Below are 144,179 nucleotides of genomic sequence, written 5' to 3'. Positions count from 1 at the left end.
TAAAAAGCTGTGGACCGCTACACTAGTCATGCTTGTCTGGCAGGAAGCAAGCCACACTTTCAGTTATCTGTTGCAGATATCATGAGAGAAAGCTGACTGTAGATGTAGATTTAGAAACCTAAAGTTCGTCTAGCATTGAATGCTAGGCATAACAGTATGTGGGACATAGTGGTTAAAGATCTCGTGCATTTGTGAAGGTGTGCGTTGTGCCCCCCCCCCGAGCATTAGATGATGCTGTGTTTGTTCCTGGAAACTGGAATACTGAGTCAAGAGTTGGCAACCATCCATCTTCATAGGATGGGTTTGCAGCATCCCTCTGGATCTTTTCTTGATCTGCTGCAAGAATAGGAGCAATGATATGAAGATTCAAACTTTCCAAGCACCTGAGACCAGTCCCCAATTCCCTGTTCATACGAGTCGTCTGCTTATGTCAACAGAGTAACATCTGGGCAACAAATTCACATGAGATTGTGTTCATCTGTCAGGAACTCGAAGTGTCACAATGTACACTTTTCAAGTTCACAGTTCTGTGATCTGTGAGTTGGTGACTCCGAAGTTATACTATTCACACCATACACCGAAGGTACCTTGAAGCCCTGCCTCCTCTTAATTGCTTAGAGCCCTCTACACACAAATAAACAAATGCGGTCTGATAACATGTCTTTAACATAACAATTACCCATATGCAAACATACACTTAAATTCATGTGATTGTGTCATCATGGGGTTATGTGGATGCTTTGTGAAATATATAACTGCCACCCAATCTTAAAGTGCTTTCTGGGACTGCTGCTGTTGAATCAAGACTCTCCTTGCTTGTTCCCTACCTAGCTTCTACTGGAGGACATTCCACTCTCTACTCCAAATGGATTAATTGCACTAGTGGAATTACAATTCTCCTCATACAGCTGCCCACATAAAACCTGGTGCTCTTTCCTCATCCACCTTTGGTCTTCTCATCTGCTTTTCACATCATCTGTTTTCACGTGAGCCAAAAGTGAAACACTGGAGGTTTGGACCTCATCCTGCATGAAGTGATGGTGTGCTCTAGAATATGCTTCAGAATCCTTTGCAATACAAGAGTTCTGCTGTAGATAGATTTGGGTAAAAATGTTCCTTGATAATGGAATAGATAATAGACAATATTGCTGTAAATAAAATATCACTCACTGCCCTCAAGTACCACTTAAGGAACAAACTAGTACAGCATATGCAGTTAAGAAATGTGACCCGCTTGCACCCTACATTAATTTGATTCTTACCACATTGGTTATACCAGGTTTAACAAAAATCCAGTATATGCATTCAACTAACAGCATCAAAATGGGACGCGGGTGGCGCTGTGGGTAAAACCTCAGTGCCTAGGACTTGCCGATCGTATGGTCGGCGGTTCGAATCCCCACGGCAGGGTGCGCTCCCGTCCTTCGGTCCCAGCTCCTGCCCACCTAGCAGTTCGAAAGCACCCCTAAGTGCAAGTAGATAAATAGGTAACCGCTTTATAGCGGGAAGGTAAATGGCGTTTCTGTGCGCTGCGCTGGTGCTGGCTCGCCAGAGCAGCTTCGTCACGCTGGCCACATGACCCGGAAGTGTCTGCGGACAGCGCTGGCCCCCGGCCTCTTAAGTGAGATGAGCGCACAACCCTAGAGTCGGACACGACTGGCCCGTACGGGCAGGGGTACCTTTACCTTTACCTTTTTAACAGCATCAAATACAATTTGCACAAGCGCCTTCTCTCAATCATGCATAATAGCCTTCAATGGGAACGCTGCCCGCCACCTGGTTACTCAGCAGATTGCTTAGCAGAGGCCCTGTGGACATGATTCTTCTTTAAAAATAAATAAATAAGTGGATTGTGTGAAGTGTGAACATGTAAACGTTGCCTCTACATGTTTTAAGCACTCACAGAGCAGGCACAGTACATGCTGCTATCTGCAAAGTCCAGGGTAGGGGCTCGTGCCTCTCGTCCTCCAAGTTTTTGCTCTCCCCAGCTGAACATATGAAATAGCATTTAAGTGTGACACTTGTTCCTGTATGTTCACTGGATTCTGTAAGAATTCTGAAATAAATTATGTTTGCATTGTTTTTGTTTCTAAGCTCTACAAGTAATCTGTGCAAAATAGCCTGAAAAAGAGGTAAAAAGCCAGTCAATCTTTGCACGTTTTAAAAACCAAGCATTAGATGAATTACTGAAAGGTTCATGCAGTTCATTTTCTGCATTGACTTTTCTTATTTTCCATTTTCTGAACAGATGTGGAAGTCTAGAAATATGCAAGGAAGGCTGACCTCAAAATATTTCCATCAGGGGTACATTAGCCGAAGCACTGGAAACCTCACGAGGAAAAGTCTTCTCAGTTCTGTGTTTTCAGCCCAGTTTAGCAGGACTGAGCAGTTTGGAAAGTCTGGATAAGTTTTAAATGAGCATCTCCAAATTTGGAAGACTATCCAAACCAAAACTAAACTCTAAAACCTTTGAAGTTCATTGCTATATTTTTGTGTGTATATTTTTCCTTTTACACTGGTAACAGTCTACAAGCCCCAAAGTGACAAAGGAAGTCATATTACAGGTCATTTGCAGCCAATTGATTCAAAGACTTGGGGTGATCATAGTAATAGTAATAATCTACATTTCTGTATTAAAGATGGAAACTAAATGCCACATGTTAACATAGGGGGGAAAATCAACGTGTAGCAAAGCCTTCTGACTCACAGTGCTTCATCCTGAAGGCAAAAGAAGTAGTTTTGGTTCCCAAGTAAATCCTTGTTGGCAGTGTATGCCACTGGAATGAATAACTCTTATGAAGCAGTTCCAATCCATTGAAACTGATGGTAGTTTCCCCTATTGATTTCAGAAAAATTATGATTGCAGCTCATACTCTCCAGTTCTTCACTGGATGCACTTTATTACTTTTGCGTTTTTGTGGCTTAGGAAAATCCTGCCTCGGTGTAGGAGAGTGGATCAGTTGACAGCTCCTGGTCCCTCTAGACCCACACCTCCATGATATATTGATCCAAAATCTGCTGATTTCAGCACCTGTGGCTATGGGATCACGTTATAAGTATGTAGCCATTTCCCGCATTTTGCAAACTTACAAGATGTATGGAAACAAAGCTCAGCAAGGGAAAGAAAACCATAGAAATAGTCAAGAGGTGCGCCTTGTGAATAATAATATTTGTGTTGGCTTTCACCAAGAGCAGTTGAATGTGGTGAATGGATGAAAGCCCTTTTTTCCCTTTAACAACAGAACTTGTTCTCTATTTTTACAGACAGACCATAAAAATAATAAAATAATAGTGGGGAAACTTAAGCAAACTGATCATATCTCCATGTGTGAAACTTTGCTTATTATTAATAGACGCAGCAGCTAAACAGTCAGGAACTGACAACTCTGCTCACAGCTGCTCTCTCCTCAGATGGGCTGGACCCCTCCTGCCCCTCACAGGGACATCGGTTCCACCTGCCCTGTGAGGAAGAACAGCAGACCTTCTGGTCTAGAGGCAACTGGCCCTGTGATTCCACCTGAGAAGCTGGCAGATTCCAAGTAGGTTCCAGAAGGCCAAGGCCCCACCCTGTAAGGTCAACAAATTCAGGCTGCCTTGTTGCCTCTACCAGGAAAGTTGGTCCACCAAGCATATTTCTCAAGGAGCCAGCAGTGCCTGTGAGCACTGTGAGCAACACTGCATCAGATCCTCTCTCTCCAAGGGAACCTCAACAGGACCTACACATTAGCAACTCCATACCCTCCAACATCTCTCCTATGAAAATAGGGACGTTCTACCATACCCTCTGATGAAAATACAGTGGTACCTCGGGTTACAGATGCTTCAGGTTACAGACTCCGCTAACCCGGAAGCAGTACCTCACGTTATGAACTTTACCTCAGGGTGAGAACAGGAATCGAGCGACGACTGCGCGGCAGCAGCAAGAGGCCCCACTAGCTAAAGTGGTACCTCAGGTTAAGAACAGTTTCAGGTTAAGAACGGACCTCCAAAACGAATTAAATTCTTAACCTGAGATACCACTATAGAGATATCCTAAGGAAAAGTAGGACATTCCAGGATCAAATCAGAAACTAGGATGGCTTCTGTAAATCCGGGGCTGTCCCTGGAAAATAGAGACACTTAGAGCCTCTGCAAATGTGCCAATTGCTTGAAGCCCCTATGCACAAGCACCTGCTCATGTAGGTGTTCCTTTGTGCACAGACCATGCTCAAAGCACCAGCCAAAGAGAGCTGAGCTAGCTCAAGAATATGACATAGGAAGAGCCTCAGTCCTGCTATATACTTCTTCTTTGGTGATCACTCATAACTGAGTAAAATTGTCTTCCATGAACATGGTCTTAACAGCGAGTCCATAAGTGAAGGCCAATTCTGGATCCACTATGAATGCCATAAATATGAATTAACACAAAAACAAGGCTAATTTTGGCTTTTTTACTGGTCCCAGACAGCTAGGCACAACACCAATTGTGCTGTTCCATCTCTGATTCATAAGATGGCTCCTTTGCTAAGGCTTGTACTCATGCAAACAGAAATTGGGTAATAGAGTCTCTCTCCAGAATTTCAAAGTGTTTTTTATTTTTATTTTTTAAGGATTACGGGTTTGGAGGCAAACTTCTGTGTTTGGAAGTTTGCATTTTGGTGCCAAGATTTAAGGAAGCCACTTTCTGAAAACTAAATCTTAACTTTCAAATATTTGTCCTCTTTTGAACAGAAGAGGTTGGATACAGACTTGCCCTCCCACAAATAGAAAGGCCTCACCTACCGTACTTAAGGAATGGGGTTTGTGATCAGGAGGGAGGTCGTTTTCGCTAATTTCCCATTCCCCGTCATGTTGCCCCTTATGTTTGTTATGAACCCAGAATCTAGCAGAAATCCAGACCTAGTGTCAGAGGCTGCAAGGGCACCAGATGGACAGCTAGGCCATGCTCAGGGCTCAGAGCTGACCGTTGAAGCTAAAGAGACCATGGCACTAATTTGTCATGGTTCCATACTCTTGCATATTGGTTTCAGAGAGAGAATCCATTCCACATCACATCTAAATTAATAGCAAAACTCTGATTGCATTTTGTTGTTCTGGACTGCATAAATTCTAGCATTCCTTTTTTAGACCTTTTCGTTAATTTTTGTCAGTGATCAACTGTCAACACTTCAGATTTCATACAGACCATCCTTTATCCTCATTCTGTTGGAGCATTTGCAGAAAATTGCTCTCAAATGGCTTTCTACTGCCTGTTCATATTTACTGCTGAAGAGAAATATGTTCTAAAATGTATATATTCTGCTATATAGAATCTAAGATAGCACTAAAATACTTCTTTGATTAGAGGAGAGCAGAATATAAGCAATTTTTGAAATTGGAAGCGAAAGGGTTAAATGATAGGCATTTGTTTAATAAATATATCCCAACTTTCTTGGTTGCAATCTAGGACTTCGTTTGTAGGAAGATTTAGGGTGGTTCTACGTATTACATGGCAAGGAATTCAGATTTGCTATGCATCAAGTGTGTACACAATAGCACTATTGCCAATTAATAAATTGTCAGTGTGGTATGAATATAACTGCTCTGCTAGATACAGAAATATGCCTGATTTCTATTATTGCGTATTTCATCTTGGCTGTAGTCTAAACTTCCACAGAGTTTAATACATTTGTTTAGAGTACAATGTGGATAAATGCCAGACTGAACTATTTGTTTTCCATATACATGACAATTGTTTTGATATCATGTCCTTGGCTAAGAGGCCAGATATTACTGACCTATCGCTCTCAATCTTCTGTTCTTGGGTAAAATGTTTTTGTGTGTGTGTTTGATTGAAATGTAACAAGAAGACTTTTTGATTGGTTCTAAATCACATGACATGTGTGGAATCCCATTCTTTAAATGAAAGATCATCCTATTATATCACTTCTTCCTTGCATGCATAGAGGGATATTGCTGGATAGTTAAAGCAATTGTTCATTAGGCACTTTCCAGTCCCCAGAAAGCTGACATTTTGTGTGATTTCTTTGCAAGACATTAGATTCTGAGAACACAGGTATAAATTGAGTTCTACCCCACTTCATCTTACCAAAGAAATTTCTGTCTTAAAAGGCAAACAAGGAGACAGATATATGAACGCACATAATTGTGTTCTGTTATCATATTTTCCTCCAATCCTTATCAAAATGAGGACACTCTGTGGAGCTGCGGTGCATTTTACATTATCACAGCTGGTCCCATAAAATGCACACACATAAACACAATCTTTTGCTGTTTTAGAATACAAAAAACAAATAAACAAAGAGTCTTGTGGCACCTTAAATATTTTATCAAATTTATAATTACACAAGGGCCCCATATGTTGTTGGACTACAACTCCCATCATCACTGAGCTCTGGCCTTGCTAGCTAGGGATGATGGGAGTTGTAGTTCAACAAATCTGGGGACCCAAGGTTGAGAAAGGCTGACTTAGATGTATGTAGAGCTATCCTGGTTTCTCTCTGTGTGGTTTTTTTTTTAGGTGGGGGGGAATTGTAAACAGTGATGACAAAGGGACCTGGAAGACATTTTCTCCATCTTAGGGTGAAGATTTCCTTACATTGTGTGGTTTCTTGGGTGCTTTCCATGTCTACACCTCAAACAGTGTTGGAACAAGCTTCCATAAGAACATAGTAACTACAGTGGTACCTCGGGTTAAGAACTTAATTCGTTCTGGAGGTCCGTTCTTAACCTGAGGTACCACTCTACCTAATGGGGCCTCCTGCTGCCGCTGCACAGCCACCTCACGATTTCTGTTCTCATCCTGAAGCAAAGTTCTTAACTCAAGGTACTATTTCTGGGTTAGCGGAGTCTGTAACCTGAAGCGTCTGTAACCTGAAGCGTCTGTAACCTGAAGCACCCAAGCTACCACTGCACTTCCTTCAGAAACTCAATGAAACAAATATAATTTTTTTTTAAAAAAAACATTCCCAGTAGTCTGCACTGTTATTTTACATTTTATTTTTACATTAACCCAGCAACATCCTAAACTTTTTAATCTCCCTGCACATCCCCCTCAATTGCTGGCTCACTGCCCCCCTCCCAAATAGCTGGGTGTTCTTCAATGAGATTGCAGCTGGGAAGGAAGGGTTAACCCTCCCTGCCCCAGTGTGCTGTCTACAATGTCCCCCCACCCCTGGTAACTTTAAACAGCCCTTATAAAATCATCCTTGAAATATTAGTATGGAAAATTGGAGAAGACAGATAGACAAGAATAATAATTAAAGATGGCTGTGTGATTATCAACTAGATGAACTCTCTTGGAAGCGTGCAATTTATTATCCTACCCAGTTTTTCCAGAGCTCATTCTGTTGTGTCCCAGACAGTTGTTTCCATTTATTAAATTAAGGCAGAGATTGAATAATTGTAACATCCTGAACTCAGCATTTGTGCTGGAACAGAAAGGCACACTTAAAAAGCTTAACTTTGTCTGGCTTTGGTGCATTTTTGTTTAAATATAGAAGAGATGCATATGATAATCAGGACCTTGGGATCTTGTTCAGTTTTTGTTTTGCGTAATGTCGCTAATGATAGACTACTGATTTTTAAAAAAAACCAAAACTCTATGAATGATTTAAATATCCCTTTGAGGTAAATATTTTATGATATCTTCAAAAGAAAACTGCAGAGAAGAAGAAAAATGTTTACAGATGTAAACTACTCTGATTTTGTTTACAGAACATGGTGATCAGGATTCATTTTATCCAGTGGATGAGGTCAAGTAGCCTTAGGGTGGTCTTGCATGTAATTTCACCACAAAGAAATCTGCGGTAGTTTGTATGCATGGTGTTTTCCACAGCTGAAGATGAATATCAAAGGCTTTTGTTTCCAGCAAAGTCTCACCACATCATAAGTGAAAACAAGTCATGGTATATCAGTTAGTGTGTTACTGGAAAATGATCCTTTCAGACATATATATATCATATGGGTTGATTGTGTTGGAAGCTGTTGACAGCTCCAGGAGAAACAACAGGGACTCATTCCCACTGTCTGCTTCCTGGCAAAAGTCACCCACCAACGTGACCAAAGGATCCAGCTATCAGTTTCACGCAAGAAAGCTTGGAATTGAGTTGCTACCACAGACTCAAACACCGTGCTCAGAAATGAGAAATTAATTCTCAGTTGATACAGATGCTTACCTAAAAGTGCAGAGATCAGTGAATGTGCTTTTTCTCCAGCAGAGGCACCACTGTGCTTCCTTTAAATGTGATGGTGCGACGACGGGTGCGGCGGCACTTTTTCCTCTCACGCTGTTGGACCCGCTCTCACTTAGATAAATTGCCCCCACCTCCCTGAACAACCTTTTACCCGAAGATTTCTTTTCCATTCCTCTTAAAATTCTAGCCCAGAGTATCCTGTGGGGGACCTTTGTGATGGGATATTTAGTAAGCTGGAGTCTCAGACAGGTTTTCTTTAAATAAACAATAAAGATTTATTTAAGGCAAGATAGTATACAACACAAATGGATTAAACTTAGGTTACTTCAGGCATACAGTACGATTACACTTTAATTTGTCCTCAGTTGTTTTGCGTTATAGGTTTGGTTCTTTTAAACGGTGATATTTTCTTTCAGTTATCCACCCCCTTTAACAATCCAGCCCCTGAGGTACCTTAAGCAATAGACCCAAGGGCTTTCCATACTTCCCTCCCTTCACTGGGTTTGGGAGTTTCTTCTTTTCCTTAGAAGAATCTCTCCCCTCCAGACAAATCTAGTCCCAAGTCCCAGCTCCTACTTTTTCTGGCTCAACCTCTACCTCCCAGTAAAATTCTGGTCTATTCCTCCTACAGGACAGTACACTCTGTCCTTCACAATACGCTCAGAGTGGAAGTTGTTTATTTTCCCATAAGCAACTCTTTCTGACATTCACTCTTTCTACCTCAACCTGTCTCCTAACCTGTCTCCCTACCTATCTCCCAACCTCTATTTCAACCCACTTCAACCAACCCACAAATGTGTCTCAAATCCCCTCCTTTTAAACTCTCCCTCCTGGAACCACGACCAATCAGAGGCTGCCGTTCATCAACCATTTGCTCGCAGGGAAAGAAAGAAAAGAAAGAAACACTTTTTGATCCAACCGGTCCAGCAATACCCAACTTTTTCGTCACAGATGGGACCACATGTTTAACAAGAAACATGTTAATTATTTCTGCCAGGGCCGGTCTACCCATGAGGCAGGGTGAAGCAGCTGTCTCAGGCAGCAGAAGTCCTCAAAAGCACTGCCCTGCTCTCCCCGCCACTTGCCCTGCTGCTTCTGCCACTGGCCAGAACTTGCCATCACTCAACCTAGGTAAGGGGTGCTTGGGCAGGGGCAGCAGGGTGGCAGCAGCAGCGGCGGCGGCGGCAGACAGAGTGGCTATTTACAAAGAGGATTTCTGAAAACTCTTGTCTGCTGAATTTTAAAACATATCTGCAATGAACACATGGCTCACAGCTCAATTTCTTGTCTGAAGGGGACCACAGAAATGTAGGTCCAGAGATTTCCATGATTCCCAGGAATATGGGCCAAAGGCTCATTTTTTTTCAAAAACAAGCTTATCAACTTTAAATAATTTTGATTGAATTTGGGAAAGGAAGAAAAAATAAAACCATCTGGAGAAACACTGCAGAAAAGAAGAATGCGTAAACTCCTTAATTTATGTAAACACAGTCTGATTTAAACTTATTAAAGTTTTAAAAAGTGATAGAATATATTGGGCATCTCATAAGGGTAATGAATTTGACAGCTTGCTGCTCTGAACAGCCAAGAACAATATTTGGCCTGTTTTACAAGCCTATCCCTTTCTAGGTGATGAGAACTGGCACAGTAACCATCAAGTCTTGTCCTGGATCTCCAAATTCTGTGACTTGTTTGTTTGTGAGAATATAATTTTTGTTGCTGCTGCTGCTGTAAGACACTTAGTTTCCTTTCTTTCCTTTCTTTCCTCCAGAAGAGGAACTCTTCTGGCAAAAACAGGGGAAAGAGCATGACTTTTCTTTTTTCTTTTTCCTGCACAAGGAAGAAGAACAGTACAGGGTGGGTGGTCAGCACAAAGGGCCCCTCTCCATGGAAACGACATCAAGAGTGAAACATCCTTATAGAAAATGTCACTATCCACAACGCAAGATTTTGACCACCAGTTAACTGCCAGCCTTTTGTCTGTGTTGGGATGACAGGAGATTTTGCAGATGTGCAATTCCAGGATTGGAAAAGAAATAGTGAGGAAACCACTTTGAAATCTCAGTGAAAAGCATTAGCAGTGATTAACAAGGTTAATGATTATCACCATTATATTTGGTGCCTATTGATGCCTCTTTTCTGGACTGACTAATGAAAAACAAAATTACTAGTATCTTTGATCCACATTTGTAATAGTTCTAGCAAATTTTATGTCAGCTACTATGCACAGGCCTCAATGATCTGTGGCCCTTCTGGGCAGGAAAAGGAAACTGTGTGTGCCTAGTAGTTATGGCATAGTCAGACCTGCACTCCTAGCTATGCTGCTTCACCCAATGTTGCTGTCATCTCCCCCAATCAACAAGATGAGCAGAAAAACCAAGTCAGAGGACTAGAATCAAGGCCAGCTCTGCCATTAGGCAACAGATTTTCAAGGCTATGTTAGCAATTATTTATTTATTTGATTATTCAAATAATATATATATTATATTATTCAATTCTTAGGTCCAAGAAAAGCCCTGCACCTGATGAGGTTAGCATAAGCACTGCCATTTGGGTTTTCGCCTACCTCATAGCAATCGTGACAATTTTGTAAGGTGGGTAAGCATTGGGTAAGCCTAGTTGGATGGGGAGGTTGTAGCCTCCAGCTGCCCCTCCATGAGTAAGGGTATCCTTTTAAAAGGATCCAGGAGGAGTGACCCCTGTCCTATGCCCAGACAGGGGATAGGGCCATACCACTCCTCCAATGGGAATTGCTTGGGGGACACACAGATTTGACATAGGTCACAGGATGTGTGTCATCCCCTACCCCACCCCAGCTTCACCCTTAGAAACATTCCCAGCAGATGGGCAGGAGTGATATGTGCAGTTGCTTACCCCAATACTTATGGCCAAACCCATATGTAACCAATAAAGTTATGGCCTTATTTGATCCCAAACCAATATCCTGTGTGGTGTCTGGTTACTTACAGGGTGGTCATGGGGCCTCGATACGCAATTTAGCAATTATTTATTTATTTGATTAGTATTATTCAATTCTTAGGGCCAAGAAGAGCCCTGTACCTGATGAGGTTAGTATAAGCAGAGAGTTGGGCACACTTCAAATGAGAAATGCTGGCCCTGATCAGAGTGGAACTTTCTAACATTTGTGACTTGTGGCACATTTGCCCATAGGTGTTTTGGTCACTAAACAGATGCACGTGTTACTTTGTCCCTTCTTGCCCAGGCTGTTGTGGAGATGCTGTAAAACAACATACCAGGTTAGAATCAGAGATAGAAACTGTGACCCTCCAGATATGATGAACATAGGAAGATGCCTTAGTATATATTGAGTCAGATTATTAGTCCATCTAACTGAGTTTTGTCTGTCTAACTGGTAGTGCCTGTCTAGGATTTCCAACTGGTCTAACTCCCATCAGTGTTACCTAGCATGGCCAATGGCCAGGAATGATGGGAGTTGCAGTCCAGCAACATCTGGAGGTCCTCAGGTTAGCCCCCCCCCTGTGTTAAATACTCCTGTCATTTGCAAAACAAACCCATCTTGAGTATTATTATTTCATTTGATTGTTTTTATAGCTATGGCTGTGTTTTTATTTCCATCTAGATTCAGCATGAGTAATAAAGTCAACTAATGTTTGGCTTCTAGACTATAAAGAAATGATGTGATTGACAAATAATAATAATGCTATTGACTCTCCCCTCTCGGAGCTGTTTGATTTGGATCACTTGGGTGGTGGTGGTTCAATTCTTGCATGTGCCAGGCAGGAAACAGTTTCATTGCAGACTGGGTCAGGTCAGGCTTGGGTGTTGACTTCCCAAAACTTGCAGCAAGGAGAAGGACTGATAAACTTTGCTTCCGAAAAGCATTCTTTCTGATTGTGCGACATACAGAATCCGCTGACAGTGGGATGGGTGTTTTTTTCCTTCCAGCCTTTTTTTTGCAGAGCCAGGTGAGAACGAGAAGAAGATGTGAAACGCTACCTGATGTGGCATTGCTCTAAGTCAAAATGTCACAAGGCTATCTAGTTAGCATCCAGCACTCTGTAGCACATCCTGAAGCTATTTAGGGAGCTCTATAGGCACCTTTCAAACCCATGACCCCGAGATTAAGATTCTAATGCTCTACCAACTCATTAACATATTTTCTCTTACAATTATTTCTTTTTCTTCTTGCAGCAAGCGCAATAACAGAAAATATAGAGACATAACTTCATCAAAGTTAAGTAGCTGGAAATGCTCATACCCCTCCAAATTTCTCTGAAGAAAATAGGGATGTCCCATTCCATAGTGATAATTTTACTATTTATACCCCACACATCTTACTGGGTTGCCCCAGCCACTCTGGGCAGCTTCCAACATACAGTGGTACCTTGGGTTACATACGCTTCAGGTTACATACACTTCAGGTTACAGACTCTGCTAACCCAGAAATAGTACCTCGGGTTAAGAACTTTACCTCAGGATGAGAACAGAAATCGCACGGCGGCAGCGGGAGGCCCCATTAGCTAAAGTGGTGTTTCAGGTTAAGAACAGTTTCAGGTTAAGAACAGACCTCCGGAACGAATTAAGTACGTAACCAGATGTACCACTGTAAATTAAAACATAATAAAACATTAAACTTTATAAAAACTTCCCTATTCAGGATTGCTTTCAAATGGCTCAGGGGCTGGATAACTCCATACCCTACAACATTTCTCCAATGAAAATAGGGACATCCTAAGGAAAATTGGGACATTCTGGGATCTAATCAGAAACTGGGATGGCTTCTCCAGATCAGGAACGTCCTTGAAAAATAGGGACACTTGGAGGGTCTGAATACTTTGTTTAAATGGGAGAGGTTGAAACTGAAATCTTATGTACAGTTACTTGGAAGTACCGGTAAGTTTGCCCCAGGGAACTTAATGTGATGTACTCCCAAGTAAATGGGCCTGGATTGCATTGTTTAACATATCTTTTAACTCTCCTAATGATAGAAGTTATTTTCAAAGTGCTTGACTTTGACTGGACGGTGCCCTAGGGTTGCAAATTGACCCCAGCTAGGGAAAGGAAAACAGGAAAGAAAACATAATTAGTATATTTTAAAAAAAAAGAATTTATGAACTTCCCACGTAGTACAATGGATCAGCTTTATTTGTATCAGGTCTAGCAGGACTTTAATACATGTTTGAGAATAGAGACATACTGTAAGTTGTCAGCTTGCAATGGTGCTGGAATACTGGGGTACAATCCTAACAAAGTTAAGCATTTTAAATCTCCATTGATTTAAGGGGACATTGGAATTAACAAGACTTTGAAATTTTGCTGGTTTCTTTCCTGGGGTTTCCCTCCAATTAGTGGTACTGTATCTAAAGTTTTCCTTCCTTTGGCAGACAAGAGCTTCTTCCATCTAATTCACAATGCCCACTTCTTAAAAAAACAAAACAAAACAAAAACCTCCCTCAGTAATAGTGGTTTGTATGATTGGGCTGCAGCTGGTGGCTTTGTGACCCTTATTATTTTTTTCTCTTCCAAACCTGCACAATGTATGAAATATGGAAAACTGTTGAAGCAGAGCATACACCCACTACCCCTGCTTTTGCTTTACTATGGTTGATCTTATGAGGGGATCTTATGAGGGGTTGATTTAACTACCGGTAATTTCATGAGGTTCGACTAACAAATAAAATGGTTTTGTTCATTCAGATTCTCAGGAAGGGTCAAAGGCCTGCCTTCGGATATATTCAAGTGTAAGTTGCCAGGAGCTGTGAGGAGACAGTGTGTGTTATGTTGTGTGTGTGTGTGTTTTAAAGAAACCAATGCTTTGAGGTGCCAAATGTATCATGCATATGATCTTACAGCAAAGAATCATGACCTTGTGGGGGTGGGGAATCAATTTATTATTATTATTTTTGAATAGCACTGTATGGTAGCAGTCACAATTAACACATATTTTTGAATTTTACAATATATAGTCCTCCTTTGCTAGCCTTTTTCAGCAACTATCTGAGACACAGTACAGAGATTGTAAAGAGAGGCACCCTTGTATTATCTTTTCCATGTTTCTTACCCTCCCTTTTGTTTTGTTTTGAATGAAGGCTTTGCTCGTGCCCCAATGCCACCCTGTTCCAACAGATGCTCTGTGTGTCTTTCTATTCCTCCGACTCTTCTCTTTTCAAAGAAGAATCATAGTTCTTCAAAGGTCCGGTCATCTTGCCACCATCAGACAAAGCTTCTTATATAATTTGTACTTTCCCAAGGAGTCGGCAATGTCTTATTTCCACCCCCAGGACATACATTCCATGGCGAGACAGGAGGCAAATGCGAGCCTTTGTATGTTACATTTAATTGGAACCTTGAAAAATCAGCTGGCTGGGAACCTCAAGATCCTGGTGTGAAATGTATTTGGGGATGTGTGGCAAAGGCTGAGAGTTTGAATCCTTCCTCTTTGTTCCTTGAACATTTCTTTAAAATTATAGGCTTCTATACCAATGTCAGGGACACGGGTGGCGCTGTGGGTTAAACCACAGAGCCTAGGACTTGCCGATCAGAAGGTTGGCGGTTCGAATCCCTGTGACGGGGTGAGCTCCCGTTGCTCGGTCCCTGCTCCTGCCAACCTAGCAGTTTGAAAGCACGTCAAAGTGCAAGTAGCATTTCCGTGCGCTGCTCTGGTTCGCCAGAAGCGGCTTAGTCATGCTGGCCACATGACCTGGAAGCTATACACCGGCTCCCTCGGCCAATAAAGCGAGATGAGCGCTGTTGTGACGTGGGGTTTGTGATTTCAGCTCTCTTGACATAATATGCTGGAGACAGCTCTGTAGTAACACTTCTTTATTAAAGCAAACAAGACTGAGAACTGAGGAGGGGAGAGCTACATTTATAGGGACAGGGAACTAGCTAGAAAGGATACATTTTGGAGGGAACAATATCAGGCAATCACAGTCCTGCCTTTTGGAGGAAACCAATAAGACAGAGGATCCAAATACAGCAGCTTAAATGAACCAATAGTAGCTGTACCCTCTGGAACCAAAAGGCAGTTACTTTACCCTGATGCAAATACAGACAATAATAATACAGATATAAAATCCTTTGACTCAATACACAACAAGTGCCACAACCGCAGAGTCGGCCAGGACAGGACCTAATGGTCAGGGGTCCCTTTACCTTACCTATACCAATGTCAATCCTGCACCAGAGGGGTTTGAGACATAAAGTGGGTACCAAGGCCTCTTTTACCATGCAATGCTGTCGGTCACTGCTGCCAGTTAGGAGCTAGTTCCCAACCTTTAGGAATGGTTCCTCAAGGTACTGTTCTAGGCAGCTTCTGGAGGAAGTGATGGTTTGGCTCTCCTCTCTTCTATTCAAGGACATGTGTGCCCTTCCTGCTTGGATCTCTCCTCCATGTCTGTCTACAGCAGGGATAGCTAATCTCAGGGCCAGGGATCAAACACTGCCCACTTCAGGCTTCTCTGTGTGTCCCTTGGATCTGTCTCTAGGCCCCCAGCCTCAGCAGCCTTGCTTCACACCCTCCTTGTGTGTTTTCAGCTCCCTGAAATGCATCCTTCAACTCTGATAAAGCCCCTTGCTTACTTGGATGAAGGATAGAGAGGGGCAGGTGGGCAGGTGTGGAAAGTAGCCTATTGTACAAGGTAAAATTTATACCAACTGGCCTGCCCACTTTTCTCTCTGGCCCCACCAAACATTGGCGTGTGGCCCTCAAAAAGTAGCCTAGAAGAGCAGCTGCCCCTCTGCCTCTGCCCTATAACCATGCCCTATAACCTCTGCCCTATAACCATGTTCCTGGCCCAACTCCACTTCTGCACTACTTTGTTTACCCAATTTATCTGTCCAGATCTACTCACAGTTAATGCTCAAATTACAGGGGCAGCAGAGGGAGCCCGATCCTGACACCTTGTGATGCCGCCCCCCAAGTGCTGTGCCTACAAGGCTGTGGGAGTGGGGTGTGGGGAGAGACATGCTTTTGCTAAAATTTAGAAAATTTAATATCGAGGGGGGAGCCTGTGAATTTAATTTCTCCCGTTATCTGAATCCTTCACATCTGGATGCCATTAGTAATGGCATTAATGAAGGTGACTATTTTGTAGGCAGCCCAAGAAAAGGTGGGCTTCAGGTGGGGCATCTGCTTCAACAACCTGTTAGAGAATAACTATTGAGACAATTAAACTGCAGCATGGATTCATATTCTTATATGGCTGAGCTAGACAAAATGATGTTGCTTGCTAGATTTAAGGTTTGAGTGGTTTTCCTCACTCCACTTCCCAAAAAAACAAGATTCCCACAGCTGTCCCACAAGACATCTTAGATTTAATTTTCATCTCTGAGAGGATATCACCGTTTTCTCATATGTTTCTATTTCTCTGCAGTATGCTGAAGGGGGATCTTCAAGTCTGTGGAAAAATATGTTGTTGTTAAATTGGTTTAAAACCTGTGAAGGCTATTTAAGGTCATGGGAAAGTGATATTTTCAACCAAAAAAACAAAACAAAAACCTAATGTGAGGATGTCCACATTTCTGAGAATAAGTGGTTACGTGTGGGTGTTTGTGTCTCTTCTCTCTCTCTGTGTGTGTGTGTGTCAAAGAAACAAGGAAGCAGAATGTTCACAGCAATTCCTCCCCCCCGCCTCCAGTTCATCTTTATGCATACCAGCTGACCCTTCTGGCACAACATTTAATAACTGCAGTTTCCTTTGGAAATACGGTGTTTATTATAGGTCATTGCTGCAGTACATGCCACACTATTCTTAGAACTCATGTGGTTCATGGCTGGCCCTTGCCAATTCCCAAGAAACCTGTATACCCCCCACCTTCAATAATCAAGAATGCCTAGTTGCTGTTTATTTCAGCATTTTTTTTAAGATGTCAGGTGTTTTGCCCGAGCAGAAGTCATTTCATGATGTATCTTTTAACAACTTCTTTATTTGGGGAGCAATCAAGCCATACTTAAGTTCCTCAGCGTACTGATTTGGGAGGTGGAAACTATTAATGTCAGTGGGACAAACTATAAGCATGGTTCAGATCAGGTGGCAGGCCCTAGCGATTTCAATTGGTTAAGTAGCTGCATAAATATTTCCAGGAGAAGTGAAGGGAACTTTAAAGTGCTTAACTTTGCCTGGATGCATCCATTTGATGATTTAATTAAGGTCTTTGGGAAGCAAGTGCAGAATATGCATCTTTCCTCTAGTTTCAACATTCCTCTAAAACTCTAAAACGTCCCATTGATATGTTTATATATTGAGACCACAACCCTGTGCACACTTTTCTGGGAGTAATTATGGAACTGAATTTGGTTTCTGAATAGACATGCATAACCTTGCATTTTAAGGCTACAATGCTGTGAACACTTACCTTTATTTTTAAAAATTCATTTCCACGCTGCTTTTAAGTCAAAAGAGGCTCTCAGAGCAGTTTCATAAGATGGACTTTGCTTTCATATTCACAATCTAAAAAGGTATACAGCACAAAAGAAAAACATATTGGGACGAAGGAGGGAGAAAGTGAACTCAGGCATAGTTGCTTCTGACAAGGTTCTTATAAATGAGAAGCTGGAATAGAAAACAGTCCATTGTGATGTGGAGTCAAAAGTTGCTGGTCTCTCCCATTTCACCCTCTTTCTCCCTGGTTATCCTTTCTACCACCATCCCTCATAATTGGCACTGAGTTGTGTCATTTTTGGTTCCTCCTCTTCAGTCCCTGCCCCACAGGCAATATTTTTTGTACTTCTACACCCCAGCCTCCTATTCCTTTCTCTCTCTTTCTGTTCACTGCTTTTGGCTGAATAAGCAATAGCACTCACAATCTGAACATCAGAAATAGACAGAACGATCAACTTTTGACAGTATCTAATTAATTAATTAATTAAGGGATGTGGGTGGCGTTGTGGGTTAAACCACAGAGCCTAGGACTTGTCGATCAGAAGGTTGGCAGCTCAAATCCCCGTGACGGGGTGAGCTCCCGTTGCTCAGTCCCTCCTCCTGCCAACCTAGCCGTTCAAAAGCACGTCAAAGTGCAAGTAGATAAATAGGTACTGCTCCGGCGGGAAGGTAAACGGCGTTTCCGTGCGCTGCTCTGGTTCGCCAGAAGCGGCTTAGTCATGTTGGCCACATGACCCGGAAGCTGTACGCCGGCTCCCTCAGCCAATAAAGCGAGATGAGCACCGCAGCCCCAGAGTCAGTCACGACTGGACCTAATGGTCAGGGGTCCCTTTACCTTTGCCTAATTAACAGGCCATCCTATAAATCTAAAGCTGAAGCAAGGAAGAGCACGGCTCACTTAAGTCAGTGGGGTATTACCTTTGAATAAAATATGCATAAGAACCATAGAGCATATGGCCAAGTTGGTTCCAGGGGTGCCAACTTGAATAAAATATTGGGAGGGCCCAGGTAAGTTCCGCCTCACATCATCACAAGCCATGGCAGATGCACACCATTTGAATGGCAATGCCCATCAATGTTGGAGGGGGCAATTCCCTCAAATATTTTAGGGGGGCAAAGGGAGTTGGCTCCTATGCTGGGTTCAAAATCTGGATTTTTCAGATTTGGAAATATTGACAGATTTCATCCTCCCCTCCCCCCCAAAAAAATAAAAATTCAGCTAGGTAAAGATAAAGGCAAAGGACCCCTGACAGTCAAGTCCAGTCGCGAATGACTCTGGGGTTGCAGGTACCAAATGTCACTAGCCATAACTGCATAATGTGGAGGGCAAGGGATAAAAGCTTTGATATGCAATCACATAAAAGGTTATGGCCAAAGACCTGGGTGCCACAGTTTGGCAATATACAGCTGAGTGTCGCCAAAATGCTGTGGAGGTCAGATTCTCTCAGTTTTACCTTGAATCTGCCCAAATCCTTGGTACGCAACAGATGAGCTACAGCTTCCACAAGGCATAGAGGTATTGTGGAAATGTAGCAGCAACAGCAGCACCCCAAAGAGTTCAGTTCTGCCCACTAGGTAGCCTAGAGTGTTTCTCAGACTTGGGTCTCCAGTAGTTATTGGACAACAACTTCCACAATCCCTGACTACTGCTTCTGCTAGCTAGGGATGATGAGAGTTGTAGTTCTATATTTGGAGGGCCACGGGTTTCTCAGCCCTACTCATGCTACAATTGCACTGTGGTGGCATTTGTGACACTTTGTCAACAGCAACATTTGTCCATGTGACGTTTCAACTTCATCTGGTTCCCTGACTTTAAAAGCAGGGAAAGCTACTTTTGCAAACAGAGACAATTCATCATACTGATTTTTGTTCAGCCCCACCAAAAGCAGCAGAATTTATTAAGAAGGGGAAACAATTCCACTAGAAGGCTACTACTATATTATAACGTTCTAAGAATCTTTTGATTGTGTGGGCATATAAGTAATGCTGCCGACTGCCATCCTAACTCTCTCCCCCAAATCAACAAACCATAAGCGCAACATTTAAACCATCTTTCAGCCCTCAAGGAAAGAGTAAAATAAAAACTCTTATCGAGTAAAACAAAATATGCAAGCAAGTAAAACAAATTGTTTTCCTCAAGCAGTTTCTCAGAAAGGGCATGAAAAAGCTTTAGGAGTGAAAGGAAATTGGTAATTGGGGCTTTGGGTCTATTATATAAAGGCAACTGGGAGAAAGAATATAGCCTCTGAAATACAATGAAGAGAAGCTAAACAGCTAACTAGACTGTACAGACAAATGTGCGTAAACTGAGGCCTGTCTGCCTCCCTCCCTCCCTGTGTGTGTGTGTCTGTGTTTGTGTCTGTCCAAGAGTAAGGAACCTGTATGCGAGCAATGAAAATCATGGTGATGCATGCAGATAGAGTGCCCTCCAAGACAAGGTACTGTGACTTACCTAGGGGAAAGTGGGACAGAAATGTTCCAAAACAAATGTCCCAAGAGACCTCTAGTCATGTTCCACCTTGGAACAAGACAAAATTGCTTCACGGTGGGACTAGAGTGGAGGTCTCTCAGAGCCATTGTTCCCCAGCGTTTCTGCCCTACTTTCCCCCATATGGTACCAAGGCAGCTAACAGCATTGAGCAACACTATGAAATAAGGCTTACAGCTTGACCAAATGGAAAGCAGGATTCTTGTGGGAGGCTAATGCAGAAGATGGGTTCGGGTAACACCCCCCCTGCTGTGATCTTGCATGGACTCAAAGAAATAGATTCCCCCTTCCCACCACCATAAAAGACAGACTTAATTATAGCAGCATATGGATATGGGCTTGATTTTTTTTATGTTGAATTCATAAAACATAAATTAGTTCCAGCTACTACTGTTACAGCGGGCAACATTTTTACTCCAGACACATTCAACAGTGGAGAAAACAGTTTGGTCAAAGCTATATGTATATGAGACACTGGTCAGCATCGTGCAGACTTTCAAGCTTCCAGAAGAAATTAAAAACAATTAATTGGTTTATTTATATTGGAAGATATGTACCCCCCCCCACCAAAGTTTGCTTCTGAATCCCAGTTGCTGTAAATCACAGGAGGGGAAATGGCTCTTGTTTTCAGGTCCTGCTTGTGGGGTTCCTATAGGCATGGTCTGTAAGTTGGTCACTGTGAGAACAGGATGCTAGACTAGATGGGCCACTGGCTTGACCCAGTAGGTTTCTCTTATATTCTCAGGGTGATGTGATATATTCAGTATATAATAAAACAGACAGTAGTACAATGTTGTTGTTGTTGTTTAGTCGTTTAGTCGTGTCCGACTCTTCGTGACCCCATGGACCAGAGCACGCCAGGCGCTTCTGTCCTCCACTGCCTCCCGCAGTTTGATCAAACTCATGCTGGTAGCTTCAAGAACACCATCCAACCATGTACAATGGTTTCTGGTAAAGCTGTACTTCCCCATTGGTTCTCTAACATTCCAGCTACCACTCTGCAACTGAATGTCTTGGCCTAGAATGGACTGTGGAAGCAGCAGATGTTAAGACCAAGGCTTTCTCAGTGAGTTACTTCTGCTAACAACTCCAAGTTTCTAGCTGTCTGGCAGATTGAACTGAATGTACTTTGAGGCAAGTCCCAACAGTACATACAGTCCCAAGAGCAACACTAGAGCGGAGTCGGACAGTCCAAGGGTCAAATACAGATTCAGGTCCGATGCAATGAGAAAGGTTCGAAGTCAAGTCATGAGGCCAAATTCCCATCTCTGAAGATGATCCAGACTTGAATCCTAGGGTCAGTCCCAAAATCGCAGTCCAGTTTGCTCAGCTGGACACAGAGTCCTCTGCCTTTCTTCTCTTTTATTCCTCCCAATATTACTAGGGAACCCCCAAGGGAAGAAGGCTCAGAGCCAGGGGATTGGTGGTGGAATGATGATGAGTGGTCAGAGGGAGAAGACTGGGAGGAGGTATTGGAAGCTGAAGAGGTAACAGGACTTAGTGAGTAGGTGGAGTCTGTGGAGAGAGCAGTCCAGATTCAGAGGAAGAAACTGAAGCAGGAGAGGAGGGAGGCCAAGTGGCAGAGATGAGTCTGGCTGGGGAAGAGGCAGGGGGGTCTCTCCCTCCTGCTGCAAAAGGCACAGTCTCAAATTGCTTGGAAGAAACCCTGGGGAGGAGGGCACTTGGGCAGCTGTGGGGAGGCAGGGATCTTCAATCTCAGCACCTGCTTCCTGGGGGCAAGACCTGCTGGAAATGACTTGCTGTGCTCATTAGGCATGACCCTCTTTTGCAGATCTTGTTTGTGCTAGTAAATAGTTAACTCCAACTTGCTTGTGTGATTTACTGTTGTCTGTCTTCTGTCACTAGGCGCTTCTAGTTTGGCCTTCAGTCTGAGCAGGCCCTTCGCTTTCCACAGCTTGCCACAATGCCCCTGTGTCACATCTTGGGAAGGAGGCAGCAGCATCATGGTTGACTTGTTTCATGCTGATGCTGTCATATCTTCTCATTTTGACCAGCCCATTTGCATTGTACACTTTCTCTCATTCAAGGCACCATGAGATCAGGTGTGCAATACATGGAATCCGAGCTGTTTTCAATACTGGGTGAGTAGCCTTTCTTCTTAGCTATCTGACCGTCTATGGGATTAATTTCCAAGATCAGCAGCCATTGCTTTCCCAGATATTTGTACATCTGCTTGACGTGCAATTCCTTAGTCCCCATTTTCCACATCAGCCAAATATTTTTGTTGTTGTTGTTGTCAACTCTACCTCCTTTGGCTTCTACTATGGTACTTTATGCCAAGTCAAATTACCACATGAATGGATTGTGCAAAATTTTGTGGCTTTTTCCATTCTGCTTTCCAACAGATTCTCCATGAAAACTTGAAGCCATCTATTTTACAAAAGATGGGCAGCACGAACCAATCCATTCCATTCCAGGACAAATTCATGTGAAGGTTTTTTGTTTGTTCGTTTGTTTGCAAAAGCCTGGACCTGGAAGGTTTCAGCAACTAACATTATCTTCCTGGGCAAGATATTTTAAGTGGGTCATTTCTGACCAAATCCAACACTCTTGGATGAAACTGATTTTCTGGATCCATTTCAATCAGGTTCAGGGCTGGTTTTCGTGCAGAAACTGCACTGGTCACCCTATCAGATGACCCTTGCCAGGAAAGAGACAGGGGTGTTGTATGATTCTGTTAATCCTGCTGGGTCTCTCAGCAAATTTTGACACCACCTATCATGGTATCCTTCTAGACAGGTCTAAGCTAGAGGTTGGGTAACAGTTTCTGGGCAATTCTACTGCTCTCTGGGTGGCTGATTCTATAAGGTGGCACCATTTCTACTCATCTCCTAAGAACATAAGTTGAGCCTGCTGGCCCAATGACCAATGGCCCATCTAGTCCAGCATCCTGTTCTCACAGTAGCCAGTCAAATACCTGCTGGAAGCCTGCAAGCAGGACATGAGTACAACAGAACTCTCCCCACTTGTGGTCCCCAGATACCAGTATTCAGTGGCATACTGGCTCCAAAAATGGAGGCAGAACATAGCTATCATGGCTTATAGCTGTTGATAGTCTTGTCCTCTGCTGATTTGTCTAATTCTCCTTGGTGTGATGCTTTGGTGTCCCAGAGTGAAATATTTTTATTTTCCATGCTTTTTGTTGTCTACATCAGCAGTGGGAACGTTTGGCCCATGGACACAATTTGGCCCACCAAGTCTCCCCATTTGGCCTCCAAGGCTGTTTTGGTGAAGCCATGCCCATCTGCCCACTATATAAACAAAATAACAGGTAAGGATGTGGCAAGTCTGAAAGGGAGTTTCTAGGCAATGCCTAGCTGATCTTCAGTTCTTATAATAAACAGTGAAAGGAAGTCCTGACAATCAGCTGATAAACTTGCTTATTTTATTTTTATTTAACAAAATGCATATACCGCTTGGTAGTAAAAAGTAAAAAGGTGAAGGATTGAAGGACCCCTAGACAGTTAAGTCCAGTCAAAGGTGACTATGGGGTTGCGGTGCTCATCTCACTTTCAGGCCAAGGGAGCTGGTGTTTGTCCACAGACAGCTTTCCGGGTCATGTGGCCAGCATGACTAAACTGCTTCTGGCAGTTGGTACCTATTTATCTACTTGCATTAGCATGCTTTTGAATGGCTTGGTAGTAATAAAATGTCTAAGTGGCGATTGGCAAGTTGGTGGCCCCACTCATTTGTCAAACTTGGTGTGTGGGTAGGTGGGGTAGAGATAAGGATCTGTCATATTGGCTGGATCCATTTTTGTACCCCTGATCTACATGAAACTGTTGAATGAGATCATCCAGAGATTTGGAAAGGAGTGCTGTTAATATACAGATAACACCTATGCATTTCATACATCTATAGACTGGGGCATGGTCTGTTTGGCAGATTAAGATGGTGGGCATCCAACATGGATGGGAGCTGATCTTTGTTCCCATTCAGAAGAGGCACTGCTGCCTGTTGCCCAAGGGCTTGCTAGGGGAGGGCTGTAAGACATGGCATGGCCCATTCAGGCCATTGAGAGGCTCTTCGAAGCCCCTGGGCCCCTCAACCAACCATTGGCACTGACATGATCACCAAGTTAAATAAGCCATGTAGCTTGATAAAAATCCTCAATTTTGATTCAAGCCATACATGGACAGTGCTGAATTCCCTGAGAAATTGTAAATCAGTAGCGTCATGCTGGAGTTTCCATTTGAAATTCTTTGGTTGAAAGAGGACCACTGTAAGGTCAGCTGCAGGGTGTCCTGGTAAGTTGAAATGGTCTCCTACTGGCTTCTGGATATTGCCATTTCTGATGCCAGTGTTGTGTCTATATGCTATTCTGTGTAGACACTGTCCTGTTTGTCATACATAGGCTGCAGAAGGACATTGATGGCAGGTGATGGCATATATTGCACTGGAAGTGTGATGGCCTGGGATTTGGATTCAGATGCTGAACCTAAGGAATCCCAGCCTGCACAGGATTCCCCGCCTCCAGAACCAGTTGAGCCGGGGCTGGGGTTTGAGCCTGTAGGGTCTCACCTGTGCTGGATCCTCAGGTGCAGGCACCAGCTGAGTCTGCTCTGGCTCCTGAGGTGATGGAGGACCCATTGCCTGCAGGTGCTCCACTCTCAGCCCTGTCAGAGGAAGCTGAGGTTGCCTCTGAGTCCAGTAACCCTCCAGCCTCTCCTGAGCTGCAGAGGCTCAGGGCAGAGAGGTGGAGGGAACTAAGTTCCTGCAGGAGGAGTGCTCGCCTCCAGGCCAGGAGAGGTGAGTCACCTGAGGTTCAGGGCCGCCCTATGCCTCAGGGCAGATAAAAGCCAGTCAGCCATAGTCCCAAGTTGCGGGAGCAACATTGTTGGTAGCCAGTTCCTGCCTGAATCTTGTCCTGCTTTGCTGCCGAAGCTCCTAACCTCACCCGACTCCCGGCCCTGCACCCAGCCTCAGCTTTGATGGACTGCCTCCATATTGCACCTTCGACCTTGGACTGGACTCGGACCTCGCCTCTCACTCAACCCACGGGACCAGCACAGGAAGGGAGGCAATCCATAAAAAGCAGAACCATGAATTAGGGAGTAAATTGTGTTCAGGAGTTAGTGAGTAAATTGTGTTCAGGAGTTATTCACCAAGCACACTTCCATTAGTGGATTCAGTTAATCCTGTGGAATTCAGTTAATCCTGCAGAAAACATTCTACAGGAGTTGCTGCTGAAATAACAACCAATTTGCAGCTGTTATAAAGGAAAAACACACCCTATGATTAGATACCACCTCTCTGCCCCCAAATATAAGGCCTTCTGGCCTAGGTCCTTTTACCTGGTACAGTAAGTTTCAAAAAGAGAAGTGTCAAAAGTATGATTTGACAGAGTCCACATAGAGACAATATCTAAGTAGCCTGTATACTAAAATCTATTGCACCGTATTTAAAACATGGAGTCTCGGGCTGTTCTCTCAGAAGTACCAAAACATTTCCTGCAATAGTTCAGTTTTTTTTGGAGAGTGATCTTAAAGCATTATTTATGGATGTAATTATTCAAATTATTATTAACAGACTCTGAGTGGAATGTGGTATAAACTCAGTTCCACTTCCAGATTGAGAAAGCTGTTAATATTCCGGGCCAGTCTTGGAAGCAAAAAAGGAATGCTTTGCAGCTTGCTCAAAGTGTAATCAAATTATGATACCCAAAAGGCTTCCCTCTCTTTCCCGTTACTCACTTCTGTCAAATGTTAACACTTCAAAACACAAGAGCTACTTTGTTGTATCAGATGAAAGATCCATCTAGTCCAACATTCTACAGTAGTCACTGCCCCAGGGAAGCAGACGAGCAGGGCATGATGGGGGCTGCAATCTGCTCTGATTGTGGAGTATTAAGGGAGGGGTAGTACATCATGCTCCTTCTGGAGTAGTTTGTTCACTGTTGGTCCCCACGTGAACTCAGCTCTCATCTGTGGCTCTTGGAAGCTGTCAGTATGTGACTGCCACACCCTGGAAAATGGCTTTGACTGGCCAGCTAAGCCAGGTGCGAGTAGCCAATGGGTCTCAAACCCTCAGCGAGCTAAGGACTTCCCCTGCATGCAAAGATAGGGTCCAGTGCATTGAGTGGACGAGACCAACAGTGGGTCCAACAGTCAATAAGGTGGTTTTTGCATGTGCTGTAGAGGGCAGTGAGGGGCACACATTGGCAATCCTATTAATTTATTTAAGCCATTTATATCCCACCCTTCATCTAAAGTGCTCAGGGAAATAGCAAGGCTTAAGAAAAGAGAAATCAAAGCACAACATCGCAATAAAGCAATCTTGTTTTTGGCAAAATAACCCCACTGTTCAACAGAAGTCAAAGATCTTATTACTGACGGAAGAAGGAGGTCTTCAGCAGACACTGAAATACAGTCAGTGTTGGTGCCAGCTCAACATCTGATAATAGTAGGGGGGGATGCTGGGGTGCCATTGCTGAGAAGACCCTGTAAGCCTCCTTTTTGCTAAGCTCAATTTTACTGCTTATAAGTTTAAATGAAATATTCGGAGTATTTGCATCTTTCTTCCTGCCCACACTCCTCTTGATAGCTGTCTGCGTAAAAGTATTTGGATGCAACATGTCTATGATGTTCTGCATCTCTATCCCCAAAAAGCCAATTTTATTTTTCTATAGGATTTAGTAAAGTTACACCATGGACGAGTGAGGCTCTGGGATGTGTGCCATGCTTCTTTCGTCCTTATGTGTCATTTATCATGCTGAAGTTTCAAAGGCTATAGCCTCTGTTTTCTATTATTCCTGACGAGACACAAACATAGCCACTATACTGAACAGAACTGCATTTCAGTTGACACTTTGAACAATTTACAGGACATCTTCATCTTATTATAGAGTCCACATGGTATAAAATAAGTGGAGCATCTCATTAAAAAAACCAAAGGAGAAAAAGGAAGAGGATCCTGGTTTCTTGATGAAATAAATGAGTGCTAGGCAGCGAGAGAACTTTGATTGCAGTGCTAGGCACCCCTTTTAACAACCATCTTTGCTTTGAAAGTTTTCAGGAGAGACAAGAGTTAAAGGCTTGCAAAGTATGCATATAGTTAAGGCTCCTCGGGTCTTAGGGGGGCCCTGTTATTGGTACACATGGTTAACTAAGAGGATACCTTCAAAATGTGACTATAAGCAAGAAATTGCCATTGCTGAAGTTCAGTATTTCAGTTTGTTGCATTGTTTTCACTCTTCATTTCTCCAGCTTCCTGATTAAAGATCCATTTGAGCCATGAAGGTCTTCCTTCTTTTGCATGGACTGTGGTGATCCACACTCAGGAGTGAATTTGCTATTAGTAGACAAGATGGATTTTTAAAAGGTAAAACTTCAGCCTTTTGTCTTTGCTGAGATCCACAGCAATAAACATAAAATCTAATCGTTTAACTTATTCCAGTCTTCCCTTTTCCGGCCAATGAATCTGGGATTCTAAGTCCTGGCAAGCATGAAGAATGACACAACACCCAGGGCAGCAAAGCCACTTGCACATTTTTCATAATCTTCTGCTGAATCATTTCAGATTGGTTGTATGCAATGCAAGGAGTATAAGGAAGGAACCTCTCCATCACCCAAATCCAGACTGGTTTGCCTAAGGGAGAGCCGCTTCATGTTTGATATTTTAGCACGGTGTGATTGTACAAAGGGAAAGTTTTCTACTGGGAAACTCTTCAGGCTGGCTCAAGGCATTTTGCTGCCTGAGGCAGAGCAACACATACACAGCACTCTATGAGATCACCTAAGGCAGAAAATTTACAGTGCATATGATCATTGCATACTATGTTTTAAGGAATTTTGTACACCACCATAGGAGGGGAATTGTGCCTTGAAATATGGTTTATAAAGCATTTAATAAATAAAATATAAATTGTGCAGGTGCCTCCCTCCCTCCCTGAAGTACACTAATGATATATTAAATCGCTAGCAACCTGTTGCCCTTTTTTGTGACACCTTAAAAATCAGTTGCCTGAGGCAGCCGCTTTCATCTGTCCAGAGCACTCCACATTGTGAGAATAAAACCTTTTCTTTCTGCTTCCTGTCATGCACTCTCTTGCAGATTCTGAGATCATTCCTCAGGATTGAGCACCTGTATGTAAGAAGCTGCAGCAAATTGCTTTGACATGCACTTTTTTAATGTTGCACTCTAATTAAATACATCCATGTGCAGGCCCCTTGATCAGGGTGGGGGGAGAATTAGTGGACTAAGGGAAAGTCCTGGAGCTTGGGCATCTTAAAGTCATAGAACTGTAAAGGGAAGGGACCCCAAGGGTCATCTAGTCCAACCCCCTACAATGCAGGAATCTCAGCACATGGTATTCCATCAAATTTGCAGCACTGACTACATGGGACACACAAGAGAGATGTAATTTGGTACAGCTTGGGAATTAATGTCCACAGGTGCAAGACTATTAACATTATCGGAGACTGCATCCTGTTAATTTTAATGGAGCAGAACAGCAAGCTAGCTGGGCAGAATGCACTGCGATTTGGTGCTGGGTTTTCATGCACCAGAGAGAGTGAGAGAGAGCACTAACAGGCATCCTCAAACCTCTGCAAATTTTGGAGCAAATGTCCTCAACCTCCTTGCTATTGAGATTTTCTTTATACTCTTTATACAGACTTTAATTCACAGCTCCGCTTTGCTATGGCTCTTTGGAATGAAGAAAGCCAAGGCTATGGGTTTAAGTATCAGGAAGTAAAACCAAAATGTTTTGACATTTGATGTGAAAATAAACCGCTCCAAATTCTTTCTCCTGTTTGTTGTGTGCAAACAGAATAGCTCGCAGATAATGGGCAAGTGAAATTGGTTCACAAGATATTCTGTTCCATCCTGAAACAGGTGTGCATTTTGTGTCATCCAACCAACGGCACCCGTTTAGACAAGTCCCCCAGCAATAAGCAGCACCTGTGCACTTGGTAGGAAATCAAATGACGCAACCACCTGGTGCCCATTCCATGTTCAAGACATTAATGGGGCCAGACAAGGAGGCAGGTGGCTACCATCTGATAGCATCATCCAGGCACATCCACTGGCTTCTGCCTGTTGACTTAATCCCCTAACTTCAGCCTTCCCACTTCCATGAGTTTCTTCTATTCATGAGTACAAAGGTAACACCACTGGAGGACGGCTAGATGAATCTGTAGGGGGTACCACTCTGGGTTAAACCAAGTGAGTGCCGGGGGGGGGGAGTGTGGAACTTTCAAGGAAAAGGTGCTAAATAAAGAAGCTTGTTCTACTTAAAAGGTCAGAGTTCAAGGTCTTAAATGACAATCCCTGGAAGATTCCATGGACAGAAGCAGCTTTTCGGTAAACACAGCTCTGCTTCTGTGACTGGAAGCTTCTGTGAACGGAGCAAAAGAGATAGGAGCCAAGCCCTAACCTCCAGCACTCCCACAGAGCTTTCAACTGGCTACTGCACTTAAGTGCTCGAGAAGCAGTTGTATATCACTGGCAAAAACATTTCATTTTAGAGAGTTTTCCATGTTCAACTAACGCCAGAGAAAGTTGGAGGACGTAGTCTTCTCTATTTTTGGAATCTGCAAGTGTTCCAGGTTTTATTTGGATGAAAAATACTACAGACGTTTCTCCTGGCTTTGCTAATCTGAACCTCCACACACAAAGAGAACAGAGGATTCCCAAGTGAGTTCTTTGAAAGATGCTTACAGTTCAGGAAAGCTGAACCCAAGAAACGGATTATCTGTGCATACGTGTGTACGTGCGTGTGTGCAGCAACAATTAAAACACAGGTCTTTATCATTGCAGCAATGTATATATATAACAAAATCAAGGTCATTCCTTGATGGGAAACATAATTCCTTAATTATGCATTAGGCCAGGAACAGCCAAAATGGTGTTTTTTTCAGTGTCCAGGGGATATAACTCCCATAATTCCTGGCCACTGAGCCTGATGACAAGGGTAATAATACCCCAGCGCCGGTGAAGAGAAGTGCTCTCTGAGGTTGAATTCAATTTACTGCATGATGTAAGGGTATACAATATGGTGCCCTCCAGGTATTATTGGACTACAACTCCCATTTTCTTTTCAACAGCCATCCTCCGTCCAAGCTGCTCTTGAGGATTCCCTGACTCTCTGAAGCAGGGGGCAGGTGGATCTTTTTGGCTCCATGGGCCAGACCCTTTTCAGGATCTGCCTCGTGGGCCAAATGTCCAAGGTGGGCAGGGCTGCAAACTTGTTAAAAACCCTTTGTGTTCCACTTGAAGCGGGAAGACTCACAAAGGCTTTTGCAAGCCTCTTTCTGCCTCTTTTAAGCTCTTGATCTCTGCGGCCAAGTGCTTTAATGCAGTTGCCATGCTTCTGTTGAAAAGCACGGGGATTCGTAAAGATTCAAAGTGTTTGAAACCCTTCTCCTCTCTTAAAGAGTGGGGAGGCTGCTCTTTAAAGCAGTCCACATGATTCCATTGGGAGTGCAGGAACTGTATTAAAGCATCAAAGGGCCCATTTGAAGCAGCTTTCCCCCTCCTTTAAAGGGGCAGGGAGACTGTTTTGAATGGTGCTTTGCACTGCTTCTCCTGTAAGCAGTAAAACAATAAACAGGATGGTATTACAATGTCTACTGCAATAGACACAAGGCAACTGTCTGTAAATAAACAAAATAAAAATGGCAGAAGTAGCTTCTTTCCCAAATCAAGTTTTATCTTAAACAATAGCAAACACAGTAAATAGTTTACTTGTTATATGTCAGTGGTTCAGGTCTCATTTCTTCTCTTTCCAAAATAGATCTTGAACAATTGCAAACACAGTAATAAAGAGTCCATTTGTGATATACCAGTGGTTCAGTGCTCGGATGTAGTTCCGGTAATCCTACGTTTTATCACTAAATATCTTGGTCATCGAGCCGACAATTCTATTGTAACAGAATTCCGCTGAATTAACAAGTAGAATAAGGAAAATTAAAAATCAAAATGAGGAAAATCAATGTATTTTAAATTTTTTAGATATTTAGTGACAAAACACTGGATTATCGGAATGACATCTGAGCACTGAACCACTAGTATATCACAAGAGGACCCTCATACCTGGGTTTCCAGCAACTGGTATTCAGAAGCATACTGCCTCCAACAGTGGTGGCAGAACATAACCATCAGGGTTAATAGCCATTGATAGCCTTATCCTCCATGATTTTTTCTTTTTCTTTTTGCATGGGCAAGTGATGGATAAAAGAATGGACGAGCCTGCTCCCTCCCAGCACACATATGTTCTTCCTGCATGTGCAAATGATTGCTGAGTTCAAACTTATTATGGATTGGTTCTAGTTTAATGGAACCTAAACACCTTGTGGAATATAAATGTCTGAATATATTGGGAATGTCTAGTATAATATACACTGATAGATTTAACTCAATACCTTGCTTCCAGGCAAGATTCCAGGCAAGATTGCAGTTCTAGCCTTGAGCTGATTATTCCTTTCAAAAAGTTATTAAGCTTCTAAGTCTGAACCTGGTACTCTGAACCTGGATCAACCAAAATGATCAAGGGTTGATGCCTCCATTCAACAGCCACTGAGTGAATCCTATGGGGTGGTGCATCAGGCATGGAGGAGAGCAGTGGTGACAGGCCTACTGTCTCTTGGGAAGATGCAGCCACTGATCAAGTAGGTCGCCTTTTGTGTGATTTCCCAACTTGCCTGCCCAATGTCCCACCTGGCAACTAAAGAAAGCTTTGGGCCATCCAATCCTATTCATGCTGATCTGTGGCTGTGTGTACCTGATTCATCCAAGGCCCTCCGAGTACACCTGATCTGAATCGGGCCTCAGCTGAATCTGATGCACCCCCTATCCCATTATGTAGAAAATACGCAGGACTAAAACTAAGACTAGCGATTTAGTGCATTTGATACTAAAAGGCTTTTATTCCTTATTAAACAAGCATAGACACCTGTTAACATTATATGAGTAATTCAACACCACATGTAAAGGGTGCAAGATGCTTTAATGGAGTCTACAATCTACTATTAGTTGAAAACTTAAATTTATGTAGCAATTTCCCCATCTGGCTACAGATGCAAATAAAAATACCCCCCAAACCCAAATAACAGCAAATCCAGATACTTCGTTATAGCAATGGCCTCTTTCTAAGATTCAGAACACAAATAGTCTCAAAGTTCAGGATGCAGCCGGCTTTTGGACTTCAGACACATCTTTCCTTTGATTCCTTTTATCTTCATACATGAAATAAACCGTACAAAGGGGAAAGAAACCAGAAACAAAGTACAGCATAGAGCTTTGATGAGTGCTGGAATCACACAGCATTAAGATGCTTTTGCCTCAAGTATCTTTAAAGCTCCCTACACCTTTCTAGTCCTCAAAAAAGCCTCCTTCTGCCTCTTTTTGGCATATCACAATCTTATGGTATAATGCTCCAAAATCATCACCTGAACTTTAAAACCCTTCTGCATTTCCAAATTATTTTATTTTATACTTCAGACAAATTCCAAACGCACTAACTCCCCCTTTTCATTTTAAAATAAATAAAAATTAAATGTTTTTTTTTTAGTAGCTCAAATGTTGGGGCATTCTGCAACATTGGACAAGAAATGCCTAGAATTTGGCATCTCGTGCTCAAACCACTGTCCCCAGATGGTTCTTGTTTCTCTGCCAATAAATGAAGACAGGCTGTAGTTCCAGACTAGACTACAGAAAGATCTGATAACAGAGACACAGATTTTGTTTTCTTGTCACAGAAATCAAAAGCTTTTGTGCAACCGTGTTTCCCCGACAGGCTGAAGGTAGGAGTAATGGACTGTTCAAGTTTTCAAAGCGCAAGTCATGAATCCGGCGGACAAAGGCATCATTCTCTGCCTGTAGTCAGTAACTTGAGGGCTTTCTGTAGATTTTGCACAGCAGTGCTCACATCTTCATATTGCAAAGCACTGCCAGCATATTTGCAATATTTCTGGGCCTTGGCAAAGTCTTCGGGACTCAAATGAATTTCCCCTGTGAAAATCAAGAGAGAGGATTAAGAATCAAGGCCACTGCATTATGCACATATTTACTTAACCACTTGAAATGCTTTGGAAATATCAATGGTGAATGCTAAAGTTGTCTGATACCCTTTATGAGTAAGCCAATACTTTGAGAGAGATTTGCCCTTTATCTGAAGCCACTAAGGAAAGCTTTTAAAAACGCCACTCAGTTAAGGGTAATCATGTTACAATGTGCACAAAAACAAGGACAATGTCTCATGCGTTAACCTTACATTTCCTTCCCTCCCGCTCCAGCCTGGAACACAACTAAGGCCATTCATGCCGCCTTGGTGTAATTTGTCTAGATACAGGAACATCCCCTGTTACAAGATACACCCATTCCTTGATGCAAGATATGCACACCGTCACATTTCTGTCCTCCAGTTAAACAGTGTCAAATATGTACTTAATGCAGCAGCAATTTAATATAGAATGATATACTTCTGCCTATTTGTATTAAAAGAAAATGTCAGGAGGTGCTCACTTGTAATAAAATGATACAAGTTCTCCAGACTTAGAGCAAACTTGTGAAAGTTTGTTACTGTTAATGTCTCAACAAAGTACGATACAAAGCAGAAGGTAAGAGGAAGGGTGGAATAAATCCTCTGGCCTGTTTTGTCAGAGTGGTATTTAGCCATTTTTTAAAAAATCTGCTTCATTTTGTTTGTGTCATTGTTAAGTAAGTGGCCTTGGGCTGATGCTTGCCTGAATAAAGATGGCAATATTAAGTGGTGAGTGGCAAAGAAACAAGCCTACATAAATAAGCTAAAGTAAGAAACAGCAGATTCCTGACTTTGGATCACAAATCCCCCATTAGCTGAGCTACTACAACAACAGAAAATGTTCACAAATCTGCCAACAGAATGCCAACAAATGCTGCCATGTCTGAGGCTGCATTAACAGGAACAAAGGCAAACAACCAAAGGAGTTTGAGTAGGCGGAGGGAAAAATCTGTTTATCTTTTATGATGTTCTGCGGTCAGGGAGACCAAGAGGGTATGGTGAAGTATATTCTGCATACTGATTTACAGAACAATCTTAAGGTGGTGGTAGATTTGAAGGTAGAGAAATTGCCACTTCTGAAGCTCGGCCAACTCATGCCAAAAGACGTGTGTGGATTTTCTGTCGTTTGTTTTCCCCATTCAGCCTTTTAAAATTCCTCCCTTCAATGTTAATGGGAGGGAAAATAACTATGTGTGTCCCAGGACTACAGTACTTTTGGGGAACAAGGAAGCTTTGGACTGGTGGACCAAGGCCTCCCAAGATGCAGCCCAGGAGAAATGCTCCATTTTGGGCCCTCTGTCTATGCAGCATGACCACAGACAGAGACAACACTTCCCGCTAAACCGGGGAGGCCACCATCAATGGACCTCCCCCTCTCCACTGGAAAACAGCTTCCAGCAGCCCCTTCAGCTGTTGCTCCTGGAAGTTTAAGATTTATTCCTTACACTAACCCACTAGAGTTTTATTTGATTTGTAGCTTGCCCCATTCCAAAGGCTTAAGATGAGTAATAGCATGTTAAAATACCTTTACAAATCCTGAATTTCAGCAGTTATATTGCCCTAGTCGTAGCCACCAGCTGAAAGAGTATCTCACACAGCTTTTGGAAGATCCTCATATTTGAGCTTTGGTAAGTCTCCAAGGGAAAGAATATTCTACTCATATTGAAGAACGCCCCCTGAGAGGATGACTCAGCACCTCTCTGTATGCCCTTAGTTCAAAACTGGCACATATTTTGAAAATTTAAGGCAGCAATCCCAGTCAATCTTAAGAGGTAATGACAGAACATAAAGAACCAGAAGCAGTATGTTCTAGCTGCAAGTCTCCAGTATTATGTACACATGTGTTTTTATTGTATTGTGTTTAATTTATGACTGCTATTTGCCTTGGAGGATCTGTGTTGCGCTCAAAGGCAGGTCAAAATGTTTTATAAAAAATAAATAGTATTTTGAATGTACACACTTCACCCAGGAAACTGCTTCAAATGTGGTAGAATATTTTATACATACAGTTTACAATTTAAAGCTATGCCCACCACCAAACTAATCATGCCAACAAACGGACCGGTTAAATATATGTCAATTCACCATCTTTTGTTTGACCACAAACAAATATTGGTAAATATTTCAAAAATCCACGATGCATATGGTGCTCGAAGAATTGGCCTGTTGTCTACTTAGGCCAGCCGCCTTTAAAAACTGGTGTTTCTTATTTCAATAATTGCTGAATTTTGCTAAACATCACAATCCTAGGCATGTTTACTCAGATACAAGTCCAATGAGTCCACCTGAGGTTTAGGGGGCATTCCTAATCCTGAATACTGCCTGGTGGGACCGAACAGAGTGGTGGAACAATGGCTGAGGTGGGGAAGAGTAGGCATGCCAGCCTGGAGTTGGTGCAGTGATTAAGCCCAATGCTGATGACAGCAGGAAAAGCTCAGGATCCAATGGATCCCCGGCTGGCTCCCTATGCTTGGTGTACTCTGTTTTGGGGCTTGTTGCTGGTTGCTGCCAGCAGGGATCCCACAGGTGGCACTTTTTTTCTGCCCCAGCGTTCAGCGTTCTGCTGGCAGAAGGGAAAGGTGTGTGCCAATGAAGTGACACTGGTGTCACCCTGTAGATGGTGGCTGGTAGATGCCAGCAGGGCTGGGAGGAGATATACCTCTGTTTAATTCAAACTCACTCATCACTCCCTTGACTGGGGGGGTGGGTTGGGTTGCTCTGGTATTCAGTAGTTAAGTGTGTTTGGGATTGCAGACTTGCTTGTGAAGTTTGTTCAGAGCAGCCTTTCTTAACCTTGGGTCCCTAGATGTTGTTGGACTACAACTCTCATCATTGCTAGCCAGCATGGTCGGTGGTCAGGGATGATGGGAGTTGTAGTTCAAGAACATCTGGGGACCCAAGGTTGAGAAAAGCTTGTTTGGAGTGTTGTCTAGGATTCAATTTTAGAACAGCGGAGGCATCAACCCTGCCTGGTCAAACGTGCTGCTTTGAGAAAGAGCACCCCATTAAACTGACACATGCATGTTGAATTAGGGTTTTTGAAAACCCTAAACAAACATTAGCCCCACCCTTGAACTAATTTGGGACAGGATCCAGGGTGGAACAGGATTTCCCCAGGTCATTCTAGGGTGGGTTAGCCAAATTCAGAATCCACACATTAAGGCCATAAGGCAAATGCATGGACTATAAACTAGCCATTCTACCAGAGCATTAAATGTTACACTAATTATTGTGTAAAATAATCACTGTCAAATAGACCAAGTTCAATGCTGAATACACAGGACTTATATTACTTTCCTAATTTAAAATACTAACACAGTTCCAACCGTGACGTGCACAAACTGATGACTGTTCAAGTTCACATTTAACATTTAGTCAATAGTGACCTCTCCTCCTTTTGAAAAACACAGCAAGAACAAATTACCCCAAAGACCATCTTGAGGACATTTTGTTTTTTCATATTATGATGCCAAAAGCAACTTTAAAATCATTCTTTTAGAAAACAGTCAAGGCATCCATCCAGTATTCAACTGATTTTCTGGAACAAAGCCTAAATTAACCAATCTAATCTTATTTTTACAGTACCTACTCTATTACATGTTCTGTTGGCAACAGGCCTTATTTATTATTATTGAGGCCCACTTCAGATACCATTATAGCAACATTTCAGGAAAGGGTTTATAATATTTGTAAATGAAAGGCAGAGAAAACTGGAGTTATTAAAAAAAACCCCGAACATTTAGAAAGTTAGCTTACATGCTAGCTGCTTTTAAATCTGCATCATTTGAAAGGACTAAATTCTGAAATACCAAAAATATTGACACATGGGTGAAGCTGTGCTTTATGCAGCCTGAAAGAAGCCAGACTCTCTTCAAATCCAAGGATAATATTGGTATAGTAGTTATATTCATTACATGAAATGTGACAGTGCAGAGTTAACTTCCACCAAATATGAATCTTTCAGCTAGGCAGTTAAGGACCTGATATGGAAACTGAAAATGCATTTAGATCAGGGATAAAGAAATTAGGCTAACAAGGAAGGAAAGCTTTTTAAAATGAAAACTGGCGTCTGACAAAACTTGTATCTGTTTAAAAACTGGCTTCACACTTGCTCCTCTGATTACAGAATTTGCTTGAAAAGCATACTTTTATTCCAAAACAGTAGTTACGTTTATCTGTGGCTGCAAACAGAGTCATGTGGTACCTTAATTATTTTTTAAAAAATTGCTGGGACATAAGCTTTTGAAGCTACAACCCACGTCATCTGATCCATTAAGAGAATTCTGTGCATCGTCTCAAGTGCTAGATGCACAAATCCAGATCAATACCTGCTATCCAATGCCCTTTTGCAAATCCAGTTCCTGATTTTCCAGGTACACATAATGTTTGTATAGTCCATATACATCCATGCCTGTGACCTTCACTCCAGCTCCATCACCCTCAAATGACCCCGCCCTTCTTTTGCTGCCTCTTCTGTTTGGAACTCCATCCCAGGACACTTTGAGTGTTCTTTCAAATCCCATCTGTTCAGCGATACTGTTAGCACAACCCCCTAAATACTCTACTGTAACCAAGCCTAAGTACATGTAACTGAAATAAAGCATTCTTTTCCTGCTTTCCCCTGTCTTTACTTTCCTCCCTTTCTGTTCCTCTGTATCAAATTATAGCCTGTAAACTTTATGGGCAGGGACATGCCTTTTGTGCTGTGTAAAGGCACTGTGAGCATTGATGGTACAATAGCAATAATTACTGCATTATCACATTGAATAAGAACACACAAGGGTATATTGCTGAAGGTGCTTTGCACAAGGAGAAATAAAAACTACTTCCTATTGGTGAATGGGAGATTATGGAGTGGGTTTCAGATTGTAGAACTCAGCACGTAACAGTATATGTATATGGAATTAAAGTGCAAGGGATTGCATGCCAATTATAAAAATGAATGCAGCAGTAGTTCTTGTATAGCTAGACAACCCTAGGCCCCCAAATCACATCTGTCTGCCAATGCATTATTTTATCAGCACATTATTGCTGGGCAGCTGTACGCCACACCCACAGAATGGCTGTTCTTGGAGAAAGGTTAGAAGAGAAACTCTGCGGCACAGAATTTCACCAGCCCTAGTTTCCTAGTCAAACAAAAATAATGACAACACAGTATCAACAGTCTGATTCTGCTTAATAACTTGGCAAATTAAACATTTAGTATGATCTAGCAGGCAGACAATGCAAAGTTGATAGGCCGATTCTTATGCCTGTACAATAGGGCAGCCTTTAACCTATACTTAACAGTTGTTAAAGGAAGAATTTTAGCCTCAGCCAATTTTTCAGAGCTGGCGCCCTTCATCCTCTCCTCATTTTTATAGTCTACAGGACACAGAGGCTTGTTCTGAGAAAGTATTTGAAAACATACTCCTCAGTTAGCTGTAAAATTACCGAATATCCAAGGTCTACAGTGGTGGGGGTGGTTATATTTCTAAAAAAAATTGCTTTCACATATTATTATTCCTGCAAGGCCACTTTCATAACACATTACCTCTCAGGCACAAGCTGGAATGTCTAGTCCAAAGAGTATTTTCAGTTATGCGGGCAAGACTTTTGCTACTCTGCAAATGTAACTTGAATTCCCGATTCAAGATTATAATGATGGTCATAATCTTAAATACTCTTACTTGTGAGTAGATTTCACTGGACTCAGCAAGACTTGCTTTCAAGTAAATAGATGTGCTTCTAGCTTTAGGTATGAAACTCTGTTTTAATGCAGGCTGCACCCAATCCTTTTTGAATTATGCAGATCACGGGGGGTGGGGCTTACCTGTAGGTTGGACATTATAAAGCGAAGGATCTACTATAGGAATATTCTGAGGTGTGGGTTGAATTGTACTGCTTGTTACACCTGTGAGTAACAAAAAAGGGATTTGTATATTTATATCAACATTTGCAAATCATTCGTCTTCCTATTTGACTTCACAGATTCTCTGTGAGGATATTATGTTCCAGACCATTTTGGAATAATAGCCCCATGTAGATATCTTAATACCAGCCTTCTGGGATTCATAAAAATAACACATGGTAGGTGCACACGACATTCTGTGGTGAACAAGTTTATAGAACTAAGTACAAGCGACCATCTGAGCAGCCTTCCTTTGGCTCCATAAGGGTCAGAAATACCTGGTCTGAGACCACTTTACTGTGTTGAAAGAAAATTGGAAAGAAATTAAGAGATCCTCTTTGTTAAAACCTAAGTGAATGTTTTAAAAAGCCACAACAACCTTCTTACCTACTCACAATGCTAATAGTGTGAGCCCAAGCATATTTACTCAGAAGAAATCCCACTTCTCAGCTGTGCTTACTCCTAAGTAAGTGTGCGTTAGTGTTTATATATGGGCATTTCAAATTTTCCATCCCTAAATTTGTTTAAACATACAAAGTCAAGATGATGTTATTTTATTTTTTCAGACGTACCAGTGTTTAATTTAACCTTGCTTTTGGCTACTGCAAACCTTCCGATTACATTTCCCCCAAGAAAATCCACATCTCTGTTGCCAAACCTTTCCTTTCATATGTATAAAAGAAAAAGAAAAAATAGGACCTGTAGGCCAAGATGCAAAGAGTTACTTTCTTTAAGTATGGCTAAGGTCTTGGGTGTGGCCAGTAGGATTTGTGAGTTTTTCCTCTATGAACAGGAAAACCTCTTGTCCTATCACAATCCATTTCTTAAAAGTCTACTGAGTTGCAGCTTTCTGTGCAGCATGAGCAGCTGCTGTTCAAAAAATACAATGTGTGCAGAAATAGTTGCAGAGGTCTTTGGATCCAAACCATGCAATTTAAGTATCAGTATACCACACCCCAAATACATACAAACTTTTTGCCTCTGATTGTTCGTGTGGTTACCTTTGCTTAATTGATAACCTTATTTTATTTTATGGCAGAGGATTAATAGGCAAGCAAGAAAATTATTATAGCCCAGTAACATGAATTGGGGAAAAAATATTGCGAAAACATCTATAACTAATATGGTGTCATATATTATTTTATATAATATCATTGCTCTTTTAATTTTATACTGGTCAACTTCACTTAAGCTTTAAATTACAGCCGTACCTTGGAAGTCAAAAGGAATCCATTCCGGAAGTCCGTTCAACTTCCAAAATGTTCAAAAACCAAAGCATGGCTTTTGATTGGCTGCAGGATGGTCCTGCAGCCAATTGGAAGCTGCGGAAGCCCCATTGGATGTTCGGCTTCCAAGGCAATGTTCGCAAACTGGAACAGTCACTTCCTGGTTTGTGACGTTCAGGAGCCAAAATGTTCAGGAACTAAGCTGTTCGACTTCCAAGGTACGACTGTATTACACATTTGACGAAATCTAACAAATGAGACTAATGGGTCTGAACATATGTAAAGAACATTACCTGTGCTATGAGGCACTTCAGCGGGAGTGTTAGCTGGAGCATGCGCACCGGGTGGGATTTGTATGCCCGTGTAGTTGCTTGTGGGCACATCGCTTGATTCAAACGCAGGTGAGTGAGATCCTGGGTTCAATGGAGCAGGGGACCCAACCTCTTCATTTTCATCATCTTGTAGGTAAAGAACAGAGGCATGTTGATTTTCCCCACCCCATTAAACAGCAGTGAAATTACTTGCAAATTTATACGTATTTCATACCACTGCCTGCAAATAAATGTATTCTAGCCTAACCTACTTTACAAGATCACTGGGAAGATAGACAAAAGAACCGCCCTGGAAGATTATATGCTCCATTACATGTAGAAGAGTGTGAAGGCAAGGTTTAGGCTAACAGATGACTTGAGGTACAGAGGATCAACATTCATCATCTGCACCAAAAACTCTCTCTAACACTGCACTATGAAAGACTAATATCACTATGATTATTTTAATTGAACATATATTCCCAGGGAATAAGATGCTATGCTAGGGCATAGCAAAGTGCTTCAGTAAGCCCCAGAACAAAACCAGATATAGAATGCCATGTCACAGTGCAAATATTTACAATATGGTTTTCAAGAATTACAGGGAGAATAACACTTTTAGAAAACATGGAATTTTGTCAAGATACAGAAAGTTAGTTTCATTCTGTTTCAAGACTGACTTTTTCCACTTGCAGAAGAGAGAAAAAAGTGAGCAAGCAGAAAGGAATGGGGGAAGTCCTCCAGTACACTTAAACAATGCTGCTTTTCTTTCCCAAATGCACAAAGCAAGAATTATGAGACGTTCTTTGGGTATTTTGGAGTACAAATACATTTCCATACGAACTTTGGCACTAAAGAGACCCTAAACCTTCTGGGTTATGTGACACGTAAAATGGAACTACTGTATATCAACAGCCTTTAAGTATGATTTTACCAGTTGGTATCCTACAGATAAAGTAAAAATAGAACATTAAACACAACAGCAAAAAAAGAAAACAGGTAATCTAGAGTATTTTAAATATCAATGCTATTTTTTTAAAAAAAGGAGTAAACATTCAGACACAGGTCCATGGTCAAAAATGTTTTCCAAGACAGCAAAGACAACCGTCTAATAATTCTAACAGAATATTTTTAATGCTATTAAAATTAAATGTGCAAAACACTCAGCAGTTTTCTCTCAAGCCAAGAAAATCAATGAAACCAGCCAAGATAATGTAGCTAGGGCCAACTAGAGTCTAAACAGATGCAATCATTAACAAGAGAGGAAAGGATGGCAACCCTCCTCTTCTGCATTGCCCAGCATATGCAATAAAAGAAAATGAAGTGGGAGATTAATACTTCTCAGTCATATTCGCACCTTTGCATCTACTGACCTAAACACTGGAAAGTGGGACTGACTGACTTTACATTGAATAATTATGCAGAATTACTGTTTGTACATCTTCTTCCATCATTTAAATGTAAATGATTTTACATTTGATTTTAAAGATAAATCAAAACTATAAGCAATATTCAGTATCACAAAATAGTTACTCACATTCCCCTTCCATTCCAGTAGGTCCAGATTGTGGTGTTTCTCCATTCTTAAGACAGTTATGAATATATGCTGCCTTCCACCTGGCATATTTTCTGTGCTGAACATTCTACAAAATAAAGCAAGACATTTATTATTAAATTATTTGATTTCTTAGTATGGGGAAGCTTGGGGCTGCACAATAATACAAGGAAAAGAAAGTTTTAAACTAAATATTTAGAGTTATACTACTTTGTTAGAACCCACCGGTACAAATCCTTCTGATAGACCACCTTATTCATGCTTTCCACAGAAATGGATTTTTATTTCTTTAATTAATTTAAGGCATTTTATATTCCAACTTTCCGGCAAAAGTGTTAAAGGAAACATAAAAAGGAACAGTTGTTCTTACCATAAATGGTACTTGTTCAAAGATTACCAGGAGTCTCCAAGCGGGTGGTGCTTGGAGCTCGGAGACAGGAAACACCCACATTCAACAGAAAACCTTCTACAGGTTCCTCATTTGAGAATAATAGTTCCTGTTTTCAGATGGAGACTGTGGCTACTGTGCCTGAAGCAAGGCCCTTGCACAGGAAGCAGATATTCTCATAGAGCTGGGCTACTATGGAGGGGTGGGGGCAGACTGGAGCAAGGGACCACAGCCATGTTGTCAGCAACAGGGCCACTGCTGTTTACCAAGAAAGCCCCTCCACAGGTGCCTTGGGAAGTTTCCTCCTCAGGGTCGTTTGCAGATAAAAATGGCGGCCACGGCAGAGGCAGAAGATTCCAGTGACTGGGAACTGACTGTGGCTACTGAGTATGGCCCACACCCTTGCTAGGCCTTTAGTTTAATAGGTGGTGCTTTGGATTGTGAAGCTGGCAAGGTGTTGCTCACTGTGAGGGCTGTAGGCATTAAAAAAGCCATTTTTGTCCGCCAGGAGTGGGGAGGGAAAAGACGGGGAGGGCAAAAATGGTTTGTTTGTTTGACAACTGTTAAACAATGAAAGAGAATATAACAGGGGAGGACAGAGAGAGCAAATAATCAGGAAAATATTCTGTTAGGATAAAGAGGTAACTAGCAGGAGGTGCTCCAAACTGATACAGGAAACATACTGAGCCTAAATAGGAGGGGAGGTGTTCCCTGTCTCTGAGCTGCAAGGGAACCAGCATTACTTGCCTGGACACCTCTGCCATCCATGAGATAACCAATTCTATGCAATATGAACATAACATCACAAAACAGCAAACACCAGAATGCAAAAATACAGAAATACAATACAGCAAGGAGCTTCAGAAAATCATTTCTCCCCTTCCTTCTTGTAAGACATTAAAAACTGATTGAGTGTTGAACACTGGACAGACTGTCAGGGATGCTGTAGATGCCTCCTGCACTGCAGATTCTGTATTGAGCAGTTGGATCCCATTATCTCAATGTTTCCTATTTAGACTCGCAGTCAAAGGCTCAATCCAGTATAACTTAGAAATGGCTGCCAATGGGATTTCTCTAAACCTAGTGTTTCCTGGATAGTGTATTTTTCCTACATTTCAAAACAAATGTCAAAGCACATTTTATAAAACCAGAAACTTTATAACTTTGGTTTTTGTTGATTGCTTCTTGATGTTTCTAATCTGTTGTTGTTTAATCGTTTAGTCGTGTCCGACTCTTCGTGACCCCATGGACCAGAGCACGCCAGGCACTCCTGTCTGCCACTGTCTCCCGCAGTTTGGTCAGACTCATGTTTGTAGCTTCAAGAACACTGTCCAACCATCTCATCCTCTGTCGTCCCCTTCTCCTTGTGCCCTCCATCTTTCCCAACATCAGGGTCTTTTCCAAGGAGTCTTCTCTTCTCATGAGGTGGCCAAAGTATTGGAGCCTCAGCTTCATGATCTGTCCTTCCAGTGAGCACTCAGGGCTGATTTCCTTAAGAATGGATGCGTTTGATCTTCTTGCAGTCCATGGGACTCTCAAGAGTCTTCTCTAGCACCATAATTCAAAAGCATCAATTCTTCGGCGATCAGCCTTCTTTATGGTCCAGCTCTCACTTCCATACATCACTACTGGGAAAACCATGGCTTTAACTATACGGACCTTTGTTGGCAAGGTGACGTCTCTACTTCTCAAGATGCTGTCTAGGCCTGCCATTGCCCTTCTCCCAAGAAGCAGGCGTCTTTTAATTTCGTGGCTGCTGTCACCATCTGCAGTGATCATGGAGCCCAAGAAAGTAAAATCTCTCACTGCCTCCATTTCTTCCCCTTCTATTTGCCAGGAGGTGATGGGACCAGTGGCCATGATCTTCGTTTTTTTGATGTTGAGCCTCAGACCATATTTTGCGCTCTCCTCTTTCACTCTCATTAAAAGGTTTTTAATTCCTCCTCACTTTCTGCCATCAAGGTTGTGTCATCTGTATATCTGAGGTTGTTGATATTTCTTCCGGCAATCTTAATTCCGGCTTGGGATTCATCCAGCCCAGCCTTTTGCATGATGTATTCTGCATATAAATTAAATAAGCAGGGAGATAAAATACAGCCTTGTCGTACTCCTTTCCCAATTTTGAACCAATCAGTTGTTCCATATCCAGTTCTAACTGTAGCTTCTTGTCCCACATAGAGATTTCTCAGGAGACAGATGAGGTGATCAGGCACTCCCATTTCTTTAAGAACTTGCCATAGTTTGCTGTGGTCGACACAGTTAAAGGCTTTTGCATAGTCAATGAAGCAAAAGTAGATGTCTTTCTGGAACTCTCTAGCTTTCTCCATAATCCAGCACGTTTGCAATTTGGTCTCTGGTTCCTCTGCCTCTTCTAAATCCAGCTTGCACTTCTGGGAGTTCTCGGTCCATATACTGCTTGAGCCTTCCTTGTAGAATTTTAAGCATAACCTTGCTAGTGTGTGAAATGAGTGCAATTGTGCGGTAGTTGGAGCATTCTTTGGCACTGCCCTTCTTTGGGATTGGGGTGTAGACTGATCTTCTCCAATCCTCTGGCCACTGCTGAGTTTTCCAAACTTGCTGGCATATTGAGTGTAGCACCTTAACAGCATCATCTTTTAAAATTTTAAGTAGTTCAGCTGGAATACCATCACTTCCACTCGCCTTGTTATTTGCAGTGCTTGAGAGCCAGTGTGGTGTAGTGGTTAAGAGCGGTAGTCACATAATCTGGGGAACCGGGTTCGCGTCTCCGCTCCTCCACATGCAGCTGCTGGGTGACCTTGGGCCAGTCACACTTCTTTGAAGTCTCTCAGCCCCACTTACCTCACAGAGTGTTTGTTGTGGGGGAGGAAGGGAAAGGAGATTGTTAGCCGCTTTGAGACTCCTGAAGGGGAGTGAAAGGCGGGATATCAAATCCAAACTCTTCTTCTTCTTCTTCTTTCTAAGGCCCATTTGACTTCACTCTCCAGGATGTCTGGCTCAAGGTCAGCAACCACACTACCTGGGGTGTACGAGCCATCCATATCTTTCTGGTATAATTCCTCTGTGTATTCTTGCCACCTCTTCTTGATGTCTTCTGCTTCTGTTAGGTCCTTACCACTTTTGTCCTTTATTATGGTAATCTTTGTATGAAATGTCCCTTTCATATCTCCAATTTTCTTGAACAGATCTCTGGTTCTTCCCATTCTGTTGTTTTCCTCTATTTCTTTGCATTGCTCGTTTAAGAAGGCCTTCTTGTCTCTCCTTGCTATTCTTTGGAAATCTGCATTCAATTTCCTGTATCTTTCACTATCTCCCTCGCATTTTCCTTGCCTTCTCTCCTCCGCTATTTGTAAGGCCTCGTTGGACAGCCACTTTGCTTTCTTGCATTTCCTTTTCATTGGGATGGTTTTCGTTGCTGCCTCCTGTATAATGTCGCAAGCCTCCATCCATAATTCTTCAGGCACTCTGTCCACCAAATCTAAATCCTTAAACTTGTTCCTCACTTCCACTGTGTATTCATAAGGGATTTGACTTAGATTGTATCTTACCGGCCCAGTGGTTTTTCCTACTTTCTTCAGTTTAAGCTTGAATTTTGCTATAAGAAGCTGATGATCTGAGCCACAGTCCGCTCCAGGTCTTGTTTTTGCTGACTGTATAGAGCTTCTCCATCTTTGGCTACAGAGAATATAATCAATCTGATTTCGATGCTGCCCATCTGGTGATGTCCATGTGTAGAGTCGTCTCTTGTGTTGTTGGAAAAGAGTGTTTGTGATGACCAGCTTGTTCTCTTGGCAGAACTCTATTAGCCTTTGCCCTGCTTCGTTTTGAACTCCAAGGCCAAACTTGCCAGTTGTTCCTTTTATCTCTTGACTCCTACTTTAGCATTCCAATCCCCTATAATGAAAAGAACATCCTTCTTTGGTGTCACTTCTATAAGGTGTTGTAAATCTTCATAGAATTGGTCAATTTCAGTTTCTTCAGCACCAGTGGTTGGTGCATAAACTTGGATTACTGTGATGTTAAAAGGTCTGCCTTGGATTCGTATCGAGATCATTCTATCATTTTTGAGATTGCATCCCAATACAGCTTTTGCCACTCTTTTGTTGACTATGAGGGCTACTCCATTTCTTTTACGGGATTCTTGCCCACAGTAGTAGATATGATGGTCATCCGAACTGAATTCGCCCATTCCCGTCCATTTTAGTTCACTGATGCCCAGGATGTCAATATTTATTCTTGCCATCTCATTTTTGACCACATCCAACTTACCAAGGTTCATGGTTCTTACATTCCAGGTTCCTATGCAATATTTTTCTTTACAGCATTGGGCTTTCCTTTCGCTTCCAGGCATATCCGCAACTGAGCGTCCTTTCGGCTTTGGCCCAGCCGCTTCATCAGCTCTGGATCTGCTTGTACTTGTCCTCCGCTCTTCCTCAGTAGCATGTTGGACGCCTTCCGACCTGAGGGGCTCATCTTCCAGCGTCATAACTTTTATATGCCTTTTGTCTTTGTCCATGACGTTTTCTTGGCAGGGATATTGGAGTGGCTTGCCGGTTCCTGCTCCAGGTGGATCACGTTTGGTCAAAACTCTCCACTATGACCTGTCAATCTTGGGTGGCCCTGCACAGCATAGCTCATAGCTTCTCCGAGTTATTCAAGCTCCTTCGCCACGGCAAGGCAGTGATCCATGAAGGGTTCTAGCATGGGCCTATTCTATAGAGACATTTTCTGTGGCTAGAAGAGCAATTTACCGCATAAAATACTTCCTTATATAAAAATTATAAAATGAGTTTTAGTGTTAAAGTCCATGGAGGGTGCTTAATAACTTGTACAGGAGAGGGTTGCTAGAATTTAAGTGCTAGGATCTGGATGTGAAGAGACAATGTTTCTGGTATGTTTTCTGAAGAAATAACTTTGGTATTAATGCCTGCCAAAAGAGATTGCATGTTTTAGAAGAAACCTATAGACTCCTGAGCCTACAGATTTGTTCTAAAACATGCAATCTGCAAGTGACAGCATAATACAAGCCATGAAAAGACGAAATAGACTGGTCCATCTTGTATTTATATCCCATGATGCTTCAACAACTAGATAACTTACTGCTTGTCTGTCTATACTGATTTCACTAAAAATGATCGCAGCCTTGGTGATCAAAGACATCTGATTGTGGTGCTTGATGTACAATAGTTCTTTCATTTATGCTGCAGTCACCAAGTGTTGAGCACGTATGTACAAACAAAGTCCTTGGTCCCTTCCACATAAACATCTGGAACATCCTTCGGGTTTTTACTTGTCAGTGCAATTGTTGCTTTTAGCAATATTGTTGCACTTATTGGCTTGGAGCCAGAGAAGAACTGGCAGAAGGTGGCCGGGGGCGGGGGAGATCTAAAGTGCTGGGAAAGAAACTAGCTAGAATTGTGAGTTGCTAAAAGTGTGACTGGGGGGAAAAATGCATAGACACCAATTTCAGGGCTTCATTCTTTATCAAGACAATATGTTCTTCAGCCTCCCAAATCTTCAGTCCAAATGAGAAACAGCCTACAGGACTTGTTTGAAAATCGTAACTTCACATGTTTTTATTTAAAGAGGCTCCCACTTAGGGAAGGTGCCTTTGCCCCATTTTCAATTATCGTCTCCTCCTTTTGCATCACAGCCCACCCCATTCAGGAACTGTTTCTTGACTCCTAAGAGAGGCTTTTTGGGGTGCAGGCTGCCAGCACGAGAAAAAACACCTTTTCCTATACCCCTTACACTGGTTCCTCTCTAGGTCTAAGTCTCTTAAATAACAGCATACTTGTGAAGTACTTTTTCTTAAATGACTGCCATAGGTTGGTTGGCTTGTTTCACACTCTGACTCAACACTTGGGAAGCTGAAATAGGTATTGCTTTGATAAAGCACGATAGAATGAGCTCCTGAGATGGGCTTTCCTGCATCCCCGCCCCCCATTAATACCTTCAGCAACTACTAATTTCTTCTGGCTATATAGTTGTTTTTTAGTTCAGCACTTTAGGGCTTGCAACATACTGCTAGCTATCCAATAATCAACACTGGACACAAGGAAAACATTTCTGAACCTTCCCTCTCTTTTCTCTTTGCTCTCACTGTTCTGTAGCACTTAATACCGAAGCTTATTAGTTTTCTCTAATTTCTACTCTCCATGAGCTGGTTCTTTCCAAAATACGTCTTAACAGGAAACAGTCACAATAACAGGAATGCAGTCTAGTTCTTACGGATGCTGGGTTATTTGCTCCTTGGAACATTTGTAGCTGCTGAGGAGGGAAGGTCATGACTTTGAATCTCAATGGGAATCATCCCTCTAACCTCAGGGAGGCACTGAATGAAGAGACTAGTTTACTGATACATATTTTCTGAATGTGCAAAATAACGTTACGATTTAGCTATTTTACAAGCATGTACTATAAATTATCTGCAATAGGCAGTATTCTACCACGAAAACATTTTCTAGCGGGAAATTATTACAATGTACTTATGCTAACCATTTAGATTTCTTACTTTGGTTTTTGTAAAGATATGTTAGGATTTTCATTAAAAAAAAAAGGCTCTTCAATCTCAGAGCTGCAGGCCTTTTTCATAAATTACAGCAAGTTCATGTATCCTGCTTCTGGGATGTGAATTACTTTAACATGGGTTTAACTAATTTTATAGTCATTCCAGAACCCCTTTGACAAGCTTTGAAATTCGCCTACTCCAACTTTATGAATTTTATACTTCTGTACAAGGCTTTCAACATTTCTGACATATTTTTCCATCCGGGCCTCTTAATTTTGACCATTTTGCACAATTCCTTCAAATTTATTTTCCGAAGGACATGCCAGAAAATGGAACATCTTGTTTAGAATTTATCTGTTCCAGCATGCCTCGGACTAAACCTCCTGGTGAACATGTGTAAGCAAGAGAAATTAACTAGGGAGCTGGCACACATTTTTATTTTAAAGTAGTCTTCATGATGGTTTCCATTTTCCCCTTTTATTAGGCATACTTAACTCTAATCCTGTTCAGCCAAAATAAAGAGTCTTTGTTTAAATAAGAAATCTGCCTTGAGAAGTTGCTCAAATTATATTTACCCCAGTTATTTAAAACCAGGGATGGGTCGCTTAATAGGCACAAGTTGCATGCAAGCCTCCAAACCCTCCTTTACAATCACTGAGATCTTCCAGCAAAAGTGTGGCTAAAAAAAATTATTTTGTTTTGTTTAAAAAAAAACATGCCTAGAGCATGATCTGACACATCTGCCATTCTTAACATACAATCTACTTAGCTGCCATGTTTTTCCTGGATCTCTAAGCCCTTTCATCAACTAAATCTACCACTTTGCACAAGGCAGTAACAGCCTTTTACCTTAAGTACCCAAGGCTTATTGTACAATATATGATATCTGGATCTTCATCACCTTTTTAAGAGTTAGTGTCTCAAATGGGACCTTCTAGAGACTAGTCCTAATGGTGACCAATGGTTATGAAATGATCCTATTTCTGATATAAGTAAGAGGCTTACAGGCTTAACGGCAGTGAATGGCTATGGCATATTATTTTTAAAAACACTCATTACATTTCTCCTAAAATATTTAAAGCTTTACGGGTCTAATTCTTCTGAAGACAAGCAGTTTTTAATGGGGGAACAGAAGTAGATGGCAGTAAAAAGAAGTATCTTAGTTTCTCTTCCCAATACTCCCCCAACTATTCCCTGGGGCAACCAATAGTGGAGCCATACTGTTGAACACACTAGTGCACTTTGGCCCTTTCTTTTCTTATGCAAATTTCATTTCTTGTCAATAATGCTAGTCCAGGTTAGATATAAGGCCCTCTAGTCCCAGTGCAAGATCCCACTGTTTGTTCCCAGTTCCTGAATCACAAGTGTATTTTACGTCTGTATTGTTCCTTGCAGAGGACTAATGAGATATATTTCTCAGTGATCCAATAACTATTAAGAAGTGCATTCCACTCCATTACAATTCATTTTCACATATAAGTAGTGTAAGATCAACTACAGAACAATCAAAACGCCCGTACAATTTTAATGTTTATTTGGAAGGCCTTCCTCCTTGAGATACACGTCCTCCTTGCTTTGACTAGACATCAGCTGAAGTAATTTCTGTTTACCTAAGTTTTTACAAATGAAGTCAGATGGGTTAAACCAATCTGAAGCTGTTAGGTATTATGCGTGTTTTTACTGCCCTGATCATATGGATATATTCTAGTTCCATTTGGTTATTTATGTTTATTTATTAGATGTATCTTGCTGTTCTATTCTTTATACATTGCCCTGGGCTCTGCAAGATGGAAGGAAAATTCACAAATGCAATAGATAAACAAACAATACAGAATACAAGACCATTTCCTAAATACCCTGCCCCCGCCCCTGTTGTCTTGAGTCCTTCAGGGCTAAAACAACACCTAAATAAATATAAAATTATACCTGGTTAGAGAATTGAGGGTCTTTGCCTTAAAATCAAAGTTAGTATGAATAGAGATCTTGGTTTAGTTGATCATAGTTATATTTTTCAAAGATAACTGGATTCTCAGCCACCTACTTAAGATCTTTAATTTCTTTTGAAAAAGCAAAATAGTATCATTAAGAACTGAAATTTTCATTTTGATCCACTTCATTTAGTTCCTTAATTCCGTCACTTCCTCTGATTTTATATACCAAATGAGAAGTGTGTAGAATGTTGGTTTTCTTCTTTCCCTCACTTTAAACCATCTGAATGCCGCTAAACTCTGCTGCTTTTCAGTTCTATTCAATGCTACTGTAAAAACTGCAATTAGCAGCTGCTATTCTGTGAAGAAAATAGTAAACTGGGATCCTAAGAACTGTGCAAGTTCTGTGCAGCCAAGTGGACTTCATGGCTTCTGTTTCTCAAATTGCTGCTCCCAAAGTCATATAGCAAACTTGTGTGTAACTCAGAAAACTTCCAAAGGCGTTTTGTAATCCAAAGATCTGCTTTTCAAAGTCAAAAATCCTACTGGCATTCCTGAACCCGAGGAAAATAATTATGGACCCTGGACTGTATTCTAACACAGAAAAGCAACAATACAGAAAAAACTACCTTGTGACTATGTGCAACAGAAGCAAATGGAACAAGTTAGTCACAGCTAACTGAAGTCCTATTGCTCTGAATGAGATTTAGTCATGACTAAGTTTAGCTGGACTAGAAACAAAAATCTGTTTCTCTATTTCACGCAATTAATAACATATACTGCTTAACCGTGTAACTTACCTCATCTGTTAGTTCTCCAAACACAGTCAGGACATCTATTAGAAGACTTGCGGTATAAAAAGACTTGATCATATTTCTGGGGGGGGGAAACAATTTGAGTTTCTCAGTAAGATTAAAAACAAAACAAAAATGAATCTTTTTTAGATATTTGCATGTGAAAGAAGGCATTACTTTACCACAGAGGACAACAGATGGCCACCCCACTCCCCAATGCTTACAACCTCTTTCTGCAACCTTGATCATTCAGACCAACAGATCTTCTGCATCTTATAAATAAATGAGCATACGCTGGTCAATTGTTTTATATTTAACTGCAAGGTTACTTTGCTTGGCACTGTGGGTTAAACCACAGAGCCTAGGACTTGTCGATCAGAAGGTCGGCGGTCCAAATCCCCGCGACGGGGTGAGCTCCCGTTGTTCGGTCCCTGTTCCTGCCAGCCTAGCAGTTTGAAAGCACATCAAAGTGCAAGTAGATAAATAGGTACTGCCCCGGCGGGAAGGTAAACAGCATTTCCGTGCGCTGCTCTGGTTCGCCAGAAGCGGCTTAGTCATGCTGGCCACATGACCCGGAAGCTGTATGCCAGCTCCCTCGACCAATAAAGCGAGATGAGCGCCACAACCCCAGAGTTGGCCATGACTGGACCTAATTGTCAGGGGTCACTTTTTACTACTTTACTTCAATTTTATATTTATTTCAATTAGGTGTTACCGTATACATTGCCTCTTTCCCCCCACTTACTTGTGAAATTGCCCAGCTCGGTCTTCATTATCTGCATAAAGAAACATTTTCAGTGCATAATTCTCCACATGGGCACAGCCAACTATTTCCTGAGTAATAGCTTCATTATCACCCAACTGCTTCTTTGTCTGAGAAAATTTAAAGACATATTTGGTTATTTACTAGGCCAGAGAAATGAAACTGCAAGGGCATATTCTAGATTCTTAATTCTCAAAGGTATAGCCTGAAGCTACCAACACAGCTGCAAGCACTCTCGGATTCAATCATGCTACTGTATGTCTTCAATGAGAAAATAAGACTAACTCTGTTCTCTAAACACCTTTCCTGTCAATACAAGTTAGCCATATGTTTGCATGTTCTCTCTGCTTCCCTGTGCTGTGGAGGGTGCCAATATAGAGATTTCCTATTAGTCCTTGATTTAGCATCCAGTAAATTGGTAAATTGGCTATGCCACCTCAGAGAGGTGCATATCTGAATGCTCTTCCGTACAGAAAAATCCCTCCACAAAGAAAGGAAGGTGTTAAGAGAAGAGTTCTAGCCTAGATGATTCCTTGACATGCTAGTTTTCTGTTTATAGAAAACTATTCTTTTTTCCTTGGGAAAGCTTTCTACTATTTGATCCTTGACCTACATACAACACACAAACACGGGTCTCTTAGCTCAGTGAGAACCATTAAACTTGTTGCACTTTTCTCACTTATTGTTCTTATAGCTAACTGAGCCCCATGCCATATCTATCTATCTATCTATCTATCTATCTATCTATCTATCTATCTATCTATCTATCTTCTATTTAAATTCATATACTACCCTTCATCTGAAGATCTCAGGGCAGTTCACAAGATAAAAATACAAGATAAAAGCACAAAAAGTTACAATAACCCCTCATCCCCCATTTGATCTGGCTATATTTCTGCCACTATCTGAACAAATTACTCCTGACACGGGGAGGCCACCAAGAAGAGACTTCTGGTACTTGCTGCAACTCTTTTAAGAGTTGCTAACCATGTAGAACAACATTATCAAGCGTTATTGGCAGAAACTTAGTGGTGACGTGTAACACACACTCATTCCAAATTTCTTATGTGGGAGAGCTCCTCACAGCATTAAGCAAATATTTTTATTTGTGCAATCTATTCGGTGGGGGGCATGTGGAGTGTTGGGGAATATATTTTTAGCAACTGAATATACATTGCAAACTAAGGAATGAAGCACATGCTACAAAGGAAGCAGTGCTTGTAAAGGATAGGCACCATGCAGTCACCAAGTACCAGTCATCACCATTCATCCCCACTCTGGGTTTTTTTTAATGCGTAATGTTTTTAAACTTTATCCATAACCATTAAAACTAGGAATCTTAAAAAAAAAGAAGCAAAACATATTCAGGATTTTCAAACAACAACATGCTGTGCCACAGAGTCAGACTGTGGCTAAACTGCCACAGTTCAGATTTCTAAAAGTTCTACGACACTTTTGCCTCCCTAACCCACACTTAATAAAACTTTGTATAAAGAGTCAACACTATATAACTCATAACCTGTGTCACAGGCAGGGAAGGTCAATAGGACTCAATAGTTGCCTCCTGTAATTCAGATTGCAACGTTTAATATGAATAAAGAGCTAATGAAATGAGAGTCCCTGATTCAACCTAACTGCTCTAGTGACCTGAAGATTTACGGTAATGCTTAGTCAAGCAGTGCATTGCGATTCAAAGACCTCATTTCAAAGATGTTACAGAGTACAAGAAGCTTCAGGTTTCCTAATAAAATCAGCAAAGTAAATAACACTGTTACAGTTACAACAGGTGGATTTAGGGCTCCTGAATAGACTTACTGTTGGCATTTAAAGAAACCTTAGTTTCGTCTTACAAAACAAAAACCAAGGATATTAGACTACCCTTATATTTCCTGAGCTGCCAAGAGTGTACAGAAAACATTGGGAGGGCAGTCTATTTTGCAAGTAGTACAGAAACAAAATTTAGAGGCCAGACATCTATAAACTGGCAGCACACAGTGGGCAGTTTAGATCACATTCTGTTTCTTTGAATTAAGGATTGGGAACATGTCATGGCCTCATGTACTTCATATTCATCCCTTGCCTCTTCCCTTGTTTATCAAGGATGCAAAGGAGGCAGCACACACTCCCACAGCCCTATACTAACCAGAGTTACTCTGAATCAAGTCTCACTGGTTTCAATGAGACTTTCTTGTAATATTGAAGCATTAATACTCTAAACGATGGTTTGTAGGATAATCGAAACTGAGCCAGAATGTAACAATACAGGAACTATGTGAGATATCTAGCAGTCAAATTTAAACCTTACTACAGTAAATAATACTATCAACATACAATGCTATATTAGGCCTGATTAGTTGTGCACTGCATTTGTTAAGTGTGTTCTTGTGGAACATTCACTAGCATTATGGTCAATTTATTCTCTGTGAAATCTTCTTTATATACAAGTGCCAAAACTTAACAATACAGCAACAAAACTACTTACAGCTTCAAGTTGATCCATGAGCTTGCATAAAAATTTGCGACACTCTGGGTTTTTACTATCAATCTTCATACCTGTCTGCATAGCATACAAACGGCCTGTAAAAAATAAAGCTTAATGAATGTCACTAATAAATACAGTGGTACCTCGGGTTACATGCGATCCAGGTTACACACACTTTGGGTTACAGACTCCACTAACCCAGAAATATTACCTCTGGTTAAGAACTTTGCTTCAGGATGAGAACAGAAATCGCGTGGTGGCGGTGTGGCAGCAGTGGGAGGCCCCATTAGCTAAAGTGGTGCTTCAGGTTAAGAACAGTTTCAGGTTAAGAAGAGACCTCCAGAACGAATTAAGTTCTTAACCAGAGGTACCACTGTACTATCTCCTGTACCTCAGTGAGATTTAAAAGCAAAATAGGGACCTGAATCCAAACAACTGTGCAACTAGTTTTGCTTCCCCATGGGCTTTCAGCATATATTTCTCAACAGAAAAGCTCTTCTCAACCCATCCGTTGTGTGTCATTTCGCATGGCAAACTTCTGAAGCTAGAAGGAGCTTCCAAAACAGTTTGTGTGACAGCCTGCTGTTTGCTCAAGGGAACAAATAAAAACCCCAGTGGAAAAGCCCGAATCCTAGAGCATATCTAATGGAGCTATTTGTATCCCAGCCATGTTCTCAGTAGATGTTCCAAATTTATGGAATGCCCTACTTCTGGAAGGTTAGCTGAAACATCCTGAGTAGGACAAAGTGAAAAAAGAAATGGAGGGGGTGAGCAAGTGAAGCAGACAAAAAGAGGGCAGGCAGCACTGTGCAGTATATTGAGCTGCCTAGCTTTCTCAAGGAGTATTTCTCACCCTCTCTTCTCAATTCAGAGCACTCCAAAGTGGCCAAAGCAGGTGACTGAAGTATGATCCATACCTCACATGGTACTACTATCTGTAGTGCTACCACCACTCATCTTTGTTCCGCTGCTGCTGAAGAAACTCTTCAAGATAGTGGCAAATGACTGGAGTGACAGGTTCCGCCGGCATGATTTTGAACAAGAAATGAAATTATGCTCAGGGATGATGTAAAGAAATGAAATTATGCCCAGGGATGATGAATATACGCAGTGCCTCAGAAAATATAAGCTGAAACCACGGGTGTTTCAACTTTAAAATACTTTACAAAACCTACTTTGTATTTACGAAGTAAAATCAGGAAGACTGATTTCAAACCAGCATGTTTTCTAAAAAATATGTTTTGGCAATTTAAAGACAAACTCTTGCATTCAGCCACGTTTCCTAGGAGCAATAATAATAATAAATAATAAAATACCATTGAAAAAGGAGCTGCTCTGGACTCCAACGTATAAAAATTAGCCTGAGTAGAACACAGTACTAATACAATGGATCTAAAACGTAACATTAAATTTTAAACCATTTTAAGAAATCAGTTTTTATTTCTAGCTAAGTTATCCGTTAACCACTCTTCAGCTGTAGTTCTCAAAGCAGTTTAGAGAAGTCACAAACTCATAAAAAGATATAATAAATCACAGAGAGAACAGTCATACCTCGGGTTACAGCTGCTTCAGGTTGCGGACCACCGAAACCCAGAAATACCGGAACGGGTTACAGAAGCGCAGAATCGCAACCCGCGTGTGCACAGATGCGGGTTGTGAATGTGCATCCCGCACGGATCACATTCGCAACCCGAGCGTCTACTGTAGTTTAAAATTCCAGCATTAGACAATAAAGCCTTAGTAAATATGATTGTCACCTGGCACTCAAAAGAAAATAAAGATGGCACCAGGTAAGTGAATTCCTAAGGTATGCCATAAATTGAAAAGGCCTTGTCTCTCATCACTGCCTTACTTCAGCTGCTGGGGTGGGGTTTGGACTTAGAGCAGCATCTTTGATGTGATCTTGAAGTTAAGACGGGTTCATTTGACAGCAGGCGAGGGTTACCTTTATGGTACTTGTTCCCAAGCCATTCCTTTTAAACTTTCCAAAACAATAGCATTTTAAGTAATGGTTACAAAACATGATTTTATTTTTTGTTTTGGAAAAAAAAAACCCAACAATTAAGAAGTGCTTGCATACAAAACAAAGTATTGTACAAAATCGAAACACTGAAAATTGAAAAAAGCTTTAAAATAACATGCTTATTACTTAGGAAATAATAATAATCATAATAATCTTATAGTCAGCATATACTGTGCTTGCTTGCTCTCAGACCATTCTTGGCTTCATTTAATGTTAAAACAAAGGTTACAGAATGTTTGTCAATCTAGCCATTCAACTGTGTTTCACTTGACTGTGTTCCAATATTGCGAGAGACATGAACACTTGGCAGGCACATGTTCAAAAGCAAACAATATATATCTCAATTTGCTACTCAAGCACTGAAGTGGCAAGATTAAACATCTTAACTAGTATGCTCTGCATTAGTGACCAGCGGGTTAAAAAGAAATGTTATACAACAAACATTGTCAAACCCTTGTTTTGTCATGGCAATATTTTTTAATGAATTTATTAACATTAGTACGTGTTAGCCACAGATTTACTTTGACAACTATTTGCAGCTTCCAAAACATACCCTTCATTGAAATCCTCATATTGGGAGTGCTTTGGAACAAGTGGCATAGCAGTCATGATCCTAGCAAGCAATCTAGGTTTGGCCAATGTCATAAAATTTGATTTTTAAGAACTAAGATCTCAAGATCTATGTGCTGCTTTAGCAATGTGTTGATACTGCCTACGTGTGGAAAGCTGTTCCAACTGCTGCTAAAGAGTTTACACACACTGAACACTAGAAGAAAGTCTGAGAGAAATCACAACAATCTGGATAGATGTTATCTTTTAACAGTTGGCTGTTAAACAGTTCTTAAAACAGTTTATTTCCCAAATGAGCAAACATTATTCTAGAGAATAAACATAAGTAATGAATAATGAAACAAATCTGATGCACACTTGTTCCTGGAGCATTTTCTGCCCTGCCGGGTTGGTGGTGCAGAGAAACATTTTCACAACTCACTGTTACTTAAAACCTGAAGTCATCAACTTATCAACTCCACACTGACTTTTAGGGTGAACTACATTGCACAAAAAAATTGCCAAAAATGACAGCGCCTCCTGATGATCTCCCTTCTGGATGTCCCTCTCCAAAACATCTAATACAAGTTATGCAGTAACTTCAGACCATTGCAATGCCTCTTTCTACATTCACACTCTACATCACTGGAGTCAGTTCCAGAGGCTAGGAAACAAAACGTAATGCCTTCAAGACACAGGATACACTGAAACTCACAGGGGGTTTCATTTGTTTCTCCCGGATCCGTCCCCCTACATTCTTGAGGGATGGAGATCAAGTGACGCCCAAACAATGAGCACCCCCACCCAATATGTGAACACAAGCCCTTTCTGCGCACAATGGGTTTTCTCTATATCCTGTTACTTTATCTAATTAAGCGCTAAACAACAATTTTTTAATCTTCCTGGCAATTAATTCAAGGGCTGAAGTTCACCATCACTTATTCTGGGTGACCTGCACATCTCTATAAATATATACTGAAAGAATGTCGAGCAGATGTGGCACAAAGAGATCAAATTGTCCTTTCACAGGCAGTGCAAGGAAGGTGGCACAATGATCTCTGAGAGAAACTGGAATTCACTTCATGTCCCACCATTCTATGACTGTAGGTACCAGTCTGCCAATGTCTGCCCTGGCTTCAATTAATTATATGCTGTTGAGGGACAGGGTAGTGTTTGAAACTGCATCAAATAACTTGCATATGCAGTTTGCGAGCTATGAACTATGAACTAAGAACATGCTGTTCTCTGAATACAGCAGCCTGTTTTACAACACATTTGAAAAAAACAAGTTATATGTGCTACTATAAATGAAGTTTTGCAAGTCTTCTATTCTAATTGATAAGGCGGACAGAATTTAACTATACTTCAAAAAGCAACCATCTTCAGCTCTCCATCATACCTACAACTTCTATTCTCCATGCTGAACCCAAGAGAATGCACAAGGCAAACCACAACTACTGACAGTAATGACTCATGATCTGAAAAATGATACACAGTCACTTGAAAAATCAGGTCTGCTCTTGCAGCACTTACATTAAGCTAGGGGTGTCCAAACTTTTTTCAAAGACAGCCAGATTTGATGAAGTGAGCACGTGTAAGGGCCAACCAAAGTTGCTGACCTTTTTTTAGGATTGAAGTTGTTGAGGGGCCATATTAAACTGACTGACGGGCCAAATTAGGCCCCCGAGATGGACTCTGGACATGCCTGCATTAAGCCAAGTGCTTTATTTTTCCACAGAAAAAAAACACCAGTTTAATAAGTTCATTAGCAACAATGAATGGATGCTAAATACAAATATAATGTAAGGCAAGCTTGGCAGTATCAGGGAGTACAGCTATGTTTACTAAATAAAAGTAAAATAAGCATCCTAAGCTAGATCACTATCTAGGACATTATAACATTTTCCAAAGCCAAAATGTACATTTTCCTGGGCAAATTGCTCTGACTGAAGATTTTCCAGAAAACACTTATCACAAAGCTACAATTTCCATAGTTCCCTGTGAAGAGGGACTGATCATTAAACCATTCTGAGAATTGCAACTCTGGGAGGAAATAGGGGTCTCCTAGCAACTCTCTGCACCCTTAACAAAACTACAGTGCTATCAAAATGCTTTAAGTGTACAGTGTGAATGTGGCCACAGAATAATGGAGTCTAAACTGGCAGTAGCTAAGCAGGAAAAAGATCTTTGGGTTGCTGCTCAATGAAAATGTTGATTCGGTGGGTGTCAGCTATGAAAAAGGCAAAGCTTGGCTATAATTGCCCCCTCCCAGCAACCACCACTCAGACTGCATGGTTCTCCAGTTCAGTCCCACTTGTCTAGCAGCAAAAACTTGCACAACTGGTTTCAGGGTAAAGGCACTCTTTTCTCTATTTGCTCATCTTCTGATAGCCACTTCACTAGTTCTGAACAGCAGTAATTAATCACATGAATTGTGACCTGAGTATAAAACAATGGAAATATATTGTTATCAATTCAGTAGCTCTAAAAATCAATCTGCACAGCACTTAATCAAGTCACAGGGATATAATGGATTAGTGTGAAAATTGTATTTTTACATTTCCACCTTCTGTGACCAGCTCATTTTTCTTCTATCATGTAGTGTTCTGAACAAAATTTGCTTTAGAAAAATTTCCTAGCACAGTGAACTCTCATATAATCTATTAAAAAGTGGAAAGTATATAACATTGAACACAATGAGTACCATAGCACAATACCACTTCCTTTCTCATATAGCCCTAACCATTATAGCTACCGCAACCCCATACCTACTTAAGTGAGTAATCCTTGTCAAACTCGACTTCAAAGGAGACATATAAAGAATTCCACTATAAATATAATTTGAAGAACAGTGTAACTATAGTTAAGTATGCAATGGAACCAAGTTTTACAGTTCTGTAGCAGCCACTCAAAACAAAGTATACGTCTATCAACATACAAAAGAAGTGGAAATATGAAGAATCTGCTGATCTTAGAAAATGTACTGAAATGCTGGGCAGGGATAGAGATGTAGTTTCCAGAAAATTGGAAGTAATGAAAAGAAGAACTCATTTTTTTTCAGGCCAAGTCCCCCCCCCCCCCAGTAAAAGAAAATGCATATGCAATACTTGCTTTCTTCTCAAACCAAAGCTATTACTATTTTACTACTATTTTAAGACCATGAAATGTATTATAACAATGTAAGATTGTACTGGTGCGTGTACTCAATTTTGGGGAAAAATAACATATATGCTAACAGATACACCTGTTAGAGAAGGAGCTGCTAAACTCTAAGGCACTCAAATATATTTTTCCAGTTGAGCAAATGGGGTGGGTAGGAGGGGATTGAAGTTGAAAATAGAATCAACCAACTATCAAAAAACAAAGGAAGTTTTTAGTATCTTGGCTCTGAGATAGTATGCAGATTATGGTATTATCAAACAAAGCCTCAGAAACTCACATCTTCAAAGAAAAAGCCCAGAAAGTAAACTTTTGTGCAAAGGCTGAGATCTAAAGGACATCCCAGTGTCCTGGGTTCATCAAGTGTAGTTTGGGGGTGCTCCTGGCTCCAGTACTGTCACTGGAGGTATAGGTGGCTCCAGCTCCAGCTGTTCCTGGACAAGGAAAGGCTGGCCAGTTATTCACACCCTAGATAATTTCCTGGTTCATGTACTCATGTAGCCCATGCACTCCACATGGGGCTGCCCATGAAGACATGTCTGGAAACTGGTGCAGAATGCAGTGGCAAGGACACAAAGAGGAACCACTGGCTAGATGCACATTAAAGCAGTTTTAAAAAGATCTAGAACGGTTGCCAGTTTGCTTACGGCCCCAATTGGAAATGCTTGTTAATTATTATTTTTTATTACATTTGCTAGTTGCTTTATACAAAATCTCAAAGTGACTTAAGATAAAATATACACAAAAACAATTAAAACCCAGACGATTTTAAAACAGTGTACCACACAAAAACTCTACTATTCTTATCTAATGACGCAATAAAAAGGAGAAGTCCTTTTTGAGCACTACCACAAAGGCACAGCTTAGTTACGAAAGGCCTGAGTGAATAAAGCTCCTGCAGCCAATCGGAAGCCGCACCTTGGTTTTCAAACAGCTGGACAACCAAGGTACAACTGTACTCACAAACAGACAATGAGAAGCACACAACCACTTTGTGTTTTAAAACTTGTATGGCACTTTAAGAGTGTTCAAAGTGTGTGTGTCCCCAATGACATCTGCATCAGCCCTGAAAGGGAGGGGAGGAAGAAAGACAACTGTTGATTCCCACCCAGGACCGGATTTAGGTTTGATGAGGCCCTAAGCCACTGAAGGCAATGGGGCCCTTTATATGCCCAGCTGTCCTTTGTCAACAACAAATTGTCACTGTTTTTTTTTTTTTAGTTGACTATACAGTGGTACCTCAAGTTACATACGCTTCAGGTTACACAAGCTTCAGGTTACAGACTCCGCTAACCCAGAAATAGTGCTTCAGGTTAAGAACTTTGCTTCAGGATGAGAACAAAAATCGTGCTCCGGCGGCGCGGCAGCAGCAGGAGGCCCCATTAGCTAAAGTGGTGCTTCAGGTTAAGAACAGTTTCAGGTTAAGAACGGACCTCCGGAATGAATTAAGTACTTAACCTGAGGTACCATTGTATGTTATATGGTAATTTATGGACCTAATAGGTATCTAAAGCCATTTGCAAGTAACAAAATATGTATTTTATCAAAGTAATTGTTGAACTGAAATACAATTAAGAAGTAGTATATTAATAGTGAAATAATTATTAAGCTCTAACTTAAAATGATTTTTGATTCAAAACATTGCATTAATAATGCAAACACATTGGCATTTGGCAATAACAAAAGTTCCTTTAGAAACACAATTTACAAAGGTTCGTAATCTAGTCTCTAGAAACTTGCTATAACATGAAATAACTTTTTGGGGCCCCTCCAAGAGAGTGGGGCCCCAAGCTATAGCTTGTTTAGCTTATACTGTATGTAAATCCGGCACTTCAACTGGGACACTGGAGGCTTGTCTGGGGCTGTGAATTGTGGGTGGACCTTGAACCAGAAGCTTCTTCACTCAGGACGTCCCGGTGCACTGCCCCCCCCCGCCACCCCTCCCGTGGCAGCAGGTCGCCCATGAGCACGCGCATTTAGACGGCAGGATGGGCGGGGTAGCTGCCACGTGACAAGGCGGAGGCGTGACTCCCCCCAGGGCCCTCCCGCAGAGGCTGCGAGATTCAAAGTGGGTGGGGCCCCACAGGGCCATTTGAGGCCCCTCCACTTACAATAATAGGCCACCACAGGCTCCCGCTTGTCGAGCTCCTGCGCGGTTCTCAGGAAGTGCTGGATGGGCTTGAACTGCGGGGGGAGCGGCGGGAGGCCCGAGGCCGCCATAGCGCTGTGGACTCAACCCAAAGCAGGAAGCTCGATAGCGAAAACCACCAGCGCCGCCGCCGCCGTTACTACTAACCAACCTTTGTAAAGCCCAGTCAGTTCCGCTTCCGGCGCGGCGACACAAGGAGCGGGCCGGCCCCGCTTCGCGCATGCGGACTGGGGCGGAACAACGCGAGATCCGCGGCGCGGCTGCAGCGACATCTCGCGAGCGGGCGAGCTGGAGCAAAGCAAAGCGGCTGCAGGAGGAGCTTCTGCAGAAACTTCCGGTTCCCCTTTGGCGCTTGACGGGAGTCACCATTTGCGGGGTCGAGAGACGGAAGAAGGAGCGTGAAAGTCTAAAGAGGCACTTGCGCTGCTTTTTTGTTGCAGCGCTTTGAATGATTACGTTCAATGCCATCAGAAGAGAAAGTGCGGCGGAAGAGGGACGGCTTAAATTCTCTCGCTGACATATTTTTTATACCTGATTGTTTTAATGACACGATATAGGGGTAACTGCCAGGTTCTCCTTCGCGTTCTCCTCTTGGGAAACACCCTATGCTGAAATGTTATGGGAGAGGCTCCAGGGCACGTTAAAGTTCGTGACAGGCTGACAGAAAGTAACAGGCGCAGCATTTTCCCTATCCTTGAGATATAGCAGTGGGGAAAACTGTAACTATGAAAGTAATATATCTCCTAATGCCCAGATGTCTTCTCAGCAGTTTACTTGCTGAAATACTGCCTGAAATTTCTGCTTAAGGCACGACTGAATCCCAACACTGCGACTGTAAATGGCTAAGCCCATCCCAACAAGCACATTTGCTTGATGTGCATGCACACACTATACCTTTAAAGCACATTTGAAAAAACATTATTTCCCTCAAAGATGTGCACATGAAGCACCAGGGTGTGGGTGTGTTACTGCCCCCCTCTCAGGATCATCTGCCTTCAAGATGTCTTTCTTTGCCTGCATTTATGCTTTATGTATTTTGTACATAAATGTTTCCAAAATACCATAAGTCTCTGAATATGCGCTCATCTAAAGGAAACTTTATCCAATAAACGCTCCCCTTTAACTATTTGCATAAGTGGGGAACTTGGTGGGTCAGATCTGGTGAAGGGCCATAACCCAGTGGCAGAGTGTCTGCCTTGCAAGCAAAATTTTGGTCCCAGGTTCAATCTTCAGGTAGGGTTGGGAGAGACCCCTGCCTGAAATCCCGGAGAGCCACTGCCAGTCGGTGTGTAGACAATACTGATCTAGATGAACCAAGAGTTTGACCCTGTATAAGACAGCTTCTGTTGTTCCTAATTTTGCTGGCCTTTTAAAGCCATGTGAGCTAATGGGCACCCCTCCATCCTACCCATCAGTTGTTTGGGTTGCTAACTGATGCACATGGGAGAAATAGTGCTAATGCTCACTCTGGGCTCTGCCATGAGCCAGGACACCAGGGGCCTTTACAAGGCTGCACTGCCTGCCTCCCAGGAAGAACATCAAGGCATGGGATAGACCATGGGTAGGCAAACTAAGGCCCGGGGGCCGGATCCGGCCCAATCGCCTTCTGAATCCGGCCTGTGGACAATCCGGGAATCAGCATGTTTTTACATGAATAGAATGTGTCCTTTTATTTAAAGCGCATCTCTGGGTTATTTGTGGGGCCTGCCTGGTTTTTTACATGAGTAGAATGTGTTCTTTTATTTAAAATGTATCTCTGAGTTATTTGTGGAGCATAGGAATTTGTTCTCCCCCCCTTCAAAATATAGTCTGGCCCCCCACAAGGTCTGAGGGACAGTGAACTGGCCCCCTCCTGAAAAAGTTTGCAGACTCCTGGGATAGACCAAGTTGGCCCAAGTATTGGCTAGTAAAGAAGCAGCTGCTGCAATGCCTGTTTTCCTCTTTCTTCTTCCCTTCTTCTTTTTCCTTTTGTACCATATTAGAGTGGGAGCCTGGGGGTGGGGACTGTCTTATCTTTTTAAAGATGTACAGCACTCAGCAAATGTTGGACACTTTATTACAAATGTTAGATAATAATAAGTGTAAAGGGGTGAAGGTGACAGGTGGGAGGGTAACCATGAGAAATGCCACCCAAGAGTGGAGCACGTTGTCAGAGGTGACCATCTTTTTCTGATGGACTGGCAGAAATTCAGCTGGTGTAGTTATTCTATGCAGGAATGATAAACTTTTTACCTACTGAAAACCTGCCCATCACACACCTTTTTCTGGCAGAAGCTCTGCCAGGAGAAAAATGGCAGCAGTACAAAGCAAAAAAGAAAAAAGAAAGAAAAGCTGCTTTTAAGCACTTCTTATATTTTCTTTTCACACCATTAAACTCCTGTGGCTTTTGGTTGTTTGGTTTTGCAAGATAGGGGCAGGGCTACTGTGCCTCTGTGAAAGCACACATGCTGCTCTTCATGCAACTTGTTCAACCATGTGCAGAAATCAGGATGGATTTTGACATTCTCATACTTCACATTCTTATTTTCACTGGAATATGCAGTACAGGAATAGATTTCATTTAATATATTCACTCACATCATACTGTTATGCATAAAAAGTTTTATTGTACCTGAGATCATACATTAAATTGAAATAAAGTAGCTTTTGTGTATACGTACAAACATGGATGGATAGATGATACAATAATACACACATAGCAATTGAACAAAATACATCAAACCTTTTAAAGTAGGATTGTCAGATAATCCAGAAACAACAGCTGTCCAGTTCCTGTCACTTTAATAAGAGTGCAATCTGGAGAAATTCATACCCCTGTTCATGTCTTCAGATCAAGCTGGTTTTAAAAGAGTTGACAAACCATCCCTGTGGTGCAGCAATAAAACTGCTGCCACATTTGCAAACCTAAGCAGAGCCCAGTATGCTTTCAAATTGGGTGGGGGAACCACATGTTGAGACTCCTGCATTGATGGGGGTTGGACTAGAGGATCCACAGGTTTCTTCCAACTCTACATTTTTATTATTCTAAGCCTAATTTTCTTAACATGGTACTTGCATAAAATGTGACTCCTATCCATGTAGAAACACAAAATATTCAACTATAGTAGAAACTGAATTAGAACATAGGATCACAAATGCTATGTTTTTATCTATAAAGGAAAGATCACTAGATATCAATCTTGCACTCCTTTGGTACCAACTAAAAACAGTGGAGCTGATTTTGTAATTGTGGATTAAAGGGTTACCCTTACAGATTATTCAGATGTCAGATAGGAGCCAGTGTGGGGCAGCAGCTTGAAGCTCGGGGTCAAATCCCCACTTGTCTCTGAAGTTCATTGCATGACTTTGGGCATATCATAATCTTTCTCATAATCTAACCTATAGGGTTTCAGAAAAGTGCCACTCTGAGCCCTTTGTATAAATAATGTTTCAGCTACTGATAATAACTTCTGGGAATTTCCCCTGAGTTTTGCAAAATAAGCTAACTTTCAAATCCCTTTCTTTTAAAGTCCCTTTCTTATCTTTTATTTTAAATTCTAAGTTATGTACATAGATTGTAAAGAGGACATGGACCCCCTACGCCAGTGATAGCCAAACTTGGCCCTCCAGCTGTTTTGAGACTACAACTTCCATCATCCCTAGCTAACAGGACCAGTGGTCAGCGATGATGGGAATTGTAGTCCCAAAACAGCTGGCGGGCCAAGTTTGACCAACACTGCCCTACGCCATGTGTGTGGGATTTGGAGATGCTACCAAGTCCAGCTTTCTCAGTTACCTTCCAACCACTGCCTATCTTGCTTGCTTATGCAAACCAATGACTACCTTTAATACTCCCTTTTTAAATTGTTTGTCTGTTGGCTTATAGAAAGACAACATGGTAGTGCAGATACTGGGAGGATGACTGCATATTGTTCATAGCTCCTGTGTGCATGCAGTTTATTCTGTGAACACTGCATTAAAAAAACCTGAAATCAGAAGCAGAGCTGCACATGGAGAAGCTTAGAATTGATAACTGAACAAGCAGAAGATACAACAGGGGCTGGAAGACAGAAAGAAGGCGTGAGAGTTACATCTCATGCTGAAGATGCACTTAGAGCAAGCATGCAAGTGCCTCATTCAAGGAAGGTTGTGCATTTGGCTTAAAGCTATGGATGTATTCTTAAGTTGAACACTGACTGCCAGATGATGCACAACTGACCTGGTTGTATCCAGGTTGTGCATGGGTACAGCTGAGCGTGGCAATTTTTTGGTTTGTCCTCAGATTTCTTCCATGCTTTGCTGTCTATTTGTAGGAAAGGGGGGGCGGGGGTGGAACAAATTACATTGTATATCATGGTTATTTTTTTATTCTGCAATGTAACATATTTCAGCCATGGTCCCTCTTTAATTCAAGGTGACTTGAAGGCTGAACTTCACTTATTCTGTAAATTCCATATTAGATGGCAAATCTTACAAGTGCTGTCTGTGATGCGCCCTCCAGTTTGTGGCAATAATTGCACTTAGTATAAATGTATTGGAATACCATACACAGGACACAATGAGTTTCGGAGATGCTTTTTCTGACCACACAGAAAGGCCCTAAATTTAACATTTGGCCCATAAAAGAATCATTTTGAGATTATTTACTTTGCAGGTTATTAAAAAAATTCCTTAATTACTGCTGAACTGTATTCAGGTAAGGCCCAAAGGCTTTTGCTTGAGAATTCTGTGGCTCTCAGTATTGTAAGTAGCAAACCCTCTCTGCGAACACTTCAAAAACTCTTGATGACAGTAATAAATCAAGAAACAGAATGGAAAGTTAGCATGTCCAGTGAATTGCCCAAGGTCACATGTCAGGAAAATGGCAGAGGTGCTTAACCTTATTTGAAACTAGAACAATTGGCATGACAGTATTACATTGCTCTGTCCATCAGGCTGATAACCTATGCTGATATAAAACACAAACGGGTACTATGCCATTATTTCTGCTTATCTAAAACTACAGGAAATACTGCATAAGGTGTCTTTCTCCCCACCATAGATAATATTCTGTGCATAAAGTATCTCTGGCAAGTTACTATACAGGCAAGGAATATAAAACATTGGGAGTGGAGAACATTTATCAGAGTCTTATATTAAAGTTAAGCAAGTGTTAAGGCATGGAAAATTGAATAAGGGTAGTGATCTGTCTCAGAATTGTGGTTTTAAAGGCACATTACAAGTGGTAAATAGCGCAGATAAGTTTACTTTGTACAGAAACAACACATAATTAAAACTATTATTATACAGTGAAGTCTCAATATTCATCACTGATGGTTAGAGCAACACAAAATGCTTCTGGTTTGTTTATTCTGTCTTTATGAGTATTAATTGTTAGTTTGTTTGACTTGGGGGTTAACAAAAAAAGTTTTTGACTGCTCCCCTCGGTTACCATGATGCCAAAAATTTTCATGACCCCCTGCCTGGCCTGTACTAATTAGTTTTCTTTTTACTGACTGTTCGCCTAGGTCACTCTCTGGGATACTGTGTTAAAGTTTTAGGGCTCCCAAGGCCTCACAATTTCCCACTAAAAATATTTTAATTTAGTTTTTTACTGACCAATTCCACAGGTGCTCTGCTTTGATACTTTATTGTCAGAAGCTTTTTGTGACCCTTTCCCGAGACCCCCAAAATATCTCCAAAAAAATTGGCCACATCCACTTTTGCACTTTGGTCACTCTTTTTTTTTGCATACAGTCCCCAGAAGACTGACCATGGGTCACTGTGGCCACCCCAGCTTAAATGGTCACATGCAAAACATGGGATTTCCCCTTAATTGTAGAAAACACAGGATGTTAGCTAATATAGATTTCATATATTTTAAATAGATTTCCCCCCTCACTAATTTGCCTTAATCCCTATAAAAGAATGTGTTCTACTTTGCCTTTCCAGAATCAGTCAGGTTATAGATGTCTGATTTTCACTGTGTGATCCAAATCCACAGATTGCCAACCCTTTCAGGGCACATTTAGATTTTTGAGTGAGTGCCATGCACACCCCTCCCTCTGGCCACTTCCAGTCAAATGAATCTAAACCTTTAAAAGCGCATAGAGCTGAAAGGGGAAGTGGGAAAGAGTGTCACTCTTCCAACTTCCTCCTTCAGCGCTATGATTTTTGAAGGGGAAAAGGGGTAACCACTGCATGACCAAGAGGGCATATGGAGGGGGTGCAGTTCAGAGGCTTCATTGTCGCCAGGGGGAGACCTCAAGGGTACCATTACATCCACATGCATCCACGTCCGAAACATCCACACTCACAATATTATACCTGTTTACTTGGGAGCAAATCCTACTGAGTTCCATGACACTTAGTTCCAGATAAGTATTCTTAGGATTGCAGACTTGGACAAGGGAGTAAGCCCAGCAGGGTTTATTTCTGGGTTCACATGCTATAGGTTAAGGTGCTGCATACTTTCTCTCTATCTGTGTGTGTGTGTGTGTGTGTGTGTGTGTGTGTGATATATACACCATATTTTTTCATGTATAAGACTAGGTTTCCCCCCTAAAAAAAAAATGTCCAAAATTTGGGGGCATCTTATACACGGGAGCCATCTCCCCCCATTTTCTTAAATCGGAGTCCCCAAAAATTGGGGGCATCTTATACATGGGGGAATTTTATAGATGGAAAAATACGGCATGTAAAATTTATGAGTAAAAAAAAAAGGCATAACGAAGAATTCCCTGTAGAAGTTTGCTGATATTTAAATACATATTTTTAAGATTCAACTTGACTTTGTTATTTAAAGAAAGTTAATTTTGTTTCAAATGGATAACTCTGCTCTTTGTACAAAAAATGTTATGATAAACAAACAGAAATAATTCATTATAACACTGAAGTTACTGACTATTCAAGAAGCCCAACCTTCTACACAAGATCTCAAAAATCTCTGCAATACACAACATAATAGTAATCACAGTAAATGTGTACATAGCAATAAGGAAGATAGTCTTTTCAAAGTGTTCTGGTACCATGCATCTGGTAATATTAAACTTTTTATCAAGGGCTCCTGCATCACATCTGTAGAGTGGATTCACTTGGAAACCAAAGAGCTGACTCTGAAGCCAAAAGGCCACAACTTCAAGGATGATCCTTAACAGAACAGAAAGAATATAAAAAACGGTGTAGGCAGGTCTTTGGAGGATATCTTCCTGAGCGATGCTTTTACATGCAGCATAAAGGTGGAAAATGGCTCCAGGTACCAGTACGGTCACTAGCTGTAAAGCCCAGAATACCTAAAGTGTAGCAGAAACTTGGCTGTCAAATCATTTATCACTATATTGTGCTACCTGATAACAGACATCAACCAGAATGTCTTGTGACTGCTTTTGTTTATCAGAGGACATAGATAATCTTAAAATACTACTTTAAAAATAGCATTCATATGAAAAATCACTGTTATCCTTTGCTCCAAAGCTTAGCTTCACAGTTCATTAACTTTTTCCTTTCAGCTGGTTCATTAGTATTTGATGTTTATCAATTTAATGATAAAACCAAAAGAAAACTGTTAGTTTTCTGACTTTCTACCTTTGGAAACTCCCTTCCATGTATTGCAGAAGATTCTGTGTCATGTTCCAGAGCAGATATTTAATTCAGGCAAGGACAGCTGGCAATACTTTTTGAACCACTTCTGTTGCCTATGGAATGAAGTGTGTACCAAATAACACACCCTATAGTCTCCGAGGACCTCATGTTGCTGGGAACATTGGTAGTGGTTGATAAGTCACCACCACACCTTCTCATTAAAGAGTCACTGTTAAGCTTCCTAAAAACTAAGGGCACAACCCTATATTCATGATAAGTCAACTGAGAGGCTACAGAATATGGCAGATGTGCTGGCATAGTGGTGGGTTGCTCTGTGAGTCAGTTTTAATGCAGTATATTTTAGCGCTTGCATGATTGCTTTTGTTCATATAAATACTTCATTTGTTGCTTTCATATACCAGTTTCTTCCATTAATTTATTTTTCCATGCTTGGCTTTGCCTCCATTTCAGTGACCTTCATTTGAGGCACAGTGAATGCCTCAAAACAGGCATAGGCAAACTCGGCCCTCCAGATGTTTTGGGACTACAACTCCCATCATCCCTGACCATTGGTCCTGTTAGCTAGGGATGCTGGGAGTTGTAGTCCCAAAACATCTGGAGGGCCGAGTTTGCCCATGCCTGCCTCAAAGTTTCAATTCCTGGCATGTCCAGGAAGGGCTGGGGAAGATTCGCTGCCTGAAACACCGAAAGGTCTCTGCCAGTCAATGTCAACAATACTGAGATAGGTAGACCAATTTTCTGATTTAGTATAAGGCAGATCCTATGTCCCTTAGCTTCTTTTGTGTTGTTTTCCTGATTGTAAGCTCTTTGGAACATGGATTTGTCTTTTGATTTTGGAAAGCACAGTGCACATGGATGGTATTATACTAACAACAAGTGCTTGCCCAGCTTTGGGAAGGAGGCAGGAGGACTCTAGGACCACGTCAAAGCCTGCACTCCTCCTTCCAAGAACCAGGGAAGTGCTTATCCGTCTCCTTGAGAAGGCGTCCTTTTCGGCTGTGTGTCCAGTGCTCCCACACTTGAACTGCCCTAAATCTGTCTCTAACAGAGCATATGTAAACATCTGAGCTAAGATGTATAGAACAGTGAAAGGAAAGGGTCAGTTTGAGCAGACATAACTGGTGTGTACCCCTGCTCATTCCCGTTCTACCTACTCAGGAGCATTCAGAAAATGCAATGAAAGCTGAGAATTTCAGGACAGACAAAACACAGCACATGGTTAAACTATGGAATTTGCTACTCCCAGATGCAGTGATGGCCACAAAGTTGGACAGATTTAAAAGAGACTTAAGACAAATGTGTAGATGGTAAGGCCATCAGTGGCTCCAATGCTGAAGGCAATATGCCTCTGAATACCAGTTGCTGGTGATCACAAATGGGAAACTGCTCTTGCATTCATGTTTTGCTTGTGGGCATTTTGATTGGCCATTCTGAGAACAGGAAGTTGGACTGGCTAGGCCTTTATGCTGGTCTAGCATGTCACCACTTATGCTCTCAGTTGCCTGCCTGCAGTCTGAAGTAGCACTGCTCAAAATGCTACCATCTCAGCCTACAACTTCATTCGGTGCCCTTAAATCTTTCAGGGACATTTTGACTAATGTCATAGGCTACATCCTACCTTTTACAAGAGTAAAGAAGACTTACCGGTGGGGTTATAGGTCTGAATTGGTTGTAACAAAATAGATTAATATCCCTCTTGTCTGGCTCACAGCTGAAGTGTAAGGCTTCATTGCCGTAGACAGCAAAACCCAAAACACCAAGGAAAAACATTCGGACTGAGCCAAAGAAGAGTGTGTGGAATTGACCGACCACTGTTGGAGGCCTAAGCTGTAAAGAATCACATGGAGGTTAAGTAGGAAAGAATGGGGAGCAGGGAGGAATCAAAAGCATTAGTAGTATTCAAGATGTATCTTAATAATGTATATCTATATAATATATTTTGTTCAGAATTGCAGACACTTTCTGCACACCCTTCACCAAACATTAATCTGAAAGCTGTGTTGTACTGGATAACTGAGTCAGTGAGTAAACACACTGTCAGTTTCATTGACTCAAGTCAATCTAAGGCCAGCATTGATTTGAAGGGGGCATTTCCACATAAGAGGTGAGGTCTGAAGAGCCCCTCTTACAGTAAATGTCAACTGATTTTCTCTTCCAATCACAGTCCCTCTCTGACTGCATCAGCTGCCTATTGGGAGGCGTTTTTTGGACCCTGGCCAACACATGTACCGCCATGCTATAGAAGGCTCCCTTCACAGAGATTTCATCTAAGGGATTATTTTATAAAGCTTCCCCTCCCCCTCCAGTAACCTGTGACTCATCACTCCGAGGACAACACCTATGTACTCCAGATCCATCAATTTCTAATTCCAGTATGCAACTTCAGAAACTGGAAACCTTCATACATCTAGCTGTTCCACACATACAGCCATACAGGTTCCCATACAGTGTTTCACATACAGTTCTGATCACTTACTGATGCAACAAATACAATGGTATCATTAAAATCAACTCTTATTTAGTCTTAAAAGTAATGTCAGCTTATATGCAGCATTTGTAAGACGTGCTGCAGAGCAAGAGGAAAATGCTAGTAATAAAACATGCTTTCTCTGAAGAAAAATGCCATTTTGTATGCTGGGGATGTTGTTTTGAACCACTGTAGTTCATAAATTGTTTGCGACCAACCCTGAAAACCTGTCCTCGTAATGAGATTATTATTCTTTCTCTAGCACTTCTTATCCCATCCATACTTACACATCCTTCATAGAAGTTCTTGATGTAATTTAAAGACATGTCTTGTAAGATGTTCTCCTAGTGCAATTGTGGTATAATCCCTACGCCTCATTGCCAATTTGCTGTCCTCAGGCTCATTCTGATGCTATTACTCTCTCCTGACCTTTCCTATGAAAAACTCTTGTCACTGCACAATTATAATTTTTTTTTATCTCTGGGGCCCCAATTAACCTTACACTTTCAGGGAGGGAGAAGAAAAGGCCCAAACAAAGGCTGTGTACATGTGGCCTGCCCAATAATCCCCACTGAACGTTGTCAGCAAAAACCTTCACCCAAACCCCATAAACTAGCAGCCGGCGACACAATAGGATGGAGAACGTGCAACTGGCCACGGAATCCCCTTGTTGTGCTAGAAACACATGACCCTCCTGGCTTGGCTCCTAGGGCCTGTCCAGATGCCTGCTTTGCCCACCGTTAATGTAACATAGCAGAAACAGCAGGAGCTGGTGCAGTGCCCTGAGAAAGAGATAGCCCGGGAGAGTCATTATTTAATTTTCAAGCAGACTTTATTTTGGGCTGGTGCCACCCGCACTGTTCCTGAAAGCACCCCATGTGCACTGGCAAATGCTGGCTGAGCAGACAGACTCATTTGGAAGAGCTCCAGAAGACAGAAGAAAAAAGCCTCCAGAAACTATATTTGCTTTGCAACACATTCTGGGCAAAATTAAGTTTGAGGATGAAAACGTCTCAGCTAGTATTGGTGGTGGTAGTAGTAGTATTGAATTGTTATTATTAATATTAAATGTATTAGCTTCCTCCCCACCTACCCCATTACAGGCAACTTACCATATGAAAGATTAGTAATGTGGGATGCCATGAGGATTGTAGTTTGAAACGAATTTCAAGCAACAGGGAAAGCAATTCCCCCAGCCCTCTGTGACTTCCCAGGATTCCTTTTCAAACATCTCCACCTCCCAGGTGGCATCATGTTCTGTAAACCTCAACATGGTTCTTGAGATCTATGAGGGGAGATCTATCTCCCCTCATTACCAAACTGAATACACCACTGAAGATAACTTGTATGCTGCTTTGATAGGACAACTTTCCTGAAAGCTGGTGGGAAGGCCAAACAGGCAGAGGGCCTTCTTGGTGGAACGCCCTCCCATCAGATGTCAAGGAAATAAACAACTATCTGACTTTTAGAAGACATCTGAAGGCAGCCCTGTTTAGGGAAGTTTTTAATGTTTGATGTTGTATTGCTTTATTATTATTATTATTATTATTATTATTATTATTATTCTGTTGGGAGCTGCCAGGAGTGGCTGGGGAAACCCAGCCAGATGGGCAGGGTATAAACAAACAAACAAACAAACAAACAAACAAACAAACAAACAATAAACGTCGCCTTAGCTCCCTTACCTACATTGGCCCTGCTCGGATCTTGGTCTTCCCTCCCTCCATCGAGGCCTCAGCTCACACAGGACCTCACAGCAAACTCTCCTGAGCCCTCTTTGCTCTCTGTCGGGTGGAGGCCGCCCAGTCCAGCTTCCCTGCCCGGGCTACTTCCCTTTCCCCTTCCGCCCCTGGAAGCGAAACCTCGGAAGCAGGTAGGACAAGAGGAGACGCGAGATACGCACCAGCCGCAGCCCCGGCGTGGCATTGTTGGGGGGCCCCATCCAGGCGCCTGCCTGCTGCTCCGCGGCGACCGTCCGGGGAGGCGCGTCGCGATCATCCTGGAGGGGAAATGCGCTCCTGCCCGAGCAGAGAGCTCCAGGGGCGGCTATCCCCCGCCCAGAGGACGCTCGCCCAAAGGGAGCGAGCCGGAGAGGGAGGAGGGAGATCCAGCCTGGCAGCAGTCCAGGCCGGAGGATCCCGCCGCCCAGCGCGTGGCTTCGGCTCTCCCGGGACGCTCATAGTTGCGCAGCCGGACTCAGACGAGTCAAGAAGGAAGCGCGCGTCTCTCACGACACTTTTATCAACAGCCAGGACCATGTAGCTTCTCTTAAAAAGCAGCTCCCCAATTCCAGATGGGCACGAAAGGGGGGGGGGGTCAAAGCGCCCAAAGGGATCTGTTGGGACAGCCTTCGCCAGCCGGGCTCCCTCCAGATATAGACGAACTAGAAATCCCAGCAAGCCTGTGAGCCATGCAGGCTGAGGAGGGGGTTCTAGTTCCGCAACGTCTGGAAGGAAGGCAGCGGGTGTGCGAGCGCCGAGGGAAGAACAAAGGAGGGCTTCCTACGACCCAGGGCTCCTTGGGGACCCATTAAGTTAGGTGTTAAAATCTAGCAACGATTATAGGTTCGAAATGGATAGGCGCAGGTTCGAAGTCTTTTAACTCTTCCAGTCACTCTGATTATGATAAGTCAATGATCACGGGATGGAATGAAGACGCGTTAGTTGAGGGTGGGTGTGTAGCTTTTCTCTAAGGAGAGCAGCATCCCTGGGCAAGGGGAGTTTGCTCAAAGGAGGAGGAAGGATGGGGGACCCTGCGGGACCCTGGCGAGAGGCATCCTGAGGCCTCAGGCAAGCTCCCGCCTCTCGGTTCCCCAACAGTAAAGGAAGAATTTCCGTGAGCTGCGTCGCAGGCAGCAGCGCTCTTCGAAGAGAGTGCCAGCCATTAATGCACCATTTCAATTCAATAATTTATTGGCTTAGAACCAAAGGTCAGCGCAAAACCAGGGAAAGGCCAACAAGTAGCAATAAAAAATAGCAGCAAAGGAGAAAACAGAAGTATCTGCCTATCTATCTATCTATATCTATCTATCTATCTATCTATCTATCATCTATCTCTATCTATCTATCTATCTATCTATCATCTATCTATCTATCTATCATCTATCTATCTATCAGCTATCATCTATCATCTATCTATCATCTATCTATCATCTATCTATCTATCTATCTATCATCTATCTATCTATCTATCATCTATCATCTATCTATCTATCATCTATCATCTATCTATCATCTATCTATCTATCTATCTATCATCTATCTATCTATCATCTATCTATCTATCTATCTATCTATCATCTATCTATCTATCTATAGCTATAGCTATCACCTATCTATCTATCTGTCTATCTTTCACCATGGGGTTCCAGGATGGCTTTCTTATTGTATAAGAATATACAACAAGATGCAGACGCTTCCATAGTTGGTAAGGTGTGATTTTGTTCGTGACGCTCGCCCCCCCTTTCAGTGTACGATTAACCCCCTACTACATCATCCTTTTCATTGCAACACGACATTGCCCCCACCCGACTGGATTGGCTTCCTTGTGGCCCATATCCCCAGTGGCCTCACTAACCTCAGGTGTGGTGCTTGGCTCACTTACTTCACTCTTCTGAGTTGCTATAGTGAGATATCGAGATACCTCCGCTGCAGCTTCATCTCTGCCTCCCCCGTCCCGCTGCCAGGGATACTGCTCCTTTGACAGTAAAAAAGTAGAAGAGGGAGGGAGGGACGGAGGGAGGGAGGAAAAGAAAGAAAGAAAGAAAGAAAGAAAGAAAGAAAGAAAGAAAGACGGCCCCGGAGCATGCACAGTCTCCTCTCCACACAATCCAAATTCTGGGAGAAGAAGTCCCGAAGTCCTGGTGATTTAAACGCTGGCAACAACACACTGTGATGGAAAAGGTGGGGACTTCGCGGCCCTCCAGGTGTTCGGACTCTGACTCGCATCTCCCCTGCCCATTGACCAGGCAGGCTGTAGCCTAACAACATCTGGAGGGCCACGGGGCCCGGCGTTTGCTTTAACCTTAACTACACGAGAGGTGGGGCAAGTCCTGTGCTGCACTGCAGCGAGAGCGAGGCCCACGTCTCTCAGGGAATCGGCGTCTCTCAATCTCCTTTGCCTCGCACGACTGTGTGGTGTTCAAATGGCTCCTTGCGGCTCCTTGGAGGTGGAAAAGTATCGGGTGCCAATACACGCAATACAGCAATAATGCCGACGGCAACGAGAGACCCCTCCAAATCGTGCTTAGGAGGATGTGGGTTGAGGTTGGACTGAAACCTCCGTCCTCCTGACCAGCGATGCCCTTTGGAAGGGAATTTTCCTTTGGCCTTTCTTTGGCTTAAAAATAACACTGCACGGGGATGTGGCATCGCTGGGATGGGTGAATATTATAAAACGAACGAAAAGTGCGATTTTTGGCAGCCGCCTGGGTACACCTAGTAAGCAGAAGTGAGTAATCAAAACGGGGGTGTAATTAAAGTCATTTCCTTGGCTTGGGGGTTCTGCCCGCTCTTCTTCCCTCCCTGTTATTCTGCTCTCTCGCCATTTCGACAACTCCGGCGCCAGAACGGGACAAAACGGCAAGTCCTTTGCTGGAGCTTTTGGACAGCGCTACGACCTGACCAAGCAACCTAAGGGATCTTAACTCAGAAGTAAGTCCCATTGAGTCCAATGTGTCTAACTCCCAGGTAAGACACACCACTTCAGCGGCCCAGTTCTTTATGTTGGAAACAATGTCTTATCTCCATCACCCGTAACACACAAAAACACACAGGGTGACAGTTATTGATCGTTTGAATGTGTGGAAATCAAATCCGTGTGTATTTCATTATGACAAATCTGTCCCTGTCTGCAGAGAACGAGGGGAGGGGGGGGGAGAGATGACGCTTTCACACATGCGGCGCAATCCTAAAGCCATTCATTCATCTGGGAGCAAGGCCCCATTGAACTTAATGGGATATACTTCGGGACAGGAATGTATAGGATTGCACAGATGTATGTTTACGAAACGTGATGACCTCCCCCTTGTGCTGCTTGTGGTCGCACAGCATTAGTCCTGCAGCTGCCAAGACCAAAAACTTTGCTCACACACACCGCGCAAAGACTGGAAATACATGTAATGCTGTCCAGGAACGCTAAGGAAAACCGCAAGATCTCGGTTTATAGTGTCATGAAGATGGCTCGCAGCTTGAACCTAGCCATGGCCATGTTTTCTCCAAATTGCGGGGGGGGGGGGCTTTACTTCCAAAAGCATATTCAGGAGTGCAGCCGAGATGGCCCCGGGGTCCCTTCCAATTCTATGGTTCTATGATGTCCCTGTACAGTGGTACCTCAGGTTAAGTTCCATAATTTGTTCCGGAGGTCCGTACTTAACCTGAAACTGTTCTTAACCTGAAGCACCAATTTAGCTAATGGGACCTCCTGCTGCTGCCGCGCCGCTGGAGCACGATTTCTGTTCTCATCCTGAAGCCAAGTTCTTAACCTGAAGCACTATTTCTGGGTTAGCGGAGTATGTAACCTGAAGCGTATGTAACCTGAGGTACCACTGTAGTCTAAAGCTAAGATGGGGAGAGGCTCCGGAGTAATTTTCAGCACCAAGAGACGGACAGCTCCATTTCCTTGGCCGCCCCCGGACATTTGAACCTTCAGGCTGAAAAGCGTCTCCTTCCGCCCGGCGCTCTCTGTCACCCCGGCACTCTTGTGTCTGCCAGTTTGGGGTCTCAAGGAACATTCCTACAGAGCTTTGCAGCCCAGTCCTATGCAGGCTGACTCAGAAGTCAATTCCAAGGCAGTATGCATAGGATCGGAGCCTGGAAGCGCCACGCTGTCCACGTCTGCTGAGTTCACTAGGGCTTACTCCCAGGAAAGTGAGCCTAGAAGGGCTGTAGCCTTAGACGTGCCGTTACGCCCGAACCCATAAACTCGACCAGGCAAGTCCAGCAGCTTGGAAAACCTTTTGGGGCCGCAGCCTCTTGTGGTCACTTCCCCCGCCCCTGTCGCGGGGAAAGCCTCTGTCTTTAACTTGGGTGCTACGCAAAGGAGGAGAGCCGCCCCCTCCATTCAGCGCCAAGAGACCAAGTTGGTGGCTTTTCTCTAACTGTTCGCTCCTCCTTGCGGACCCTCGCGCGTATAAAGGGCTGGTGTTGCGCGGAAAGCAGGGAAAATAGAACCCGGCTTCTGCCCGGCAGGAGCTGTCCAACCTCAGCTGCTCCACGCTCTGAAGAGAGGAGCAGAGCCGTCCAGGCTTTCCTAGAAAGAGGAGCCGCCAGCATCGCCCAGCAGAATCGCGCGACTCTTTTCGCCTGCTTCACCTCGCAAAAGACCCAACAGGCTGGATACCGATTTCTTGACTAAGATCCTACCTAAACAGCACTTACTTGAACAGAAAGCCTTTGGGACTCCGGAGGGACTTCCTTCTGCAGAAGCATCCCAGGAAAGCTTGCCCCGACGGTCGTCTGGGTTGTCCAAAACCTGGGCTCTCCTTTGGAAGAAGAGACAGGTTTGCCTTTGAGCGCATCATCCTGTGCCTGTCCGTCTGGGGGTGCGGGAAGGCGCAGAAGTCTGGGCACCCGGAGAGAGCCCCGTTCCTTCGACGGGCGAGGCTATGTCGTTCAGCTGGACGGGGCTGGGCAGCAGCGCGTCCGCCTGGGGCAACCTGACAGCGGAGGGCAACGGCAACGGCAGCGGCGAGGCGGACCCGGCTCTGGGCCAGGCGCCAGAGCGGCTGCCCTCGTCGCATCAAGCCCGGGCGCTCTTCATCATCCGCTGCGTGGTGCCCTCGCTGTACCTGCTGATCATGGCGGTGGGCTTGCTGGGCAACGCCACCTTGCTGAAGATCTTCGTGGGCAGGAGCGCCGTGCGCAGCGTGCCCAACATCTTCATCTCCAGCTTGGCCGCCGGCGACCTGCTGCTGCTGCTCACCTGCGTGCCCGTCGACGCCTCGCGCTTCTTCCTCGAGGACTGGCTCTTCGGCGAGGTGGGCTGCAAGCTGCTGCCGGCCATCCAGCTCACCTCGGTGGGCGTCTCTGTCTTCACGCTCACTGCCCTCAGCGCCGACAGGTAAGACGAGGCGAGGGGCAGGCGGGAGAGGAGACACCCGGGGAGAGAGCGAGAGCGAGAGAGAGCGAGAGGGAGAGAGAGAGAGAGAGAGAGAGAGAGAGGCAGACAGACTGTCCGTCATAGAACTGGAGAGTTGGAAGGGACCACGAAAGACATCGAGTCCAACTCCCTGCAATGCTGGAATTTATTTTGTCAGAACCGTACAGAGAGACACAGAGAGGAAGAAAGTCACTGCCAGCCACAAAAGACTGACGGGGGGAAAAGGAAGAGAGAGATTCTTTCAAATTTACCTGGGCTACTCCTGCAGAGGGCTGGACTAGAAGATCCTTTGGGTCCCTTCCAACTCCACAGTTCTATGAATCTCCGTTTGTCCTGTTGGGCGTATCCTGGCTTTCATAGTTCCACGAGAGCCAGTCCAATGGGTGAATAATTTTCCTGTCTCTGGTAAAGGAAAACGCTTTCTTAGGCGAATTTCTGTCCCTTGTTTTTTTTAAAAATATTTTTTATTAAGGATTTTCTTGTTTTACAGAAGTGTAGTGCCTCGTATTTTTTCTTCTTCTTCCATGTAACATTTTTACAAATCCGTTTCATTTGTTGAGGCATTAGGGGGAGAAGAAAAAAGAAAGAAAAAAGAAAGGGGGGGGTGGAGAGAGGGAAGATGGATGGGGGTGGGGTCGGGTGGCGGTGTTTCTATTATGTTTAATGTATGTAGAGTTTGGTGTCAGCGTTGCTTGTGTTGTTCACTTGTGTTCCTTTGGTGGTGAGAGAGGTTGGGGTTGGCCTAGGGTGTGATTGTTTGCTTGTGATTGGCTGTGGTGATCTTTGTTTTTGTGTGTGAGTGGGGGTGTGTGTGTGTTTTGGATCAGGTTAGCCATATTGATTTGTATGCTGTTGGTGGATTATTGTCATTGTCCTGTTGGGTTGTGTATGTGATAAAGGGGAGCCATACCGGGGTGAAGGCGTCTTCTTCTGTTTGTCCCTGTGTCAGTTTCAGTTTATTAGTTAATTTTTCTAGTAGGGCTGTTTCCCATACTATTTGGTACCATTGGTCCATGCTTACTCCTGACAGGTCTCTCCAGTGTCTGGTTATGGTGTTTCTGGCTGCTGAGAGCAGGTGGGTTATGAGTTCTTCGAAAACCTCCTCCTAACAACAAAGGGAAACGGTAAAGGGACGGTATCCGCAATATACAAAATACTACTCCAAAACCCCGCAAATCCCCTAGACGCAATCAAAAAACAATGGGAGAATGACATAGGCTATGAGATTAACCCCACTCAATGGACCAGAATGTGGTCTAAACCCCCCTTTAAATCCATATCAACGAAAAGAAAAGAACTCACACTGAAACTCACCTACAGGTGGTACCTAACACCAAGGAAACTAGCACTAATACACCCAGGAACCTCACCAAAATGCTGGAGAGGGTGCACCTCCACAGGCACATACCTCCACATGTGGTGGGAGTGTCCCAAAATTCAACTATTCTGGACAACAGCCATACAAGAAATATGTAAAATAACTAAGCAAGTAATAGACATCACCCCAGAATTGGCCCTACTAAACATCTTCCAAGACAACAATGCCCATTTCTGTCCCTTGTTAAAGGCACGGATGCTCTGCTGAGATGGCCATCGGAGCAGGACTTCAGACTTACCGTAGTCTGTTGGCTCAGATGTAAGGTTACCCACCAAGAAGGGCTGGATTAGAGTTCTGCCTCCCTAAAGGCTCAGCGCACTGGATCATGTCTTGACTGCAAGGGGTATGGGTCCCATCACATGTGTAGGAGGTGAACCTGGCCCTGTGCAGCAGGTGTGCTCTCCAGAATTCCCATCCATCACTGGTCCCACTGCCTGGTGGCATTCAAAACCCACAGCATCAGAAAGGCACCTGCTGGCTGCCCATGGTCTGCAGTGTCCTTCTCTGGACCACTAATCAACCACAGACGATGGAAATGAACCGCTGCTCCTGTGTGGCTGTGCTATGTTGTAGCAATCCCATTCTTAATTTTTTCTTTGGAGATGAAGCATCACTTAACACACACACACACACACACACACACACACACACACACACGTTTCCATATCACACATAAATAATGCGTGGAAATTGCTGAGACAAAGGATGGGGCTTGCTCACTCACCTGGCATTAAAGAGGGCTTATTTTATTTCATTCTTCATTTATATGCCACCTTTTCCTCCAAGGTTCTCAAGGTGGTGTACATGGTTCTTCCTTCCCCCTTTTCTCCTTACAACAACTCTGCAAGGTAGGTTAGGCTTAGAGATAGTGACTAGCTTGAGGTCACCCAGTGAGCTTCATGGCTGAGTGGGGATTCGAATCCCGATCTTCCAGGTCACAGTCCAACACCCTAACCATTGCACCACACTGACTCTTGACAACTGCATGGAGAAACATGGCCATCAGTCACAATATCTAAATGGAGCTTCCCTTGTTAGAGGAAGTGCACTTTTGAATCTCAGGTGTTACAGGGGAGAAACAGGAGCCAATGGTTGCCTTCGTGCCCTGCTTGTGAGCATCCCAGAGGTATCTGACTGGACGCAGGTGTAAACAGACTGCAGGACACAAAGAACTTAGGGAGGATCTTACCCTTCTTTCAAATCTGGAGTGCTGCGTTCAATTAGGGGTGCCACCTTTTAAGAAGGACATTGACAAATTGGAGTGTGTCCAAAGGACTGTGAGAGGTCCAGAACCAAGTCCTTTGAGGAGCACTTTAAAGAGCTGGGAATGTTTATCCTGAAGGGGAGCTGTCTTCAAATAGTTTGAAGGCTGTCATGCATGAGATGGAACAGATTTATCCTGTCATTCAAAAGGGCAGAACTGAAATCCATCGTTAGAAATCACAGGAAATAAGATATAGACTCAGCACCGAGGAGAAATGTCCTAATGGTACAAGCTATTTGGGAGGGGAACAGGCTGCCTTGGGAGGTGGTGGGCTTACCTGCACTGGAGGCATTTAAGCAAAGGCTGGATGGCCACCTGTCAGGGATGCTGCAGGTGCATCTTGCTCTGTCAATCCATCACTAAATATTGGGCTAGCTGACCCCCATGCTCCCTCCCAATGCTATGATTCTATTAAATATTTGGCTCTTCAGTGTACTGGGAATGGAATCTTCCACTCTTGATCTTGATCTGAACTAGACACAGTGTGAGCCAAAATTAATGACCAGAAATGAGTTCTGTGCGATACTCAAAGGACTGGGAATATAAACCATCCTTCCCCATTTATATAAAAAGCGAACCAGGTTGTTAATAATGATTAGTGTTCAGGACTTTATGCAACTGCTTAAATGCAAAGAAGAATCTCACTCCCTATGAGGTTGGCAGAATTAAGAATATACATAGACTCAAGGGAGAGTGGCGAAGATCAGCAGTGACCAAGCAAGCATTTTGCTACATGTACATCAAGTAGGGTTCATCAACAATGCTGGCACCAACTTGCTTTCTTATTGAAGCCGAACAAACTGTAGCTTAGGTAGCAAAAGAGGTTGCAGCATATATTTGAAGTCTGTGTGGGGCCACTTCCTTTGAAAGAAAAAAGTATTTTCCAAAGTAGCAAACCATAGGATGGCCTCTCAAAAGTTTTGTGTATTATCCTTATCACAATTCTTCTTACTAAGATTTCTTACCTGTTCTTCACTCTAAGGATCCAATGTAGGTCAGAACAAAAAAATAATATGAAGATATGGAACTGTGGTGCCCTTAACATCATTGGTGTTGAAGTGGAACAGTAGTTCCCCACTACTACTTTCTGGGCTTTTACCTCCAGAAAGGACTGAAGCCTCCACAACACACTGCACCTCCTAGTTGTAGTACTGCCAGGCAGCCCAGAAGGCTCTCATGGTTGATGATCCTGCAAGATGCCAAGCGGTCCAGCTTCTCTGTATACAGCATAATGCTGTGGTCCTCCCAGAGGTATTTTGTTGCTGTGCAATACCCAGCAAGGTTGAAGAACGTAAGATGAATCCTGCTGGATCAAGCCAATAGCACACCTAGTCCACCTTCTTCTCATACTGGCCAGCTTTATGCCTATATAAGTACACAAGCACAACCTGATTAAAGAGCACTCTCCCCTCTCCCTGCTCCCAGAAACTGCTTTTCATATTTAACTAGCCATCTGCCATGGATGCTTTAGCTGAGTTTCCGGCATTGCAGGGGGTTGGACTAGATGACCCTTGGGATTCCTTCCAACTCTACAGTTCTTTGATTCTATGAACTGTCACATGGGGAGTGGAATAAAGTCAGGGGTATTTTTTTATTTCCATACTAGGCCCAGTTTCTCCTTTCTCCTTAGTTCACAATGCTCAATACAGTATCTCATACTTTCCTTTCTTGGACATTTTTTTTTGGTAAAATGGAGAACCAATGTCAATCCAAACAAGGTTTTAACAGGTGGCAAGATTCTAGGATTTTGTCTAACTCTACAGAATCATTTTGTCAATAGGAGTTTGAAATTGTCAGTCAGCTGGACAGGCATTTTTGCTGAGTGGCATTCACATTATGTTCCAAACAAAATGAGATCCAAAATACATTTTGTTTTGTTTTGTTAACTTTCACTTATATATAGACCTAATTATTCTTTACATGGTCCTTTCCCACTTCCTTATTAATTAATTAGTCCTGGACTTTTTCTGTGTTGCAAGCCTTTTGGGAAAACATTTCCGCCAATTCCATGTAATCAATCACCTTCATCTGCCATTCTTCCAGAGTGGGTAAATCTTGTGTCTTCCAATATTTTGCAATGAGTATTCTTGCTGCTGTTGTAGCATACATGAAAAAAGTTCTATCCTTATTTGGCACCAATTGGCCGACTTTGCCCAGAAGAAAGGCCTCTGGTTTCTTCTGAAAGGTATATTTAAATACCTTTTTCAATTCATTATATATCATTTCCCAGAAAGTCTTAATCACTCTTACACTCTTGTTTCCATGCTATTTAGAATTCTTACACTCTTGTTTCCATGCTATTTAGAATTCATAGCCATGACTCATCAAAAATGTGCCTCCATCTGAATGCCAATTTCCTTGAGAAATGGAAAGGCAAGAAGTTCCACACAAAAAATGAATACTGATTGAACCTAACCACTTCTCTAGCCATTTCACATGAACCCTTTCAGATTATCTATGAACATATAAATCGTTTATTTGTGCTGGTAGCAGGGTTGCATTACTTCCCTGCAATTTCCCTGTTCTTCAAAAGTGTCCTGTCAGAAAATGTATTTGTTTGTAAAAATGGGTATACTTAGAAATTAACCTCCAGAGTTTATAGAACTACTCTAAATAAAGTATCCTGAAAACTGACCATCCGTTTTCCCTTCTGGAGATCATTAGTAAGGGATTTGTTTAATGGAGCCACACACTTACCTATCAAAACTCCCCCATATAACTAAAATGGCAACACTCACAAACAAGAGGGAGGTCTATCAGCAGGCTTGGGGGAATCCTGAGGTCTGCAGAAGTAAAAAAACAAAAACATGTTGGGGAAAAGTTGGAGGAAGCCCCCAAACAGGTTACTAAAGACTGAGCATGCTCAGTGGGTATGGAATGTTCACTGCCTGCTGTGGGTAGGGCAGAAACATTGGGTGTGGGAGGGACTTGAATGGAACCCCTTGCATGGCCGGCAAATGCAATTCTGTTGCAGTTTCCACTTGTTAAGATACTCGACATACTAAACATATTATGTGGCATTATCTCTTTCTCTGTGAATGAGTATTGCACTTTCTGAGTGAGCAGAAAGAAGAAAAGGAAATGAAAAGGAGACAGCAAGCTTCTTTCAATAAAGATAGGTAATAGTTCATCTCCACTGAAGAACAGATATATTTTGCACATTTCATTTATTCTGGCACTCTATGTATCCAGGCTACGGCTCTGAAATCTCCCCACCAATTTGCTTTGGCAAGCCTGTTTACTATCGCAGCCCTAGCCGTCAGCATTCTGCAATATCACAGGGAGACTTTATCTCATTCCTCCTTTTAAATTCTTGTACCTGCCACAGACCCTTTCAATGCCCAGAGAGGAAACATTTTGCATGGTCCCATGGCATCAATAATATTACAAGGTTAGAAAACCAGCATTTCCTCCATGACTGGCCTCACCTTTCCGCTATTTGTGCTTGCAAGCAACTGATATGCGGAGCTGACCTTCTTTGCTAGTAATTATGTCTCTAGGAGATAGGCATTGATCTTGCTTATCTGAGCATGTCTGCTTCAAGACGCTTGATTTGTCTCTATGCAATTGGAAGAGCCCGTGCACACAGCCAACTATATCAAACTTTTTTAATGGCATTCGGAGATGCATCCACACTGGAGAGCACTGATATGCTGAAACATTTTCACTTCCTGGTCTGCAATGTACCGTGTCTGCTTCAGGGCACTGTAAGGAACTTGTTTAGCTTCCCAGCTTTGAAGTAGCCATGCCAGTCTTGCGAAGGGACAGTAACATATTGTGGCTGCTATGCAGGGGGTGCTTCCAGGGGCTGTGTGGGGTGGCTGATGAGCCCTTCATCTTTTGCCACTCACCCTGCAGATTACATGGTCATCTCCAGAACACAGAAGACCTTTTCTGTGACCTGTTCGCAGCAGTGCAAAGAAAACTGCCTGATTGGGCTTCCTACAGCAAGCACAGGCTTTTCTGTGGGGGCTTCATTTCAGTTTTCAGTCTGTGTGGGGGACTCCTTTCTTTGGTGACAAGATTCTCTGCAGGACTGAAAGGCTCATGTTTATGTCATTCATATTTTTAGCTGGTGCAGGAGCCCCTACAAGTTAAAGACACCCTCCCCTTTCCCACAGACTTGACCCAGCTTGCTACACCCCCCAACTATTTGGGCAAGGGCAGAAAGCATACATTCCAGGGCTAAAACTGAATAACTACCTGTTTAATTTGGCCTTTAGATATAATTAACAGGGCTGTGCACAGACCCCTGATGCAGCCTGTGGCCCCTGGATCAGGCCATTTTGCCTTTCACCGCACTGGGAGCCACCCATCCCAGATCTGTCCCTGAAGCAATTTGGGGGCAAGGCTAATGGATTTTAAAGGGTTTTTATAAATGCTATTTTAGTATACAATTAAAATAGGATATGGAAAAGGTCTGGAGGGGTTACACCAGCATTCTGAGGGATCAGATACTCTATAGAGAGGGTGGGAAGGAGAGGTCTGGCAGGAAAGGCACCCACCCCCCATTTCTGCACAAAGATGCATCCATCCAGTAGGCTTCTCTTTCTTCTGGTTTCTCTGTATTCTTTTTGTTTATGCCTGCTTCTCCTCCCTGCTTGATGCCCTGCCACATGACAGCACTGGATGGCTATGGGCTTGTTGGTTTGTAGTGGGGGAGGGAGAGAAATAAGGAAGAATGGGACTGAACAAAGCCGGCAACCATGGACCCTTGAGTTCCACTCCAAGCCCTGAAAGAGCATGCACATTTTATGAGGAGCAAAACACTGCCTCAACCAGCCTTGAACATGGCACAGTTCCCTCCAAATAAGCCCAGTTTGTCTCAGGTTTAGGGCCTTGGCTGAATTAGGGCTGAACACAGCCCTAATAACTGAAGACGTAAGAGTAATAACTGAAGACATAAGAACATCTTTTATGGCTACTTCCCCCCCATATGTACAGACTCTGCAGTGCTCAAACATTCACCACAGATCAAACAGTCCAGTCCCTTTGTGTAATAAAATGGCATTTGTGCCTGTGGCATGCATATTGTCGCCCTGCCTTAGAACCAGCACGATAGCCAGAAATGTAAGTCTCCCCTGCTATTCCTAAGTGGTGCTCTTGGATAAGCAGGAGCATTTTGTACATCCCTCAGTATTTAGGACGATTATTTGCATTTGATAGTTTCCTCTCTAGCCCGTAATATACTCCAAGGAAGGGTTTCAGCACCAAACAAGTTAACCCCCATGGTCTTCTGTTCATGAACATTAAATAGGAACACTGCTAACATAAGCTTTGGTCTGTAAGCTGTACATGCATACAACTCTTGACAGAGTTCTTATTTGCCCTTGTATGGCACCAGAGCATCTCTCTTGTGAGCATGTGAGATTTTGGAGCCTGCGTTTTTTCCTCTCTCCCACAACGCTCTGCAAAGGGCTGTCTAGATTTACATGGGGATTTAGACTTACTAAGGGGATTTCCTAATCTAATCAACATGCTTATCGGTTTGCACAATGGTTAACAAAAGGAACAAATCTCCAGCTCCAAATTCCTGGACATCATTAATCATATCTGTTACCGCTGGGAAAGTGTCTAAAAGTGTATTTGTTTTTGTTTAAAAGCAAATAAAAAATGTGAGGAAGAAAAAGAAAAGAAAGCTTGAAGGCACTTGCTGCTCGAGGGCTGAAGACAAATAGTTTTCATTACACTTGCCAGACTGTGGTAGAAATAATTGCAGAGGGCGGGGGAGCTTGTCTCTGTTATGTGAGGCTGAAATGCATGTCCTTAGGGACCAATTTACGGATCAACTGGGGTTAGTCCTCCATGTAATGAATTTTCATGAAGGGTTGCGATGGCATTATTTCAACATCCTGAAGTGAGTCAAATGCCAACTGTACTATTGGCGTTAGCTGTGCTAAAGGGAAACTAGTTCTAATGTTTGTATTTAATTTAAAAAGGATTAATTTATAAAATAAAATGGATAAGCAGGAGATCAGGGCTAGTTGAACGTTGTGTTCCATGATGTCAACGTCTTCTCCCCCACTCCCAAATGTGGGAAGGCTGTCAGAAGATACTCAGTGGTGAAGAGGTGGCACTCTGCACATGTTCATAGTTTCCAGAGGAAGGGTTGTAGCTCAGTGGTAGAGCCCCTGCTTTGCAGGCAGAAGGTCCCTCGTTCAGTCCTTGGCCTCTCCAGGTTCTACTGGGAGAGATCCCCACCTGAGAGCTGCTGCCAGTTAGTGCAGACAATGCTGAACTGGTGGACCAATGGTCTGAGCTTCCTTTGTCCTACTATATTATTACTTCACAAAGGCATAGACCTTGGTAATTTTGGTAGAATGGCACCCTGTCTGAGGCTGAAATTTGGAACCCCCAAATGAGTTTTCTTAATGATGGATCTTCTCAATTTTGTGCCCCTTTCACTTGGTGCCCTGTGCGGGGGAACCACCCGCATCCCCCTTATATCCAGTCAATTTGACCCTTCTATACATTGCTAAATGTGGTGACTACATGTCTTTTCTGTAGCCAGTCACTTGTTCATTTGTTGCATTCTTCCCTGTGTCTTTCTCTGCTTCCAATTCTGCCCGCTTCCTGCAATACAGAAGCAGATGGGTAATGTCTCGTCAGGTCTCTTGAATGGACATACGAGGCTCCTATTTGTTAACTGCAGGAAGCCATCTCCTTTCAATAAAAGCTGCATTCTTTGAAAAAGAATTGACTCTAATTTTCCCTCATACGCTTTTAGGTACAAAGCAATTGTCAATCCAATGGATATTCAAGCACCCAACGCAGTCCTGTGGACCTGTATCAAAGCTATTGCCATCTGGATAATATCCATTCTGCTAGCAGTTCCTGAAGCCGTATTCTCTGAAGTAGCAAACATCAACGACGCGGATAACGTCAGTTTCACAGAATGCATACGGTATCCCTTGAAGGATGATTTGCATCCAAGGATCCATTCAGTGATGATACTTTTGGTATACCTCCTTATCCCGCTCACCATCATTAGTGTTTACTATTACCATATTGCAAGGACTTTAATTAAGAGTGCACATAATCTACCTGGAGAAAACAGTGCACAATCTAAAAGACAGGTAAGTGGCCCATATGTAAGCTAGAACCTCTTATGGTCATGCAAGCCAGGCCACTTATTATTTCAAAGTACTAAGGTATTCCTAATTATATTGTTGCTCATATATTACCCCTGAGAGCCAACTCCCTCTCCACCATCAACTTGGCTTGAGAAATACTGTACCACATTGACTGTCTGCTGAATGCCAATGAAAGAAGGATAAAAATATTTGCTCAAGGCAGAATTATTGCCGGACTTTGTAATTTAGACTAGTCTGAACCTGTAATGGATTTTCACGGGTTCCTGTAGCTTCCATTGCAGGATTTGCCTGGGTATAATGTGATCCCCCTAGTGCCTAAGCCCTGCACAGCAATGAAATAATATTCTGTGTCAACATCAAGAGGCTTCTGCAAAGGTCTAGCAGGGCTCCTAGATGTCAGGATTCCCTGGATTCCAGTTATATTCTGGTTTGGAGCCCATTACTGATTGTGTTTCAGATTTCTCTGCTGTACTTTTCCCTACCCCAGCTAATAAGATACACAATAGTTGTTGCTTTTTACAAGTCTGAATTACATGTTTAATGAGAGGAGTAGATATTGCTTTAGTAATGGTGATTGGTTTCATGAAAATGAAAACAGATGGAGTAGGCAATTTATACAGCCCTAAGGGAAGCATTGGAAATAGATCACAAACCAGTGGACTGTAGATAATTTGCACACAGCTATTATAGGCTACTGCTTTGAGCGCTCTTCATTAGAAGTAAAGTCCACCCAAATCAATGTGTCTTGTACCAAGAGGAATGGCTGTGGAATAATGTATTTGGACAAATACAATTTGCATGAAATTTGTATAAAATTCTCATATTTGTGAACAAAGTTAATATAAGACTATAGTTATTAGCAGAATGTGCTGCACTATTCCACAATAAAAAAATTGCAGGACTTCACTTTTTTGGAGCTATTTAGGCCAATGGAAAACTATCCTGTAAATGGCAAGAAACCCTCAGAAAAGGGCTATTTCTTTACCTTTGTCCCTCTACTGAGTTCTCATCAGTCTATAATCAATTGTTGGATGGTCCAGTGCTGCATACACAGTGATTCATGTCTAATTATGCCTCTGTGTGTCTCCTCTAATGCAGACTTCTTCATTTTTGGGTTCCCAGATGTTGGACTCTCAACCTGCATCATCCATGACCATTCTTGGGGGTGATGGGAGTTGTGGTCCAACAATATCTGGGGACCCAAGGTTGAAAATGTCTGCTCTAACAGAAGTTTGGCAGAGGGTGTGCTTTGACCTTTTTGGGATGGGTGGAAGAACTGCATCAAAGGATGCCCCATGCTCCCTTTTAACAGGCAGTTGGTGAAATTAAAGATACAGTCCTTGAACGCTTTGGTACTCGTCTGTTTTGGCTCCCAAACGCCGCAAACCTGGAAGTAAGTGTTCCTGTTTGAGAACATTTTTTTGGAAGCTGAACGTCTGACACGGCTTCTGTGGCTTCCAACTGAGTGCCGGAAGCTCCTGCAGCCAATCAGAAGCCACGCCTTAGTTTTTTAACTTTTCAGAAGTCAAACGGACTTCTGGAATGGATTCTGTTCGAGAACCAAGGTACGACTGTACAGTAGAATGATATGAAGTAGAATATGCAGCTTAATGGATCTGTACTTGAAAACATCTTAGAACTTATTAATGCAAACGGGTTTAATTGCCTTCTGATGCTACTCACTTTACTAATTGTATACGAATGCATTGTGAAAGCTCATGTGGAGCATAACATTGTACTGTGACTGATTATTTCTGCTCACTTCATCTTTTTAGATGGAAACACGAAAGCGCCTGGCCAAAATTGTGCTGGTCTTCGTTGGGCTTTTTGCAGTATGCTGGTTGCCTACCCATGTCCTATACATGTACCGGTCCTTTAACTACATGAAGATCGACCCATCACTTGGCCATATGGTTGTTACGTTGGTAGCCCGAGTGCTCAGCTTCTGCAATTCTTGCGTAAACCCATTTGCCCTCTACTTCCTCAGCGAGAGCTTCAGGCGGCATTTCAACAGTCAGCTTTGCTGTCGCATAATGCCTCGTCCACAGAGATCTGCCAGCTACCTGCACAGTTCCTCGGCCATTCGAATGACTTCAATGGAGAATGCCAGGAACACTGTTACCATGACAACACTACTGAATGGACACAGCCCAAAACAAGATATAGCATTGTGATTTAACCAGTGCAATGAATGAGCTTGGAATGAGCTGGGTTTAAGCTATATATTTTTGTTGCCAATCAAAATTCCTTAAAACAGAAAATTGATGAGCAGTCCCTGATCTAGGGATGATTGTTTTAAAATTTATCTTCATGTTGGTTTTGTAGGAATTAGGAATATTATTCCTCACTTAAAAAGGTATTTGGTTGGTTGGAATTGCTGAACATAAAATAAGAAAAACGCACACTATAAAAAGAAACATGCATGATAGGTTGTTTTTTAAGAAAGGAAAAAGTATTGATGTACTTAAATGATAACTTGAAGGTGGGGACGCTTTGGAAACTGTGGCTGGGTTTAATATCTTCTCACAAAAGATTATCCTCTCAATCCAGAAAATAAGATATGTATACTCTGTTAATGTGCATGTATATCAATTTGTAGCTTCACATAGCTATGCTTCTCCAGTCACCATTGAACTTAATACACATATCTAATGAGGATGGGAAAATACATTCTGATTCAGGTCACAAGCCATGTAGAACAAAGCAGGATTAGAGATGGATCAGTGCCTATATATGCAAACTGGACAGCTACATATTATGCACGGTTAGGTTAGGTAGCACTGATAAATTAGGAACATGCACTAGGATTATTGGCTCTTGATTCTGCCTATGGGGCATAGTGTTAACCAACTGCAAACTGTCATCATAAAGGCTAATTCTTCTCACCCACTGCACATGCTAAGATTTTAGGTGTATCCAACAGGTGAAGCAGTTTGATCATTTTGCCAGAAGGATAGATTGCCTGATGGCTACAATGAGCTGTGCAAGCTTTTTATAACACCTCAGCTTACAAAAAACCCACACTACTCATTATTTCACTTTGCTTCATTTCTCTGGCTTGCCAGCTCCTCGTCCTTCCAACCTCATCTGATACCACCACACGTTTTATTTGTTTTACCGCATTATGTTTTGCACCAGAGAGCAGTGAACATCTGTGGTCATTTAACAATGAACGAATGAATAAATGGATGGTTATAAATAATTCATTGAGAACAATGCTGTTAAGTGTACCTAACTCTGACAGACAGGCTCCTCTGTTGCGACGTAGGTAATTTCACACGTGCGTCATTTTTCAGAAAGTCTACGGCTCTTTTTAAGGCCTTAAAAATTTAAATGCCTCTTTCTCTGTGTTCCATTTTAAGCAATGTCAAATCCCACCTTGGTGTTCCTCCCCATCTCTTAGATGAATAGTCCCATACACTGTTGGTCAGAAAGGATTGTGGCATGCAACCATTCTTAGCGTGCTGAAACTATCAGGCACCCTCAGAACACTAGAAAGTCTCTTCTTCTCAAAGACACTTGGTGGACTCAGCACACCGATTGAAATTAGAGCTCTTCTCACCACAGGATCCCATCTATAGCAATGTTTTGCAATATCTCCAGTGGACAATATTGCAAAATGTCCCGGCCAAAAGCAGCTGCAGTGCTAAGGCAATTTATCTCACCTCTCAGCCCTAAATCCATCCATCTCACTTTTTAGGGCTTGCCAAGTCCTCCTGGCCCTCTGAATCTGCCCCGCTACCTTTCTCTCTTCGCTATCTTTGTCAGATTCCTCTGCATTTATGCCACCTCTTCTGGTAGCCTCTATCTCACTAGCAACTCCATTGATCTCGCCTCCTTTTCCTCTAACCTCCACTCAGCACAAGAGGCTGGAGTCAGTAGGAGGATGCAGTGTTGGGGTGGGACTGCTGAAGGGGCATGGCATCAATGGAGGGATGGGGCTGGTGGAGGAGCATGGCATCAGTGTGGGCCTAGCAACACCCCAGTTCATTTTCTACTCACAAAGCCCCTTTATGTGTATAAAACATAGAGGACAGCAGCATTTTTGAGGTCAATAACACGTGTCATTTCAGCGTTGGGATGTTGCCAAACATTTCTGGCCAGAGTGTTCCTTGGTGAAAGCAGCATCTTTAATAGGAAGGAATGGCCAGCTTTAATGATTGCCATTTATTAACAGCCCCTCTCTTCTTTCATTTTCTGTGGCCTGAGCAGCTTGAGCAAAGTTCTTCCCATGGATGGATGGAGCATGAGCTAAATGGGTGCAAAGTATGATGAGGGTAGAAGAGACTGAAAAGGTGTGACCCTCAGATCTTGGCAGAAGACAAAAACACAACAGCAACCAACATTGTCACAGCTGTGCATTTATAGCTCCTTGTGGACAGGAAATGAGCACATCTTGACTGCATTGAACTGCAAACATCTTGTCCCAAGTTCAATGTGAGCAAAATAAATGGGTTTTCCATGCTGTGTGACATCTGTGAATTGTAATTGCCCTGAAGTTCTATGGAAAGTTTTTAATTGTTGTGTTGGTATAAAATGGTGTCTTGTCTTTCCCCATCACTGTAGCTTGTGGTTCAGTAAAGTTTGTCAATGTTCAGATTTATATGTGAGCTGACTCTATATACTAATAATAATAAATTAAGCATGGACGGACTGTTCTCTATTAGCAAGTTTGCTACAAAGCACACACACACACACACACACACTTAATAAACCCCAATCTGGAAATATTTAGTTGCACTTAAGGCTGAAATCCTATGCCCTGTCTTGAACAAAGTGGGACTTACTTCTGAGTAAATGAGTAAACATGCATAGGGTTGAGCTGCATGTCCCATTGAAGACTGTGATAGCTCTAGCTGCAGCTAGAGATGCTGGATGCTTGGATCCAGTTATAAGTTTCCAAGTCTCCTCTCAGAGGAGAAATGATCATAAATGGAGCCCCTCAGACCACACAAACTCCTCTCCCTTATCCAACAATGGCAGCAACAGCAATGTTCATGGAAAGACAGGGAGAGCTCATCTCTTTTTGCTTAGCCTCTAATGCACCAATGCGGGAGGTGGGGGAACACTGGATCTAGACACATCAAAGAATCATTTCAGTTAAATGCGTTGTAAACAAGGGTTGCCATATTTCAAAAACCAGGACACCTCGAAAATTGTTATTTTAGGAAGCCCTATGTAAACTTTGTATGAGGTTGGCAAAAACAGAACTCCACAGCGCCATCTGTGTCACAGTGTGTGGCGTTCGTATGGAGGCCCCGGTCGTCTCACAGACTATTGACCCGTACACCACTAATCCACTGCCACCAACCAGGTCCTCCCCGATAAAATCACTTAGTCTTAGTCAGGTTCTCAAGGTAACAAAGAAGAGTGTAGTTTGCTGTAGACACAAACAAACTTCAACTGCATTCCAAACGTTGTTACTCTTTACCTTCTTGGTCTTATTTTATCCTGTCTCTATCTCTTCTACCTCCCCTCACACAAGAACCCACTGCACTAACTGTCTTTCTGTTTCCAATTGCCTGCCAACTGCTTTTCCAACTGCCTTTCCCAACCAACCAACCCACTAAAACCAACCAACTACCCACCATCAACTAACTCAAACCTCAGGCTAAGCCCTTTTATAAATGGGTAGGCTCCGCCTCCGCTTCCCTATTGGTCTACATTTTTAACCCTTTCTCTTCCCGCTGCACAGACAGTTTTAAATGAATGGGCAAATGCCACACAGTGTTATAGTGCATAAACAACGTATATAAAGAACTTTTTCCTGGCCAATGTAGCTGAGTCCACAGATTTTGGGAGCTTGCCTCAAATGATTAAAATCTAGGCCTAACAACAACTAAAATCTGCACACCTTCAGACATCACTAGTACTAGTGCCAGGGCTGGCCCAATACATTTTGCTGCCTGAAACATCACCTCCTGTTCCATGTGCAGAAGCTGACCAGACTGGCAGCTGAATCTGCCAATTGGTCAGTGTGTGGGGTTCACCTAATGAGCCCCGTCAGTAGAAGCCCTGAGCAAGGGCTTCTGCTTGTACAATGGGGCTTCCCTTCTCTCCTCTCCCTGAGTGCCCCAAAATTGGCTCAAAGGGAGTGTTAGCAGAACTCTCAGAGCAGCAAATGGGGTAAAGAGATGGGAGGGGGAATCAATCTATATTGTATAGTTGGGAAAGGTTCAGAAATGGACAACCAAAACGATCAAGGGAATGGAGCTTTCTTCCGCTATGAAGAAAGGTTGCAGCATTTAGGACTTTTTAGTTCAGAGGAAAGGCAAGAGGCGAGAAGTTTATAAAATTATGCATGGCTAGTAAGTGACTAGAGAAAAGTTTTCCCCTTTCATAACACTAGGATTCATGGACATCCAATGAAGCAGAGTGTTGGAAGATCCAGGGCAGATAAAAGCAAGGACTTCACCACACAGGGTACTGGTTCCTTCATGCAGCAGTGATGGCCACCAGCCTGGGAGGGAGCAAATCCTATCAACTCTGAATGATAGGATTCTCAGGGTCACAGTTCATTTATCAACCATTTGACAATACAGTAGTTTTCTACTTTTTCTCCATATTTCTTTTTCTCCTATATTTTTGTAAGAAAAATGGTCGTCATGCTGTAATATCAACTTCATGCATGGTGACAGCACAGCAGGCAAGCGAGCAAGTAAGGGAGGTGATAAGTGAGTCCAGGCAGGCTGCTGAGGAAGGAGTGGCATTTAAAGGAGAGCAGAAGGAACTTCACAGAGTGGTTTTCCATTAAATGGTGCTGGAGTGCCGTTTAAAGGAAGGTGGGAAGCAATTTGGCCAAGTGCTCTATGAAGTGATGCTTAAGGAGGGTGGGAGAACATTCATAGGGGAATCATAGCTATGTTATAACATTACACTATATACAAAGTCAGAACAGTTTCTTTCAAGCTCCTTTGGATGCTTGCTGTTCAGTTTCATCAAAATTAGCTTGAGTTTTTGATACAAATTGCAATAGCTTTAAATATTTGCACATATGCTCCATGAAACTTGCAAACCTTGGAATGCCTTGATAACTTTGCGAAATAGGTCTGGCAGATATGTTCAAAGGTGAAGCATGAAAATAAGCTCAAATTCTTGTGGGAAGGTTTACTTTAGCAGAGTAAAACAATCCCCTTTATAAGTTTATGCAGGGATTAGCTTGTTGCTGACTCGTCTGAGTTCTACTAATAAAGATGCTTTCTTGGTTAAAAATCCTCTTAAAGAATACACACACAAATCTGATTCATGTTACTATAAAACTATTTTACTCTCAGATTCATTCAGGTTTACAGAACTGTACCTGAAGGCAGGCTTAGGTTACCTAACAAGCAAATAAACTATACCAGAGGGAAGTTGGTCCTGAGGTGACTGCAACTGAGCAGTTACTTTTCAAAACTACCAGCAACCGACAAACTGGTTGTCACAGCAACCGGTTAGAACATGGAGGCCGTTAGTCCTCTGTTGGAATGTTGCACTTGACTGCACCTTTACATCCCATAATTCTTTCATTTTCTGCAGAAGATTTTCAGCCTATCATCTAGTATCTCCTTTTTCCATTTCATCGCAGTATGGCTGAGGGTTTCAACAACGTAAGCATAACTTCTGCTAATAGCTGCATTAGCTTTGGTTTGAGCCTCCCATCTTGTGTCTGATACGTGTTTAGGAACTTTTGACTCAAGAAACAAGAATTTTTTAGCACTGCCCAACTTTTTATAAAAGCTGAGGAAAATCAATAAAGCTCATTTATTGTATGTGTGTGTGTGTGGGGGGGGGGAATCACTGCATCCAGGGCACGAGTCAACTGTGTTACGTCCAACTAGATTTAGCGAATGTCCAGCCATGGAATAAACTTTGCTAACTTGTTCCTTTCCAGAATGTTTTTGTTGACCGCTGTCATACTTTCCAGCCATATTTGCTCCATTGCCATATGGTTTCCCTCTACATTTACTGACATCTGTTTCAAGGTCACTGAAGCAGCTCAGTCATACTTTCACCAGTGTGATCTTTCAGTTAAAAGAAAACCTCAGAGAAATATATCTAACAAGTCAGTTGATCAACACAGGAAACATCAGGAGTTGAATCGACTGATAAACTAAAATAACTTGCCTGTTTGATGTTGCTCAGTATTGCTTCTCAAATTGTATCAGCCATCAACTAGATAAGGTTTTCACATATGGTTTTGGATAAGTTGACCAGAACCTTTACTTCCATACTGATTTTTGTGAGCACACAGGAAGGGATCAAATGTTTCATCATTTCCCTTGGAGAGAGAAGCTTGGCATCTTAACACTACAATTGCATGGGCCAACCGTAGGCTGCGTGACATATTCAACTGTGTCATTACCCTCTTATATCTTGCATAAACTTAGATCTGGAAACTTCAGATAGAGACATTCCTCTTCTCTGGGAATCACTTTATTGAAATGCTAAGCACAATTATTTCAAGTGTTTAAGACTAACAACAAATTCCAAAGTTTTGTAATTAAAGGAATGGGTACCACTTCATTTGCTATTCCTCTGTGTTAATTTTGAGAGCAGCATAGAATTTATTAGCAAATATATTAAAATAATACAGCACAGATTACAATCTGGAAAAAGAGGGGAACTAATTTTTCTGAGACCTTTTGTCTGTGATTTTTGTCTAATCAGTAAGGATTATATGTATTTATGATTAAATCAATAGCTCTAAAATTGAAAAGTGCTCAACAACTGGGAATAGCAATGTAAATCACAGCAGAGGCTATTTCATTTCATGGTGAAAAACAGTAAAAATCTATGTCAAAGTTTAATACAGAATAGATCATGACATATTTATGTGGAATGAAAAGCAAAGAAATCATTTGAAATATTTGTCTTATTGAGAGTATAATTAGGAAAGAAAATTGGATCACTGGAAGATCTTTAGAAAAGGTAAGTGCAAAATGCATTTTTAAAAAATGAACAAATGAATGAGTCTGAGATAAAAAACAGAATTTAGGATTTATCATTAGCTTAGATTTGGAGCAGAATCCTATTCTTTCCTAATACCACCATAGGAAAGGACACTGTAAGATTCAGGAAAATTGAGATCAAGTGATCTAAGCATGATCTGTCAGCATGAGCATGAGTCAGTATGTTGTCCTGAGGCAGCTAATTGGAAGCTGTGTTGCATCAACACCAGACAATTATAATTATGCAGCCATGCCAGCCTATTAACATAGCTACTTAGAACCAAGTTTTAAAAATGAGCAGGGAAAGAGGCAAATTATTCATTATCCTCAGATGGAGATGACAACTTGTGCTTACAAAAAGCATGGATCAGAAGTAAAAGCATACCATATCCATTGCTTAGTTCCACAGAGCCCCCGTTTTTACCATTCACTTACTGGCTATAAGATAGGAGTGCAACTAGCCCAGAAATCAAGCACAGTACAATGGAGGGCAGACATAAGCTGCAACAAAGCATTACAGCCCATTCCCCATGACTTTGGACTCCCATGCCTGAGGAGCAATAATTATTCAAGAGCAGAGGAAGAAAGCCGTGACTGGAAACAAATGAAAGAGCACAAAGTGCTTGGCAGAAGCAGAATGCTTGCAAAAACAATAACATCTGACCAAGGACAACAGAGCACCACAGAATATTTGAAGTGAGCCATACCCACCAATGGAGCACATGAAACTCAGAGTGGTGGAGGAGGGGACTGTGAGCTTTCTCCTTTAGAAATTATGTCAACAGGATGAAAACAAGAAGTGCAAGAGAGAAACGGGCATGTTAAGTGCCCTGATATGAAATAGCTCAGTCAGTAGAGCATGAGACTCTTACTCTCAGGACTGTGGGTTCGTCCCCACATTGCAGGGGCTTGGACTAGATGACCCTTCTGGTCCCTTCCAACTCTACAATCCTATGATTCTATGAAAGTGAGGACTACAATATCGTAATCATAGCATATTAAGCTAGCCAATATATTCAACCCTCCCCATTTATATATCACTTACTATTCACAGATCTTGGATTTACATTGAAAATTCAAAAACATTATCAACATATACAGACATATAAGAAGCACAATTTCAGATGATTTGCCTTAAGAAAAATCAAAACACATAAACACACAACAACCCCAACAACTATATTAAAAAGCATCATGTCTGAATGAGGCATATACTTCTTTCAGAAGCTGCTTTATACATCCATTTTCGACTAACATGCAAAGCTTTTGAATCCATAGGTGCCCTGTTCTGTTCAATGGCATTAATAGATAATATTTTGTAAAAATGAAGAATTTTCTCTTACACAAAATACAACGTGAAGTTCCTCTGTGTGCAAGACCACAAATCACATGGTGTATCTTATCATAACCTGTCCTACAATATTACGGTGATGATGTACTTGTGAAGATCAACTGTGTTTGGACAAGGCAAGCAGATAAATAGGTACCGCTGTGGTGGGAAGGTAAGTGGCATTTCTGTGTGCTCTGGTTTCTGTCACAGTGTTCCGTTGCATCAGAAGACAAACGCCAGCTCCCTCAGCCTGCAGTGAGATGAGCACCACACCCCATAATTGCCTTTGACTGGACTTAACCGTTCAGGGGTCCTTTACATTTACCTTTACCTAGATGCCATCACTCCCATGGTGCTGTTCATCTCAGTAATGAAATATGTTGTGTCTGATAACAACATTCTATCTGTATGGGTTTGCAAATAAGTGCTGCCAGGATAGAAGCACATAGAACTCCCATGTACTATGATTCTATACTCTCTCTTGAAAGACCTTATTTTCATTTCTATGTCTGTGGCCGTACATTTCCTCTTGACATGTCATCTCACCTTGTTCTATTTTCTTATTATCTATTTCCTCTGATTAGATAAACGGAAGATATTTCTCTCTTCTCCCCTAAGTCATTTACGTTGCACTTCTGTTGGCCTTGAGAAGTTGTCCTAGGAGCCATAAGACAGAGGTTGACTTTCAGAGAGTGTGAACTGACCTAATGGGGCCCCTCCCTATCACTGCAGGGACCTTTTCAGGTACCCTTGCCCTCCTGATGTCAAAGCTTCGGTGGTGTCAGAGGCAAAAAGGAACTGAGCAGGCCAGGGATGGGTCAGAGGAAGAAGTGGACCAAAAGAATCAATAGCCTTTCCATACTCCAGTGACAAAGCTCAGTGTGTGCAACCCCCACTCTCTCTGCTTGTGTGTCAGTCCCACAAGGGAACAGAACACCCAAATGGGGCTCATGTAAGTCTAAGACAACAGTAGACAGACTGGACCATCACAGTCAACTTTTCCACAGTGTGAACAATGGAACACAATGGGAAAAAAGAAGAAATAACCAAATGATTACAGAATCTGTTGTGTTTCCCCTTATTCTTTCAGTTGTGAACACGAGGGATGAAAGATTAAGGGTAATGTTTCTGTCACAATGTACAGCTGCAGATGTTGCTGGTAAATACAGAACGCCTTGGCTTAATTTGCCTTTGGCTTTTGTTCATTTGTGTCTCAACCTTAGTATCATTTTTCAATACAATGCTCAATTATATTTGCCCAAAGAACAGCTTTATGGATTTTTTCCATTGTCTTCACATGAAAAGCCACAATCGTTTGTGACATCAAGACAATAACTCAGCAAGAAACCAAAATACTACAATGGTTTGTTAGCTACCAATGAGCGGGAGGGAGGGAGGGAGGAGAGTTTCTCGTTTAACAACAGAGAGCAATAATCTTTTACTGAATTTTGATAAACATAACAATATAAAGGAAGAAAATACAAGGCTGGTATGCTGCTCCACATATGATGGGATGTAGGACATTGTGATGTGGCACGTACACAAGTATGTTTCTGTATGCAAGAAATGTTGAGTGCAACATGGGGTGTACACAGGACTCAGGTGAAATGATGGAATTCTCATCAAAGCTTTCCCACTACTTGAAAAGGGAATTTTGGGACACTATACACAGGGAGAAAAGCATTAACCCATTCAGGGTGAGGACAATGTTTCATGCTCTCACTCTGAAGTGCCTTTGTGGTATCATTCAGAGGGGACCCATTGAAATTAATGGACCCAAGTTAGTAATGTCCATTAACTTCAGAGATGGGTTTACTCTGATGAGCATTGGATATAACTTTATGTAGCCGGACAGATTTGAATAGCATCATGATTAGACTAACCTGATCTTGTTTTTTGACAGAATTACAAGCCTGGTAGATGAAGGGAACGCAGTGGATGTAGCCTACCTTGATTTCAGCAAGGCATTTGACAAGGTGCCCCATGATATTCTTGTAAAGAAGCTGGTAAAATACGGTCTTGACTATGCTACCACTCAGTGGATTTGTAACTGGCTGACTGACCGAACCCAAAGGGTGCTCATCAATGGCTCCTCTTCATCCTGGAGAAGAGTGACTAGTGGGGTGCCACAGGGTTCTGTCTTGTGCCCGGTCTTACAAGATGGGTGACACCTGGAGTGAGAGCAGTACATGTGAAAAGGATCTAGGAGTCTTGGTTAACCACAAACTTGACATGAGCCAACAGTGTGACGCGGCAGCTAAAAAAGCCAATGCAATTCTGGGCTGCATCAATAGGAGTATAGCATCTAGATCAAGGGAAGTAATAGTGCCACTGTATTCTGCTCTGGTCAGACCTCACCTGGAGTACTGTGTCCAGTTCTGGGCACCACAGTTCAAGAAGGACACTGACAAACTGGAACGTGTCCAGAGGAGGGCAACCAAAATGGTCAAAGGCCTGGAAACGATGCCTTATGAGGAGCGGCTAAGGGAGCTGGGCATGTTTAGCCTGGAGAAGAGGAGGTTAAGGGGTGATATGATAGCCATGTTCAAATATATAAAAGGATGTCACATAGAGGAGGGAGAAAGGTTGTTTTCTGCTGCTCCAGAGAAGCGGACACGGAGCAATGGATCCAAACTGCAGGAAAGAAGATTCCACCTAAACATTAGGAAGAACTTCCTGACAGTAAGAGCTGTTCGACAGTGGAATTTGCTGCCAAGGAGTGTGGTGGAGTCTCCTTCTTTGGAGGTCTTTAAGCAGAGGCTTGATAACCATATGTCAGGAGTGCTCTGATGGTGTTTCCTGCTTGGCAGGTGGTTGGACTCAATGGCCCTTGTGGTCTCTTCCAACTCTATGATTCTATGATGATATCACACTTGTTCTATGATTCCTGACAGGTTGAGATCAAACAGCAAAGGAGAAGAAACCCTGAAAAACTGTGTCAAAGCAGCAGCAGAGAAGGGAAAACACTGGTTGCAACTCAGAAAAGGCTTTTGAGGCACATTTTGTATTCCTGAAAATGTTATTTCCATGCCAATAATATTCACAAGTTAAAACACAGAATAGGATGGACAAATAAATTCAGGGTTTTGTATGTGCAGGAGAGACTCTTCATGCATACTATACATGTTGATTCTTTTTGTTGTGATATGGAATATAAGGAGGCTTGATGAATTCATTTTTTCCTTATTCTGGTGTGAACTAACCACCCAGACTAATATATGGATCATCACATAGGTTACCTTTTCAGCTTTTGCACTTCTCCAAATTCTGCAATGTTATCAGCTGAAAAACACACTGAGTACATTTTAAATGTATGTTTTAAGATTGAAAAAAATATATAGAAATGTGTATTTTGTGAAAATATAAATGCAGGCTCCCCCCCCACCAAACAAATGCAGATTAAGGTGGGAACAGCACATGACAGAAAGATGATGAATGAACACATGTGAAAGTGGCTAGAGAAAGACAGACCCATCCATCCCATCGAAAGGGGCTTCAGATTTTAATCTTGGAATCAGCTCTAGATACAACATTGTCCTGAGGCAATGTGTGCGGTTATATATGAGGCTTCATCTGCACTGTACAGATTCAGCCCATCGCCTCAGTTTCCATCTGGTCTCAATGCATAGATAAGTAAGAATGGCTCTCCCTCTTCTCTTCCCCTTTGCCCATTGCCCTGATTTCAGATTCATGTCCAAAGCATAGGCTGTTGCCTTCTAGAAAACCCCTTGCACTAGCCATGTCCATTTCTATAGCACCTATATAGCCGCTAGCTGCATCATCGTTAGTGAGAATGGCAGAAAATTCTTCAAGACTGCATGGAAATCAGGCTGTGTGAAAGCCCAGTAACATTTTTAATTAATCCCGCCAAGCTCTCTGGTGTACAGTATTAGCAAGTCTAAATGGAAGGAGATCAACCTACTAATTACTGAAGCCTGTTAACTGTGCCTGGGCTTGTAAACCAACCTCATGCAGCCAGATGCATCTTCTGGGCAAAGGGGACATTAATTCTTTTCTTTTGGCAAGTCATGTGCAGTGGTAAAAGAAACCCAGATTGAAGTGGGAGTTCCTCTTACCCTCACTGTTTTTTTTTGTTTTTTTGGAAACAACACTCTGAGACTAGATTACCCGATTTGCTTGCTTGCCTCCAATAACAAATTCAACATTAACTAATGAGCATGTACACACTTATACCAAGGACATGCCTATGGGTTTGTTCATTCGGGGCTTGATTAGATTTATGCAGTACATTGGATCCTTGCAGTCCATATGCGCAAGAGGATTCAGATCATGCTCTCGCTCCCCACTGCCCAGCAGCCCAATACACACAATGCACAGAGATGATTGCAGGCTGTCAGAATTAACTTTCCCAGCTCTGTGAGTCTTGGCAAAAGAGATCTCATTGACATTTTGCCTCTGGGAGATTTGCTAGATGACAGGTGGGCTGAGCTTTGGCTTGTCTGGAGCCTGGAGCCAAGGTTGTAACCGTTAAGGAGTATTCAACATTGTACCAGCAAGGCTGCCAAGAACTGAACTTTTTAGAACAGGAAAAGGTATGATCAGCCCTCCATGATGATAGGCCTCACTGTGCATGCATCAATTTCACAGTGAAGAGTGTTTATGGTGTCTAGAATCCTATGTGACGTTGCAGATAATTCACATTCCCTGCTGCAGTTCGGAGTCCTGACTGCAATCCCTGCACAAGCAGCTCTTACACATCGGGAGCTCATGCTGATGATTCCAACAGACACAGGTGCCTCTTTCTGTGCTGTCGTTTTACTGCTCCCCATTGAAATGGAAAGGGCAGTCCCTCCCAGATGGGAGAGTTCCATTTGTGCATTAGAGGATCTGACCCCATAAGCATTTATTAGATTGTGGTTCATGTCCTTAAAACCAAAATCCATTTTCATTCTGCATACATAGTATACAGCTATGCAGGGCGCATACAGTAGATTGTTTCCCACAAAAATGAAAGGCGTTTGTTTGCCACAGGCCTCTGGGATTTGTACCTCTGTGATGACTGTGAGATGAATGTGTGATACAGGAGATTGAGTCCACTGCTGTAATGCGGTTCTACTCGATTCCTTATTATTCAGTCTAAAGAGTACAATAACACATCCCTTTGGAGTGTGTGTGTGTGTGTGTGGGGTGCAATTAGGCAGGTGCTGTAGCATCTGCAGAGCAAGAGGTATAAGTGTAAATACGTCATGGTAATCATTTGGCACAAGAAAAATGGGGATGTGTTTGTAATTGCATTTGTTGATGATCAAGGAGTTTCTCCTGGAGGAGTAATTTTAGCCTTTCATGATGGAACTGAGAAAGGCAGTTTCACACAGCAAGCTCACACAGATGCTGGGAGGAAATGCACATTAAAGATCTCGTTGCAAATTCAAGACATCAGAGGGTGACTGAGCATTTCATTTCCTCATGACATGTAATTTAGAGCATCTCCTAAATAGGTCTTATTTTTCCCTTAATGTGGTTGCCAAAACGACAACCGATCAGGTCTAGCAATCAATATGCCATTGATCTTTTTGTTTGTTTCTAGGGTGATGACCATGCTGAATTCCCTACCCCTCAAAAACCATTTAAAGCACCAGATTTTCTCCAATTAGTAGGTAGCCCAGTCCCTGACTGACAAACATTTTGCACTCACAAGCTCCCAGAGGTTTTGTAGACTGGCTGCTGCCTTAGCGTAAGATACCAGGCTGCTAATGTTTCCCCCTGAGCCTTGCTGATAAGATTTAAAAACACTGAGTTTTTGCTAATCTCTTGAATTTGTAAACCATATACAACGCTTTGCTCACACTATGTGTCTTTCATCCACATCTTTGTTCTTGTATGCATACCATGCTGTTATGTTCATCATTTAAGACCTATTTTATCACCACTGAATGCATTCAAAATGGTTAGCCATCACTGTGTAGGCAAACCGAATAGCCATCAGGAGCTATCAGTCTGAAGATCTCACCTGCTTCCTCTTCCTAGAAAGAGAGGAGGATACTCAGAGACTTTTGCCCAAGGAAGTGCTCAGATTTGATATTAAGCTTGGTGGAGGACAGCAGAAGAAACACAGAGTGAGAGAGAGTGTGGGGGAGATGCTCCCCATACAGACATGCCACATCAACAGATATGAAACCTCTGCATTCCACACCTTGACCGCCATTCCCCCCCCCCAATCAGAGCAAAAAGTAAATGGATACAATTTTTATTAAAATTGTACATTAGTTGTTTTTCATGGAGTGGAGCCATCAGAAGGGCTGAGGAAGTTTTTTCAGCCTGAAAGCCACATTTTCTAGTGAGTCACATGCCAGGAAACACATATCACTGCTTGAAAAAACAATAGGCAAACACAGGCAGAACAATAGATGTGACTCTTAGCTTTGTCCAGTAGGCTACATTCCCATCGGGCAAAAATAAGACATTTCAATGCTCTCTCTCTTTCTCCATTACCCTCCAGTAGCACCTTAAAGACCAACTAAGTTAGTTCTTGGTATGAGCTTTCGTGTGCATGCACACTTCTTCAGATGGTCTTTAAGGTGCTACTGGAAGGAAGAAAAAATTTTTTTTTTGTTTTGACTATGGCAGACCAACACGGCTACCTATCTGTATCCATTACCCTCTTTTGTCATTCACACAGACAAGCTCAAAGACACATTCCCACATTCAATGAGGATGCAGAGGGTGTGGTCTGAGGAAAGGCCTGAGAGTCAGATTTGAAAGTCCACATTTGACACAGGCCAGAGGTTCCCTAGCCCACTGTGGAACAACATTGGGAAGTGTTCAAACACCACAGGCTATTTTTTTTAAAAAAGCACAGAATACTACTTCTCTGATAACATCCTTTCAATGAAACAGTAGGAGGTAGCCTGCCTGCACGAAGATCAAATGCAGATCCAATTCTTATCACTGAGGCACAAAAACTACATGTTATATAATGCAAGATCCCATAAAATATGAAAGAGTAGAAACGACCTTCACATTTATGCCAACAGAATTGATTTTGGGTGAGTTGAAAAATTGTTTGAAAGATCAAAGGGTCAGTGTGATTGCTGTTAGAGCTTTAGACAAAAGTGCTGGGATGTCAGTGGGAGGTTTTGGCTCAGTATGTGCAGCACAACATGTCTAAATAGGATTCAGAGTACATCTTTTCAGAATAATTCCATCAGAAAAGGCAGGTTGCATAGAAAGTGATTAGACTGACAAGGGTGCATAGCTTTGCTTACTGTATCCATGCCTCTTAATGGGCCATCAAATGACAGGAAATTATTACAGGAAGGCCAAGAGGGAAATTTAATTAGAACGCCAAGTAACTGTCATCTTTACACATTACTGTATTTTTATTTGCATGATGCATTTGCAGCCTCTCTTCATTGTATAATTATGCTAACAGAATCATTAGCAGCTAACAGATTCACAAGAGCAGCCCAAGCTGATGCAGCTAGTTCTCCTGTTCCATTATACACACAATTTCTGAGATCACAACAGTTTCAAGCATTTTCTAAATCATATAATGCACAAAAAACTTATTTTTAAAAAATGAAATCAAATGAAATAATCCTCTGCTAGCAGGTTATACACATGAGTAGTTTATATTTTACATCTTAGTCTAGGATGTCTTCTCAAGAAACCCTAATTGTTATGAAAAATTCCATTTGAGCAAAGCAATCAACTCACGGAATCAAGCAAGTGCTAGTGAAATGGAGCCGGATTCATAATTGAATCTATGCTATAAATCATATTTCCCTTATCTTTCTGTTGTCTTTTAGACAATGGCTGAATAAAGGAATATAGAGTTTTATGAGTTCTGGCAACTCATAAACAAAACTCAGTCTTCTGTCACTGATGATTTAACTAAGAACAAAATACTCAGCCTAGCAGAATGCGATTGAGATAAATTAATTTTCTGTCAAAACAGCTTTTGGTCATGCTTTGAGTTGTTCCAGGTTCTTTGGATTATCTTTTCGGAGAAGGCAAGGGATATAAAAGGCTTGTGACTGCAATTTGCTTATCATTATTTCTAATGCTACAATAAATAATAAGCTACAGTTATTTTAATTTAATGGGTTACTGAAAGTAGGTTGGGGAGGTGAATGAAAATGCTCAGAGGGTATGAATAATGGGTACTGATGTGGGATCAGTTTCAGTGTTGCGGTCTGAGGACATGGGCACGATGCTTGCTGTGGTGAGGTCAACTGAGTGCCTTCCAGATCCTGGCCTATAGTAGGAAAGGGTTGACTGGACTGGCCCAGAGAGTGCCCAAGGCCTTGAAAAAAGTCCTTCCTGGATCCAGATGTTTTAGAAAACTATTACCCAGCTTTTATCATTCTCTTTCTGGACGAGGTGATGGAGACGATGGTGGTCAGCCAGGTGCAGGTACTCCTGGAGATTAGACCCATTGCAATTTGGCTTCTACGCTTCCCAACCAAATAAAACACAGACAAAAAAAAGAGGAGGCCATCACCACCCTCCCCTCAAACAGGAATTTCCTCCAACCAAGAAGTAGCCAAAAATTCCCCTTAAAAATAAAAAAATAGAACATTTGAGGAGCAGGAGACCTTGACAAGTCCAAATGGGTGTGTCCAAGGGTGCCATAGGGCCCTTGGGTGCCATATTGGGGACCACAGCTGTAGAGCATTCATATCAGGAAAGATACAGATCTTTTGCTTTAATTCTTATTTATTCTGTGTATTGGAACTGCTGTTATATATACACACCACCCTGGCAATGGCCTTATACCAGTTCTCTCTGATTGCTATATTTATAAAGAACTTGTCATTTTTATTCCAAAGACTTATCATATTCCTTCTAGAAATATTTCTTCCTCTTTTTGTGCCCATTTTACTAATGTGCTCTGGCTTCATCCTTCAACAATAATAGTTTATAAAAGGTTGCTAATGATTTGTATTTTATTTTTCATTTTCCAAATTTGGTCATCTCACATATTTGTTGACTTGCTCTTCTGCTCCAAAAGGGCTTCTTCTGTTCAGAGAAATTAATACGACTCAGTGGAGGCTCCTGATGAGAAAGACAGTTTTCGGACTTCCGGGTTAGCGCCTCCGGTAATGGCTGAATTCCTCTGATCGGGAGGAATTTGCTTCGTGGAAATTCGGGTCTGGCCGCCACGGCGAAGGCGGAGACCCACTAAAAATCACAGGCGGGTGAAGCCTGTGAACGTGGGATTCGACTGGCACCTTTTGCGCCTCCCCTACTCGCAGGGAAACCCGATTTCGGGGATCCGGAGCGACGTGGGGTGAGCAGCGCGGTGCTTCGAATTGACTGCTTCTTCCACGGAGCGAAGCCGCATAGCTGTTGCCGGAGAGCGCTGACTTTTCCTGTGGACAATTTGATCTTAAAGCAACTACCCGTGAGTAGAGCGGAGAATTGGATTTTTAAACGTCTTAATTTGGTGTCGAACGGGGGAGGTCCAAAACAGGAAGTCCACCTTCCCCTTCTGTAAATAGGCATGGTCGGCCAATTGGTGCCAAAGAAGGATAGAATTTTCTTTTTGTATGCTACAACAGCAGCAAGAATACTTATCGCAAAGCATTGGAAGACACAAAATCTACCCACCTGGGAAGAATGGCAGATGAAGTTGATGGACTACATGGAACTGGCGGAAATGACTGGCAGAATCTGAGACCAGGGAGAAGAGTCGGTGGAAGAAGATTGGAAAAAATTTAAAGTTTATTTACAGAAATACTGTAAAATTAATGAATGTTAGAAGGATGCTGGAATGAAGCTATATGGCTTTAGCAGAAATGTTATAAAGAATTAAGTAAAAATAGATTGTTAATGGGCCAAAGTGGAAAAATTAAGGTTAGATTGTGTTAAGATAAAGTATAGAACAAAACTTGAGAAAGATGGAAAGGATTTGCTGAAATAGCTAATTGAATTAGAACAGTGTTCCCCAACCTTGGGCCTCCAGCTGTTTTTAGACTACAATTCCCATCATCCTTGACCACTGGTCTTGCTAGCGAGGGATGATGGGAGTTGTAGTCCAAAAACAGCTGGAGGCCCAAGGTTGGGGAACACTGAATTAGAATACAAAAAAGGGAGGTGTGAGGAGGTTGATGAAACAAAGACAAAGATATGGAAATATTGGATGTGCTTTTAATTGTTTTTCTTTTTCTTTTTGTTTGGCTGTATTGTTTTTTTGTTTTTTCTCTCTCTATGTATTGTAAGGTATTGATTTGTTTTGTTTAACTTTTCATTTTTTCTTTCTTCTTTTTTCTGTAATCTTTAAACTTTTAATAAATATTATTTTAAAAAATAGAAGAAGCCACATAGCTGTTGCCGGAGAGCGCTGACTTTTTCCTGTGGACAATTTGATCTTAAAGCAACTACCCGTGAGTAGAGCGGAGAATTGGATTTTTAAACGTCTTAATTTGGTGTCGAACGGGGGAGGTCCAAAACAGGAAGTCCACCTTCCCCTTCTGTAAATAGACTGAAGCAATGAGGATGCAACCTGAAGTCGCGGAAAGCCCATTGTAAAGGACTAAATTTCCATCTGTAAAAAATACTAAACCCCCCTTGGTGGCAGGAGAAGAGGGGGGAAAGTTTTGGACTGAATATACCTGCAGGAGAGAGCGAACAGAATTTAAATATCACCACTCCGATCCTGGAAACGGGCTGCCAGCAGGACGGACGTGTTTTAGAATGCTCATCGACCGTGATTAGAACGTTCACTGACAGCTAGTTAAACAAGAGAAATATATTGTTTCCATTGTCTCCTTCTGCGCTTAAAAAGGAGTTAAAGTAACTGAAAATTGAAACTAAATTTATTGTTTGAACTGTGTTTAAAAGGATCGATACAAATAGAAACTGTTTCCCTCTAGAGGAAGCCTTTGAAACTGTTACAAGAGTTGAGCTGGGGGAATTTCCAGCTGCAAGATAAAAAGCTGTGAGAATCTGGGACTGACCTTGAATCGGTTAAGAATGTCGACAGAAGAAGCCTTAGTGGCTGCATTATGTAAGATAAATGACTCACTGGAACAGCTCCACAAGAAGATGGACGTGACAACTACCAAAATTGGGACAAAGAGTGAACAATTTGGGACAAAAAGTGAACATCAATACAGAAACTATTCAGGAATTGATACAGGAATCTACTTTGACATGGCAAACTGTGGAGAAGGCTAGGGAGAAAGTCGTTGCTGTTGAACCTAAAGTAACACAAGTGGAGAGGGAGAGAGCCCCGGCCTTACAGATGCAATTTGATGACAATAAGTTGATGCCTTCCATGATTGAATTTAGTGAAAGTCAGATTTTGAGGATTGGAGCCCTGCTTGGAATGGAGAAGGAAAGTTTGATAGATCCCCCCACGCAGGGATTTGCTGATTTTTGGGACCTGGACTTGGATCAGGAGGAGATTGGAGTCGTGGGGGCCTTCAGATTTGGAGGAATCCTGAAACACGTCCTGAAATATCTTTTGGATCTTAGTTTTAACTATGGAGATTTGGTTGCCCTGTCGAGAAGGAATAAAAACATCGCTAGGTGGGAGTTTCCCCGAGATCTACTCTTCAGCATCAAAGGAAGGAAAATAAGAATAAGATCAACAGAAGACAAAGTAAAGTGCATGCATAAATATGAAGAAGACTTGCAGAAGGGACTTGGAAAAGAGTTAAGAGCCTCGGACAGAAGATTACCAGGTTGATGGACTATATGGAATTGGTGGAAACGATTGGCAGAATCCGAGACCAGGGAGAAGAGATGGTGGAAGAAGGTTGGAAAAAGTTTAAAGACTATTTATAGAAATATTGTAAAAGTAATGAGTGTTAGAAAAATGTTGGAATGAAGTTACACGGCTTTAGTAGAAATGTTAGAAGGAATTAAGTACAGATAGATCATTGGAGTATTAAAGGGAAAATAAGGTTAAAATATGTTAAGACAAATATTATGACAGAAAATAAAGGAAGATGGAAAGGAATTGCTGAAACATCTAATAGAAGTGGAATACAAAAAGGGAGGTGAGAGGAAGTCGTTGAAACAAGGGAATGTAAGATACGATATTGAAATGGTATAATGTGTGTTTTAAATTGTTTTTGCTTTGTTTTGTTTAGATTATTTTATTAATGTTGTGTTGTGTATTGTTTATATATTGTATTGTATTGTTTTTTCTTTCTTTTTTCTTTTCTCTTTTTTCCCCTTTTTTCTTTTTTGTAAGGTCTAAAAGTAATAAATATTATTTAAAAAAGAAAAGAAAGACAGTTTTCATTCTCCGTTCCCTTGTCCCCCAACCTTCCATAACAAATTGTCAGGGAACATATGAGGAAGGGGAAGGAGGAATAGGAAAAAAAATAGCTGTCCCTCTTTCCCATGAATAGAGTTCTGCTCATTGAAAGTCTGGACTGAACCCAGTAAAAACTGCTCTGAAACCTAAAAGGGGGTGATCTTGAAGACAATTAAAAGTAAAGCATGAATGAAAAAGATGGATTTTAATAGAAGCCTAAAATATATCAATGATGACACGAAATGAACATGTTGGTCTTTGCTTGTACCAAGGCTGAGAGGAAATGGCTATCTTTTATTCCCTTGAATTTAATGAGAGAATAAGGAGGAGAATGCTACTGTACTCCATCTGTCAGGAAAACAGAAGCAGTTACTATCTGCACTTTTTCAAGTACAAAGGAAAAAAGAAACAAACTACTGGTAAATGGTCCTGCACTGGGCTACTGCAGTTTCCTGAGTGAAAACTCTCCAGGGTTAGAGCTACATTTAGCAGTAGCTTCAGCAGAATATAGGGATGGGGAAGAAATGCAATTCAGTTCACAATTTGAGGTGAACCTCCCTAAGTTGAAAGAATACCCAGCCATCCTTTGAAACTCACTTCTTCATTGAATTTTGCAAATCATTTCTTCAACCAAGTACTGTGTACATGAATGCATATAACTAGGACAAAGTGTGCATATAAATTCATATATTAGTGAATATAATAGAGAAAATGCATTAGAGAAAATTGATTTACCAAAATGTGTCTATTAGGAGAAATTCACAGTAAAATGCTGTTGAATTTTCATGAGGACTTAAAAAAAATATTCACAAACTGAAATGGAAAAGTGGAGAACTGAATTTAAGATTGGATAAACGATAAACCAATGGAAGCTGAAATTGTCAATTTGCCCATCCTGAGCTGAATATACATTGAATAAATTGACGGCACAATGTACCAAGTGTTGCCTGTGTGGTTGGAGTGGAGATACTTTATGACCAGGACCCCATGTACAACCTTCTGTTGCCTATGAGGATTTACGGATTGGGACCCTAGTCTCACAGCAGCAACCAAACAAATCTTCCTACATAGCATGGTTAATCACTTCACATTACATTAGATTCATGAGGTTTTCTACATTTGGTAATATAAGCTCGCTTTAGTCTAACATATTTTAAAATAGCTTTTACAACGATGCTCTTTTAATTAACAAGGCAACAGCTGATGCTCTTCTGTTTGTCATTCATTTTGTGGCAGAAGCCAAACCAAGTGATGAGAATCACACAGATTAGCAAAGTAATTTGATTACATACTTTCCTTTTAACTTGTTTGCTAACGCTAATGTCTGTAAGTCTTAAAAAAGAAGAAGGAAATTTGCTCAAATTAACTGTGAAAAAATAAAACAAAAGAAGTCCCCAAAACCGGGTAAATCACTAGTAGGATCCAGTTTTGCTCCTATATGGATGACTAAGTGTGGAACAAACAAATGTTACTAAAAATGCAATGTTTATCACAGCAGGGTTCAAAATGGTCTCTGTGGTGTTATAGACTCCACCCCCAGCTTCACGTACTCACTAATGGAACAGTTTTGCTCTTATTATCACCACAGGAACCGTGTGGGTAGAACAGTCTCAACTATCACTTGCAGCACTAAACCTAGGGTTGCCATATATCCAAAACTGAAAATCCAGACAGAGTTGTTGAGCATTTTTTGGGGGGTGGGGGGTGGTGGACCCTGCCACCTTCCCAAAGCCTGCCTGACTTTGAGAAGGTAGCATAAGGGCTCTTGGGTGCTCCCACAGCCCTGGCACTGCTTTTCCAAGGATAGACTTCCCTGCATCTTCCTTCCCCTCGCTCCAAACTGAGCTGCCTGAAGGTGCCAAGGAAGCCTCAGAGGGAGAGGGAGTCTGGGAAGCAGAGAAAGGGAGAGAATGGGAGAGGGATCCCAGCAGCAGGGAGAGGGAAGGAAAGGAAGAGGGTCTGGAGGAGGAGGAGGCCGAGAGGGTGCTGGGGGGAGGGGAGTCCCTAGCTAGCAGGACCCGTGGTCAGGGATGATGAGAGCTGTAGTCCAAAAACAGCTGGAGACCCAAGTTTGGGAAACCCTGATTTAGATCAAAAACATTGTTTAAAATGTAATTTCAATAAAATGAGATAACTAGCTTCTGGGCTCTTTAAATATGCTCCAGCTGATCTTATTGAATCTCAGAACAACTTTCCATTAATATTTTGACTTCCTACAAGCCTCAGTAGAATAAAAGTCCTGTATTGGGAGGATTACTGAAGACACAGGTAAGGGGGCTCATTAAGATTCAAGATGAAATCTCGGCACAGCCCTAATGTATTTGAAATAATTTCAATTGTGAAAAAGCAATTTGAATTTGAACATCCTACTAGAAAGTAAATCTGTTATGATTAGGGGAGAAACGTGGGAGAGCGCTGAGCAGATATTACTTGGATATTTGAAGCAGAAATATTGCTCAAGACGGCACTAGAACAAGATTGTGGAGAAGAGACCTAATTCCATGGCAGAGCACATGTTTTTCATGTCAAGGTTCTCAAGTTCAACCCCTGACTTCTCCAGATAGAGATGGGGACGGAAATCCTGGAGGGATGCTGCTTGTCTGTGGTAGACAACAGTGAACTAGATGGATCATTGGGCGGGCTTGATATAAAGCAACTCCTGTTCCTATCCCTCTACAAAATGCACAGGCAATTTGTCCTGTGTAAACATGTGAGATGATGTACACAGGCCTTGTTGCTGACCTCAAGCTATACTGCACCAAGGTCAAGCATAAGCAAACCTGAATGCATGTCACATGTACAAAGCTTGTATGTAGCTCAGGCAGATGGGCCAATCAACAGGGTCAAACAACAGTTCCCAGCATTCTGTGGGGGAAGGCACAGCAGTAATGATATGCTTTAAATGTATACTGTATATGAGGTCTAAGTTATAGAAGGGATATTCAGTGTGTCACAAGCCTAGTTTGTAAAGAAGAAGAAGGAGGAGGAGTAGGAGTAGGAGGAGTAGGAGTAGTAGTTTGGATTTGATATCCCGCTTTATCACTACCCGAAGGAGTCTCAATGTGGCTAACATTCTCCTTTCCCTTCCTCCCCCACAACAAACACTCTGTGAGGTGAGTGGGGCTGAGAGACTTCAGAGAAGTGTGACTAGCCCAAGGTCACCCAGCAGCTGCATGTGGAGGAGCGGAGACGCGAACCCGGTTCCCCAGATTACGAGACTACCACTCTTAACCACTACACCACACTGGCTCTCATATTCCTGACTTTAATAATAATTTCACAGTAGGAGGTTTGCAATAAAGTATTAGTTTGTGTTGTTGTTTAGTTGTTTAGTCGTGTCTGATTCTTCGTGACCCCATGGACCAGAGCATGCCAGGCACTCCTGTCTTCCACTGCCTCCCGCAGTTTGGTCAAACTCAAGTTAGTAGCTTTGAGAACACTGTCCAACATCTCGTCCTCTGTCATCCCCTTCTCCTTGTGCCCTCAATCTTTCCCAACATCAGGATCTTTTCCAGGGAGTCTTCTCTTCTCATTTTTTTAAAGACATTCATAACATTTGTCAGCATTTACCAAGTTTTATGCATGCCCCTGCATTTCCTGCAGCATAATGCAATTTTCTTCATTTTACCAAATTATGTTCCCTGGAAAGAGGGACTGATAGTTAAACCACCCTGGGAATGGGAGCAATGTGAAAGATCTGCAGCTCTCAGCACCCTTAATAAATTACAGTTCCCAGGGTTCTTTGTGGGAAGCCACAACTTTTGAAAGTGGTATAATACTGCTTTAAATATATAGTGTGGATGGAGCTTGCTGCGCAGGAATATCTGTATATGCCTAGCTCCCCAGCTGTAACTAAGGATTGTCTGCACAGGAGGGGACAGATGGTCAGTCCTTGGAGGTCTGGATGGGAGCAAAAGGTTCTGCTGTAAACATCAGGCAAGATGTGTGGAGCCAACAACACTTTGTGCACATTATGATGGAGATCAAAAAATGGGTGCGGTAGGATTAGTTTCACTGTCTTTCCTCTGCCCTCATGTGCATTCAGTATAACTTCTAAAAGAACTCACTGGTGGAGGAAGAGGAGTGTGGGGGGAGTGCACCACCCCTGGCAGCGCGATCCCTGTGGGGTGCCATCGCGGCTGTCCCCCTGCCCGTGCTGGGCACCATGCCCCTGCTGGCAATGTGCCACGCCCCCGGGATACATGCCAGCCACGCCCCCTCCTGCTCTCCGCCTCCTGGTGCCGGAACATGAAGCTCTGCCACTGAAACAAGCTTTCTGTGAACAAATGCTGGTCTATCTCAGTGTGGGATCATGGCCCTTGTCCCCCCCCCCCGCCCCGTCTTGCACAGACAGAGACTGCAATCACACAGACTGTATAGGACCAGGTTCTTTCAGAATTTATGCCGAACACACATAAACAGTGGCAGCAAGGATGGCAGAGAGTGTAATCGTACTCCCCTATTCTATGTGCTCTTGTTACATGTAAAGAGGGCTTCCTGGTCTGATGGCTCCATTTTGTAACTTTAGACCTTCCTTAAACATGTTGTAACAGGAAGGGGGATGAGTCACTGCAGGGTGGCTATTTTCCATGGCCTCTTCATGGGAAACTAATGTGTTCTCCAGCTTTAAAAGGATGGCCGCTGAGTGTTTGGCTAAGCAGTTAGGATGCCAGGTTCTCATTCATGGGCAGAATGCCTCTCTAGCTAACAACAGCCATCCACATAATTGAGTAACAGAGAACAACATGTCAATCCTTTCTGTGCCTCAGTCAGTTGACATTTATTGAGACTAGAAAGGAAGTCACAGTATGGAACTAATAAGCTTGTTGGGAAAGAAAGACTGCAGCGACTCTTGATGAGGATCTGTAAAACTCCTTGATTTATTCTCCATGGCTCATCAAAGGCTCTAATTCTTCTGCACTGTTCCCCCACAAAATCCAATTACAGCTTTTTCACCTTTCCTAGGACAAGGGAAGCCTAACTGTTTCTGATTTCAGAATAATATTGTATAAGAGCTAGCCAGCCATCTATCAATAAAAACACAAATTAAAGGAAGAAATGGCACAATGGCTCCTAGGGAAGCTGGGGCTACAGCTTCATATCTCACGGAGTCCTCGGGAGCACATTCTTCCGGTGCTATACCAGCTGCACTGGCTCCCAGTGGAGTACAGGATCAGGTTTAAGGTGCTGGTTTTAACCTTTAAAGCCCTAGGACCCTCGTACCTACAGGACTGCCTCTCCTGGTATGCCCCACAGAGGACCTTAAGGTCTGCAAATAATAACACCCTGAAGATCCCAGGCCCCAGGGAGATTAGACTGGCCTTGACCAGAGCCAGGGCCTTTTCGGCCGTGGCCCTGACCTGGTGGAATGCTCTCTCACAAGAGACTAGGGTCCTGCAGATTTGACATCTTTCCACAGGACCTGCAAGACAGAGCTGTTCCGCCAGGCCTTTGGTTGGGATTCAGTCTGATTCTCCTGGCCTGGATGTTGAGGGATCTTATTGAGGGGAGGGGGCAAGAAAGTGCTTCAGGGAGGAGCTGCTCTTTGTCAAAACAAGCACAGCCAGAATAATCACGAACACTGGCAACTTCTGTTTGAGCCTGCATTCCATTCTCCCTGCCCATTCCCTTTTCTACATTTAGATTTTGAGCCTCATAGCAGGTACCACCTTAGAACTAATTTTTGTAACCCTTTCTAAAAGCCTCCCCCCCCGAAAAGGTTGGGTATAAATACCATAAATAAATAATAACAGAATACAGTAGTAAAATTCTCCATTGTTTTGGGATCAAGGTTGCTGCTTACCCTACTTAACCTTATGCGGTGCCTAAGGTTTTTCCATTTTTTCTTGGCTTTGACTTTTTTTTTAAAGCCCTGCTCCACTCACAGTGGTACAATGCACTCTCTTTAGCTTCCAGCTGGCTATACGTCTTTGAGTGCCTTGGGACTGTTGCCACATCACCCATTTTTTAAAACAGTTCCTTCATTGATTAAGGCTGCTGTCCTGTTAGACACTTACCTGGGATTAAGCCCCACTGAAGTTAATGGGGTATACTTCTGAGATGCACGATTGCTCTGGAAAAGCAAAAGATGCAGAATTATATTTCTAGCAATGGTGTTTATTTTCAAGCTGGGGTGGAAAGTATCCTCAGTAAACAGGGGAATGTCTTCCTATATATTGTAGGGAATGCATATTTAACAACATTGCCTGTATTAAAATTAAAATATTGAAAAGGGCACATTAATTTTCACAATCCAAATCCTCTCACTTGATTTTTCTATGGAAGAAGGAAACAATGGAAGCTCCAATCTTTGAGGAAAACTGAATTATTCTGAGTCTCCCAAAGCCTCCAGCAGAAATGATTCATGCAATCAATCTTACTAGATACATTATTCTTTCTGAAATTCTTTTAGAACCTCTCTTGGTCATAAATCTAACAGGCCTATTTGGGCAGTTGCTAACATCTTAAAGAGATAATGTTGATTTCCTCAAATGATCAGCTCTTAAGAGCAACCATGCAACATTTATTATAATAAATGACTTAATAGTTCCCCTTTCTAAATTTGCAGATAATTTAATCTGTATTTTAGCTTCATGATTCCATGGTTGATAGCTCAGTCCAAGTTTTAAAAGTTTTCTGGCAAATAAAACAAAACTTTAAATGACACATGGCATTGTGGAGTTTGGTTTGATCTGAAAACTTGCATGTGATTAGAACCCAAAGTGCTATATTCAGCTGTTCAGAATACTTTATGAAGTTAATTTTGCAGGTAGCTCCTCTATCTCTGTAGATCAGGACATCCTGCATGTGCAGTCAGTCCCTTTAGCATGTGTTTCCTTGATGGATTTGGTCTGCATTCACCAATATAACATGCTGCATGGTGGGAAAAAGTCATTTAAGACCCAGTGCTCACATTGGTGCAAGGCTCCCATGGCTGAATCCCCATTGCATATTTCCCAACAGATGAATGTGCATGTTAACTTTGACAGCACCTCTCTTTTTTTCTTGTTCTTTTCTGGAGGATGGAGAAGTTGAATCCATCTCTTTATTTCTCAAGAGGGAATCAGTGTCATCAGAGCTCACAGCACCTGCAAGCTGCCACATGTGCAGATCCTTAGGTGCATTCGTAAAAACGGTTTTGTGATACTGATCGTCCAATCTTGTGCATGGTTACTTGGAAGTAAGTTTTACGGTATTCAACAAGACTTACTCCCAGGAAAACGAGCACCGTGTTGCAGCTGAAATCATTTTTTGTTTGGAGCAATAATATCTAAACTTAAATTCAGAACTACTATCTACATACTGAATTAACCACCATAAACCATCACTCTGTTTTTGGTTGCATGTACACTATACATTTAAGCTCATCCCTCCCCTGAAAAAGAATATTGGGAACTGTAGTTCACCCTCAACAGAGCTACAATTCCCAGCACTCTTAACAAGCTACAGTTTCCATTATTCTTTTTTTGGGAGGGGAGTGGGGAGTGGGTTTAAATGCACAATGTGTATGCATCATTATTTATAATTTTTTGCTTATCATGCACTGAGATAAGCACAGCAAGTTCCTTCGGTTTATAGTTATTCCTTATACTCAAAGAATACAAACACTTCTCTTTTGAAGGACCTTCTACAATAATCTCATAAAATGGTATTGTTTGCTACAAGATAAGAAACAGATGTCATAATAGTGTTTGCCCCACAGCTGAATATACTTCCAGATCTTGGCTCATTTTGTGAAAAAGGGGAAAGATGAATTTTTGGCTGCCAGCTCCTAGAAATCTTTGGAACACATACAATAGGCATATTACACACACTTGAGCACATTCCTAATGACAGGGCCTTAAGCCCCAAATTATGCTACTATCAGTTATTAATTTTCACTCAGCAGCTAATACAATACAATAAAAGATGTACAGATGGTAGCGATGTCATAATATTCCCTTTGAGGAATCAAGCTATGTTGATCTTAAAAATATATTCACAGATTAGAACTCTCTCTTTCCAAAGAACATGCAAGGGTTCAAACAGGGTAGAGGTCATGGGTATGATTCTGCTGCCACCAGAGACACCAAGCATGCGACCGCAGGCATGCTGCTAATAAGAGGAAATTTCCAGACAACAATATCTGGAGAGCCAGTGTGGCGTAGTGGTTAAGAGTGGTGGGCTGGTGAACCGGGTTCGCGTCCCCACTCCTCCACATGCAGCTGCTGGGTGACCTTGGGCTAGTCACACTTCTTTGAAGTCTCTCAGCCCCACTCACCTCACAGAGTGTTTGTTGTGGGGGAGGAAGGGAAAGGAGATTGTTAGCCGCTTAGACTCCTTAGGGTAGTGACAAATCGGGATATCAAATCCAAACTCTTCTTCTCTTCTATCTTGTTCTGCAGCTATTATTGCTTTTGCCTGAAAATTGGGTGTGGGGAGTTTCTTCTTATGGGAAGAAAGCTAGAACTGCCATGCCCAATATTATTGAGATGGACAGCCAACAGGTTGTTGTGTTGTTCATATCACAGTGCAGGAGGAAGCTATATAAATTCTGGTTGTGCTGACATTTAGGCAAAACACCCTTATCACAACATCAGCTACTGGGCCAGTTCTGGTCTACTAAGCCTCCTCATATAGCCTGTTTAGAATATAAAACTAGAGTACAACTCAACAGTTCAAAGTCCAGATATTTCTTTCTCTTTACTCCTCAGTTGTTTAAAAGCCCTCTCCTCGCTCCTAAAGGACCATAAGCCCAGTTTTCTCGAGTCTGAACATAATGAGTAACCACGGTTCGTTGGAAATTGAAGCGAAAACCTCCCAATCTCATTTTTGCAGCAGTGCTTTAGGATGAAACAGCCTGAGGCTGCTTGTGCAAGTAGCACCATTCTATGGTTCAGCATTAAATGTGACCGCAGGCAATTTATCTCTAGGCAATATACCTAGAATACAAATGGTTTTACATTTGGATATTATTATTTTCGAGTGGGTGCTTTTATGTATCAATATTCTTGTACGCGAAGACAATTAGCTATCCAGATGCTTGATGGAGAGGATGGATTATAATTAAATCTACTAAAAATATATATCCCTTGAGTAAAACTGCTATTGCTCAGCTTGGTGTGCCCACAATTGACTCAAAATATATAAATCCTCTTTCCTGTATAAAAATGTGCTCCCAGTACATTTCCGAGCACAATTCAAAGTGTTGGTGCTGACCTTTAAAGCCCCAAATGGCCTGGGACCTGTATACCTGAAGGAGTGTCTCCACCCCCATTGTTCAGCCCAGACACTGAGGTCCAGCACCGAAGGCCTTCTGGCAGTTCCCTCATTGAAGTAAGCCTTGAAGTAAGTAAGGTTACAGGGAACCAGGCAGAGGGCCTTCTCGGTAGTGGCGCCTGCCCTGTGGAACGCCCTCCCAGCAGATGTCAAGGCAATAAACAACTATTTTACTTTTAAAAGACAACTGATGGTGGCCCTGTTTAGGGGAGTTTTTAGTGTTTAATGCTGTATTGTGTTTTTAATATTTGATTGGGAGCCGCCCAGAGTGGCTGGGGAAATTCAGCAGATGGGTGACGTATAAATAATAAATTATTTATTATTATTATTATTATTATTATTATTATTATTATTATTATTACTAAACTGTATACAAGCCAAAAAGAGTTGTACCTTATGTTCCCTTTGCTCTGAGCTTTTCCCTCAAGGAGTCTAGTTCATATGATTCTTGCCCCTCTCCCCCAGTGTGCAACCAGTGTGGGGAGGGAGCACTTTAGAGACTAGCGAGCTTATCTTAAGCTATGTGGGTAGAGCTCAGTGAAAATGTAGAATTATTTCCCTCTAAAAGTTTCAGGAGGATGAGGGAACAGATTTTTTAAAAACCTGTAATAAACGTCTGAGATATCTTAAAAATGTGTAAAGTAAAATAAGAAAAAATGGGTTAAAATCAGAGCTGGCTAACCTTTTCTGGCCTGACTTCAACACACCAAGGGCTGTGTGTTAGTGGTGATGAACAGGGCTGATGAAGACATAAATGCTCTTGGGTGCACCTGCTGTGTGCATGGACACAAAAATAGGCATGTACACATCCGCCATAGTTCTGAGTATGGTGGAGGTGTTTAAACCTTTCTCAGTCCAACACTATGATGGAATAATTTACTGATCTAAAAGCACATCCACCCCGCCACTGCTGCCCAAAGGTTGGCTCTGATGAATGATATGATCTTTCTTGTGTCCTGTTGTTGATTAGTCATTTAGTCGTGTCTGACTCTTCGTGACCCCATGGACCAGAGCACGCCAGGCACTCCTGTCTTCCATTGTCTCTTGCAGTTTGGTCTTGCGTCTTTCCAAGTTACAAAAAGGTTGCTTACCAAAGGTTTCCAGGCACTCAGAAGCCCTCTTGAACAAGGCAGGCAACCTTTCAGAATTTATTGCTCATGGGGGCATTCTGAGTGCTAAGGGTCCCCCTCCCCAAAGCCTGTGGAACTACTTGGTATGCCATCAGGGAACAGGGAATATTAAAAAAGAAGTCACAGCACATTTGAATGAGTTTGTTGAGGGCACAGGAAACCACTTTGGGGGCAGGTATGGCCTGTGAGCTGGCCACCCCTTCTTACCATCATTAGGGTAAAGGTAAAGGGACCCCTGACCATTAGGTCCAGTCGTGGCCGACTCTGGGGTTGCAGTGTTCATCTCGCTTTATTGGCCGAGGGAGCCGGCATACAGCTTCTGGGTCATGTGGCCAGCATGACTAAACTGCTTCTGGCGAACCAGAGCAGCGCACAGAAATGCCGTTTACCTTCCCACTGGAGTGGTACCTATTTATCTACTTGCACTTTGACGTGCTTTCGAACTGCTAGATTGGCAGGAGCAGGGACTGAGCAACAGGAGCTCAACCCTTGTTGCAGGGATTCGAACTGCCGACCTTCTGATTGGCAAGCCCTAGGCTCTGTGGTTTAACCCACAGTGCCACCCGCATCCCATCATTACAGACATACAAAAGAAGCTGGTGCTTGCAATCCTTAAGCATGGCCAAAAGAGAACCCCTCACAGAAGCCTGGAAGAAAATTGTTTTGGTTTTGTCTTGCACAGTTCTTCATCTTTGGATACTTCCCCAAGTTTACCTCTGACTCTCTTCCCCTTTCACACAGACCCCTTAAAAATAAATCTACACTTACAGACTTAAAGCCTATTCACTCTGCAATCCTCAGAGCAGCCTTTCCCAACTCCGAAACCTCCTGATGTTGTTGGACTACAACTTCCATCATTCCTGACCATAGGCCATGTTGGCTTGGCCTTATGGGAGCTGGGAGCACAGCGACGTCCGGAAAGCACCAGGTTGGAGGAGGCTGGCTTAGAGTAATAGAACAAGGCAGTGGCTGCAGCTTTTACTGAACAAGCTGCTCAGATTTATGCTGGTAGGACTCCCTTATTGTAGTTGGTGTTGAAGTAAAGTCAAGTGAAACATTTTTATCCCTGAGCTACAAAGCTCTACTCGCTTGATAAATTGAGGACACAGTCTCTGTATTAACAGCTACAGCACTGCCAGGCTCAAACCTTTGAAGATTCCCAGAGATGGTTGAAAATGGATGCAAGATGACAGAAGGTCACTGAGAGGTGAAAGGAAAGGAGATGGGAGGAAAATGGAGTGGCCTAAATAAGAAAGCAACGTTCAAAAACCAATTACAAGCTACTTTTGGATTCCAAACAAGTTCTCATCACAGAGGAATACCAAATGTTTCACTTTCCTTCCTGTCAAGATTAAATTTTATATAAACTTAAAAAATAATAATCTTCCTGCCTTTCATTTAGTAGTATCTGCTTGGGATTATGCTAGATAACAGCAATGCCTTGAGAACACAACACTTTTCCTGTCACTGAGAGCTTTTAATAATAATCCTCCGATGCAGCTGAGGACGCAAGTTGCAGTGAATGATGGGGCCACACATGTTCTCTCCAGCATCGGGAGAGGCTGCAGTCCTTACTATGCTCTTGCTTGGGACTAAGCCTTTTAGGGTCAATAGGATGCCTGCCATCCTGCCTGGCTCAGCCCTTGGTCGCCTTTGAGCTGAAGAAAGTTTTGCACAAAGGTAACCCCAGTTCTGCAGCAAGAATGGCAGAATTTCTGAAAACAAAATCAGAAAGAATGCAAACATTTCTCTGCCTGAAATCTGCAGTGATGTTATATGTTTTATGGAAGAACTGTACCGTGGGATTTTGCATAATTTTGTGTGGATAATTATTATAGTTTTGGCTATTAAAATGTGTTCGTCCTGTCTCTTGCATCAAAATTGTTTCCAAGGAGGCTCACCAATTTAAATCCCCAAACAGCAACTACGACAGCTATTGCTTTCATTATAATTCTTAATGTCTTAAACTGGCTGAGTGAGACCACTGGTCTACTTAACTCATTATTGTTTGCCCTGACTGGCAACACGTCTCCAGGATTTCAGACACAGGGCTCTCTCCCAACCTTACCTGGACATGCCATCAGAGACTGAACCTGAGGGCTTCTGCATGCAAAGCAGATGCTCCACTGCTGACCTATGGTCCTTCCCCAATGACAAATTCCTGCAAGCAAATTCAGATTAGGAGAGACTGCTGGAGAATTTCTCCCTCCTGGAAATTTGTGAGTCTTGGAATAGAGCAATGTTCTTAGCCAGGTTTAGATGAGAAGGAGGTCATTTCTGGAGAAGGGTGGGGGGCAAAATGTCAAAGCAAATAGAGGTTAATATCTCATTTGGAAGGTTCAGAGAAGACACCCTGGCACACTAAAGTCTTTGCTGCCTTAAGCACCAACAGAGGGGTGGTGGATGAGCAACTTTCTCCAGCAATGTCTGGAGGGCATCAGGTTGGGAAAGTTGACATGCAAGGACAGCAGCAAACTAAACATCCATCCACTGACTAGGGCAAGTGGCAGCTTTCCAGGATTTCAGAAAGAGGCTTTCTCAGACAGAGAAGGATATTGACAAGCTGGAACATGTGCAGAGGAGGTCAAGACCAAGATGATCAAGGGCTGGAAACCAAGCCTTATGAGGAATGGTTGAGGGAGTTAGGTATGTTAAGCCTGGAAAAGAGGAGACTGAGAGGAGGTATAATAGCAATCTTCAAATATCTAAAGGTCTGTCACATGGAATATGGAGACAGCTTGCTTTCTCCTGCTCCAGTGGGTAGGACCTGAACCAATGGATTCAAGTTACAAGAAAGGAGTTTCTGACTAAGCATCAGAAAGAACTTTCTGACAGTAAGAGCTGTTTGACAGTGGAACAGACTCCTATGAGAGGTGGTGGAATCTCCTTCCTTGGAGGTTTTTAAGCAGAAGTTAGATGATCATCTGTCATGTATGTTCTAGCTATGATTCCTGCATTGCAGGGGGTTGGACTAGATGACTCGTAGGGCCCCTCCGAACTCTACCATTCTGTGATTCTGTGATTCTGAGTGGACACAATGTAAGTGTGGCATTTCAGGACCACCCCAAAAGACCATGGAGGACACCAGGTTGGTCACCCATCTGTTCCACTGAGCCCAGATTTCCATGAACAATGCTCAATAATCTGCTACCAGCACCTACCAAGTTCCAGAGAGCATAGGACTTTCTCTCTTTATGCTCAAATGTGTATATCAACACAAGGGGTCATGGGTTCATTTCAAGAATTGATCCAAAACACCTTCATTAATTTAATAACATTAAACATTTTTTTAAAAATTTATAGAAAACAACATCAGAACAAAGAGCCAATTGACAAAGAGTAAGAAATAGCTTTACCAACCTCTCTTGGTGTACCATACCCAACTCCTCTTTTTATAGTTATTTTATTTTTAAAATCCTTGTCTTCCTCTCTCCCTGCACTGCCCATCTCTCTCTTTTAAATGAAATTCTCAACAGACAATCTACACCTGTCCCTCCCTCTGACTCCACCCGGCATTTCATCACTCTCCTCAGTTGTCAGTGCAGGATTGCACTGCTGTAAGTTGCTCACCTGGAGATAGCCAAAAAAACCTCTCTAGGGAGAAAGAGAAAGAGAGAGTCCCACAACCTAAGTGCAATAGGAAAAGCACAATTCAGGTCATTGTACACCCATTCATCCCATCCTACCCTATCCCCAAGCAATTCAGTCACAGAAGGTCACATGATGTGTCTCGGATTTTCAGGGAAATACACATAATTATTTCTGTGTTTTGTAATATTTTTTTTCTAACCTAAAAAGAAAACCAATCCTTTTCACTATAAGCAAACTGAGGTCACTTTGAATATTTTGAGTTGTGATAGAAAATGATGCGGCCTGACATTCAGTGGGAGTTGTTTGGAACCATCTCTAATGCAATTAATTTGTTCCTAAATAAACCATTCAGCAAATTGATGGAGTATTGAATGAACAGCATAGGAACATTCACCAAGCAGAGTCATAATTGCAAAGGAGATAGACATGTCACTATATCCCCTGCCTCCTGAGATGGTGGGAAGCTAGTTTGCTTATATTTTCCAGCAATTGCTGTTCCCAAGTGTATTTTTCTTTCTTTATCTACGACACATTCTATGACACATCTCATCCAATTCAAGATGTGCAGGCTATTCAAGCTGGGATATATCACCACAGCCCTGCATTCTCTTGGTTTGTGGATCAGAAAGCCAGTTTCCAGAATTGCCTCACAGATGCAGAAAGGACAGCTGATTGGTTGGGATTGGTTGGGATAACCATCCAGTCTCCTTGCCAGGCAATGGCTAACTAACCCGCTACTCTTCTGTCCAAAGCTCCATGAGGCTTCACTTCACACATGCCACTCTATGTCAGTAGACACTTGCCCATTCATTTCAGTGTCTGGCGAGACACTGGGCAAATGGAATATTCCCTGAGAAAGAGGTGAATGGGGAAGCCCCAGTCAGAACTGATACACACCACTTCATCAGGACTCCTCAGCTCTCATGTCTCTTCTTCTGAATATTGGTACTATCAGTCAATAAGCCAGTGTTTTGAGATGGTTTTCCCTGATAAATATACCAGTATCTTTGCTGAATGTCTATAGATAGGACATTTTCATTCCAACAAAACACCACAAAGGTTTTATCAGAAAATCAGCTGTCGCAGTTCAGTGTTTGTGCCCTTGTTTTTATTAATACTAGAATAAAAGAAGAATTGTATGATAGATTATTTCATGTTTACCCCAAACAAAATGTAGATCTAATTTCATAACAATGCAGTATCTGTGAACAGCATCGGTTATATGGGTTTTTCATTTTGAGTTCAGAGCCATAGGGTCTCTGCTGTTCTAGAGATGAAGTTGTTATCCAGAGAACTGTAAAGGAAATGCCTTTTTCAGGAATGCCAATTAATATCCTCTTTCGTATTCAGTGAGAAAAGAAATTGTAAAAAAATTGAGAATGGCCACCACGTTTGCCTCCTCCAACCTCTGATTGGTTGGGTTTATATAAAATATGCACAACTCATTCTTTGCCTCCTAGCACTTGGTCAGGATACAGAATCAAGGTGGGGTAGTGATGTTAGGAGTTCCATGGAGCTGTCATAGAAGGGATCGTTGGATTCTAAGGACGAATGCGAAGAGCTCAGGGAGTCAGAGCTGGAAAACTGTGAGGAGGGTCCTACCTAGATGGGGGAGCTGTCTGAACCCAGAAAAGAGACCAGTAGTCTTGGGAATGAAGACCTGGATCCAGAGGCGGGTCTAAGCAGGAATGGTCCACCTCTGTGACATCGGACATCTCTAGTCAGATACCTCTTGCTGTAGAGTGGCTCCTGATGCCACCTTCTGTCAGGGCAGAGCCTGAGAGTAAATTGGATTCTGAGTCTCCTCCTCTGTCCAGAGATGCTATGAATAACCCATGTACATGCAACATTTGACTATTCTGAAGAACTAGGTAAAGGTAAAGGACCCTTGGACAGTTAAGTTCAGACAAAGGCGACTATGGGGTTGTGACACTCATCTCGCTTTCAGGCCAAGGGAGCCGGCGTTCGTCCGCAGACAGCTTTTCAGGTCATGTAGCCAGCATGACTAAACTGCTTCTGGCACAACGGGACACTGTGACGGAAACCAGAGCGCACAGAAACGCCGTCTACCTTCCTGCCACAGCAGTACCTATTTATCTACTTGCACTGGTGTGATTTTGAACTGCTAGGTTGGCAGGAGCTGGGACAGAGCAACAGGAGCTCACCGTGTAGCAGGGATTCGAACCGCCGACCTTCTGATAGGCGAGCCCAAGAGGCTCAGTGGTTTGATGTATATATCATTGACAGATGGATAGTTGGAAGTCCTTTTTACCTTTTTCTTTTCTGTTCTTCCCTCCTTTATTCTCTTTTTTCTTCAATACTTTCTATTTCTCTTTCTTTATTCTTTCCTTCTCTTTAGATTACTTTGACTTCTATTGTATTTTATGTTGAAAACTTTTAAAATTGATGAAAGAAAGAAAGAAAGAAAGAAAGAAAGAAAGAAAGGATGGAAGGAAGAAGGAAGGAAGGACACTCAATAGGACTCTGAAATAAATAAGACTTGGACAGGACTTGGAGCCAGAGAGGTTCTGGTGGAAGGGAGCTGTCAGAAGGTCCCTCCCCCGTGCTCTTTGCACCTCTCTCCTCACAGTCCCAGAGTCATTGAAAGTATGCCCATTTTTCCCAGTAGCCCTCAACCCCCTGTGTCACAGTCTACCCTATCTAGAAAGGTCTCCTGACCATCAGGTGAGGCTTTTCAGGGGGCTTAGGGCACTTTCTGCCAGCCACCTTCCACTGACATCCGAATAATAATCTCTCATACCTGGGCAGCCCTCTGTAAACTATTTTATCCAGGAACTACTGTAGCATTCCTATTTCATTCCTCAGAGAGCTTGCTTTTTATCTCAACATCTCTTACCTTTTCCCTGTTTTTCTTTGGCATATTACATCTTTGCCCTTCAGAAAGCAGTTCACTTTGATGCCTGGAAGCAACAGATCTTTAGTTTCACAGCTTTATTTTACAGCACAGATACCTCAGGGGACATAATAGGTTCTGGGTGGAATATTGGGTGGAAAAGCATTACCTCTGTGCTTCAGAGGTTTTGCGCTATATGAAAACATATCAGAGTTAATGCCCATTTATTTATTACGCAGTATTACATAGGTGCTGGTGCTCAGTTGTCCCCTATCAGCCAGGGCAGGGATGGGGAACATTTTTTGGTCTGCTGAGGGCCCCATCTCCTTCTGGGCAACATTTTAGGGGGTCACATGGCAGTGGTGGGTGGGATCAAAGGCAAAAGGGAGCAGAGCAATGAAGCTGGATTTTATCTTTGTATAGTGGTTATTTCCTATGCACACTCACATAGCCCTCTCTATCCTTCATTTTGGCAAGCAAGAATGAATGAATGAATGAATGAATGAATGATAACAATAAGTAAGAGTCATTATCAGAGTTAAAGACACATTCCAGTCAGGAAAAAGCACTCAAAGAGAGCCAAAGTGGCCGGGGAGAGGGGATGCTTTTATTCCCTGGCCCTGAGGTTCCCTGGGGTAGGGACACTTTGTGAGTTAATCAAGCAGTCTTCTCTTAAAGGCACACTGCCAATTATTATCATGCTTTACTGTGAATCCAAAACTCATGTTAGTTTTTAGATAAATATGGGTCAGTTAATTCATTTATCAACTGGCAACCCTCTATATGGGGTAGGACACCAATACTGTTATCTGTTTGTTTCTGCCACCACCAACGTAACTACACAGACAGCAGCCACCACCTTTAGGCTCTATCTTCTCCCAAGCGAGCTCTATAAATTGCTATTGTATAGAATGCCACAGCGCTACCCTTACTAAGCAGAGGTAGCCTAGGCTTCCCCAGGGCCTACATCTCTCCTTAATGTTCCCTATTTTGAGTCGTTTCTTTAAAAAATGTTAGCTGCCATGGATTTTTTCCCCTGGAATGCATGTTAGAAAACTTCTAAATAATTCATAGAGCAATCCAATGTTGGTCGATTCAGAAATAAGTTACTCTGAGTTCAATGGAACTTACTCTCAGGTAAGTACAGGCAGTGACAATTTTTCACATTTCGATTGATGTGCACCCACTGACAGTCGGCCCCTGGTGAAGCTCCCCAGCTGGCAAAGCCCTCTGAGGCCCAGGGCAAGTGTACCTGGCTATCCCCCTCACCCCCCTGTCAACTCTGCCTGGGCCTGAATGGTGGTAATGCATATTCCATTTGATCTAATAGTTGTTGTTGTTTAGTCGTTTAGTCGTGTCCGACTCTTCGTGACCCCATGGACCAGAGCACGCCAGGCACCTCTGTCCTCCACTACCTCCCGCAGTTTGGTCAAAGATCTAATAGTACATTTGAACTAATAACACATTTCCAAGCTGGAAATTATGTGTTGTATTCCACTTGGTTCTCCTCAAGAAAAGGCTTATTAAAGTTTTCCTCATTAATTTCAGTGGATCTTCTCTGAGTAAGGCTGGCATTGGATACCACCCTGGACTGACTGGGGTCACATTGATGTATATTTATACTACAACATATGTATGTGGAGTTATGTGCTCAGAAATATGTCAGGAATAATTTTGGCAGCACTTGGAATAGCTTATTTCCTGAATTGCAGCAGATGTAAATTTCATATTAGCTAAACTTCTCCCACTACTCCCAGCTATAGATTTCTGCTCTGTTGCATTTCTACCCTGGGTGTTGTATATGAAAGGGGAAAGAACACATGTAACAAAAATATAATTTCAGAGTTTTATGCTGCTTCAATTTGTATTCTTGTTACTTCCCCTGGCAGTGTGAATTATTTGACCTTAAATGTGTTTCCCCAGCCACATTGATATGTTTGTCTCTGATATCACAAAATGGAATAAGAAACAAAGGAAGCCTCTGGTCTAGTTCATTCTTGACATAACACAAAGATACGTATTGCCATCGGCACAAATCACTTTTTAGAGTGCAAGAAGAACTTTTGCAATGGCTTTCCTACTTTCCAGACAGATCAAATGTGTCTCTGTCTTATTTTGTAAAACCAAATTGAAATTCTGCTTGGGTTTCATTCATGCTCGGTTAATGTAGATGTTATGCAGCAGAGTCAGAAACAAATAACTGAGAAACTTATATTCATCACTAGCTTCTGTTTTTCCAGGGATCTTTGTACTCTGGTATGCATAGACTCTTGCTTACTTGAATGCATGTCCAAGTTCTTCTTAGGTGAAAGATGAATTTGTGCAGCTTTTATTTTAAGAACTGCTCGCTATAATGTGGCATTTTAAAAAATCCATCAGCTGTATTGTTTTAGGGTAAATGTTGTTGCCCTCAGAGCTTCAGCAGGAAGAAGAAACCAGTGAAAATCACACTCCCCTCCTTTCAGCCTCTGTACGCATCTCATGAGCAAAGTTTTCTTCCCAGGAATTTAGGATCCAATCCCACCTTCCAGCCAGGAGCAGCAGGGCTGAATCCATGAATGCTCTTGCCATAATAAATTAGTCTTTAAGGAAGCCTTTGCCAACCTAATACTCTCCAGATGTTTTGGACTACAACTCCCAGCCCATCTCTCCTTTAAGGCACCACTAGATTTTGTTACTATGGACCACTAGAATCTGAGAAGCATGTCGGTGGATTCTAGATTACTGTATTCTACCTCCACTGTCGGAGGCAAACATCAGTTGCTGGGAATTGCAAGTGGGAAGAATGCTGTTGAACTCAAGCCCTGGTTGTGGGCTTCCTATGGGCATCTTATGAACTGAACGTTGCCATTTGTAGGAGAAACAAAATAGAATAAACTTGCAACCTCATTTTAACTAGAGCTGTCTTTCATATCGATCTTCATTCTGTGGTCCAGAGGCAGATGCCATTTACATATTTTTCTGCCAAATGAAATTATAGATTTACATAAAATAAATAGGATTTTAAAGAGTATAAAAGGAGTAACCATGCTTATATTGGATGTCATTTTCTTAAAATGCATTGTCTGTATTGAATTTCCTTTCCAGTAATTCTATTAATTCAGGTACGTTAGAAGCTGATGCTTTTCTTCAGAACAATGGAAGATTAAATGACACTTGAATATTAGTTAGCACCTATCTGCTTCTATTTCAGGAGCTGGGTTAGATATAGATTGTAATGAGTTTTCATCCACAATGGATTGTTTGCTCTGTGCTGTTAGATTTGCTGCATGATAGCCCAGTAAAACAAATCAATCTTATCATTTGGACGACACTTTCCTTGCAGTGATAAGCATACTTCCTACTTCACAGAAAATCTGTTCCATGTGTTAGAATTTAAATTTGTTCATGATAGATTAATTTACACACTTAAGAACTGATAAGGAAGAATCTTTCCTGAATGAGGGTTACATACTTTTATTTTATCATTGAATGTTTAAAAATTTGTTTATGTTGTTTGAATAAAACATATGTTACCTGAAAGTTATTAGTTAGAACTTATTAAATACAATTCTCTCTGTTCGGTAAAAAAACCAAAAACCCATTATGAAAGCTTGTTTATTAAAAGGCTTAATCCACTTTTCAGGGGGTATGGTCCTTATACAGTGGTTTACAAAATGTTGTACCACCCAGCGTGATATCAGATTGTGGCAGTCCTTTCATGTCATTCCATTAGCACAGCATAACAGCCAAATACAGTTGGTGTCTTCAGGCTTGTGTATCTGATAGACATACTTTGTGACAGTTAAACTCAGTACTTCTTTTCTAAAAAAAATGTTTAGGGGTACTCTGATTTTGACTCAAGCAAATAACCATTTTATAGTTCAAACTGGGAAAAATAAATATAGTAATTGGACGAAAGTACAAAGAGCATGCATTACCTCATATTACCTCATATTATCACACACCCACATTCCATATTAAACGTTCGCTTCACATATTAAATGTCCGCTTCCGTCTGAGACTCAGGAAACACAGGGAAAGGAAATGAAGCCACCATCAGAGGTGTCAACAGCGAAACTGACTGATCACCGTGCTAGATTCTAACTCCTACTTCACACATTAAATGCTCACTTCCGTCTGAGACTCAGGAAACACTGTGACAGGAAATGAGGCTGCCATCGGGGGTAGCAATGGAACTGACAATTCACCGTGCTAGAGAAGAAACTTTTTTAAAATTTAAATTAGTTTCTTCTCCCATTAGATTCACAAAATGTTTAGGGGTATGTGTACCCCTGCGTACCCACAGAAAAAAGCACTGGTTAAACTGATGTGTTGCCACTTGCACATTTGCTCTCAAACTTCTCATATCATGAGCAACATAATTTACTGGTTCACCATTAATTTACATGCTGCTGCAGCAGCAACATATTTAAAACTCTAATATTAATTTCAGTATTTTAAGACTTGGCGTGTATAGGCTACAGCTGAAAGCATACATGAAACTTGAAATGGTTTCTTCAAGATCAACCCATAAGCACATTTCCTCATCAAGCTGTTACATATCTCTTGCTATCTGTGATGCTTTGGTATTAGAAATACACACACACACACACACACACACGTTATTGGTTTATAGGTAAGTATATAACATTCAACAATCAAACCCTTCTTTCTCGTCTGCCCACTGGAGATTTGGCAACATAAAAGGAAAAAGAAGAACGTCACCACAGAATACTTTTCCATAACCGAGCAAAGGTCATTGCTGGATGACATCCACAAGGCATTGGAAATATATTTATAAATATAAATTTATAAATATATGCATATAAATTAATATATCCCCTCTGCACTATGCATTTAAAGCATTATTATGCTACTTTAAACAATTATGGCTTCCCCCAAAGAATCCTGGGAAGTTTGTTAAGGGTGCTGAGGGTTATTAGCAGAGAGCCCTATTCCCCTCACAGAGCTACAATTCCCAGAGCCATTTAACAATCCCTCTTCTCTGAGAACTCTGGGAATTGTAGTTCTGTGAGCAGAATAGGGCTGTCTCCTAATACCCTCAGCACCCTTCAGTTCCTAGGCCTGTGTTAAATGTGCAGATGGGGCCAGAGAGAGCGGTCTTCATACCACTTACACTCCATTTTATATGGAGGAACTATTCTCACACATAGGATAGGAGGGGTATATCAGTCTTAATCTAACAAATGTTGGCTGCTATGCAAGTGGCTGGGCTTCCCTGCAGGCTTGCAATATAACAAATCACAAATGAAAAAGAATTAAAAAATAAAATAAAAAATAAAATCCAAATGAGATGGAATTCATGACTCATTTCAATTTCACTTCAAGGCAGCCTGGCACTCTTGTAACAGACCTGTTAGCACTGATAACATGATCAAACTCTTTCAGACAGAAATGTCTACCAAATCATCTGCATGCCTCCCCGAACTGTCAAGTGAACATGTGTTCCTCTTCCTTTCTATCTTCATTATGTCATTCTTAAAATTACTCGCTTTTCAATAGTGGGCAAATAGCAAGGAAATACATTTCCTATCTCATCATCATCCATTTCGTTTCTAGCTGAGTGGCATTTTTCTCCATGTGACAATCTTGTTTAAGCCAAACTTGCAGCATTTTAGAATGATTTAACTAGCAAATATAGTTGAACTTTCAGTACATCTTCAGACTGCATGAAAAGGACAAAGCAGTGATGTGATAGTGGCAAAATGAAACCTGTTCCTTAAAATCTGAAAGCTTTGTTTCAGATTCTTATTTCTAAGCTGCTGTTGTCTCATTACAACAATACATAAGGTCAGAACTCTGGTACTTCACTTGTAAATAACACAACTTAGTGGCAGAGTCATGGTTTTTGCCTGCTAAAGATCTCCAGGCGGGGCTGGGAACGATCACTATCCGAAAACTTGGAAAGATGCTGAAAGCCAAGGCAGACAATATTGACTCAGCTGAACCCAGACTTGGTACAAACCCGCTTTCTATGTACCAAATATTAAAGGAATCCATTTTTGTAGTAGGAAGAAAGTGAGGAATTTTGTCTGTAGTTGAAGAGCAAAAACCACTACTGTTTAAGCTGCCCTTGTACCATGTGATAAGTTTGCTTGCTTGAACAATATGGCTATTATCAAAGCAAATATGTGCCCTGAACGTGCCACAGGTATGGGTTATTTTTGTTTCATCCATTTTCTGTGTCTGACACACTACAATGTAGATAAATTGTCTTCCAGCTTTTTCTGACCCAGCACCCTTCTTTAATCTGCAAAATAAGGAGCAATTCTATTTTTTTAAAAATGCCCCCCCCCCTTAACCTCCCCACCTCTCAGATGACCTAATCCAAAGGAGAACAGGAATCCTACAAATTTGAATGGCTCTCCATGAGACAAAGCCTATGGTGTTGGAATATGTAACCTTCAGTTTCTACCTTGCCCTGTAACATTATGATTCTTCTAATTAAAGAGCAGTAATGGGCAAGAACACAAGTTTCCTAGCTATATTATGCTGGGAAGACTTGCAATAACAGAATTATTGCTATTGTGCATGGACATTGAGCTATGTCCGAATGTCAACAGATTGTACCTTTTGCATTTCATGGCTTTTGGGGCCCACTATCTGCAACAGTTTATTTCCTCCCCACCGTGTGTGTGTGGCCAATTGAGAATAATATTTCATGCATCTCATAGACTTGATGAAGTCTATGAAATCTTATGCCACAGTAAATTGGGTTAGTATCACAGTAAATTGCCTAAGGACTTCAGAGTAGGTTGCTCACTCAAGCCAAGTACATCACAGTAGAAATAGAGCCTTAGGCATCTTAAAATCTTGCAGTAAAGGTGTATCGATTCTGGTCAGAGATGTCATGATGGAATGGAGCAGTCACAAAAAATGAGTTGCCCTTTTCAATTTCCAATAATTATGTGCAGTCTGAGCAGAGCCTTCCATGACCGATTGTGGTGTGTATAGCATTACTTTCCCACCAGGGATGCTGAGATTTGTAGTTCCAGTCCCTTCTGGAATGTTAATCTTTTAAAATCGAGGATCAGCCATTCTGTTTGCGTGTTCAGACCTTTAAACCTCCCCCTTAAATAAATTCAGACAAGACTCAAATTTTGGTTTGGTTTTTGGCAGAATTTAGGCCACAGCTTTATTGATTACAGCAAGTGAGTGGTTGCATAGGCTCTGGTTCGACTAGCTCCCTGCACCCTTGCAGGTAGCGCTGACCCAGGGCACCAGCATAGGTCAGCCAAGGCTGAACACCTGGATAAGTGGAAAACCGGGAACAGGTAATCTCTGCCCCCAAATGCCCCCCTGGACTCAGGCATGGGCACAACCCCCTCACAGGGGTTGACCAAACCATTGAGTCCCTGGATTCCTTTAATGGAATACCCTTCACATTGGGATGGCGAGAGCGTTCTCCCATCCCTATCACCTCAACCAGAGCCTATCTGCAACCTTACAAGTTGTGACGATTTGCTACGCGGCAGGCGAAACCCAAATGGTACCAGCCAATCAGCCAAGTGGGGAAAATTCCTGCTGTGCCCCTGTCCCAACGACAGATGAAACATGACAGCATAGCAAGGTCAAGCGCACAGCCCTAAATATAGGCAGAGGTGGGTGAGTGTTCCGATGCACGCACCGAAAGAGGAAGCTCTGGGTCACGTGCATGGGTATATATAGGTCCCTTGATCCATTTAGCTTGCATCCCATTGGCCTGATTAAACCCAGCATCAAGGGACCTACCAATTGGGTGTTGTGGGTATTCATTCAAACCCACCCACAACACAGGGTTTGGTTGCCAGGTCTCACCGCAACACGTGCCCTCTTTAAGGGACGCCCCTCAAGGGACCCTTTAAGGGAGGATTTCTCAATCAAGCAAATGTGGATGTAACCTGCATAACTCCTAGAAGAGGCTAATTCAAAGTCTGCAGTCCCTTCATACATCCCAAATAGTATGAATCATGTAATCACACATCTTCAAAAATGCTTGATTTGCCCTGTATGGCATCAGCTACTCTGCTGAGATAAGGATTCAAGTGAGAAAATAATTCAAATCCTGGATATCTTGTATTTTTCACATGCATTTTCTTGGAATATATTTGTATACAGGAACCTCTGGCTGAAGGGCAGTTTTAAAATATAACTACAATAATAATCCCTATGCACTTGACGTGAAATAATAGGTAAGTTTACTTAGAATAAATTTCAGTGGAGTTCATTAGGATTTTCTTTCCAGTTGATGTGTCTAGGGATGCAGCCTGATAATTGGAACCTTTTGTTACAATCACAGATTGCACATAAGGATGCATTCTTCTGAAAGTTTTAGGCAACCTGTGCTTATGAAAAGAATTAAACGTTTTGCATTATCTGATTGTTAGTCACCTTGAAACTTGTGAAAAAGTAGTCCTTTGTATAAAGTAGCTGATATTATACAGAGCAAATGAAACATTTTTGAAAATCTGATCTTTCAGACTAGGATAACTGCTTAGGTTTTTTAAAAATCAGTTTTATTTCTCTTTCCTAGCCATTGAGAACAGGGCAGCTACAGAAAAGGTGGAAGTTGCCGGGCAGACTCAGTATAGGAAGCAAGTAGAAATAGTTTATGCAGGAGACCCATGCAAATGGAGGGGGAAAATAGGAGAGTTGCTAGTTATCCACAAGATAATGTTTAAATCCAAACCATGAAAGCAAAATTCATTTAGTATGCCTCTCAAATGTGGTATTTAACTCATGAGCTCAGTATGTTCCTGTCTCCAGCAGTGTCTCTCTTAGAAACATCATCATCATAAGAAAGTCTTGTTGTCCCAAGACTTGGAACAAAATAATATTGTTGGACCCAAGTAAGTTATTGGGAAAATTTAAGTAGTTTGTCCAGGGACAGGTGGCACATAGAAAACACTGCAACCATTTCACTTATCTCTATGCAGAGCTGAATTTGGTTAGAACAGAGGGAAGAAAACTGAAAATGTAATGAAACTAGAAATTTATTTTAAAATGCCATGATCCATGTCTAGGAAAATAATGCCCAGAACTGCCCCCTTTGTCCTCATTTTACTAGTACGTTAATGGTTATAGCAAGTGCTGACTTTATATGTTTTAGAAAAGTCATGGGTGAAATTGAAACGTGGTCCAATAAAATTATCTGGGGATACAGGCGGACATCCAAAACATTGAGAATGGGAGTTAATTCAATGAGAAAGAAGTTATTACACTTATTGGCTCAAATATATTGTGGACTTTGTGAGGTATCTATTGGAAAAATGTTTGGCACTGCTACCAAAAAACAAGCAAGAAAAAGAAAAGAGGGGGGATATTGTGTGTTTAAGGCAGGGTAGGAAACCTGTAGACCTCCAAATGCTTATGGATTGCAACTCTCATCAACCCAGACAATTGGAAATGCTGGCTGGGACTCCATAGATTTCCAACCTGCGGTCTAATATGGTGTCCATCCAGCCAAACTTCCATGGGAGTGAACATGCTGAACATCAGAAGACATTCTTCTGAATAAGCATGGGTTGAGCTGCATTGTAAAAGTACAATTGGGTGCGGCCATTATGAATTTAGGGGCAAGGTGTCTCCAGTATGTTGATGACACACAGCTCTACTTCTCTATAACACGTGAATTGCAAAAGGCTGTGAAGGCTCTGGAACAGTGTTTGAATGCAGTGATGGACTGGATGAGAGTCAATAAGTTCTGTGCTTGAGTCCTGGCTCTTTGGGTGGGTGGGTCCCATGTTTGGGAGATACATATCTGTTCTGGATGGGGTTGCACTTCTCCTGAAGGAATAGCTAACTTTTCAATATGGTTTTCATTGTATATGTTTTATGTAAAGCAGTGGCGGAGCTTCAAGCTCCCAGGGCCGTGGCATGCCACCCACAGGGGCATGGCACGCATCCTGGGGGCGTGGTGCGCCTCCGACAGGGGCGTGGTGTGTGTCCTGGGTGGCGTAGCACCCAGCACAGGGAGGGCAGCTGCGATAGCACCCCACCAGGATCATGCCGCCGGGGGCGGTGCGCTCCCCCTGCACCCCTGTTCCTCTGCCAGTGATGTAAAGTTGTTGTGAACCACTTTGATATTTTCTTTATGAATGAGTGGCATATAGATATATTTATAATAAATTGATCCTCCAGTTGCAAAGCTGGTAAGAAGTCTAGAGTAGTCAAGAAGGTGTCCTTCAGATTTTGTGTACTACAACTTCCTGCAGCTTCAGTTAGCATGATCAATGGTCGCTGATGATGGATGCTGAAGTGCACAATATCTGTGGGGTATCATGCTGACTATCACTGGGGAAGGATCTCACCTAAGTGGTCTTGATTCAGCTAGGTGACTGAAATCCTTGCAGCATTGCAAGTAATTGGCCTGCCACTTTCACCATTTTTATTGCTCAAACTACCATCATGCATCTATAAATAAAACATTTGTAAACTTGCACCTAGAAAAAAAATTAAGAACTCCATAAATGGCTTTTGTTATTGTTCTACTTCTACTGCAAAGTAAACTGTTTCTGCAGGTGGAGTACAGTCGTTTTAGAAATTTCTTTGAGGAAATCAGCAAAGTACTCATTTCAATCAGATATTGGAAGATATTTGCAGGAGTCCAAAACACCATTCTGAGAACAGAAGATCTAACAGAAAATAGTCTTTACACCTTTGTAAATACTGGAGGCTGCTGCTGAATCTGAAGTTTGCTTGTATGTAGTCAAGGCAGAGCATGTAAGTTTTAAATTCGAAGGCTGTAATTCTGTGCAAAGTCACCTGAGAGTGTGTCCTGTTGAATACAGAGTGGCTTACTTCTGAGTAAAGATAAATAGCGCTGCACTGCTGCAATCCCGTGCAAACACAATCCAGTGCTTCCCATTGTACTCAGTGGGATTTATTTCTGAGTCAATAAAACTTGGAAGCAACATGGTCAGATAGGGGACACCTGCCCTGGATAAGAGAATATTATCATCTTGCAGCTATCTGCCTAGTTTCTCAAGTCTGCAGGAGGATTGGGGGAGAGACAGTCTTCTGGCTCTTTGGTTCCTGTGAAATTTGATCCCTTCACCCTTGATTGACAGTGCTAAGCAGGTAGACAACATTGGTAGGCTTTATATCCATGGCTGCTGTCCCTTCAACACCTGACCAAAGGCAATGTCTTCCAGGCAGCAGCTTCTCTTTAAGGCAGGGATGGGGAGTCTGTGGCCACGCAGACTATAACTTCTTTCATCCCTGGTTATTAACTATGTTGGCTGGGGCTAATGGAAATTGTGGTCCAACAACATCTGGATGGCCATAGTATCTCCATCCATTTGTTTGAATGGCCCCCTGAGGCTGTGTGTGTGTGTGTGTGTGTGTGTGTAAGCAGATGGGAAAATCTCTGCTCTTGATCTGCCAGGAATCTTCACAGGAAGCAATACCTTCCGATTAAATTAAATGCCTCTATTTTTTATATATCAATGGACTTTATTTGAAACCAAGAAGATAAAAAAATCCATGGATTTCTATCCTATCTCATTAAAACACATAGGCTGTACATTTACTTAAAATACTTACCTGGGAGTAAGTGTAATTGAATTCTATAGGACTTCTGTATCATCTTAAGTATGGCACTGATATACCTCATACCTTTTTTATATGAGACAAATTTCCAGGCTGAGGAAATTTTGAGTGAATTACTACTAGACCTTTAGTGGTTTGGCCTTTATTTTATATTCTTATTTCAATAAGTAAATGAGGAGTCAGATTAATCCTGCTGTTCTGTTAGTTTTCCCCTATTGGTGTTGGATGATCCAAATGATTTAGTTGATTAAAATTAACTACAGCTGCTTTCATTACAATGAAGCGATTTATTTCAGTCACTGACCAGAGCACAAAATATACAACAACAGAGAGCATACAAACATAAATAAATTAAAATTAAGCTCTAGGAGCTAATACACAATAAATAATTCAGATATGTGGCTTTCATTACATATTTAACAGTTGGCCATGAGTGTGCAAATTCTGGACCTTCTCTCTCCCTGCCCTGATGTATTCATTAGATCTGAACTCTCAGACCAAGGTATTTGGCATTTGATAATATTCACTCTTTGCTGAGATGTGAATTATAGGGTGCTCACAGGTTGTCATCTATTGAACGGTGTAAACATCACACAAACTAATCTAAAGCGAATTGAGTAGGACTACAAATAAAAAACACCAGATGCAAAACAGCTCTTTCTACCACTCCTTCCACAGAGAGAAGGAAAGAGAGAGAGAATGGGTATGAGAGAGGCACAATGCCAATCTTTCCTATCCAATCTACGTGCAAGCCTAGATTTGGGACTGAAATGGCTGTGGCCACATTGATGGATGACCTATGCTAGGAACTAGTCAGGGAAAGTGGAACCCTATTTGTTCTGCTTGACATACTTAACTATTGTCTTGGAATAGATGAGACTTTGAACTGCTTATCTTTGGCTGCACTCATAATAGTTCATTTCCATGTAGAGCTTACGAATGGTCACTGCATGATAAGCTTCTGTTCTTGGCTGAGAGCCAGTTTAAAGCTTTGTGATTCAAATGGACACCTTAAAGCAGGGTGAGGAATGCTGGGCCCCCAGATGTTGGTGGACTCAAACTCCCATCAGTAGGGTTGCCATTGTTAGGATATAGTTCTGTTCCACCTTAAAAGGAACAGGCATGTCCTACATGTACAACACAACCACTGTCTGTTTGACTGGTTGTGTAAAAAGCAGACGACAGTAAGCCTAAGTTCCTGTGAAGCAGAACTCAATGCCCTGTCATTTTCACTCATGGATTGTGAATGGTTGATGCAACTGTTTCAGGACATCAAGGTTCCTGTGAAATGTCCTATACAGGTGTATCAAGACAATAGATTCTGTTTGGCTTTGCTGAACTCAGAGAGTTGCAAGCAAAGAACCAAATACTTGCAGATAAAGTTACATCGTGCAAGAGAGTGTATTCAGAAAGGACTCATTCAGGTGTCCTACATGCCAGGAAATGAAATTCCTGTGGATCTGTTGTCTAAGGTTGTTAACAGAGAACAACTTAAGGGTTATGTACAGAGGTTGCAATTGGGTTGAACCACAGGTACTACAGGTTACATGGAAAGGGGGAGGATGTTAGGATATAGTTCCATTCCACCTTAAAAGGAACAGGCATGACTGTTGTGTGTCACATGCCTGTTTACATTCCAGCACAGGCTTGATGGGAACTTCCGTTTGTATATTGCTTTTGGTGTGCTGCTGCTGTATGCTTGGACACGAAGGGAAGCAGACATGTTTTTCCCTTTGTTCCTGAACTATGCTGAATAAATGCCTGTAAATAATGCTTACACATGCCTCTTTCCGCCTCTTCCGTTGTGAGAAGTTATTCACTCTGCTGATAAGAGTGTGCTCAGCTTCTGAACGTTTCAGAGGTTCGAGTTGCTGATTGATGCTGTTCTGGGTACTGGAGTTTGCCCGGCTGCCGGCTGGTGGCTGGAGCTAGCTGGGGGCCTGCCAAATGTCCCCGTCTCCCCGGATGCATCCCAACAGCCATATGTCCTCTTTCCCCAGGACATGTCCTCTTTTTTATGATGAGAATCTCCATAGAGATCCAAAGTTAAAAGTTGAAGTCAGCAAATGTGTCCTCTTTTTTGCTCTTCAAAATATGGCAACTTTACCCATCGGACAAGGATGATGGTGGACTCAAAGTCCAACTGCTGTATATTCATTAACCTGCCCCTTTCATCACATAAATTGTATTGTCCTTTTTGGAATTCAGTTGCATGCAGCAGTGAAAACAGCTGACAAGTCCTATTTTTATAAAGCTATTTGTTTTGTATTTATAATGAGCTTTCTGTTGGCATGTTTGTGTTTTCTGGTTTATGATGCCCTGCCTTCTACATAGCTATAAATCAAGTACATTATTAACTTATCTTTAGCTTTCACAGTATGATCACAAACCTTATTATCTGATTTATAACACCCACTTATACAATTATATTGTTACAGTCATCAGATAAAAGTGTAAGGGTTAGCTTTCTACTTCCAGTTACATTTTACAAAGGCTAAAAAGAAGCCACCATCTGGCTGAAGCTAAGTAGACCTGGTTCTGACTAGCTCTTGGATGGATGACCACTGGACTCTATGACAGAAAAAAATCAGGATAAACATGTATGTATTTTAAAATTAAAAATTACATTTTCCTTGGTATGTTTATATAGCTTGTATTCTGTTCACTTGCTATACTGTAGTACAGCTTATGTTGGTTAGAGCAACAGGTGGAGTTTCTTATGAATTTCACGTGGCAAACTTAATTATTTTCTAAGTCATTTGACCCTGGCACCACACATTTTGAAACTTAGAATCATAGAATCATAGAATCATAGAGTTGGAAGAGACCACAAGGGCCATCGAGTCCAACCCCCTGCCAAGCAGGAAACACCATCAGAGCACTCCTGACATATGGTTGTCAAGCCTCTGCTTAAAGACCTCCAAAGAAGGAGACTCCACCACACTCCTTGGCAGCAAATTCCACTGTCGAACAGCTCTTACTGTCAGGAAGTTCTTCCTAATGTTTAGGTGGAATCTTCTTTCTTGTAGTTTGGATCCATTGCTCCGTGTCCGCTTCTCTGGAGCAGCAGAAAACAACCTTTCTCCCTCCTCTATGTGACATCCTTTTATATATTTGAACATGGCTATCATATCACCCCTTAACCTCCTCTTCTCCAGGCTAAACATGCCCAGCTCCCTTAGCCGTTCCTCATAAGGCATCGTTTCCAGGCCTTTGATCATTTTGGTTGCCCTCCTCTGGACATGTTCCAGTTTGTCAGTGTCCTTCTTGAACTGTGGTGCCCAGAACTGGACACAGTACTCCAGGTGAGGTCTGACCAGAGCAGAATACAGTGGCACTATTACTTCCCTTGATCTAGATGCTATACTCCTATTGATGCAGCCCAGAATTGCATTGGCTTTTTTAGCTGCCGCGTCACACTGTTGGCTCATGTCAAGTTTGTGGTCCACCAAGACTCCTAGATCCTTTTCACATGTACTGCTCTCAAGCCAGGTGTCACCCATCTTGTATTTGTGCCTCTCATTTTTTTTTGCCCAAGTGCAATACTTTACATTTCTCCCTGTTAAAATTCATCTTGTTTGTTTTGGCCCAGTTCTCTAATCTGTCAAGGTCGTTTTGAAGTGTGATCCTGTCCTCTGGGGTGTTAGCCACCCCTCCCAGTTTGGTGTCATCTGCAAATTTGATCAGGATGCCCTTGAGTCCATCATCCAAGTCGTTGATAAAG

The 144,179-nt window shown here is 42.2% G+C and overlaps 3 protein-coding genes across 4 annotated transcripts; 1 reads left to right on the top strand and 2 right to left on the bottom strand.

Moving 5' to 3' along the window:
• Positions 1–31,895: 31,895 nt before the first annotated feature.
• VTA1 (vesicle trafficking 1) lies at positions 31,896–62,941 on the bottom strand. Of its 2 annotated transcripts, XM_053382061.1 has the most exons (8): positions 62,700–62,934; positions 54,858–54,952; positions 52,358–52,485; positions 51,619–51,694; positions 41,995–42,100; positions 40,440–40,604; positions 38,843–38,923; positions 31,896–32,999 (listed from the first exon to the last, which is right to left on the bottom strand). In XM_053382061.1, the coding sequence occupies exons 1-8, from the start codon at positions 62,806–62,808 to the stop codon at positions 32,854–32,856; spliced, it is 906 nt and encodes a 301-aa protein (XP_053238036.1). In that variant the 5' UTR covers positions 62,809–62,934; the 3' UTR covers positions 31,896–32,853. The 2 variants fall into 2 exon arrangements, with proteins under 2 accessions (XP_053238036.1, XP_053238037.1); XM_053382062.1 differs by lacking the exon at positions 38,843–38,923 and having other exon boundaries at positions 62,700–62,941.
• A 6,368-nt stretch (positions 62,942–69,309) lies between these two features.
• On the bottom strand, positions 69,310–74,798 carry GJE1 (gap junction protein epsilon 1). Its single transcript, XM_053384057.1, has 3 exons — positions 74,668–74,798; positions 71,942–72,124; positions 69,310–69,987 (listed from the first exon to the last, which is right to left on the bottom strand). The coding sequence occupies exons 1-3, from the start codon at positions 74,704–74,706 to the stop codon at positions 69,592–69,594; spliced, it is 618 nt and encodes a 205-aa protein (XP_053240032.1). The 5' UTR covers positions 74,707–74,798; the 3' UTR covers positions 69,310–69,591.
• Positions 74,799–78,832: 4,034 nt separating this feature from the next.
• On the top strand, positions 78,833–94,252 carry NMBR (neuromedin B receptor). Its single transcript, XM_053382060.1, has 3 exons — positions 78,833–79,823; positions 89,232–89,580; positions 91,374–94,252. Exons 1-3 carry the CDS (start codon positions 79,369–79,371, stop codon positions 91,770–91,772), a joined length of 1,203 nt encoding a protein of 400 aa, XP_053238035.1. The 5' UTR covers positions 78,833–79,368; the 3' UTR covers positions 91,773–94,252.
• The last annotated feature ends 49,927 nt before the right edge of the window (positions 94,253–144,179 follow it).

Source organism: Podarcis raffonei, chromosome 3 (assembly GCF_027172205.1).
Source record: "Podarcis raffonei isolate rPodRaf1 chromosome 3, rPodRaf1.pri, whole genome shotgun sequence".
Classification (NCBI taxonomy): Eukaryota; Metazoa; Chordata; class Lepidosauria; order Squamata; family Lacertidae; genus Podarcis; species Podarcis raffonei.
Note: the sequence above shows the minus strand (reverse complement) of the source record. Positions and strands in the feature narration are given on the sequence as shown.

What these genes read in the sequence shown, in the direction of transcription:
- VTA1 (XM_053382061.1), bottom strand. Translation starts at nt 62,808, where the DNA reads ATGGCGGCCTCGGGCCTCCCGCCGCTCCCCCCGCAGTTCAAGCCCATC. An exon ending in GCCTGTGGTGGCCTATTATT is followed by an intron (nt 54,953 to 62,699) that starts GTAAGTGGAGGG and finishes TATTTTTTACAG; the next exon opens with GCCGTTTGTATGCTATGCAG. An exon ending in TTGGAGAACTAACAGATGAG is followed by an intron (nt 42,101 to 51,618) that starts GTAAGTTACACG and finishes TTTATTTTGTAG; the next exon opens with AATGTTCAGCACAGAAAATA.
- GJE1 (XM_053384057.1), bottom strand. Translation starts at nt 74,706, where the DNA reads ATGGGGCCCCCCAACAATGCCACGCCGGGGCTGCGGCTG. An exon ending in CCACGCCGGGGCTGCGGCTG is followed by an intron (nt 72,125 to 74,667) that starts GTGCGTATCTCG and finishes GATTCTTTACAG; the next exon opens with CTTAGGCCTCCAACAGTGGT. An exon ending in TCAGACCTATAACCCCACCG is followed by an intron (nt 69,988 to 71,941) that starts GTAAGTCTTCTT and finishes GCTACACTTTAG; the next exon opens with GTATTCTGGGCTTTACAGCT.
- NMBR (XM_053382060.1), top strand. Translation starts at nt 79,369, where the DNA reads ATGTCGTTCAGCTGGACGGGGCTGGGCAGCAGCGCGTCCGCCTGGGGC. An exon ending in ACTGCCCTCAGCGCCGACAG is followed by an intron (nt 79,824 to 89,231) that starts GTAAGACGAGGC and finishes ATACGCTTTTAG; the next exon opens with GTACAAAGCAATTGTCAATC. An exon ending in GTGCACAATCTAAAAGACAG is followed by an intron (nt 89,581 to 91,373) that starts GTAAGTGGCCCA and finishes TCATCTTTTTAG; the next exon opens with ATGGAAACACGAAAGCGCCT.